Source organism: Gymnodraco acuticeps, unplaced genomic scaffold (assembly GCF_902827175.1).
Source record: "Gymnodraco acuticeps unplaced genomic scaffold, fGymAcu1.1, whole genome shotgun sequence".
Lineage (NCBI taxonomy): Eukaryota > Metazoa > Chordata > Actinopteri > Perciformes > Bathydraconidae > Gymnodraco > Gymnodraco acuticeps.
Genome location: NW_022990441.1, coordinates 726507 through 845916, shown reverse-complemented (window position 1 = coordinate 845916; position 119410 = coordinate 726507). Strand labels below are relative to the sequence as shown.

General features: G+C 41.3%; 4 protein-coding genes across 4 annotated transcripts in view; 3 read left to right on the top strand and 1 right to left on the bottom strand.

The window, feature by feature from the left end:
• Nucleotides 1–3209: 3209 nt before the first annotated feature.
• Nucleotides 3210–19606, top strand: alkbh8 (alkB homolog 8, tRNA methyltransferase). The gene is given in 13 exon segments (XM_034225364.1): nt 3210–3360; nt 3947–4080; nt 4182–4282; nt 4810–4941; nt 5179–5274; nt 5681–5785; nt 12134–12204; nt 15246–15352; nt 15644–15804; nt 15982–16025; nt 16027–16257; nt 18226–18375; nt 18762–19606. Coding segments are annotated over 13 exon segments (2211 nt in total). The 5' UTR covers nt 3210–3222; the 3' UTR covers nt 19503–19606.
• Nucleotides 19607–21241: 1635 nt separating this feature from the next.
• Nucleotides 21242–45089, top strand: cwf19l2 (CWF19 like cell cycle control factor 2). Its single transcript, XM_034225427.1, is given in 20 exon segments — nt 21242–21346; nt 23213–23323; nt 25059–25181; nt 26362–26478; nt 26730–26849; nt 27643–27730; nt 29134–29252; nt 30512–30655; nt 30657–31365; nt 31932–32166; nt 35238–35340; nt 36354–36449; nt 38589–38717; nt 39081–39218; nt 41154–41366; nt 42769–42885; nt 43043–43198; nt 43290–43370; nt 43508–43609; nt 43787–45089. Coding segments are annotated over 20 exon segments (3135 nt in total). The 5' UTR covers nt 21242–21253; the 3' UTR covers nt 43928–45089.
• Nucleotides 45090–49555: 4466 nt separating this feature from the next.
• On the top strand, nt 49556–92278 carry gucy1a2 (guanylate cyclase 1, soluble, alpha 2). The gene is given in 11 exon segments (XM_034225428.1): nt 49556–50810; nt 57740–57775; nt 57777–57802; nt 58708–58832; nt 61062–61528; nt 61531–61989; nt 75504–75716; nt 76631–76903; nt 78516–78659; nt 87623–87777; nt 87877–92278. Coding segments are annotated over 11 exon segments (2439 nt in total). The 5' UTR covers nt 49556–50489; the 3' UTR covers nt 88097–92278.
• Nucleotides 92279–118529: 26251 nt separating this feature from the next.
• The window catches only part of aasdhppt (aminoadipate-semialdehyde dehydrogenase-phosphopantetheinyl transferase), a 9461-nt gene continuing 8580 nt past the window's right edge, over nt 118530–119410 (bottom strand). The window contains exon 7 of the mRNA XM_034225634.1: nt 118530–119410. This exon is cut by the window's right edge and continues 141 nt beyond it. Coding sequence (XP_034081525.1) covers nt 119366–119410 — 45 coding nt within the window. The 3' untranslated portion in view covers nt 118530–119365.

The window sequence follows — 119410 nt, the reverse complement described above, 5'->3', positions numbered from 1 at the left end:
GTTTAATCGTTTTCTCAACTTCTTACAATAAGATTAGGAAGTCAAATTGACTGATTGCAACACACTTGTCCATCAGAATTTTTTTAAAGAATTAAAAATTGATTCCTGCCCTTTGAATCAAACCATCTTTCCCCTCTTTAAAAAACGATTCTGTGCATGGGATAAACAAATAAATTCAAACAAAGAAGTGATGTTATATTATTTCAACAGTTTATTGTTGCAAACATTACATATTTGTAAATGATTTCCAAATCCTCATGTTAGCCCTGATTAACTGCTCTACAAATGTACCTGATGCTCATAAAGAGTAGATTCTTTGTATTTTTAATAATTACACCGTTTTGAAAACAAGATGGAGCAGAGTGTTGTTATGATGTTGGAAAGGGCAGCCTCCTGTCTCCTGTCTGACCAGCTGTTGTTTTGTCGAACCAACTGAACATGCTGTTAAGATGAGGAAGGGTTCCCACTGGCCAGCAGCTCAGCCTGGCACTGTAATTACTGAGATGGCTGAGGACAGGTGAGGGCCTCAATACACAACACACACGTGTATAATCGCACACACAGACGCACAAATGTTTCACTCTCATAAATACATACAAAAACGTCAACGTGCATGCTGGAACATATGCTGTAGAGGAATTCAGGGAGGGAGGGAGGAAGCAGAGAATGCAGCAAACCGGCAGAAAAAAACTATAGAATAGGCACAGGTCATTTAAATTTAGCAACATGCCTGAATTTGAATGATGGCTTGTATTTGAACAGCATCTGCCCTGATGTGTAGGATATTGAGTTTGTATTAATGCATACCTGGCCCAGCCTGTGATAATACTCTTTCAATTGTAGGTAATATTAGAGTATCCTCAGTTGCCAGCATCTGAGTGCAGTCTGATGATGGATGAACGAATTGGATGGAAGTGGAATGGCAAACAGTATCCCAAGGATAGCCATCCTACATACTTACACTTTTATCCCTTAGTATCAAGTTATCAAGGCCTATAGAATTATCCCTGGAGCATATTTGTCTGTCTTTTGTTGGGAGATTAGAAAGGCATGCAGCATGGATTTGCCATCAGGGTTTAGGTGCTAATGAAGCTACAAGGCAAACACTGGATGTCAGTAAGGCTTGAATACCAAGTGACAGATGATTAGCTCAGAAGAGAAAAGAGAAGGACTACTTACATAAAAAGGGCAAGAGTAATACGAGCTTGACAGATATACACCACAATAGAACATTATGTCCCTGCTTGGATAACCACTTGAAAATAAAATTTCAACCATGTACATTTCAAACACCTGTCTATTAGAACTTCACTAGAGACACACATTGTTAGACATTGATTTGTAACCCGTTTACTGTACCTCTACTGTAGTGGGGTTTACAGTACAATATCTGTACATTAGGAGTACCTTAGAGTATAACTGTTTTACTGTATTTTTGGTATAAATAATGATTATGTAACTGTGTTCTATAACACAGTAGGCCTACTGTTTATTCGTTTTGAATTTTTACACTGTAATTTTGTTATTACAAAATATTATTATTAAGGTTTACTGTATTCAATATAAGAATAAGTATATCTTGTTGCCAGCCATTTTAAAGTAGAAGTAAAAGGGAGAAGCATGCAGGACTCTTACTTGTATTTTTACACAATATGGTTGTTGTAACTGAGAAATTCTTCCACCATAGAATTCCTCTTGTGCTTTTTCTGCTCTGACACGTTAAAAATATCTGCTCTGAAAAGGGTGTTAAGCAGGGTCGGCGTCATGGGGGGTCATTCGCGGGCCATGCCCCCCCAAATGAGTCACTGTGCCCCCCCAACGCAGGGTGGGCAAGCCTTATTGCCACTTTGCCGTTTTTTTTATTTTTAATCATATAAGTTAAAACGTTTCCACCAAAAGTTTTTTGTGTGAAATACATCAGAAATAAAGAATACACATTTGTATTCTTTATTTATTCTTTATATGAAACACAGCCTGAGGTGTGCTCACTGCTGCTCTCTGATTGGTGTGTTGCTTGACCAATGACCCCGACTTTTGTTTTGTTATCATTACGTGGCTGTGTGTTTAGATGAAAGCCCAGTGGCGATCTGTCCATCTGTTATACTGATTATACAGTAAAGCCATCGAAAATAATATGATATACAGTACAGTACAAGTACATGGGTCTCTGTGTTTCATTCAAGCTCGGCTCTCTGTGTGTGGCACGAGCGCATTTTGTCAGTGCGCGAGCGGTAACGTGGAATATTGTTGTTAGCATCTGGTTAGCTAGCTATGCTAACGGATATAAAGAGCTGTTTCTACACCAAGGTGGAGGACAGTCCTCTCCTGTCAGACTGAGAGGATCTTATAACGTCAGCTCAGTGAGGTAAGGACTCTCTCAGTGTTTAGATAGTTCACTTTAGTGTAAGTTATCTCAGTGGGTCTCAAACGGTTTGGTGACCATTTATGTAAACAAGTATTTGCGAGGAATAGGCTACCTTTATATGATCATTATAGTCATTAAAGAATAAGAGAATAAATGAAAAACGGGTATGACCTACTATAGGACAATAACACAAGAATACCATTTAAAAGGGGAGTGATTAGTAAAATATCCATAAAGAAAAAGTAAATCTGTACAGTTCTGTTTCATATGGATGTTGAGAGATGTATCCATAGATCTCTTCATTTTGCTCTCAAAGTGCACCAGATTGATGCTTTTAACTTCAATATTTTAAAAATAATCTTCCCGGGGGAGCATGCCCCCGGACCCTCCTAGAGGAGGTTAGGTCCACCCCCCACCTAAAACATGTTCACATGGATAGGATACTAAATACATTTGCACACTTTTCATATGGTGGCCTATGTCCATATGTTTCTGTTTTGGTGGTCGTGCCACAACCGTGCATGTATGCACAAGTCATAGGTGCGCTGTACAATAGCACTACACCCTGCAATGTGTGTGAAAGACAATAAACTTTACAGCATGTTTTTTTTAATTGAAGTTGCGTTGGTGTTTGTGTGTTGGTTGTTGACGGCAGTATGTGCCCCCCCTTGGTAAATGATTGCCCCCCCATTTGATTTGTTCTAGAGCCGACCCTGGTGTTAAGGGAGGCCAGCAATGCTGTGTGTGTGGTGTGTAGTGTGTAGTCAGTAAACGTTTGCAGGTGCTGCTCTCGAGAATCGCCGGGAACGTTCGGTGTTCGGTGCTTGTTGTACCCGGACAATAAAACATGACGCACCATGGATGCTACTGTGGAAAACAACGTGAAGCCCGTCAGGAGGAGTAAAGAGGACAAGAAAGTTATTCGTAAACAGTTAAAAGCGAGTCACACTTTGCTGAAACATGAAGGCATTAGTACAGCACCGCAGCCTACAAAGGTATTTTAAAATTAAAATAAAGAGTAGAGTAGAGTGAGCGAAGAAAGCTAGCTAACATGTAGCTTTTTCCAATCAACGTCTGAGTTACATCTTTTCAGATATTACAGCTACAGCAATAACACATAATTTAAGTCTGACTCAGTTCGGCTAAGTCATGGTGGTTGTCAATGATCTGTTGTATACTAGGACAAGTCTATAATGACAACGGCAAGTGAGTGTCATGACAATGTATCAAATTAAGTAATCTCAACAGAATGAAACATTCATTTACTGTAAAGTTAGAAGTCGTACAAATAATGTATTCTCTATTTTTAATTACCATGGCTCTAACTTATATGGCCTGTGTTTAAAGTTTTTCTTTACAGCAAAGATTATACTTTCTAAGCAGACTTGGGGGTAATTGGGTGTATCAGATGATGTGCTTATTTTTACTAGCCTGTATTACAGGACAAAGTGTGTTCAGGGGTGTATGTATTATAAGACAATCACTCTGTACAATTAAAGTCTTTCTTGCTTTTCTTGTAGTTTTTGTTGTGCATAACTGTTCTGCATAAAATCAACCAGTCTGCCTCTGTCTCCTCTGCAGAGTTTGGTGGTGGCCAATGGGGGTCTGGGGAATGGCGTCAGTCGAGAGGAGTTGTCTGCAGCGCTGAAACAGATGGGAGAGGTGGACAAACTGATCATGCACCCTAACAAGCCCTACGCTTTTGTCACATACAGGTACAGTTGCTGCATTGACAATACCAGGAAGTTATTTTAAACCTTTAAAACATGGTACATTTGAGTTCAAAACTTACACTTGTGTTATTGTCATTTTCCAGATCTGAGGAGAGTGCTCGGAAAGCCCACATAAACCTTAACGGGGAAAAGCTTCAATGTGGCGAGAACAGCGTCACACTCTACCTCAGTTATGTAGACTCAGGTACTTGGCTTTTACATTGGCACCAACAGTTGCAAGCATACACCACTGTAAGATCTGCAATCATTGTTTAAATCATTGTTTGTGTATATATTGAACAGTAAGTTGGATAACTAAAGACAGCCATTAGATGTGTTCATGTGCTCTATCCTCTGAGATGTCAGAAATTAAAAATATTTTGGTAACCAGTAGTAGTGTGCACTTTAATGTAAATTAAATATAAAGAAACTCTTAAATCATGCAGCACCTTGTTTTAACACAGGTTGTGTTGTGCTTTACATCAACTTCAGTACAGATAAAAGGCTAACCCTAAAAGAAAAAAACAAATACAGAGCGAATAAGAGAAATAAATTAAATAATGCATACTTGCCACACAACATATGGCAATCAGTCAGAACCCAGATCAGCACCTTGTCATTATAGAAAAAGTAATCCTAGGAAATGGGTTTTTAGATGTATTTGAAATTGCAGCTTGTGGCAAATCATCTATTTAACAAATCCAACTATGCTTTGTTTATGTGTGTATGCAGTAACCTGTGAAGAGGAGGCGTCTGTTCCTCTGCCAGAGGGATTGGTCTTGGTGGAGGACTTTGTGTGTTCAGAGGAAGAGGCACTGCTGCTCGCTGCCATTGACTGGTCGTCTACTAATACTGATGTCACTGGTGAGGGTCTGCATAATGGGATTTGCCAAATGTTTTTTTAGTTAACTTCTGACTTAAGTTGCTATGTTGAACTTCTCGTTATCTCCCAGGAACTTGATCATAAAGGAGAGACTCTCTTTATGGATCTTTAATAATTAATACTTTTAATGTCTATTATTAAGCTAAAAAATAGAGGAAATAAAGCTTGTTCCTTATTTTGCTAACATGATTTGCTAAATTCATTCTCATGTCTTTCAGCTCAAAAGGCTCTGAAGCATAGGAGAGTCAAACATTATGGATTTGAATTCCGCTACGACAACAACAACGTGGATAAGGACAAGCCATTACCTGCAGGTAAACTTGCTTTTTTTGTCTAAATATTTTTCTTGTTTTTTTGGTTCATACTTGATAGGTTTGGCCAACACTACTTTCATTCATGAACACGTTTTATTCACCGCAAAGCATCGCTGTGTATTTCGAGAAACTATCAGTTAAAGTTGCGAAATATCAGAAAACACAAGTTACCACCTATTAATATATTTTGGAGCTCAGCTTGGGAATTTGAGTATTGTATTTTTGAAAATGTCAAGTACAGTATGATACCTCTTTATTTAAATGTTTAACTCCATGTATTGGACATATGACGTTATATAGTACTGCTTCTAATTGTAATGGTGTCGAAAATTACAATTAGAAAATGATTAAGGACAAAAATGATCTATAGTAGCTCATAAATGTGTTTGTGTCCCTGTATATCCAGGTATTCCTCAGGAGTGTCTCCCTGTTCTGCAGCGGTGTGTAAAGAACCAACACATCGACATCATGCCAGATCAGCTCACTGTCAACCAGTATGAGTCTGGACAGGGTGAGTTACTCCAGTCTCTAATGACTGTATTTGATACCGACTAAGATAAGTTTCACAGGATTTAACAAGGCTATGTCAACATGACTGACCATGTGTATGAGAATGCTGGTCAAAACACAAATGATATGCAATATATAAGATGTATGTCTTTTTACCTTGGAGCAGTACATTAAATCAATATTTAGTGGATTAACTGATTTATAGGGACCCTTGCAGAGTTCTTTGCTAACCATAACTGCAGCTTAAACAATGTGGAGATACTCAATTAAAAGATTGTGAAACTTAAAGACGACTTATTGCATTTTCAGACGCTCTAGTTCAACCCGGAGAGACGTGATGTAAGAATTACATATTTATTGTTTACACGTCATATGAATGAAATGATTGCCATGATAGTACAACAGGAGAATGTAATGGTGTTTGGCGATTAGGCCCCCGGTTTGCAGGATAATCATTCAGGAGGGAAAGCACCGCTCCGATGAAATCCCCGGGGTCTAGACACTGGTGGTGGTGATGAGTAGGTGAGACCAGTCTGAAGGAGGAAGGTTTAGCTTTGTCCTGAAGGAGACGGGAGGCGAGAGGGGTGGAGGCGGGTTGCGTGTGATCATCTGCAATGACAACTGACAGGGAGGAAGAGCAGGTATTTAAGGCATTTAGCATGTGCAGCGATTGGCTGCTGAGGCATGACGCCCTCATATTTAATGAGGGGGGAAGGGAGCCATAGAGTGACGTGTGAGTGACTCGAGTTAGGTCTTCCTTATTGAACTTGCGCTAAAGCTTTCATTTCAACCCGGAGAGACGTGATGTAAGAATTACATATTTATTGTTTACACGTCATATGAATGAAATGATTGCCATGATAGTACAACAGGAGAATGTAATGGTGTTTGGCGATTAGGCCCCCGGTTTGCAGGATAATCATTCAGGAGGGAAAGCACCGCTCCGATGAAATCCCCAAAACCAGTGAAGTATGAATACTGAGATGAACTGAGTTGCTTACCTTGTGGGGTGACTGGTGATCTGGGGAGGAGAGATAATAGATTAACACGTATATGAGCGACACTGTGCCGGAATCACTGCCGGAGCTTACTGGTCATGCTGAGACTCTGACTGCCGAAATCAGTGCCGGTCTTATCTGAAAACGACCTGCGGGTCGCATGCCTGGCCAGCAGGGCTTGACTACGCCGAGGAGCGAGCGGTTTCGTTTTGTAACGGTGGCCCAACGTCCACGACACCGAAGTGTACGGTAGCCTTCCGCTACGACACCGAAGTGTACGGTGGCCTTCCGCCACGCCTGACTTCGCAGGCTATATATATATTTCTCTTTATTCTTTTTCCTTTGTTTTGTAACTGACACCGAAGTGTACGGTGGCCTTCCGCCACGCCTGACTTCGCAGGCTATATATATATATTTCTCTTTATTCTTTTTCCTTTGTTTTGTAACTGACACCGAAGTGTACGGTAGCCTTCCGCTACGACACCGAAGTGTACGGTGGCCTTCCGCCACGCCTGACTTCGCAGGCTATATATATATATTTTTCTTTATTTCTTTTTCCTTTGTTTTGTAACTGACACCGAAGTGTACGGTGGCCTTCCGCCACGCCTGACTTCGCAGGTTATATATATATATATATGTATCTTTTTTTCTTTACTCTTTGTTTTGTAACTGACACCGAAGTGTACGGTAGCCTTCCGCTACGACACCGAAGTGTACGGTGGCCTTCCGCCACGCCTGACTTCGCAGGCTATATATATATTTTTTCTTTACTCTTCATTTCTTTTCCTTTGTTTTGTAACTGGCACCGAAGTGTACGGTGGCCTTCCGCCACGCCTGACTTCGCAGGCTATATATATATATATATATATATATCTTTACTCTTTCTTTATTTCCTTTGTTTTGTAACTGACACCAGAGTGTACGGTGGCCCGAGTCCACGCGGACTGCAGGAAATACATTTTACACTGATGCGTTTGAGCAAGGCCTGGGAATGAAATACCTGTGTGCCGGAGATGAAGCCCATTACCTGTAGTTGCGGCGTGAGACGAGACATTATTCCCTGTGGGCGGGGCCCGCGGAATTAGGACAGGAATGCAGTTTTGAATATCGGGAACCTTAGTGAGACATGTATACTTGTGAATGTGTTTGAGCCACCACCAGTTATATGTATAACTACCATAGTTGTTAGGGTCTGAGAGATCTTTGGGAAGCCCGTACGGCGCTGATGTCCGGACGAATGAAGGTTGTGAAGGCGGAGGAGGACCACCGTCCTAGTTGTTGTAGGGATGAGGTAGAGAGACCTTAATTAGCAGCAGAGGTGGCTACACCTATCCTGAAGGAATGCCCGGGTATGATATGGGTGATAGGCTGGATTTAGTGAGAACTTGCTTGGGTAGAAATTGACGGGGCCATGACCCTGCGAACCACTCTCCCTGGAAGAAACCCCCCAAAACCCATGGATGGGCGGCATCCGTGAAGACCTCATTGAGTCAGAGGAACGCACGAGGCCATCGTAAATAAAGTAATTCCGTTCCAGTGGGCGAGCAGGAGGGACCAGAACCGAAGGTCTGAACGGCAGCCTTCGTCTAAGAAAACGCAGTCATGGAGGTTGTCGACCGCTGATGCTGCGTCCAGGAGGCGGGAGATGAACGAGCGCCCCTGGGGGATGACGTGCATGGCGAAGTTGAGGTGTCCGAGAAGGGAGAGCAACTGTTGTTTTGTGATAACTTGTTGCTCGCAGTATGACTTGGTGATGTCCTGGATGCGCTGCGATTTGTCGGAGGGGAGAGACGCCTTCATGTCTATGGAGTCGAGGATGATGCCTAAGAACTCTAAGCGTGTGACGGGACCTAACGTTTTCTCTTTGGAGAGAGGGACACCTCACTCCTGGAGCAGTGTTTAAGCTTGGCCAGTGAGATCCCTGAGCTGTCCTGTGGCGGGTTTATGGGGAGGAAGTCGTCCGGTAGGTGAAGGACGGAGGGGATTCTGACGATGTTCAGCAGGATCCAATGGAGCGCTTCCGAGAAGGAATTGAAGATGCAGGGGCTGCTTCTGCACCCGAAGGTCGTGCGAACGCGAAGATAGAGTTTGGATTCCCACTTAATACCGAACAAGTTCCACTGAGACGGATGAATGGGGATGATTTGAAGGCATCGGTAATGTCCGCTTTGGAGAGCCGAGCTCCGTGCCCTGTGAACTTGATCATCTTTATTGCATTATCCACTGAGGCATGGTGAAGGGAGAACTGATCTGGAGGGATGATGCTATTGACGCTGCAGAATGGGCCGGAGCAGGGAGCGGACAGATCGAAAATCAGCCTTTTATTTACGTGTGGCTATTCCGATGGGATTTTGAACGGAACACTGAGAAGGGGGAGGAGCTAAAAGGACCGATTATATATCCTTTGAGAAGTTCTTTGTCGATGAGCTGGGAAACTATGTTGGGTTCTTTAGCGGCTGTAAGTTTCTTGCTACGAAAGTCACTGTGGGAGATGGGAGGGCTCCTACCCTGAAGCCTTGGGAGAGCCCTGACGGGAGATAGTCAACGAACACGGAATCTGTAGATAGCGCAGCTGCTAGCTGAGGGATGTTAATGGGAGTGGAGGGGTGATATTCCAGAATGTTTTTTTTTTTTTTTTTTTTTTTTTTTTCCTGGCGCAGAGCCACTGTGACGGCCCGTCCACACGGTGGCGTGCGTTACAGATTCCGACGCTTCTGCCCATTCACTTTGAATGGGGTGACGTCACTTTTAGTAGAACTGTATTTTTGGGAAGCGACGTGGAGCGTTTGCTGGCGTTGCTCGCTTCAAAAAGTTGAGCAATGTTCAACTTTTGGCGCCTCGGCAGAAGCGTCAGCCAATGAAGTCCCGTTTATGCAAATCTGCCGGTACAAGCGCTAGCCAATCAGACCGCGTGTATGTTGGGAGAGACTACGCAGGTAATTCCTCATATTCCAAAAATGTGAGGGAAAATTCATTATAGCGGTAGTGAATCACCCGGTGCTGTATGATCAGTCTCTGTTCATCTACCGGGATACAAACCAGAGGAGCGAGGCATGGAGGGAGGAGGCAGGGACAGTGGGTGAAACTGGTAGGTTTTCGCCTGTTGGGGATTTTTTTTTCCTTTCCAGTTTACTTAGTTTTAACATTGCTATTGCTTTGTGTGTCGGGGGCAAGAGATTCATGTGATTGGTTGTTGCTGCTGTGCGGACCGTAGCGTAGGCAGAAATGTACTTTAGGGTGGGCCTGTAAAAATATAGGGTGGGCCAGATTTTCTTCTGCGCATCGGAAACTAACCACGATCCCGCCGGTACCGGTGGCAGATTACTTTTAGAATACTTCCTGTCCTCTTCTTTTTCTTCTTTCCTCCTCTTCTTTTTATCTTTTCTCCTTTTCTTTCTATCTTTTCCTTTCTTCTTTCTCTTTAGAATACTTTCTTTTCCATAACAGATGGGTATGTTTTGGTGAACGGGAGACAAGTATTTTACTGTTTTAATGGCTTATGAAGAGCACGAACACGACATTTTAGTGTCATTCTTGACAGCTCTCTCATCTGCACCGTACATAAAAAGAAAAACTCACCCAGACTGCATTCTTTGTACTGTCTTAAAACCTTTCCTTGGAAAAGTGTATGCATTGTAAGGTGTCCTTGGGTGCTTTGAAAGGCGCCCCTAAATAGAATACATTATCGTTATTATTTATTATCTGAAACGATGTAATCACTTTTAAAACTTTTCCCAGTTACTTGCCCCATGCATTCGGCAGCAGCAGGCCATTCAGTTAGATTTGATCCCGTTATGAATGTCATAATTTCGACAATACATAAATGCTACATAAACGTTATCTTCCACGTTTTATCTAAACATCTCCGTTTCTACCTTCCAATATGTTTTGAAAGATAACTCTCTCTCTCTCTCTCATCTGCGTGCGGGGCGGGGCCTCACGGACACGCTACATCTCTCGCTCGCAGATACGCTGCATCGCTGTGCACACGGTTCTGCCGGAAATGAATATTACATTGTGAGGAAACTTTCCACCAATAATTCCAATAAGTATTCACTTCAGGTTTACGAAAGTAACTGCACTCAGTTTACTCGTTTTTTCAAATGTAACGCCAGCTGAATGTACTGATTTTTTTTTTTTTTTTTTCTTTCTTTTTCTTCCGATTACGTAACACCGTTACATGTATTCCGTTACGACCCAACCCTGTGTAAGGGTCGAGTGCAAACGTTTTCGTTAAAAACTAGTACCTGAGTGCAACGGAAGTTGAAGCTCCTGTGGCGGAGTCTTCCAGAGCCTGGAGGCGAGCATCGATAGCTATCATGGAGCTAGCCAGGGATTGCAGGGAGCCGGCCGCGCTACTCTCCATAGGGGTGTGTGACGCTCCCGGACTGGCGAGCCTGAGAAGGGGTGGATTTTTTTGGAGGGGGACGGGATCCTGGAGGGCTCGACTTCCTGCCCTTTTTTTTACCTCCGCGGCTGCGGCCTCGTCCTGCTCTCTGGGAAGCTGGCTGGAGCTGCTGCCCCGGACTGGGGAGCTACGCTGGAGACCTGGTCCGAGAGCTATCGCCGCTGAGAGAGAGTGAGGCCTGAGGCTGTGGGAAAGCCCTGCTGCAGGAGCCGGGCGATGAGGAAGTCTTCCTCTGTTGATAAGCCGCTGTGGGGAGCCGAACCGGGATCGGAGACTTCCAGAGAAGGTTCGTGTTCCGAATTGTCCGAGTTGGACATCTTGAGCTAGTTGTTTCTTACGGTTTTTCTCACGAGAAGCAGTATTGTATTGCAACTACCATTGCGTGTGATCATCTGCAATGACAACTGACAGGGAGGAAGAGCAGGTATTTAAGGCATTTAGCATGTGCAGCGATTGGCTGCTGAGGCATGACGCCCTCATATTTAATGAGGGGGGAAGGGAGCCATAGAGTGACGTGTGAGTGACTCGAGTTAGGTCTTCCTTATTGAACTTGCGCTAAAGCTTTCATTTAAAAACACTCTTTGTATGTTCTCACAAAATACAGACACACATTTAGATTTGAATTACTCATACCAACAGGTGGCAGCAAAACCTTTCCAACATTATATTGGGATAATAAAAGTCATTGGTCCCTTTTAGTTGCTTGTCAACAGATTTGCAGTGCTGGCAAAACTTTGAGGGCTGAAATAAGGATTTTATTTAAAGATTTGTTTCAAGCACATCAATTCAAATGTATTGTTACATTCCAGTATGATTTGAGTGTCCCACATCACCAAAGGTTCAATGGTGTCCATCAGACATCCAACAAAACAAGTTGGATCTAAACACTTATTTGAAAGAACCTTGATGCATCTCCTACATGTATATTTTATAATATTTTCAGGCATTCCCCCTCATGTGGACACTCACTCCGCCTTTGAGGACACCATTATGTCACTGAGCCTGGGGGCAAAGGTAAGAAAGTCAGTCCGTCATTTTGTAATATTAAACATTCAAACAAAAATATAATTGACATGCTGTTCAGGGAACAACTCCCAACAGCCCTGTGTGTTGGTAATTGACCCAACCATACAATTCATCAATCAGTGTGTGTAGCCAATATCGACCGACGCTGCTCAAAGTGCAATCCTCCATCATTTAAAAGAAAGTTACCCATTCAAAGATCAGGGATGCAGAGCTAAAAGGCAGGTGTAACTGGAAATATACTAAGTGCCATCAGACGTATGTTTTTATGATTGTATGCCTTTCTTGTTTCCTTCACTTCACTTGACTGATTAATCCGTCTCAGGTTAGTGTGATTTTGTCTGTTTGCGATTTTACTGACATGTAGTCCCCTGCTTTGCACCATCTTTGACACACTTCTATTTGATCACATTCTCATGCTCACAGTGGCCTTCAGTGGATTCAGTACGCAGTAAAGGACTCTTTTAGAGGCGTCCCCTTGGTTGTGGACAGAACAGATTAACCTTTCTAAACCGTGGGATTTGCTTTGTCCTTGACTACTCACCTGGTGCTGGGATGTTGATTTAGTCTCTGCAGGGAGGCTGCTGCAGACGAACACCCATCTGTCCCTGCTTGTCTGAAAGAGCAGGGGCTCTATTAGCAATCAGCAGTCATCTGTCACAGCATCTGTCACACACAGACTGACAGACAGCATGTGTGTGTAGTGCAGTGCGTTCTGTGTCCCAGATCTTCAGTAGAGATTAAGGGCTTCAAAACGTGGAAACAATATCAAAAAAAGAAAGGCTTTTGCAAACAAAACAACAAATTATTTATTAAGCACTAGTAGGACATTTGACAAATACCTATGTAGAGTTCACCTGATTAATTTCCAAGGCTGAGCTCTTCCATCAATACTTCAACATTTACAGATTCACAACACAACACTCAAAGATGTCAATTACATAGGGTTTAATGATTGCATGACATTAACTATTTCAAACCCTAAAAGCAAGGTTTTATAAATATGTTGACATGATTATAAAGAATAGCATTTATTTAGACTATTTGGAAAAAACGATACAAGGGATGAACGTTTTCAACACAAAGGGAGGACTCACATAATATAATAATACATTATTCAACAAAAAGAAAAGCATGCAGAAAAATCAAAACAACTGCTGGTACCCATGACTAACCCGATGTACTGGAGATTCCTATTCCCTGGGGTTTTATTAGTATTGTATGTGTAACTGTTGTTGTAGAAAGTTGATCCTATTGCGATCCAATTCTTCAAATAAAGTAAAGCTCACTTTCAGTCTATCACCTGAGGAAGTAATTGCTTCTAAAATATATCAAGTTAATAAACTGAATTAAAAACGTATAGACTTGTCTGCAGTTAAATGAATTAGTCTTTTATTTAATAGCTTTACAGGTTTAATAACCCTGTTTGTGTTTGCAGGAGGAGTGTGCGTGCCAGGGTTTCCGCTAGGATTTTTTCTCGCCGGTTAAATGTCCGGGCAGAATTTATTTTACCGGACACATTTGAAAATTACCGGTCATATTTCAATAATAATAATAAGAATGGTGTAGCAGAGTTTCCGTTAGCAGGTAATTACCGGACTATGAGCAGATATGCTTCAGTTTAAAACTCAGTTCACGGGGCTCATTTTTATATTGCTTCAGTTTATAATCGTAACAGATCGAAAAATTCAGATCCATTTTTCAATAAATGATTCCACAAACAACAAACAACATAATTATTACATTCAAACAAACTACTTGTAGTAGATAACGTACATTATTCAAAAGTTTACATTAACTTTGAATAATAACACGGGAGAAACGGATCATCTCTTTTCCTCTCTCCCTCTCTCTCTCTCCTGACAGCCCGTCAGTTTCTCATGCAGCTAAACAGTGGGCGGGGCTTCAGGTGATTATGCAGAGCTGCTTGTCTCGGTCTGACTCAGCAGCTGATCTGATCTATCTCGCGTGTCCGGTTATACTTCACTCGCGTGTATGTCCATATCGATCAGATCCAGCTCTGATCGGCCTTTATAGAGAGCACCGATCAAAACTATTAAGAGTGAATATCGGCCGATAATGACCGGCGGCCGATCTATCGGAGCCTCCCTAATTATTACCAGACATTTTGACCGGCAGGTTTTGAATTTACCGGTTTTTAATAAATTTTACCAGCTAAAAACCGGTAATTACCGGCTAACGGAAACCCTGGTGCGTGCCTGCACGTGTGTCTGAATGATGAATGGTCTTGTGGTGAAGCGTAGCTCCAGCATCACCATTGATTTAGTCACATTCCACTGGTTTCATTGATTGGCCAATACTCCTCTGATGGGAACAGCACTGTGTGTGTCTGTGTGAGTGTTGTGGTTTTAGGCAAAAATCTGATCATTTGCTGGTGATGCATGTATATTGCTCTCTCACAATCATACACAAACACTTATCAGTCCTTTACTTACTCACAAACACACACTTCTGCTTCACAAAATCCAATTTTCCTGCTGTCAGAAGTTGGAGGGATGCAGTTTGAAATTGTGTAGATGTAATTTCCCAGCAGGGCTCATGCTGTTATGCGCTGTAAGAAAACATCAGGATCAAACACCGGTGCTGGGGTGGAGATGGCTAGTTGTTAGTGAGAGAGATAGCAGGGTGTGTGTGTTTGTTTGTGTCCTCTCTGTGACATCATGCATTATTTTCATAATTGAATATTTATTGATTCTGCAGTTTTGTGGTTTTGAAATAATAATGATGTTTTAGGAAAAAACATGTACTGACTCACTCAGCACATTAATATTGCATGAACAATTTTTATAAATACATAAATTAGACACATAACTACTGATTATTCAAAGGTCTAGTACAAATGTCCATACATCAAACAGCCACACTACTATGACCTTATTAAAATACACAATGATAAAAACTAAGCTAATTGCAATTTTGCAAAGAAACATTTATAGTTGTATCCTCCTTTTGCTGTGTGTGAGTGACTTCCTCAGTATTCCTTCATAAGCATGTTTGTATTTTAAATGCAGACAGTGATGGAGTTCCGTCACCCCGATGGTCGCCTCGTTGCCGTGGTTTTACCAGAACGGAGCCTCCTGGTGATGAAGGGAGAGAGCAGATTCCTCTGGACCCATGGGTGAGCCGGCTTGGGTCAGATGGATCCGTCAGTCAGTTTATCCTAACATGAGCCTTAGGTTGATTCACACATTAGTGACAGGTCTTTTCTACCTCTTTTCCATTAAAGGGGAAAAGTAATTTCTTGATGTAAATCTGGGCTTTATTGCAGTATTTGTCACATTTAATCCCTTCCAACATGAAGATAAACCAATGACAGGCTCAGGATTTGGTCACATGTTCTGGTATTCACAATAAAGTGCAGATTTAAGCCTGTCGAACACGACACTAACTGTCTGTTATCTTCTCTCAGGATAACTCCTCGTAAGTTTGACATGGTGCCAGCGTGCGACCCACAATCCTTTGGTGATACTACCCCTGACCTCCGGACTAGCAGCAATCTCACTTTGAGCAAGAGGGGCACCCGCACTTCTCTTACTTTCCGCAAGATCAGAAATGAACCCTGCCGCTGTGGTGAGAATCTTGAATGTGAACAATAAAACACATCATTTACTACCGGCATTTGACAACCAAAGGCACATTTTGTAAATAAAAAAAAAACGTACCATCTGTAAAGTACATATGATACATGCTGATGATACACACCTTTATCTCCCCATTTAACCCCTTTCCTCCCCCCCCTCTCTCCAGCCTTCCCCTCTGCCTGTGACAGTCAGGGAGCCCCCCCAGCACCCTCTCCGCCGCCCCCCTCCCTCACTACCCTGTTGCCATGCCGACGCGGCCCTTCTGGAGGAGCAGTATGTGCACCGGGTGTACGACGCCATCGCCTCACACTTCAGCAGCACCCGCCACTCCCCCTGGCCTCGTGTCTGCCACTTCCTGTGCTCGCTCCCACCTGGCAGCGTGCTGGCTGACGTGGGCTGTGGGAACGGGAAATACCTGGGAGTCAACCCCGAGCTGAGTGCAGTGAGTGTCCTCATGTATTACAGTGATGTCTGTGATTATGTGATTCTTCAGTGATCCCCGTGGGGAAATGTCCTTCTCTATTCAGCTTCTTTTGCTACTTCTTCCTCGATTATCCCCACTGTAGAATGCCTCACGACTTCATAAGTCATGAACAGATCATGCCATAACGTCAGGCTCTGTTTCACAAACAGTCCGCAAATAATTTGCAGCGGAAATAGCAAAATAATGAGTTTTTTAATGTTATTTTCAGAATTGAATTTCAGTGTTGGCTTTGTAGCATTGATTCCAACTTGTGTGTTCCAAACTTTTACAATATATCCAGATTATTAGGTTCCAATATCAAAAGTTCTTATAAAAAGGTTGTTGTAAACATTTAAAAAATTCACATTATGTTTTTTTTTTTTTCATATATCCTTCTTCAATCAATATTTGTTGCCCTTCTCCCTAACCCTAACGCTTTCACTGAGGTCAATCAATCTCCTGTGTTACAGTTCAACAGCACATTGGATTAGCCTCCTGCCGACATGTATTCATGAGTAACATTCATTAAAGAGATATAACTAAATGAATCAGATGAATCACTTTATTCAAATTGAGGATTTAGTTTGAGGACTATTTATAGGGTTGTGGCATCATAAAATATGACGACTGACACTCAAAGCGTCATTTGAACATCTCAATACAAGCTTTAAATACAAAATAAAAGCAGACATATGGTACAGGCCTACTAACCAAGTGTTTTCCTGTAACTCATATTAAATGTGATCCTCCCACTCTCAGAAAGGAGGCATATACTGTAAACTTAGCTCCAAAAATAATTAACTGTTATGATAAGCCTCTATTCCAAGAGAAAATGATTTCAAAATATATTTGTTCAAAGGTGTGTATCTTTGTACTTTCCGTTGGTAAGTAGCTGCTGTTTTTATTTATTTACCTCCTGCTTAATGATTTTGTTCTGAATCTAAAACATGTCAAAAATATTAACATACAAGTAAAAAGCTTTATTAATTGGCAGTGATCAGAAAGTAGCTTGGTTGTTAAGTGTAAACATTAGGTCTTGTGTTAAATGAGCTAAAACAAAAACAAATACTGATATGCTCTGTGCTGATGCCTGTGTGGCTCTCACTGGGATTTGTGCTGGTTGTCATTGTTTTAAGCTCAGTTTCCATGGCAATATCCTACATTTACTGTTTACGTATGCACACTGGGATATTCATATTTGTGATTTGGAGGTGCGTGTAAGCAGCTTATCCTGACTCAGACCGTGATGAATCATTACTGAGAACACTCTAATCATGCAGGTCACACACCAGCTTTCTGAGTTTCTGTTTTTCTCTCCTACATTTATTTCATTCCCTCTGCGCCTTCTTTTTGTTTCATCTCTATATTCCCCCCTCTCCCTCTTCCCTTCTCACAACCTCTCCCATTGCAGAATAACACTGTTAACCTTCCCATTTTCACTTTGAATGAAGAGGCTAGACCTTTGTGTGTGTGTGCATGTCAGTAACAGATTGAGAGTCGAGTGGTATTTCTCACCATCTCTTATCACCTCTGTCTCTTTGGGGAGGAAGCAATAAGATGCGTGATTGAATTGCTCCCTGGGACCAAATGTGTTACTGAATTGTTTATTTTCTTTCACTTATCTAATGTCTTCTTCTATGTTTTAAATTGACGTCTATGTCTTTTGCTCAAACTCCTTGTTTAATATTTTCCCATTCTGTCTCTGGACTTTCTCGTGTCTCATTGGCTAAAGGAAGAATAAGAGCTTGTTTGACTCTGCGCTGTTTGATTTTATATTATATAAATTGGGTAAAATTCTAAATAAAGAATGCCCTTACATTAACATGAAAAAAATACTGATTCTCGTCTTGTTTTGACCTTTTACATGTTTAGACCTCTCTGTTCCACTGTTCCTGGTTTTCTGTTTGTGAATGATTTCTTGTTTGCCCATTTTTGTTGTCTTTCCAGGTTGGTTGTGACCGCAGCAGTGCTCTGGTACAGATCTGTGCAGAGAGAGGTTTCCAGGCGTTTGTATCCGATGCGCTCAGTGTCCCTCTGCGAGCAGCCTCCTGTGATGCCTGCATCTCTATAGCTGTCATACACCATTTCTCCACACAGGTACACACACTGAGATTAACCCTCACAAAAAACAACAATGTTCTTCGGTCACTTAACTACAACTATATTTTGGGCCCTATGAAACCTTAGGAACTTTTCTACAGTTTCAACCACAGGCTACAAGCTTGAAACTTTGGGTAAACAGTATATCCAAATTTGGGACAATTCCCTCTCAAATGTGTATCCTCAAAGGGATCAGGAACTGTTGGGTTTGGCAATACTGAAATTGACAATGTTGTATTATTCTTAAAATAAGAAGTTATACATGTGAATAAACTGTTTCATACATACATTGATCATTTATAATATTGTTTTTAATGATTGGCATATCCATTAAATGCTTTGGCTTCTGCTTCCTGACTAAGTTGTTTGTGTGTGTGTTGTAGGAGCGTCGACTGGCAGCAGTGCAGGAGCTGGTGAGACTTTTGAAGCCTGGAGGTCGAGCGCTAATCTACGTTTGGGCTTTTGAACAAGAGTACAACAAGCAGAGGTCCAAGTACCTCAAAGACCAGAACAAAGAGCTTCCTGAGAACCACAACCCAGCTGAAAACTCACCAGAAGAGAGCCAGGAACCTCAAGGGAAATCGGGTGTCCATAGCAGCAGTCATTCAGAAGACAACTACAGGACAGTAGACAACAATCAACATGTGACTGATGGCAAACTCAGTGTGCACACCAACCGCACAGCCTTCGAAACCAAGGACCTTTTGGTTCCCTGGCATCTGAAAGACGGGAAAAAACGAGTGGAGGGAGATTCAGGAGAGGGTGGGAAGACGGATCAACAGAAAGAGAAATCTAAAAAGACCTCAAGGTCTAAAGCCACATTGGACTGTAACCCTGCCACCAGTCCGGGCTTTGACTACAACATGTTTTCTGATTCAAGTCTTGACACTATTGCTGCCACTCACAGCTCTAAACCCATTCCAGGTTGCGACACATCACAGACCTGCAGTTCTGCTCTAAAGTCGGAGATCATCCCAGCTCCAGTTTTTCATCGCTATTACCATGTGTTCCAGCAGGGGGAGCTGGAGCAGCTGTGTGCTCAGCAGGCAGGAGTCACAGTGCAGATCAGCTACCACGACCAGGGAAACTGGTGTGTTATACTAGAGAAGGCCTTAAACAGATGAAGTGACACACTTAAAATTGAGCTACACATATATGTTGAAGCAAAAGAGTTAATGCAATGTAAACAAAGACTAACTTAAATAAATCAATGTAATGACTTTACAAATGCCTGCCTTTGTTGTGCTTTTACTTCTAGCATTATTCCTACTAAGGTTGGAAAGTAACATGGTCTCAGGTTTATTTCCGAGTAGGTATACGCATACAACGAATTGGCATTGCTGTAAAATGGTATAAAACACAGTTATAGAAAGTTAGGAGATATGAAAACTACTGTGAAACCATTATTAAAAAATGTTTAGAAGAAATATACAATTACAAAAAAAGGAACTAGAAAAAGAACACTACACATATTACTATGAAAAGAAATATCTGCAGTATATCAGAATTTAGAAAGTCTTGCACTGCACTTTTGCTTTAAATAAATGCAGCTTGCTGAAACATGTGAAGGTTGTAAGATGTTAAAAAGCAAGGTTGTAAACATACTCTAGGTGATGTGTAAACTTTGACATTCTCCAGAGTGCTTACACTGTAGTGAAATGTCAACAATATTAGTTACCTCACTACTTTGCTTCCTCAGTCTTTGACCTCGGTGTATAATATGAACTCACTAAGCTGTAAATGGCGTGTGCCCGACCTTTTCAAGTTAGGAGTACATGTGTAACATGGCATTTCAGGCTGTTAAGCTATTTATTCATTCAAGAAGCAGGACTTTTTCTCTCTTTTAAAAAAAATGTGTCTGCAAGAGGAAGCGCCTGATCGTAGTAGATCATTCTCCAAACCATGCATTTGTGCATTTAGTAAGAGTAAAGTTAATGTGCAGTACTTCATCATAGGTTGTGTGAGTTAAAGATTTAAAAATGAAAAACCTTCTTGATGACTTTTTTTTATTTGCCAGCCTTGAACCTATAGTCTTAAATACAACATATTTCGTTATTTGTTGTGGCCCTTCTGTGGCAGGTGGGTAATTGGTCAGCAGCTCTGACTAAACTACCCCTGTGGCTCCTAAATCCTCTGGGACCCAAACAAACACTGGTGCTGAGCAGGAGATGGTTTGGTGGCATTTATTGACGGTGGTTTATTGATTAAGGTGTAGCAAGCAGCCTACTCTGTAAATGTATGTGTCTGTGTGTCCGTATCATGGGCGTTACTTTGTTAAAAAAGTGGTGGGGACAATTTCTCCAGATTTAACATCAGCATAGCAGAAGACAAAAGATGTCCCTCCCCTGGGTGTTGAACCTTGTGCTCCATCATGAAAAGCCAATGCATGGACCACCAATACGTTTTAAAGCCATGAACGCCCAATACATGTGACTTGCTGTGATGTGATTTGGAGTGAATTTGTACCTTTACCATGAGTCAATGAACATTTATACTGACATTGAATGAAATATCTCCTTCCCTGCATGGTGTCTTAGGGATATGATCGTTCAGTGCTGAAAAAGGAATAATTCAATGTTCTGTTTCACCATGACGATATCGATGTGCACAAAACAATTATGGATATCCTACCAAAAGAAGAAGTCCCCTATTTGTATTAATTTTTTAGATTGACACATCCATTTTTATTAATGGGAGGGAAGGTACAGTCAAATATATTACATATGTTTTTTTAAAGGACTTAGTAAAGGCTTGAGAACAGCTTTAAAATCAATGTCTAAAACACGGTGCAGTATTGTACTACAAGTACCACAATTCAACTGTTGACGTAAACGGCAGCGCTTTACGACACTCGTGAAAACATTCGGAGAGTGTCATGGCGGCGCATGTAGTCAGTTTTGAGAGTAAGGGCAACATAGAGGAAAGGAAGCATAGTAAACGAGAGGCACGGCAAGAAGTGATAGACAAGGTAACAACTGTTTAATTTGTAGTAAGCAACCATATAAGTAATGTGTGGTTAGCTTTGCTTGTTAACCGTTAAGTCCTTTTTGAAAGCTAACAAGCTAAGTTGGCTAACAGCTAGTTAACGTTAGGTATGAATGAGCTCCACGGCTAAAAAGTGACATAGATTGCTATCGTTGCGTTTCTCTCCATCTCTCATTATGTGTTCCTTCACATTAACCTTATGATTACCTGTGTCTGGACAGCCCAATACTGTCAAACGGCATCAAATTACAGGACTAACACTGCTGTTGAAGATAGGAGAGCAGCGGCTTTGTTTTGTGCAGGTTTTTATGTCATGGTCACAGATATACACTCCCCACTTTAACGTACAAATCAGTTGTAAACACGTATGTACACAGGAATCTAATTTCGTGTTATCTGGATTGTGTGCAGCTGTGTTTACATGGTACACAAAGCAGATGATGCAGACACATGACATGATGCTTCCTGTGGATGTGCACTGAAGGGAATCTGTTTGTAGAGCATGTCATATATTTAGAATTGTGGATTTAATGGTTCACATAAGAGACTAGAACTTTGCATGTCTTGAAACTGTTTACATTTTGCTTCTTTATTGTATATATAATCATGTAATTAAAATATGTCAGTCATGGTCAGGCAGTATGTATCAACACCTCAAGTTAGCAATAATAAGGCACTAATGTGTGACTTTTACTAGAATCTCTAAATAAATAACTATACATTCTTGATTCTGTGTTGTGATAGATTTCTTGAACTCAAACATATCAGTCATTGTCAGGAAATATTCCCCCCCCCCCAACAAACCCAAATCAAAGAATAAAGACATCACACATACAGAATGGGGGCAAGACATGGCCGTCAAATGGTCCACTCAAATGGAGGAATTGGACAAAGTGTAGAAATTCAGGGAAAGTGACTTGCTCCTTAATAAAGAATGTTCTATTAACTCTCTGATATTCTTATTTATCCACTTGGGGTCTTGGTTTCTTAAAAAGAGTAGCATGGAATATGCTGGATTTGCTATCTTTGATCCTGCTTCCTTACAAACAATAATTAAATATATTTGTCTAAAAGGAGAAAAGTGGACATACAGGCCGTTTCTCAATCGCAAGTAAAACTGCTGCAGAGCAACTATTTCAAGTATACTACGTCATCGAGTGTCGCCGAAGGACTGTTTAAATGCAAGTTAAATGCCCAGCATTCTGCGCCACTCTATGACGTAGTATACTTGAAATAGTTGCTCTGCAGCATGTGTACTCGCGATTGAGAAACGGCCACAGTTTCCGGTTGATGCATAAATCATAGATGTCAGATTGTAGTGTTTGCTAATTTGAGCGCAGAGATACGAGTGCTTATCCACAGCCTGTGTTTGTATGATACACAGAGCAGAGGATGCTGACAAATGATGCTTCCCGTAGATGAACACTAAATGTTGTAAATCACATTATCTGCCTCGCTCACCTGTGTTTGCACTGGCCAAAGCAAAGAGTGGAGCCGGGTCTGGTTTGTTGTTCACTGTATTTGAAGAGGAATAGGCTCATTATGACTTCAAACTCATCAGTGGCAGTGCCAAGATATATTTGTGCTGCTTGAAAGTTGTTAGAGGTTCCAATATTTGCAAATCATAACTCTTGTCAGCCCTACCATGTTGTGAGTATAATGTGAAGACTGTGTCATTCCTTAAGTAATGCCAAACATGTATTCCTCTACTGACTTTATTCATCATTAACCTTGATATTTCCTTCACAAAAAAGGAGACTAAATATGAAAAAAGTAATTTGGGTGTGCACTAACTTTGAAATAGTTTTTCTTTTGAATAATCCCTCTTATTTACAATTGTTGTATTCAGGCCAAGGAGCAGTATGACAAGGCAGAAAGAAGGAAGGAGCTCAAACGGCAGAGAGGGGAGGACACCTGGATGCTTCCTGAGATCAACCAGAGGCTGCAGGAGATGGAGGAAGTAAGATACAAAGAGATTGTTAGATTGTTAACTCTTTGTAAAGTCACAAGTGTACTGTTCCTCAAACATTCATCACTATGTTGCCGTTATGTCATTGAATCCAACATTTATGAACCCTCTTACGCAGCGTCCACACGGCGGCGTGCGTTGAAGCGTGCAGGTGGGCGTGTCTGAAACTCGACCAACAACCAATCACATGAATATCCCGCCCCGGACACACAAGCACGCGGTTTGATTGGCTGGAGCTTGTACTGGCATATGATTTGGCATACTTTTGAAGCGAGCAACGCGTGGCGACACTCCCACAATGCAGTTCGGCGATACAAAATCAGTCAAGTGCCGGGAAAACTCAAATTAAATTAAAGAGACAAACAAGAGACAAACAACAAAATGAGTGCGGGACCGAACAAGAAGCTAAAGACAAACCACTTCCACCCAGAATGGGAGGAAGAATATTTTTTTGTGATGTCACATTCAAAGGTTATTTGCCTTATTTGTAAAGCAAGCGTCGCTCTGCCAAAGAAAGGTAACGTGGAGAGGCATTATCGGAGTGTTCACAAGGCATATGACAGCGACTTCCCTCCGAGTAGCGAGTGTGAGAAAGGTCATGTTTTATTGCTACACAAACATTATCTCGCAGTCTTAGTGTCGCCAACTCGTTTCTAACATGCAAAAAGACAAACAAATGCGTCTATGGTCGGTGTATTTTTGATCTTTCCAATCGAGACGAGATCTCTCTTCCCCGTCTGTGTGCGAGGGGGCGGGGCAGTTTACACACACGCAGCTGCTACATGCAGCAACACACGGCGGGGATGGCGGAGAGAAGCGCTCCAAGGTGTGGCTAAATGTTACCCGTCTTGAGGTGGACAATGCTCGTTACCAAAAGTGCAATAAGTGTTTAGCATGTGAGGGTGGTAACACGAGCAATGTGTCTAAACATTTATCAAAAGTGCTCCACATTCAGACGGAGGAATGCACCGGGTTCGACTGTCTTTCTAGCAGCTCTGTAGCCCCATCCACGAGTAACGTTTCCACGTCAGGTGTTATGTATGCTAGCAGCAGCACACGGAGTTAACTCAATTATACAAACATGGGTTAATGATTAGAGGAAACTGAGTTATTTATTTTGTTAAAGTTTCAGCTATTCTGTTTACAGTTCTGTCATCACATTATTTAATACGATTTGTTAAAACACTGTTGTTTCTTTTGATGTGAAATATTATTTATTTAATTTAAATAAAAAGCAATGTCAATTTTGTAAACAATTTGTTTAGTTAATTTAATAATATATGTATTTTTGAATCAAGTATTCATCTTTATTGTCTTCATTGTTAGTTTCCACATGCCTAAAACAACCTCAAGCTAAATCTAAAAGTTGATGGCTAAACAAGAGGGTTTGAGAAATTGTGCAAGGCATACAGTAATAGTCCGAATAGTTGATTAATCGTTTAATTAATCGATAGATTAATCGATTATCAAATTAGTCGTTTGTTGCAGCCCTATTGTAGTTATCCCATGAATAAATAAAATGTGTTATTCAGCAACCCTTGCAATTTGGGATTTTATTTTTGGTTGGTAGACCTCGGTGAGCTGGTCATTTCAAAAGTAGCTCACCAGCCAAAAAAGTGTGGGCACCCCTGCCTTACGTGATTGAGAGCTGGCTCTAGGAATAGATTGCATCTTGATAATAAAGAAAAACAAGGACAAATAACGACATCATGTATTGATATTACAGGAGGGATCTGTAAAAAGCAAAAAGAAGAAAGAGAAGAAATCTAAAAAGAAAAAGGAGAAAAAGAAGGACAAGAAGGAGAAGAAGACAGCAGGAGCAGACGATGGCTCTAAAGACAGCTCAGATGTAAGTTATTCATTTATTTTCAAATGTTGGATTAATTTTAAATTGTTTTATGCTGTATTTATTTATTAATTTCAGAGTGAAAAGTACATTTGCAGTATTTTAAAGTAGGAACATCATTTTAAGTACAGGTTTAAAGAAAAAAACATTAAAGGGGACCTATCATGCAAAACTTTTGTACGTCTTTTATACATGAATATGTGTCCCCGGTGTGTCAGAAAACCCAACCCTCTCTCTTTTCCTCCGTACCCAAATCTCTAAAAACGGGGCTGCAACGGAGCTGATACAGATTTGAATTTCTCTGACATCAGAAAGAAGGAGCTCCGGCAACTCTCCACCTATCAGGGGGATGAGAGACCGCTCGAAAGCGCTGGAGACGCTGTAGTACATATGCCAGGCCTGTAAGTGGCGCTGTAGTCTGCCACAAAAGCAGCAAAGAAGACTTCTCACAGAATCAGCCCTTGCAAAAACAGGGCTGGAAAAGAGCAAATAGAGCGAAATGAGGCATGGCTAAAATGCATGATCTGTTTGGTATTTTGAAAAAAAAACTTCACAGACATGTTTTATATAGGTATGGCCCTACAATATATGTTTCAAATATAGCATGATAGGTCCACTTTAAAAAAAGAAATCTAGGTTTTACAGGTGAAATTATTATGTTCCCATGAGCAAAGATCAGTGTCATACCGTGATTCATTGCAAGTTAGTTGGAATATAACACAGGGGAAATGTTTTTATAACAAGATTAATTAGTAATTGATTTATAACCTCTTTTTTTTATCTGCAATTGAAACAGTTACAATCCCTGACCTTGACCATGACCTCATCAGAAAAAAAACTAGTTGACTGAAAAAGCAATTTGTGTTTGCATTTCCATTAGTTTTTATAATGAAAGATCAATACTAGGCGTCCATGTATCGATCATATATTGCCATGCATGATATTACGCCCCATTCTATATCCATTTTCCTCCAGTGTGCAATTCATTACATGTAAACACCTTACAAAGCTGTGATAAAGCAAAGTCTTTCTTATACAGACATGGCGGTTTAAAACAATTGAGCTTTGGGACTTGTACTTCATTTATTAATATTCCACGCTTTTGTTTTGATAGGATAATCCCTGGTGTTGTTTTCCTTCTTCATCATCACTTTCCCCTCTCTGTTTCTCTCTCATGTCTCAGGACTCAGAGGGGGAGTGGGTGGAGGCTCCGGCGCAGACACGAGCTACTAAAGCCTGGAAACTTCCTGATGAGTCCAAACCCTCAGAGAGCAGCGTCAGCACAGCACAGAGCGTCGAGGTAACATTTCATTGAAGAGGTTTTGTCTCTTAATACAACACATGGTGAAATCAACACTATAATAAAGTCCCTTTCCACACAGATGTGTGTATAATTGTCTGAAGGGAAAACCGTATCTAGAGGTTTTTACATCTATACAGTACATGCCTTGTTCCCTTCTTCTGCTTTATTACAAAACATATGTATTGTATGTTGGTATCATCCACTCATGTTATATAAATATTTTTTTTATCGGACTGTCTGTGTTGTAGAGAGACGAATGGATGACGTTTGACTTCCTGGCAATGAAAACCACGTCCACAACAGAGAAGAGGGCTGAGAAAGATCGACTGAAAGAAGAGGAGAAGGCGAAGGCTCAGGCCATCGAACAGGTGTGTTTTATTTCTGAATGTTTCTCGTCCGTTTAGAGTAGACAACCATATGGTTCCTCTGACTCATACGGTGTCCTCTGTCAAATGATTCACATGTATCCGTGCTCAACTTGACCTGAATGTCTCTGTGAGAGCGAGATAAAGGGCGATGTTCGTGTATGCATGACATGAAAACACAGTGGCAGTCACTTTCCTCCTTTTACCAACTGTGCAGTTACCAAGGTAACAACGGGTGTCCCCTCATGGGCAGAAAGTGTGTGTGTGTGTTTGTCAGAGGTTGCGCGAGACTTTTTCGCTGCCCGTCATTTTGACGGACAGGATCGTAAAACTTCCGTCAAAATCCAGAATTACCCGTCGGCCTTTACACAACTCTGGGGGGGGGGGGGAAGCATGCTCGTGAACTGTCAACGGGGGAGGGCAGTTCACATGCGCCGTGTTATGCATGGCTGCTGCACCTCGCGTGCACAGCGTAAAGCCAAAACTCACAGACATTTCAATGATTTGTGCGGCACAGTTAGGTTTGGAAACGGTATGATTTCCTTTTGGAGGGCATGCATAACACGGCATAACACCGGAGCCTCGCTGCGCGGAAACTTTGGCGCTGTTCCGAGTTTGTTCTAATCTTTCAAAATGACGGACTGCTTTCAGATTTGTCCGTCATTGTTAAAAAAAATCCGTCATAGATGGAAAATATTCGGTTAACGCGACCTCTGGTGTGTGTGTTTAATTGTTGTCTGAATTTTTTTTTGAAAGTCTGTGAAATTATTCAGGTGTTTTTGTGTTTCCCCTTTAGGCTGGTTTGCACAAATTGGAGCTAAACCCGTTCTGGAAAGATGGAGGAACTGGTCTGCCCCCCGCGGAGAAGGCTGCAACAAAGAAAGGTAAAACTACTACACTAAAATATAGTATTGTTGTGCTTGCCTCATTGAGTTATAAGGGTCTCAGACCAGAGTTACTTCACTTATCCGTTATAGTGAAAAACAGTCGATTCTGAAGTCCTCCTCCCAGGGTTAGCTGAGGAGATGAGGCATTGGCCGTAACACTTTCATACACTATTCTCCTTACCTGATTTTTTCCTCATCCCTAATTTTCTCCCGTTGACTGTCCTTTCCCCTGCTACCGATACACCAGCTTAAACAACGCTGCTTAAATAACTGAGCCACTTGACAAGTGCATAGATAGAAGCTGGAGAGTGCAGGAGAAAGGAACATTCGTTTTTTTTTATTCAGAGATAACTTGAATACAATTATACAAGAACAAAACATTTGCTTTTCAGAGATGAGTGAGACAACAGATATGGCAAGTAGTCTGAGTCAAGAATTTGGGGGCAAAGTGAGGCAGACACACACACACACACACACACACACACACACACACACACACACACACACACACACACACACACACACACACACACACACACAGGTATGTTGTAGGAGCTACAGACATGTGTTTGTTTATGTTTGTAGGTATTTGTGTGTTTTTAACATTGGTTACACTTTGTTTTGCTTTTAACAAACATTTGCTAGTTAATGATCAGGTGACATGTGGTTGGATTAGTTTTAAAAAAGGGACAATGTGCAGCTTGAAGTTGTGAAACAAGAGCCAAACTATTCAAAAGCCACGTTTCTGTTTAATGACAGAGAGGCAGAAGCCCATTTATCACAAGTTGTTACTGCTATCCTGTCCTCCTGGCAGATGGAAAAGGTTTTATTTGCGTATAGTATCTTGACTATCTCGATTATAAAGCTTGATTGGTTGTTTGTTGATTTCTTTAACAGTTTATCGTAGGAAGTGCAGATGATTAAGCTTTGGTAACTCTCTAAAGCCAATACTCAGCTCTGACCTTGAGCTGAGGCTATGGGCAAAACATTTGTCACGTTTTATCTCTGGGAAGGTATACAGAGTGTTGTAGGACATTTCTTTCCATGGATTCAAATAATCCATTTTTCTTTTCTTTTCTTTTTTAAACCCTCCTTTCTCCTGACCTTCCTTTTTCCTCACTTACTCATTTCTGGTTCTTATTCATCAGCACACAATGACATTCTTTAGGGATTCTTCTTCTCTATATTATTTTCCAGCTTCTCACAACAAGCAACACTAACATATGTTATTCTAACTTTTGAATTAAAAGGTTTAAACATACCACTTTGTTCATTTGATTTCAATGTTTCTATTGTTTGAAACTATAACTGACTTGTTGGAGGCTCAGAATAAGTTAATTGCCTCAAGTTGTGTATTTAGTTTGTTCATGTTTGTGACAGTTCTCTCGTCTCGTTCCCAGGAAACACAGTGGTGAATGATGCCGGTCTGGGCTGGCTGAGGAAGAGCTTCCAAAGGATGAAGGAGCAGGCAGAGAGGCAGCAGCGCAGCCTCAATGAAATTGTGGCCGAGAGATACGGAGTAAGAGCTGATCAATATTCACTTTGCAATCAGAAACTATGAGTAAATATGCTTGTCAGTGACCTTTGTTTCCATGACTAAGATGAGGTGCCAGTAACGTCATTAAACACTTACTGTGATGATCTCAACATGCAATATCAATGACAAAAAAGACGTGACTAAATGTTCTTAAAAAATTAGAAACATGGAACGTGTTTGTAGATGCCTTGTTTCATTATTAATCTCTTTGCTGTCTGACTTAATGGGGCACACACTGTCCTTTGTTAAATTACATTTAGCTGTGTCAGCATTTTTTCTCCATTTGACAGCATAGAAACTGTCACAGTCAGAACACTGCATGCGCGTGTTCGTGTGTGTGTGTGTACAATTTATTTTTCTTTTGTCAGAGCTAAGCCAGCCACAGCAGTGCACCTCATTGAGTTTTTCCCAGCAAGGCAGAGACATCTTATAGTCTGTCATAAAATGGTTCTTTAAACTTTTATAATTAACATTACATTGCATGTCATTTGTTAGACGCTTTTATCCAAAGCGACTTACACACATTCAGTACTGTGGACAATCCCCACAGGAGCAATTTGAGGTGAAGTGTCTTGCCCAGGGACACAACAACATACTGAATGCAGTGGGACTCGAACTTGCTATCCCCTGATTCGAAGTCCAGCACACTACTCACTGAGCCACAGCCTCCCTCATCAAGATGTTTCTACCCATGCAGATGCTTTATTGGTATTTGTGAAGCACTTGGTTGTCTTGAAGGTGCTGTTTTGAATCGACATAATGTTAATTCTGGCAGTTCTTGTGGAAATAACAAATGAAAAACTGAGTAGATTTGAGTAGAATACCTGACACTAATCCCCTTTTTTGTTTGATTTATGTGTATCAGATGTAAATATTAACAACTTACCAATAGTATAGTATGTGAATTTAAACGTGTGGTTTTTGTTTGCGTGTAAGGAAGCCAGCATACCCATAAAGCAGCTGTTTGTTTGGCTTACAGTAACTTAGTAGACTCCTCACTACATTGCATTACGTTGACCTGAGGGAAGAAAATAAATGTGTTATTATATGTCATGGTAACCTACTGAGAATGATTAAACAAGTCTATTTTAAGTCCACGGTCTGCTGCTGTCAGTTAGATATATTATTAGCTTTGTAATATTCTCTACTTGGCATTGAACAACGTGGCTCGGATGGGCATTTGTTAAGCTCTGAACTGCAACACCTAGTATTTTAATATGTCTTTTATCTGTCCTTTACAGTCAATGGAAGAGTTTCAGCAAAAGCTTGCCGATGCTGAGATAGCTGTGTACGGACACTGCAGTGGAGGAGATGGAAACAGAGGAGCGAGAGGCGGGTGGAGGAGAGGAGGAAACGAGTCCAGAGAGAGATGGAGAAGAAAAGATGGAGAGGGGGAAAGAGAGAGAACGCTGGAGAAGTAACGAAAGGGAAAGAGATTCATCACCAACCGATGGAGAGAGAAACAATGCTGGGAGACGAGAGGAAAGGGAGAGGGGGGGATATCGCGGCAGAGAGGAAGACCGAAGTCGAGACGGAGACAGGTCCAGAGACAGAGAGAGGGATACAGAGAGGGATAGAGACAGCGAGAGAGATAGAGGAAGAGAAAGGGAAAAGGGTAGGGATGGAAGAAGAGAAAGAGATAATGAAAGAGACGGAGACAGAAATCAGGATAGAGATTGGGATAGGGATGGAGGAAGAGAAAGAGATACTGACGGAGACAGAGACAGACATCAGGATAGAGATAGGGATAGGGATGGAGGAAGAGAAAGAGATACTGACGGAGACAGAGACAGACATCAGGATAGAGATAGGGATAGGGATGGAGGAAGAGAAAGAGATACTGACGGAGACAGAGACAGACATCAGGATAGAGATAGGGATAGGGATGGAGGAAGAGAAAGAGATACTGACGGAGACAGAGACAGACATCAGGATAGAGATAGGGACAGTGAAAGAAATAGAGAAAGAGACAGTAGCAGTGTTTCTTCATCATCATCATCATCATCTGGCCAAAACCTGAGTCAACCTTCTTCCTCTCTCGGGTCACTCAAAGGTCGCTTCCTCAAACCCTCAGAAGATGATGACAGTGCTGACGGTGGGTTGATATCAAGGCCTTTTCTAAACAATGTCTGAGTCACATTTAGCTGAAATGAGCACAGGTGTTATTGGGGTGGCTACACTGTACAGTCACAGGTTCAAATCATGCTAACCCTAACCCATTTTTGAAAAAAGAGCAACAACATAAGTCACATAATAAATCAAGTTCTATCACGAATGAAATGGTAACTTGGGTATCTTTTAACCTGGACCCTGTTTTCCCATGTTCTTGTGTTTAAGTGACTCTTCTCTCCAACTCTCACTCACGTTACCACCATTTACTTACTGCAGTCACATGACACATAAACAGATGCAACGGGTAGTAAATGTTTTATTTCTCTGTAGGCTTTCTTTTCATAATGTAAGACATCGGCAAAGAAAGCTATTTTAGTGGCATGTATTGACCGTGAGGAATGCCTATGCGATCATATTGGAACCCATTTAGCCATTCTTGCCCAATATTTGACAATTTAAAAAAAAGTCTTGTCCCCGTCACAAAGAAATGGAAAAATGAGCCCAGGTTTAAAATAAGTTTTAAACTAACATGCCAAGTTTCCTGTGCAGTTCCAGATCGTCGCCGTGCTCCAGCGCGGCCGTCCTCAGGATTCCTGAAGCCCAGCTCTGATGATGAAGACTCTGGTCCCCGTAATGCCAGCATGCAGACCTCAAAGAAGAGCAGCCATCCTGCCAGGGAATCTGCCAGCTTTGAGAAACCACAGCAGGAGAGAGAGAGGGATCCTGGGAAAACTGTGACAGCTCCTCAAGACGGTCCCACTGGCAACAAAGCTTCTGCGTCAAGGTTTGAAGCTTTTATTGTATTACTCTGTAGACATGCTTAATGATGAACAACCTTACCGTATTACAGACAAGCAGCTCTTATTACATGTAAAAGGGTTAATTTCAACATCTATGTCTTAAATCATCTATGTCAGTCACTTTGTGAATATTGATGTCTTGGGATGAAAAACGAAATGTTTAGTTATCCGAGACCATATAGTGCCTCCAGGGGCGTCAGAGCTTCAAGAGAATAGAATCTGCCAGGACACTGATCTCTCTCTTCATTGAGTAAAATGAATAACGTTGCATCCAGGGCTTTTAGGGTATGCCAAATAATTTGCTTGCCATTAACACAATCCTAGAAAATTTATTCTTGGACCTACGGATCAGGTAAAGGAAGGCAGGAAGGTGCAACAACTATAGTTTAATACACTTGTTCTTAAGACTGCTGATCAACACAGAAGTCACTTCAAACTAAAATAAATCGTCTGTGAGCAGTTCCTGAAAATATACTCTAGGAGTCCAACACTGTCCCAAGATATTTATAGTTTTCTAAAACCATAAATACATTTCACCAAGTGTTTTCAGATCTTGTTTTGCCAGCAAAGCCATGTCATCAGCATATTTAAGCAAGCTAAAATGTTGATCATACATTTGCTGTTGAAGATTGAATAGCAGTGGGAGGTGAACACAGCCCTGTGGGCCGCCTCTGCTCACAGCGTCTGACATGCTCCCCCCCGACACAGACCGCCTGTGGGCGGAAGAGAAGAAACTCTCTGATCCAGAGAACCAACCCTGTTGATGTTGAGATCAATGAGACGTTTCAGGAGAATCTGTTTCTCCATTGAGATAAAACTAAGCTGAAATCCACAAATAAAGATCTCCCATATCCTTTTGGATGCTAAAGCAGTCAGAAACTGTTTTAAGGAGAGTCGGCTATCTCTACTTCTATAGCTTTTTATATGTGAATTACAGTGGACCTATCGTAGCTCCACAGTGATGGGCAAGTGTTTGGCCAGAACTCCTTCCATGGTTTTACACTGACAGTATGGAGGTCGTTGTAATCCAATCATTGTCCTATTTTCGCCTGACTGAACATGTCCATGATTTTGGCACTCTGCATGTTTCTTAGAAGGACTGAAACAACCTTGCAAAATCCTCTTTTCGTTGAGCAGCACAGTCTTTAAAAGATTGGACTTGCAACAACTTCGTCTTCATTCCCTTTTGACTGAATCTGCCGATTAATGTTGTTTCATCGCTCCAAAGCCGGTCGTAGGTTACCAGTTATGAATTTTCACTTTCTCTTTTTTTTATAATTTTGCCTTAAAGATCCCTGTTTTATTTTCTTACAGTAATTACATTGTGCCTGTACAAAACGTTTCTTATTTATTAAATCTGTAAATGTTTGGGTTTACATTTGAAATGAATCAGTCACTGTAATAGAAGTTTTCCATTCCCCTCTCACATGAAACAGGATGACACCATTATGAAAGTAGTAGCATTGATATTACATACACATAGAACACTTGGCAATGGACTTTTAAGCATTGAAACCAATATATATGTTTATGTTAACCAAAAAAAATGAATTGGTACTACTACATAATAATCAAATAATGGGAGTATCTTTATATCTCAAAAAACGCTTGGTTTACTCTCAGGCTTTAGCACATATGTTGCAATAGGAGCTTTATTTTATACACTCCTCATTCCTTGTGTAGGGAAAAGGATGCATATTTAATCACTGTGTCCTTTCAGCAGCTTGTGTAGATGTTCAGTGGCGGGTTTAATTCGTAATGTGGTCAAGCTCCCCAGATACGTTCTCACTGTAATCCCTACCATAAAGCATGTGTGTGTCTTCACATATGTTCTTAATTATTCCCTGCCTTAGCTGATGAAGTTCTTATCTACTTTTGAACATTAGTCTTGTTAGAAATTCCCCAGGCCTCTGAAGTCATATATTATCCACACGTTTTCTCCACTAACAGTTATCTTTGTATAAAGCACTTTAGTAACATACAGTTGGACACACATACAGTCTTCACATAGTTCTCAGTCTGTAGTCTACAATGTGTCTATTGCTTTAACCTAGAGTTACACCTGCAGGATAATTGTCTCATTAATGTATCTGTCTTTATTTACTTATTGACATCAACCATCAGTTAATTGATGAACGTTTTTCAGGCATTATAAAGCGTCAGTTATCTCCTTTCTCACACATTATTCACTGCTAAATAATCAAAGAACTGTAAAATAGTTCATTAAACCATTGAGTTATTTCCTGCTTTGAAAATTGCATATCTCTCTCTTGAGTTCTTCTGAATTTCATGTTAATATTATCCATGTTTTTATGCTTTATCCGCATCGTACATGGATATTTATAAGAAAACTGAACTTTGACATCGACAAGTGGCACAGGAACTCCTTTAATGAAATGATTGCATCATACATGTTTTACCACACTGTTGTGGCAGTCAGCCCCATTGGAGGTAAAGAGTGGGAGCATCACTGCTTTTGAAATCTTTAGTTGTTCTGTGTTTTGCCTCATTAGGTTAAGTTGTTTGGGTAAACCAGCAGCCAGAACCCCTGCAGCATGAAATGAGTCTGCAGTGTGGCAGCAGAATGAAATGAGGCTGTGAGGAGTGTAATAGCCTAGAACGATGCTTCCCAGGATGCAGTTCACATCCTGCCAGGCAGGGAGGTAATGGTCTCTGCTGGGGGTGCACACAGACTCAAAGGAATCATTACAGATAAACAGTCTAAGAGCTCTCCAGAAAACAACTGAATGGTTAAATTAAAAACCTCACAAATACGTTTCCCATTAGAGTGTTAAGGACTATTACGAGGGTGGAGTAATGAAGTGATTAAATACTCAAATAAATGAAGAAGTGTTACAATGCGGTTGTGAATCTTAGCCTAACTTGACAGATGTGATTATTTATTTAGTTGACTTTCAAAGGTTTTCTTGTTGAAGTTGTATGTTTATGTCGTGTTTTCGGAATGATAAAATCTTTTGTAGTCTTCACTTTTTAAAGTGCCATATCTCTTGGTTTTAGTCTCGCCTTTGAACTCTCCTCCTCATGTTTTACCTAGGAGTGACAGTGAGGAAGAGGAAGAGGAGCTTCCACTGATGTCAGAGGAGGAGATGAACAAACTGGGAGCCAAACTGGTGAAGGCTGAGATTATGGGCAACACGGTGAGTATTTAATTGTTATTGTTACTGTTTGTCACTGTATTGGGTTTAATATGAGTATAAGAACAATCAATCTAACTGGATTCTAACCAGTTTTTGAAAAATATATTTTAGAATAAGCTAAGATTGATGTCCTCCTGTTGGGAAAGTGTCCCTGAGATACAATAACTCCATAGATAAGAGAGTCCTTATCCTTAATGCCCTTTTCTCCTGTTCAATGGAAACATAAATTACTTCCGTTAAATCAGAACATAAATTCCACATTTTAGTATATTTGTGTTCATTGAGCTTTTATTTATCGTGATGTAAGTATGATTTATCTTTTCTCTGCCCATTTACTTTGAGTCTTTTATTAGCGTAACCTCAACAGCTCATCAGGGACCTATAGCCTGCATTGATCTGAGCACTTAACCTTCACGTGTCAATCCTAACTGTGCTATAGGGAGCTCTTATAGAGTGTTACAGTGCTGTCTGTTACCACACACACACACACACACACACACACACACACACACACACACACACACACACACACACACACACACACACATACAAATACACATACACACAAAACTAAGTGTTATCAACGTAACATCCAGTATCTCCCTACACGACAAAGCAATATTCGATATTCCCAAACCACTGTGTATGTGTGTGTGTGTGTGTATTAAGTGCTTTAACAGTCGTGCACTTCCCTTTTATGTCTTGTACATAAATGTGTCGATATCTATCTATCACGGTATGGCTTAAGAGGTTCTGGATGCTTTAACCAAATGTTTTTCTCCTCTCAGTCTCATGTCGTTTTACAGCCTCAAATTGATGTATCTCACCATTGGAAAAACTGCATTAAAAAAACATTTAAAACTACAATTCCTAAAAGCAGCCTTGCTGATATACAATTTTCCATATCTTCCAGCATATACATCCATTATATGTATCTGTATAGGCCTTACTTTTTAAGTAACCATTTGTAATTACTGAGGGACTTTGTGTAAATGTATATTTGTTTGTTTCAGGCCATGGTTGAGAAGCTGAAGTCCCAGCTGGACGCAGCACATAAAGCTAAAGAAAGCCACGAAGCTCGAAGACAAGAAATGGCGACTTCAAAACAGGTGTGTAAATGCAACGCGTGAAGTAATCTCCCCCAGATTAAATAAACATTTAACTTGCACTGCAGATTTTATATTCCCAGATGCAGAAACTTTCTAATGTAACTATATATTTACACTTACTCTGAAATCATGCACAGACGTTAACACATGCACACACAGGAATATATAGATAGAGAGTCACATGCACAACTGTTGACCTGGCATGCACACACACACAAACATTCTGAATCTTTCCCTTTCAGATTTGTCTTTTTCTTTTCCCATAGTCTAAATGCTAATCCAAACACTCAGGGCTATGTGTTCTCTAAACTTCACAGATGCACACACTCTCAGCATGTTGCAGGGGCATCCATCTCCCTCACTGTGCACGGAGGAAAAGTGCTTCACACACACACTTGACTCCAGATGAAAGTGAACCCTTCTGCTTTAACGTCTGACCGCTTTTCAAAGGAATTTGTTTGTTTGAAGTCTCTTCGGCTCTTGCGTCTTGCTGCCTGTATAGTCGCTTCTCCTGTTTGGCCTTTGAGCGGACCCTAATGGGAAACAAATGTCTTACAGCGTGATGACGACACTCTCTTACCAGGGGTCATTCAGAGTGTGGCCCCAAGTGTTTATGTGTGTGAGAGTAAAAAGAGAGAGAGACAGATTGAGTAGCAGAGATTACATGTGCCATCCTGTCTGTGTTAGAGGCAATTACCAGATAGCGATGGCAGTGCCCTGACACCTCAGCACTGCTTTATCTCCGCTATTCGGCGTTGCTAATGCTCTCTCTGAAACAAATGGCGGTCTATTTCCAACATGAACAGACTCCAGACAACTTTATAAACACATGGGAAGCAGGCTGTAATTATTGATATAACTTGTATATTATCATCTGCAAGTTCGGCCAGATTCATCCCTACTAAGGCTGTCCTGTTCAAATCAAAAGACCAAGGGTGCATTTATCATTAAGATTCCAAATAAGATGTCATCATTTTTAGGTTTTGGTACACCCATCAGCAGAGAGGCACACAAATAAGGCGGAGAATGGTTGATTTGAAATCTTTAGAGATCCTTTCAACCTGAAGAAGAAGAAGAAGAATGTTGGCTTGTCTTCAGTGTTTAGAGTCATTTTTAAACATTGCGTCGAGCCTTGAAAGACCGAACTGTGTCGACCCGTAGAGAAATATGTTCTTCTATCATTTTGTTTCTGACAGTCCACTTTCAATTTCTTGTGACTGCCTCCCATCCTCTCTGCTACTCCGCCTTCTTTGTGTTTCTCGGCTGTCCGCCTCTACCTGTCGGGTCCAACTTTGGTCTTCATGCACTTCAGACTGCAGTTCCTCATAACAAGCAAACTTTTGGATCTTTGCTAAAGTGCTAAACTGGCTCTGAAGCAGCGGTTGTATGACATCATACCACTGACCTTTTTTAAACAGAAGGAACATTTTTGTTTTCACAACTTTAATCCAGTTCAACATAAAAAGTATGACTATATTAAGAAAATGGATAAAGATAAAGACAGATTCATTTAGCCCTTTTAAAATTAAAGACATTATTTTGACATGAGCGAGGTTAATTGATGTGTAAGGCATTTCTATTCTTATGTAGCACTTGTTATTATAACTGCAGCTACTTTTTCTGTCCTAAAAGCCCATCTTTTCTCCTCTTGCCAAATTAGTATTGATGAATGTTCCCTGCTTCCCTTCATCAGCTATGCTTATGCTTCCAGCATGACACTGATGATTTGGGTTCTCTAAAATACAAAGGGAGACTGACAAGTTAGTCATTTTTAAATGTCACAAGACATATTGAAACACACTTCTTCAGGTGTTTTAGATATTGCATGTCAATTGGAGTCAGCCACATTTCATTTGTATTAAACATTAGCCCAAAGCAAGATGAGATTAAACCCGGTGCTTATTAATACAGTCATCCATGCTCAAATCTGATCAGCAAGTGCAGCGTTTCTGACCTTGAATAGGTTGCAGACATCGTTGCATTATTACATCATTAAACATTAGTTCTGAAGAATTATCCTTATCTTGACTCGACCATCTGTTCAAATGTCAAAAGGTGCATACATAAAAACATTTCAACCTTTTAGTTTAAAAACAAACAAAAGTAAAAAATGACCTGGTTGTGTGTTTTTCTTTTCAGGTCACCGGTCGCTCCAGTGAAGCCCAGGAACTCCTGCTGTTCAGAACTGACCAATCAGGGCGCGCCTGGCCCGTCAACGCCCCCTCTGGACCCCAGGAGCCCCACGGAGGACGACGGAAGAAGAAAGCGGTAAAGACAGAGGGATGATGGGTGGAAAGAAAGTAGAAAAACAGATGATAGGAGAGCAAGATTTATCTACAAAGGAATTCATCATGGACATTTGCTGCCCGGTCTCCTTCACTGTCTCTTTCCATTTCTTTAAAATGTCCAACACACATTATGAGGTTTTCCTCTTCTTATACCTCTCTCTTCTCCACCAACTGTCTCTAACTGACGTACCCTTTATTTAATGGATTGTTTCTGAATTTGATTTACAAAGATTTTAGGATTGTGTCTTTTTTTACATGCAGCAGCCATTTTCCGTGGTTCGCCACCTCACCTGTACTCACCTCAGTTTTCACATTCCTCTCTTTTTCCCCCTTCTCTCTTCAGATTGAGACCCATGTTGACGGAGAGCGTGTGCGCTACTTCCAGGACGATGACAATACGGGTCTGAAGGAGATGGTGAGGAGGGAGAAGATGAGCTCTGCGCAGGACCAGAACGCACTCTACTCTCGAATGGCTTCCAAGGTAGGAAACAATACTAATCAACTCGTGAAAAAAATATATGTATAAAATGCCCCTGACTTTGAGTTGTTCACCTATAGAAATAACAACCTGGCATCCATGTGCTCACTTAATTCCCAGCCTTGCAACCATACAGTCTATACTTGCAACACTCATTTTTTATTTTAAATCTGGAAACCTAAGAGCTGGTGTTATCACATCATTGCAACTTTAAGCTTCAATCATGGATTCAAACACTGTGTGCACATGATGAATAACTTTTATTCAGCTAAATGAACTAAGCCAGATTGCAATATTTTTTTAAACGTATATCTTACTTATAAAGTTTCACTTATAGAAAGTGGGAGATGCAACAAAGAATGGAAAGAGGAAGTCGATTTTTGACTTTAAATATAGAATTAATCAGAAATAATTAATGACTTTTCCCCAGCAAGATTGGTCATCATGTATTTAAGGAAATGTCTGTTGGATAAATGTGAGAAGAAGTGTGATTCCTGCATGTCCTCCCTTGCTCTTCAAAACACGAGTGAAAAGAGATTGCATGTGTACAGTACATGCATGTGCAAATTAAGTATAAAGAAAGGGGTTTGAAGGTGTTGCTATGGCAATGAAAAAAAAAGACAAAGGCTGTGTCGGCCTTTCTCCGACTTCTGCCCTCATTCAAGTGCACACACACTGCTCAATCACTTGCCCTCGCTCATATATTCATTACACATGCGTATACAAATACTCACACACACGTTCTGCTCCTACAAAGAGTGACACTAAAAATACATCTACAGTTACCATGGCAGGGCTTCTATAAATACCAGTTAAATCCATTGGTCAGAAACAACGTCTGTTAGGAGACTAGCATTGTCTGGAGATTTAATGAAGTTTATCTCTTAATAAAACATGAGTAGTGAGCCAGACATATGTCAATGTCTTCCAATCTGCTGCTGCATGCTGAATTCACCATTTATAATTGAAATTGCATCAAGAATGTGTCAATCTATTAATAGTTTTGTAAAGAAAAAAATATCAGTGTGGAACCTAAAGGTAGATAAAACATTTTTTTTGAATTAATCTACAGGTAAGTGTGTGAGAGGATGTGTGAATGTGGGTGTAAGAAAATATAACTGTCCTCTCGGAGAGATCCGGCACACTTAGGTGGAGTCCTTTGCGCACACACACACACACACACACACACACACACACACACACACACACACACACACACACACACACACACACACACACACACACACACACACACACACACACACACACACACACACACACACACATATACCCTCCCACACACATTCCTTCCCACATTGTCACTAAACTAATCACATTTTCACTCTCAATCGCACACTCCTACACAGCGAGTCATGCACACACACACACTTGCCATGCTTGCCTCTCGCTCTCTCACATGCACACAGATTCAAACCTGTTGCCCGGTCGCCATGGTGACAAGACTCAGACGTAGAAACACCAGAGTCGATGCTTGGCATCCTGCCTCACACTGTCAACACACACCAGGCACCAACTTACACACAGGGCAGCTCAGGCTCTCTCACATACACAGACACACATGTACAGACACACAAATGATAGCAGGCAGACGGCACTATTACGTCAGCACATACATACGATTGGTAAAGAAACCAGCCCGTTTCTGAGGACAGTCCTTACCTCTCCGGGTTTGCTTTTTATGACTTTTCTTTCTGAAAAATATCCATTATTTACTTTAATAAAGCACATACTTAAGTGTGCTCCTTCTACAATTTAGTTTATTTAGAAAATACGCCATATTTGTTCAAGAATGGACACCCTCCTGTTAAACTCTTCTCACCATTACGTCTCTTCTTCTCTCTTCTTCCCTGCATCTTCCTCTCTGCTCCCCTTCTCCTCTCCGTCCCCTCCGTCGTCTCGGTCCACTCCCCTCTCCAGATGATGGGGAAGACAGACGGTGACAACTACACTCTGGATGACATGTTTGTGTCGAGTGCAGCGCAGCGGGAAGGCGAGGGAAGGGAGGAGGAGAGGATGAGGAGCAAAGCCATCGGGGAGAGTCGGAGGCTGAATGCCTCCATGGAGAAATGCCGGCACTGCTTCAGCAGCCGAGAGCTGCAGAAGCACCTGGTCGTGGCGATAGGGAGCAAGGTGAGGGATGCTGCAGGATGTTTGTGGACTGAAGTCATTAGGCTCTTAACTGATTAGTCAGTCAACAGTTTTGGTAAAGAAAATCATTAATCAAGTCACTAGTTAACGCTGTTTTATCCTGGAAAAATGGCGGCAACAGCAATATATTCAATTTCCACATAATCATCTAATTATTTGATCAATTAACCATTTGGCTATTTGCTCATAAATGACGATTTTGACAAATGTTATCATTTCCGTAAAGTGTCATCTTTACCCAAAACCCTATATATGCATATATATATTAGGGATGTAACGATACTAAAAACTCACGTTACGATAATATCGCGATAAAAAGTCCACGGTACGATATTTATCGCGATATTGAAAAATAAATATTACTTGATTTTTTTTTTCTTTATTAAATAATACATCTCATTTGTACAGCATTTTAGTAGGATAGTAGTATTTTAAAGTGTCAACAATATAATAATCAGACCCTGCAATAGAATAAATGAAGTTTCACTTTAGTTTTTCAAGTAACTCAACTCTAACTCACTCACTCAGCATCATCAAGGTTACCTTTTAGGAATATGAGCATGTCCACATTTAGGTAGAAGCTGGGATGTTTGGGCGTTTACAAAATCCCCTGCTGTGGAAACAACTCTCTTGCTTGGTACTGATGTTGCTGGGACAGAGAGATATGCTTTGGGCATGGGTGACAGCAGTGGGTAAAACTGTGCATTGTCTCTCCACCACTTCAAAAACAATACAGTTGTTGCCAAGAAGGTGAGGCTTATTGACAGGGCGAGATATAAATATACTGTTGGTACTTGTCAATGTCTCTAGGTGTGTACATGTAGCCCTGTAAATACGATGTCCTTTTGTGTTATCTGTTGTTTTATGTTCATGTTGTAACCTACTTGCTGCCATGTTGGACAGGTCTCCCTTGAAAAATAGATCGATGATCTCAATGGGACCATCTGGTTAAATAAAGGTTTAAACAAAAAAAATTATTAAAAAAAAAAAATCGCTATTGAGATCAAATCAAATGAAGTTTTATTTATATAGCACATTTCTAAACGATTTTTGGTCGAGCCAAAGTGCTGTACATATAATAAAAATAGCCTACAGTAGAGACACTTTACAGCAAATACAACAGCACAGAGACATTCATTTACCGCGATATTCGATATATCGTTACATCCCTAATATATATATATATATAAAGTTTAAAATCGTAAAATAATAAGAAAAACAGACAGGTTGCCAATACATATTCTGTCATTCATCAAACATATTAATGGACCTATCATAGCACCTCCACATTGACTGTTAAGTAAGTTAAGACAATGACAAATACAAAATGTACACATGAAATATATATTTTTTATTTTGTGTGTGTTTTCCGTCTTGTGTCCAGGTCTACCTGAGCGTGCCTGCAGGAGTGTCTATGACTGAGGGCCACTGTCACATCTGTCCCCTCCAGCATCACTGCTCTGCCACCGGATTGGACGAAGACGTCTGGTCAGAAATGCAGGTCAGCCATCACTGCTTTACGTCAAAGGGCTAAAGTTTCAATGTCCAACTTCTTTTATATAATCACAATCAAATACTTCGTTTTCAAATGTTCTTATTTTAAACAAGAATGATTACAATTCACTGAGTTCACTTCCCTGCTGCTTTGCTCTCCTCAGCTGTTCCGGCGTACTTTGGTGCGAATGTTTGAGTCCCAGGAGCTCGACTGTGTGTTCATGGAAACACACATGGACCCACGCAAAAGACAACACATGGTCTTAGAGTGTCTCCCACTTCCCCGAGAACTGGGCGATATGGCACCCATATACTTCAAGGTGTGTAGTTTCTCTCATCAATCTGAATACGGAGAAGAGTAGGGGTGGATCTGAGTTGTTTGGTAACCCAAAAATGTCTGTGTGCCTTCAGAAAGCCATCATGGAGTGCGATGAGGAATGGGCCATGAACAAGAAGGTCGTCGACCTCTCATCGAAAGACATCCGCCACGCTGTAAGACCACTTCCTGTTTGCCTGTCTTTCTTTCTCTTTTTTTCATCCTGTGTGTCCAAATGTATTTTTTTCCCCTGGTTGATTTACCCTCTTTGTTAATTGTTGTTAATTGTTGTTAATTGTGTAATTCCTCTTAGGTTCCTCGAGGTCTGCCCTACTTTGCTGTGGACTTTGGACTCCAGGGAGGATTTGCTCATGTCATTGAAAATGAACATAAGTTCCCCCATTACTTTGGCAAGGTCAGTGTGTGCATTAAATATAATATATCTAACGTTATCCATAATGTGTTTTTTTTTTTAGATCTTGTTAGTTTTTACCTGTATATTCTCTCAGAGAAACAAGCTGAGCAAATGTCCTGAACTAAGGGTTCTGCATTATTATTGTCAATATGACCAAATCCCTATATCCCCTCACAGGAAGTGGTAGGAGGAATGATGGACTTGGAGCCGCGACGCTGGAGAAAAATGATAAGAGAGAACTTTGATGACCAGAGGAAAAAAGTCCTGGAGTTTGCAGGGTGGTGGAAACCGTACGACTGCACCAAGACTGCAGAGTAGTAAACACTACACTTCCATTTAAACACACACACACTAACACACACACACACACACACACACACACACACACACACACTTTGGTGCAGTAACTGTTACCTACCAATTTAGAATTTGATGTAAAATTATTTTTAGGAGATATTATCTGATAACATTTTTACTTCAATAAAAAAGAAAATACAACCTCCATCAGGTTATTTGTGGTTATTTTAATGTTAAATAAACATGCCAGAAGTGGTTTAATGTCCTCATTTATCCAAGACCTTTGTGTGATACGTGTGTAGCTTGGGGGATTTATGTATTATTGAGTTTCGAACAAATATTGTGACTTTATGGTATATTCTTTCCCTTTAAGCCGCACATACAGCTAGGCTGGTGGACTGTGAAATATCTATGAAGCAAGACCTGATTTGGAACCTTGTCTGTTCACCATTTTATTTGTACACTTCTCTTGCCAGTACTGCTCTTTCCTGCTCTCGAGCCTCTGCATTTCATGTCTTACTCTATGGCCTCCTGCACCTTGCCACTGTCGCTTCTAAGAGGTTTCAGTGTCAGCACAACCACATGTTCAAGTGTATACACGAGCAATCAGCATCCACGCCCCGGCATGCAACCTCATCTTTATTACCTCATCACTTCAGAGACCTGACTCATTTTACGGTGCCACCTAAGACGCCATGGGGCGCATTGGGTCAACTTGTAAGGGCATCATTTGTTTGAATCACAAAAGATGGAGTTACTCTTAGTGTATGTGGTCACAGGGAATCAAGATTTAGAACCAGTGTTTTTGTCAGTCTTGCATGCTCTCCAGTGTGACACTTAAAGGAGAGAGTGTATTCCTGTTTATTAATCACTCTTATCAAAAACTGAATGACTAAGTTACGACCCCCTCCACTCCACTAGGGGTCTATGCCTTTGTGTTCTGCTTGCGGGCTCTTGTTTGTGTTTCAGGTGATTAACCTGATGAGCCACACCTGGGCCGTCGACATAAAAGGCCAACACCAACCCATACTGCCCTCTCACTCTTCTGTTCTTTGTTTCTGCACGTTTTCACACACCCATACACGCAATCAATACTGATAACTGACTTCCACATTTATTAGGTTTCTTTGAAGACCTTTGGTTTTTGTGGTATTGTAAATAAATATGCTTTTGTTACACTTAACTTGTCTGGTCTCCCATCTTTGTTGCAGCCTATGAGCCAGGCCGTAACAGACTATCTCTGAGAGTTAAAATAGGACCAATTATGCAAATGTACAGGTTCATGTTTGTATTTTGTGCTTCTACGATAGTGTCTCTGCTGGGCAGTCAATGGACTGTGTACTAATGTTGTTTATATGAACATCAGAGGGCATCTTCCATCTTAAGTCAGCGTTCACTGCTTGAATATGAACAGAAAAATCCACCAACAAAAGGTGTTTGCAGAAGTCATATCATATTGTCATTTTTAAATTAAGCTTTATCTGTAATGCAGTCTTTACTGTAACACTAAAACATAAATGTTATGCTTATGCTATTTTTTTTTAAACTGATTTGTACATGTTGAATCCCTTGGGATGGTAAAGCAGGTTATTTATATTGCACAAGAGACAGAGAGGCCCAGGTTCATGGGTAATAGCAACAGAGTGGCGTGGAGTGATTTATGGTTATGGCCAATTACACTGGCTGGGGGCAGATTTATGACGAAGACAGACATTTTTCTCTCGCTGTGTCTCACACACACACACACACACATATCTTCTGTAGCTTTTATTTATTCCCTCATTTGCTTGCTTCTTATCAGGTTTTCTATTTTATTTCCTTTTATGATTCTTTCCCGTTCGCTTTTTTCATTTAGATCTGCTTAACATATTTGAAAGACATTTCTAACACAAACACACACATAAAAGCTACATATCTAAAAGCCATAGAGAGTGCTATGTATCATTTAAATTCTAAAGGTGTGGGTGCCTCTGATTTTACAATTTAGTTTTATGCTCGAGTGTGTCTGGATGAGTGTCTGCGTATCTCTGGGGAAAACCTGTTTCCCCAGAGATACGTATGTGTGTGTGTGTGTGTGTGCACGTGCGTGTGTACGTGCGTGTGTGTCAGCGGGATGAACCTCTTATCTTTCTGCATTCCACAACTTCACGTCTTCTCAGAATCTTTTCTCGGAAAATGTGTTTCGGCTCCTGGAATGTTTTGCTTAAATGTTATTTCTTCCACTTTTTTCAAGGATTTATTTGAAACATCTTTGCCCTATGTGCATGTTAATGTATACATGTGTGTCTCTTCTCATGGGTATAGATTGTATTTTGTACTGCAATATTGTCAAATGTATTTCTTTTTATTTTAAACGTAGTTTCTACTCATAAAACTGCTTGATTATTGGTACTTTGACAGTCTGCACAAAATGCTACGTTACTGCATTAAAGATAAATTCATGATTAAATGACTGACTATCATCATTAGGAAATATTACTCATGGTATTTATTATACCATAAACATAAGCATAAATGAACAATATGAACGTTTTTTGGTAAGCAGATTGCAAAAAGACTGTTAGATGCTTGACAGATCAAGATACATTTGAACATGAACAAAACAGGGTAATAAGACAGGTATAAGAAAAAAGAGGAATACAAATCTAGACATTTTACTGACTAGCCTTTTAAAGTGAGTTTTGAGGGTTGATTTAAAAAGTGTGTGTTTCTTCAATCCAGTTGGACTGCTCCATACCTCATTTCCATGATAATGTTATTAAAATGTGGTGTCATCCATGTTAAATGTACCTATTTAATGAGATTACCATGATACCCCCTGTGGTGCCCTTTCTATTGGTTCTAATTTCATGTCTGCACAGAGACTGAGCGGATGCCCTGTCTGCACCCAGCTGCTAGCGGCCTTATCTTCTCTGGAACAGTATTTTATTCCATTGCGGTGTTCGCTTTATTAAATGCCCACAATATTACTGATGGATGACAGACTGATTGCGAAGAGCAAAAGACCAGATAAGGAAAGAAAAGGAGAGACGGAGACTGTGTGTTGGTGTGTGTGTGTGGTGTGTTAGTGCTGGCTATGTGTGATAGAAAGGGAATGTGTGGGTGTGTGTTAGAGAGACAGCAGGAGCTACATTCTATCCAATGTATTGGGGTCATGCTGCTCCAGAAAGTCAAATGAATTAGGAGGCACCTCCAGGAAATTACACTGCGGTGTGTATGTGGTGCACTTGCATGACGCATCTCTCTCTCTCTCTCTCTCTCTCTCTCTCTCTCTCTCTCTCTCTCTCTCTCTATCGCTCTCTCTCTCGCTCTCTCTCTCTCTCTCTCTCTCTCTCTCTCTCTCTCTCTCTCTCTCTCTCTCTCTCTGCGTGTCCCTTTGGGGCCCTCAATGAACAGACATGCTCTGCCAATCAAGGTCAAGGTCATGGCTATGATTACTTCCAGACATGAGCATAATTCTGTCCTCTGACAGCAGACAACAGGCGTGTGCCACTGCTGCCATCTCCATTATCTGCATGGTGAGCCATATTTGTCCTTTAATATGTTGAACACATTTGGCAGATTGCCATTAATCTGTCTCATTGGCCATGCCTGTTGTTTGATTCAAATAAGGTGTTGCTTGATTTCCATTTCCAGTTTCCACCGGCCATGTCAACATGATAGGAACATGTCAATAATAATATGAAATCTTTTTCAGACTTTATATTATATGTTTTATTTTCACCTTTTTAAACAAACCAGATGTATCCCCTCGGTTAGCCCCAGGGCAAACATTTGCTGTTGGGCCCATATTGATCCTGTGTTACCTTCACCTGATACCTTTCTGCATTATAAATACCCATTAGGTAAAGTGCACACAGCAGACTACACGTGGCAGTTGCATTAAACTCAGAGACCTACCCTTCTATGCTGGAATAAGAATTTTAAACGAAAAGATCCATCAAAAAGGTTAACTTGACTTGTATCCTTATCATTTGACCTATGATACTGTGTTGACAGCTGATGGTGTTAACTCTAAAGTGAATTCTAGACCATGAAAACTAGGGGTGCACCGAATGGGAAATTCTTGGCCGAAACCGATACCGAAAATAGGAAACAGTTGGCCGAAAACCGAATGCCGAAAGGCCGAAAATTATTAATAGAAATATATATATATATAATGTATACATTTTTTACCAATGTTGTTCAGCTACCTGATTATGGAAATAGACATGATTATGGCAAAACTTAACTTAAATAATAATCACTATTATGGGTCCATAAAACATTTATTCAGCACTTTTGAATGCATACAGTACATTTATATATGTCATGTATTATTGCTAAAAAACATTATATCGCAGTCTTAGTGTCGCCAACTCGTTTCTAATATGCAAAGACAACAAATGCGTCTATGATGTATTTTCGATCAGACGAGATCTCTCCCCCGTCTGTGTGCGAGGGGGCGGGGCAGTTTACACACGCAGCTGCTACATGCAGCGGAGCACACTGCGGAGATGGCGGAGAGAACGCGCTCCGAGGTGTGGTTAAACTTTACCCGTCTCGATGTGGAGAATACTTGTTACCATAAGTGCAATAAGAGTTTAGCATGTAAGCACGAGCAATTTGTCTAAACATTTAGCAAAAGTGCACCGCATGCAGACGGAGGAATGTACCGGGTTCGACCGTCTTTCTAGCAGCTCTGTAGCCCCATCCACGAGTAACGTTTCCACGTCAGGTGTTATGTATGCTAGCAGCAACACACGGAGTTAACTACATTATACAAACATGGGTTAATGATTAGAGGAAACTGAGTTATTTAGTTTGTTAAAATTTCAGCTATTCTGTTTACAGTCTGTCATCAGATTATTTAATACGATTTGTTAAAGGCTCAGGGCAATCTCGATGACAAAGGTCAATGTCCCCCCCCCCTGTGAGCCAGCCGCGAGCATGGTCGCCGCGTCTTTATTACGTCATCACAACAACACGTTAGGTTACCAACGTAAGTCTGTTCTGACATTCGGTGATATTTTTTCGGTGCTAAAACCCTTTCGGTCGAAAGGGCCTTTTTAACCATTTTCGGCCGATAATTTTCGGTGGCCGAATATTCGGTGCATCCCTAATGAAAACAGTCTTAATATGACGGAGTATAATTGCCTGCCTCCAGGTTTTCTGTGAGTGACTTTGTTTGTGGTAACCTGTCTTTTTTATGTTTTTTTTTTATATTTGGGAATTTGGAACATGTGTGCACAATATAACTTGAAATATAATACGGTAAGATCTTGACACTGTCATGCAGTGAATGTGGGACATTTACCTGTTTTTTTCAGCTTGGTATACCCTTTTTACTCTAAAAAGCGTTTAAACTGAAAGCATTCGGTGCATTAGAAGAAGACATTTTAATCAGACAAAAACATTAACGAGAAATTAGTGAATAGCAAGATACAATAGTAAGAGTTGCAAAATGTTACAGACACTGAGGTTGTGTTCCTTGTGTTGACTTGTGGATAATTCCCCCAATTTAAGAAACGAATGCTTAACTTTAGATGTGATCTGCTCACCCATCTTTATGTCTATCTGTCGTCTGTCTCTGCATATCTCCTCTGATTGGTTGCGGTTTGTTGAACTAAAACTCTCTGATTTGTACTTCACATCTCTGATGTCCTCACAGCATCACCGGTGCGTGCTGCTGCTGGCTGTCCGCGCGCGCTCTCTCGCTCTCACCGGTGTTGCTCACCGTGTCCCTCGCGCACCTCCACTCCAGCCGACGACAGAAAGAGACAAGACGAAGCAAATACCAAGAGCAGCAGGAAAGGAATATTATTAGTGAAAGATGGAGGAATGATGAGAGGACGGTTAGCAGACGGACAGGAGAACCGCTGTCGCAGAGGACAAGAAGAAGAGGGTGGATGAGAGAGGGAAACAGTCACATCGGCTGTGATTTTGGAGATATCTCTCAGGCAAAGTGAGGGAGAAAAAGGCAACACTCTGAGGATGCCAACAATTCACCGTGTGTGAGAGGAATAATTATCATGTGTCGGAATTATTGTGGTGGACTAACATGTCGATTTTGGCAACCTTTTGTCGCGCAGCAGCGTTTCACTGTGCGTAAGACGGCTAAACACGCATTTTAGAAATACAAAATTGCTGCTAGGGGTATATTTTTTTGCAGCATCATTTGTGCTTGGCTTTCCTAAGGAGATTTGTTTTGGGGGTAAAGGAGGACGTTTTTTTATAAAGAGGCGACCCCCCACCTCCTCCTCCCCCTTACATAAATGTTTGCGTGCCGTTAGTGCTCTCTTTCTCTGTCGACCCCCCTCTCCCTCTCCCTCTCCTCTGAATAGATTTGCGTCCCACACGCAGACAGTCGCATCTCATATCCACACAGACCTGGACATTATCTCACACGCACGCAAACACACATATGCATACATAATGATACAGACAGACCTCACCCCCCTCACCCACCCGACCCTCTCACTCACCACTATCTGATGACTCCCCGGCGTAGAGGTGGACGTGGTACGGAACCGACTGTAGCATCATCATCATCCTTAACACTACCACTGTCATCCTCACCATCCTCCTCTTCCTCACTACCACCATGTCTTCGTCGTCGCGCAAGATCTCCTCGGAGTCGTTCAGCAGCTCGGTGGGCTCAGACTGCGGGTTGGAAAGCCCCGGGGGAGACGCGGGGGATGGAGGTTTGGAGCCGGTGGAGGAGATCCGAGGTTGCCCCTTCTCCTCTCTACACTCTTCCCACAGAGCGGTGCTCTGGAACGGCCGCAGCCCCGCAGAGAGACCAGCGTGTCCGGTGGTAGAGGAGCAGCCTGGACCCGGGGCCCCCCACAAGAGGGTGACCAGGAGGAGACGGGTGAACCTGGACTCGCTAGGGGAGATCCTGAGGAGACTGACCTCACCCACGGTAGGCCTCCTGCTCAGTCTAAACACTGTACCTCCATAACTATATCATTACATATTCCAAACGTGAAGTGCCATACTCATAAAGGCATCCTGCATAACCACTGGGATCCTTTGACGAAATCTCTAGTTTTACCATACAATTTGTAGAGCACTCTTCATTAATCTTTTAAAAAGGTATTGCACAATAAGATGTTATGAAGCAAATCAATGACCTGGTCTTCAGAGGACACAATTTTGATAGTGTAGTTTTTGTATGACATCAATCTGCTCATGTTGTCAGTGTTTAAATCCGAACTTTAATCAATTTTGTAGACTAATTTGTTATGAGAAAGTCAATGATGAACAAACAGAGATATGTTATCCTGCACAGCTGTCTCCAAAGTTGAGTAGGTACACAGCCTTTATTACCAGGAAAAGACATCATTCAAGCTTTTCCACCCTGTGATTATCCACAATCCCAGACAATGTCTTTTTTCAATCAAATCTGACGTGTGCTATGCTGTCTATGAACAAAAAAAATCATCTTTTCATCCATCCTTCTGAAAGCCTGAATCATCTGGCAGATTATATAATACATGTGTTGTTGTGAGGGAGAGAGAGAGAGAGAGATGCCCATGCTCTGTCTGTATATGGAGGAGTGTGACAAGTGAGCCAGTTTGTGTCTCTGTTGTATTACAGGCTGTAATGTAATAAAGAAGCTACTAGAATTAAGCACGATTGAGATGGATGACGTGTGATTGGGGCATTTGCTATACAGTAGCTTAGTCAGTCATTTTGGGATTTAATTGCATGTCTGTTAATGTGGACCCTGTCATAGTTGGTCAAATTCAAGTATTAACAAACAAATGTTAATCTGCATCAGGAAATGCTTCGGTGGTTTCAACTACAACAATCTAATTTATAGGTGATGTAATGTACATTGATTGACAAAGCAAACTTATTATTTCCAACCCTGGAATTATCTGAGTCCTTTATAGTACGAACTATACTCAGGATGTGACAGGACATGATAATATGACCCAGTTTAGATTGAACGGTGACATGAGACTTGCAGGAGGTTTAGATGAGTTTTGGATCTTATTCTCAGGGATTTAGCAAACAGTAAATTGATAAAGATAGAAAGCATTTCTCATTTTTTTCTAATCTGGCAGTTTTTAGCTAACATGGTCTCAAGGTTTATTTATGTTGGTTCCCCGCATAATGAGGAGACTGCTGTGTTTTGCTCAAAACTATGAGGCTTTGGGAACATGTTTCTCCAAATGCGTTTGCTCAGACTCTGTGGTCCCATCCCTGGGAGAAATACTGTAAATGTGGGAACAAAGTCTTTAAAGTAGAGCAGTGATTGTCAGCTTATTTTTGCCGCCAAGGCACAAGTTCACAAACATATTGACATTCAATAGCACAGCTACAAATCTGAAGTTGGTGTATATTGGAGAGGACCACTAAGGGCCAACTTCAGCTCTCGGTTGTGCTTTTGTCACAGGGAAAGTGTAAATGACCAGGGTCTTTTTTCAGTGTTTAAAGGGTATGTGTGTGTGTGTGTGTGTGTGTGTGTGTGTGTGTGTGTGTGTGTGTGTGTGTGTGTGTGTGTGTTAGGCTGGACTGTAAGAGCAGCTTACAACTCCCTACACCAGTTTTCTCCTGAAGCATCTTAATGTTTATCCACTTTGCATTGTATTATGGCACCATAAAAGAAAATACTGCTAATAGGAACATTAACCATGCAGCAAATAGACTAAAAGAAACACACATATATATCCGCTCTCTCACAACACACTGTTTATTAGCTGTTGTGTTCTCTCTCCCACACACATACACAAACACAGCCCTCTCACACACACAGTGGCTGCTTGCAGTGGCAGTGTCTGTTGTTGACGGCAATGGACCGTGACAGAGAGAACAGAGCAAGCTCTCTGTGGTTGTCTTCACCCTGACCACACTGACCCAGAAGCAAGAACACAAACACTAACACACACAAACAAATTTACATTTACATTGGGGCAAACATTCATTTTCTGTCTCTCTCCCACTCCCTCTCTCAGTTGCGTGTATACTAGGGGTGTAACGGTTCACAGAAGTCACGGTTCGGTTCGTACCTCGGTTTGTGGGTCACGGTTCGGTACGGGTTCGGTACAACAAGAAAAAGCAAAAAAAAAGTCCCAAATGCATAATTCCAGGTTTGTTGTTATTTATGTTTGAACAGTAGTGCAAGTTTCATTTTAAAAATAAGGAATAATTAAAACAGTTAAAAACAAACCACAAACAGTACCACACACACTCAGATGGCCATATTATCTATAATGGCTGATGTCAAACAAAAAGGTTTCATCAAGCTGTAAAACTAAAAAGAATGTCTTGAAAATATTACATCATGAATAATAAGAAAGTGTTTCAAGAGCGCAAAGTCGTTGAAAAACATATGCCAAAAGCTTCCATTATTTATTTTGATCTCACCGCTTTCATGTCTATTGGTTTAAACAGCGGGGATAAGCTGTTGAACTGCTGTTGTCTTTTGCCGGGCTCCAGTGATTGGCAAATCTGGGTGATGCCTTCTGATATGATTTAGCATGTTTGGCTTGTGTTACCATTAGCATACCGCACCACTGTCTATCAACGCCGACACACCGTCCGATCCACCACTCGCACTTCATCGTTATTGTAGTCCACAGGGAACCCGAAATGTTCCCACACAGCTGATTTAAAAGAAGCAGGTGGGTTCTAGCTCCTGTGTGTTATCTGAAATCGCCACACTAACTTGTCTTCTTCTTGTATTTTGTTCATTTTGTTGTTGTGTTTCTTCTTGTTCTTCATTTGTTGTTTAAGGGCGGCTGGCAAACAACTTTTAGGCGCAATACCGCCCCCTGGATTATATATAATGTAGTGGATACTGCCCTGAATGACAGACTTTTTTCCCACTCGTAAAAAAAAGGTGTATTCGTCGTGTGACTGCGCGTGCCGAACCGTGACGTCCGAACCGTGACGGTACGGGACGAATACGGATACCGTTACACCCCTAGTGTATACACATGGAAGGTGGCCATTAGCTTAGTGACCCATGATGCCGATCAAAGGCCATGAGTGTTGGCCACAAATATCAAGTGTGTGAGTGTGCATATGTGTGTCTTCTGGCAGGTCCACATCCCGATTATGTGGTCACATACTCACTATCAGAGACACGTATTTATTTTTGCGCTTTCTATGATTTCACCTGTTGAATAATATTTAAAAATCCACAAAACACAGGTTTATCTCTGTTATATATTCAGTGGAATTATAGGGTTGGGGGAAAAATGTACTCATGTAAGAATCAAGATTTTTATCTCACGTAAAAATCAATTGACAGACATCGCTCAATAGTCTTTTGTTTAAAGGAAGCATTTTTCTATTTTACAAGTTTCTGAGAAACAAAAAGGCAGCTGGCCTTACTTACAAAATTAAGAAAAAAATGTTTTTCACAAGTACTTCAAATGAATTTGTTATTAAACTGTTTCGATCTTTTCGTATTTCCTCCTATATTGGACAATTTCAATTCATGTTCCAAAAAGCATACAAATATAAAGGAAAAAGCCACAAAAATGTGTCCTAGCAGCAACCAATTTCTAAAACACGATTCCACCTTTATAATAACATAGCACACACAAATGTTTAGATCATGCATCTGTTTCAGCAGACACTTTTGTCAAGTGATTTAAAGTAAATGGATTCAACCTTTTCTCAGGCAAAGTGAGGGAGAAAACTGAACTAAGCATTTGGTCCAATCCTTAACATTAAGGTATTGAATATTTTGCATATTCAGACCCAAATATTCACCCCTGCCATGCCCATGCCCTGGCTGTGTTACTGCTAACACTGCATTGCTTCACTGTTACATTATAGCTGAACTATTCTTAGGGACAGCCTGAAGAATCCTAATAGAAAGCAGATTGCTACAGAATTGTTTTCTTTGTACCTGCTTTATTACTTTCCACAGAGAGGCCTGATGCGTCTCATGCTGGGATTTATCTTGCGGGACTCATCTGGTTTATGAGTTTCTATTTTCTTTAGTAGTGGTGGCAGCTCTCCAACTGTGCTGAAGCACCAGTACCCACTGTGCTGTGACTGTAGATCACACCAGTTCATGTAAATGGAAATTTGGAGGAGGAAGATGCAATAAAGGAGGGAAAGGATGAATCACGTGGACAGAGAGGAAGGGCAGGTTCACAGACAGTAGAGAAGAGCATGATAGCTGGGAAAGAAAGTAATGCAGAGCAACAGAGCAAGAGGAATGGAGTGGGTATTGGTGAGATTCTGCTTCCCTCCCTAGGTAAAGAAACTGAGCAAACAAAAGAGACAGAGTGGCTTGGATAAAGACCACAGGGAAAGAGAGAAAGAGAGGGGAGTGTCTTAAGAGAGACATAAAGTTTGAGGTCAAACCCTAAACCTGTAATTTGGTTGGACGTTATGTCATCTTCATGGAGCATTTCGATTTCCCTTTCTTCCTTTTGCATGCCTCTTCTCTTGGTTGCACACGGTCAACATATATACGGCGTATTTGTTTCCAATGCAAATGTCAGTCTTCAGGATCTTCCAACAGTGCAGCATACAACATACTTAGAACAGAGTAAGCAAACCATCAAATATGATAAAACAGAATGTTAATGATATACTGTACAGAGGGACACCACCATAATTACATAATTATATTTAATATATATATTTATTCAGTGACATCAATACGTTTAATTTAAAGGGGCCCTATTATGCTTTTGGGGATTACCCTTTCTCTTGTGTGTGTTACAAAGGTGTTTTTGCTTGTAAATGGTCTACAAATGCTAAAATCCCAAAGTTCGCTCTCCCACACACTCCCCCTCTTCCTGAATCGCCTTAATTGGACCCCTTTTTTTCCGGTACATAGTGATATCTCTTTATAACACTTGCATTTCTATTGGCTAGCACTCCAACACATTGTTTGTGATAGGCTAAGGGGTGGGACATGCAGTTGACCAATCACCAGAGACCACAGAGCAGACTGGGCTCTGGCTTCAGACAGAGGGTGAAAAGAGGGGCTGCAGCAAAGGCAGTATAAGGACAAATAAAGCCCTTTTTGAACATCAGAGCGTGTAATCTTGTCACAGTAGAAGAACAAAATACAATTGTGAAACCTGAAAATGAGCACAATAGGGCCCCTTTAATACCATGTTTCTGTTGTACCATTTTATGTTTATATTGTCCTTTTCAAATCCTCCCAGTGTAGTGTGTGTTTTTAACAATCCATCCTAAGAACAAGGCAATCTGCTAGGTGTTAGCTGTCAAAGCAGTTGTGTGTGTGGCTGAGTGAGATCAATGTGTGATGGGGTATCGAGTTGTGTGTACAGTAAACATGCCAGCGATTGCAACAATGCCGACTAATGATGATGTATGTGTACGGTATGTTTGCACATGCGTGGCTGATAACAGGTAGTGCCTGTGTGTTTGGTCATATTGGAATATTGTGTGCGCACCCTGTAATGTGCATGTTCTGTGGTAAATGAGTAGCTGAATCAAGGACGCAATAGGAGATTATCATGAGAAACACTGTTTCTGGTTTGCACGTGCACACAGCGTGGGGGATGGGGTGATGTGGGGTTTTCCCTCATAAATACAAAGACTGTGAAAATAGCTCATCTTTCTCCTGCTGTTGCTGGGTTTACGACGACTAGCTAAAAGTGAACATATTTTTGTATCATAAGGCGTGGCTCTGACTGCAACATGATTCTCCGTTAGTGTTGTTGAGGATATGGATATAAATACAGTGTAAAGAAAAATGAGTCAGCACTGAGAGAAGAGAAGCTCCAAACATTTGCAATACCATTGGTTAGCTACAATATGACGTCTATTTGTTATGTAACCTACTTCATATTCACCTTTTGAAACATCTGCTGACTGACGCACATATTGCACACACACTCCTCTTTCTCCTTCATTTTTCACATGCCTAATGTTTTTGCATATGTGTGTATGTGTGCGTATCTCTCTGTCTCCCTCTCCCTGTCTGTCCTCCTCTCCCTGTCTGTCCTCTACACACACATACTCACACAAACTCTGTATCAGTCCGTAGTGGGCGGAGGCCTCAGAATGACCTCTCCAGCTGGCACACTGTGTTCCAGTATTGTCACTATAGCCTTGCATTTAAAGCCGTATCACAGATTATCACATTTGACCCGCCTCTCAGAATTTAGGCTGTCAGTACCGCAAACTGCGCCATCTACACACACACCACACACACACCACACACACACACACACACACACACACACACACACACACACACACACACACACACACACACACACACACACACACACACCACACCACACACACACACACACACACACACCACACACACACACACCACACACACACACAACCAAATTAGGATCTGTTTTTTGATGGGAGAAATTGATATTGTTCACTCGATGATTAGCAGAACTCAACAGTTTTATGTTAACAATGTAAAATGTCTTATATGACACAAACAATATCAAATGAAATTGATGAAAGTAATCATTAGATCGATAAATGGTTCATTTGTTGGTTTTTCTAAACTTTTAGTTTCCACAAGACATATAGTCTTACAGAAATACCTTTTTCAGAGCAGATATCTTGTCTCATAAAGCCAAGGATTTACGAATAAAATGAACACAATGAGCCTTTTCTCTATTCAGGTGTCCTAGTAAACCATGAGAGTCGAACAGCATGCCACATTATTAGAATCCTGAAACTGTAGCAGCTACATATTATCATTAACTTGATTATTTACACCTGTGTTCTTTCTGCTATGACATAAAAAAAAAATGTCTCTCAAGATGGTGTGGAGTCAGGAATCAATAATAATTGCAAGTACAATATTGTTGCCTAAATGCACTCACAAATACACATATTCTCGTCTCATATCCTCACTTCTTCTTGCAGACACAGACTGTTCAGGAGGCTCTCCAGCGAACTCTACCATTTCTACAGACAACAAGAAATCCGGTAAGGCTCTCCTCGCTTGCTGTCAGTCTCTCTTCCTGGTTTTCTTTCTAACTAACTCCCCCTCCTCAACCCATCAATCTTCAGTAGACACTCTCTGTCTACCTGCTGCCTGTTCTTGTGTCCTGAGAATACATTTTTACTCCTCCTTTGCCCTTACTTTTCTGCTTCTGCCTGTCTTTCTGTCACACACCTGTTCAGTTACTGTGAACAAAATCAACCATAAGCAAATCATATCTCTTCTGTTGGAAGAACATATAGTAACGGCGCAAAGGTTAGAAATGAAGTGTGTGACTAGAGGGTCTCTGGTCTAATTCCAGACTGCGACAAATCTGTGTGGGAAGTACAGAGCATCACTTCCTCTCTTATTACTTCTGTGGGGGGTGACCTGAGCTAATTTCCCTGTCCAGCTTTTTCTATGGATCTGCTCAACGACAAACACATTTTAAACCTACACAGGCTAATTCAAGTGTCAGATTACCCAAATCATAATCATTTATATTTCACATAACCATAACGGTATCTATCCATGAGTTTTCCCACCACCCTCACCAAATGGATTTTATTTCAAATGTGTATTTTGTTTGAAAATCTCCCTGTACAGGTACATAGCTTTAGAAATGTTCAGCTGCAATTACAGAAAAAAGCTCAAGTCATGTTAACCTTTCAGAATAACCCAGACATGTCAAGAGTTGTTTTTACTGAACAAATAAACCTAAATAACTGGTGACAGCACAGTTTGTGGTAAATTAAATTAAAGTGGTAAACAATCCAATGTCTTCTGGCACAAAAACACGCAAAAGAGCGCCCCTGATGGATGTTTATTAGCTTCTCATTACTTTATTAAACCTTATATTTGGTGATCTCATGGCTAATACCCTCAGGGTGTTTGTGTTGGTCTTTGACAGGTGTCAGGAAGTTGGCAGTGAGGAGAGACGGAAAGAGAGGAGAGATGAGAAGTGCCCATTCTTAGAAAATTCAGGTTCGGAAGAAGATGTCCTACAAATCCTGCAGTACATGGCCACCATACTGGGTAAGTAGTGCAATAGAGGAACATGTGCATGTCTTATTGTGAGCTTGACATTGAGACTTAATGCATGTGTGTGTGTTTGGCATCCTCTGCAAATAAGTAGATTTGGTAATGAGTGTGTGTACATATTTTGTATATCGTTTTCATCCCTTTGTAACTGTGTTCTTTTTAGTTGTGTTGCTTTGGATGGATTTTACTGTGTTGTATTTATCACATGCCAAGACACATAGACAATGCTTCCTTTCTTTCCCCCCCATGCACATCCTTCAGTATTAGTATGGTGTTTGTGATTGGGGGGGGGGGGGGGGTGTGCACACCTACACACCTACACAATTAAACAGAGCCATCCCCAAAAGGCACAACCTCTAAAACACACAGTAGACCTTTTATATTAAATAGGGAAATACAGAAAAAAATGTCCACAGTATCCTGGCCAAGGCAGTGCACATGCAGACACAAATACACAGCTATTTACATATGCAAAAACACACACACTGTGACTCACTGTAAAGGCTTACACAGTCTCTAAGGCCTCCCATGAAAAAAAACGAAAAACACACACACACACACACACACACACACACACACACACACACACACACACACACACACACACACACACACACACACACACTGTCCTGCTGAGTCACTTAGTACATTTCTGTCCTCCCTCTCTATTCTCCCTGGCTCTTGTCTACAGTATTTACCTCCTTCTAGTCCTCCAAACTCCATCTCTGTCCCCATATTGCAGAGTTGCCACCACTGTGTGCATTAACTATACACTACTGTTTGTTAATACCTCTGTCCTTGAGTCATCTTCTTATCTGTCTTTATCTGTCTCTTTTGTCAGCTCTCCGCCATGCTTGCAGTCTATGTGTAGTTATAGCACCTGTTTGGCTGCAACTTGGTACACAATGTTTATCTGATACAGCCCTCCATGTGCGTTAGATCAGTCCTCACTATTTGCAGTTTATCTATTTATCAATCATGTGAGTCATGGGGGCAGAAGGCTAAGCAAGAAATACAGAAATCCAGTATTTCTCTCCGGTCTTCCGTCTCTTCCCCTGGGATTCTGAGGTGTTCCCTGGCTAGATGCGATATCTAATCCCTGCAGAATCTTATCGATCTGCCGGGGCTTGCCCTCCCACTTTGATGTGCCTGAAATACATCCACATGGAGGCGTGAAAGGAGGCCTCGCTGCCAATAATGCCGTCTGTGCCCAAACCACCTCATCTGACTCTGAGAATTAGCTTTTTCTCCTAAAGGTTGAGTCATAGCAGGCACAGACACATTCTTAAATTCCCGTTTGACCTCTCTCTACACACTGTGTCATGATAAACTGATCTGATTTCATGAGTTCAGTTTTTAAAATGTACTCTACACATAATGTGTCTTTTAGCTGGTGAAGTGACATTTTAGAGGAGCAGTGAGCTTTTTACAGGGTTTGGCCCTTTGGTCACTGCGACACAAACTAATCACATTAACACACATGCAGATTTGTGTATGTCAAAGTCATTTTTGATGTGTCTAAGTTGAAAATGTTACCATAAATGATCTGATAACGTTTAACAAATGTTGTCTTCAGTATCATTGTCACTCCTTTGCAGTTATTTTTTTATAAGCCTATATGGTTGTTCCCTTTTATGTCCTTATTCATTATTTCTTTGAATGAAGTAAACAATTTTTGGCACATTTTGGGATTTTTATATTTGTGATATCAGGTTTTGTTTATTCCAAATGTCAATTTTAATTTAGCTTTAATCCTTTAATCCTATTTCTTTCTCATTATTCAGTTAGTAGGCATGTGACATGATTATTTTATCTTATCAATATTCATTATTTTAGCAACGCTTTGATGTTTGTTTACTCTTAACACTGTTCTGTGTTTGATAAGCTCACAATTAATATGCTGAATTTAAATTGTTGTCAAAACATATAATTGAGCACAGGCAGCTCTTACTCAAAACTATTATACACACTCAGTGGAGATTTCTGCATCTTACAATGATACTGAAACACAGTGACCCAAGATGCAATTCTGCCTGCTGCTTAATGACATGTCAAGCACATTTCTCATGTCCATTTGCAGGTATTTGAGTGTAGTTATCTGGATGTGTGTATGGAGGCATGTTAGGTGTATTGTTGATAGTTTGTGTGTGTATTCTGTATTATTTGTGGATAGTTTGTCTGTGTATTCTGTAATGCTGACATTGTGTTTTCCTTCTGTCGCAGGCATACCATTCTGTGAGCTGCGAGAGCATTTCGGAGAGGAGTTCTTTGGCCTCTGCTTTGAAGAAAATGAACGAGTGCTTCGGGCTGTAGGCGGCAACCTCCAGGACTTCTTCAACGGCTTTGATGCCATCTTGGAACACATCCGCACCTCCACGGGTCGCCGGGCCTCATCTGAGAGCCCTTCTTTCCAGTGCAAGGACCCCTATGAGGAGGAGACAGGGAGAAGACAATTGGACAAAGTTGGAGAGCGAGGAGAAACGGATGGAAGAGGGAAGGAGTTGCTTCTTCACTGTTTCAACCCGGGCCCTGTGGTTGGATTGGTCATGCCAGGGTTCATCAGAGCTGTTGCCAGGCGGATCTTTTATTCAGAAGTTGAGGTGGAAGAGGTGCCTCCTCTAACTCCCTTATTGCCCAATGAAGATACAGAACACACAGACGGTGACTCCACAACCCCAACCCCAACCCCAACCCGACTGTGTCCCCCACCGCCTCACCCTCGTCGTCCCCGTCCCCGTCCCCTCCCTCTCCTTTCCAAACCTCTGTTCCCACAGTTTGCTTGTCCTTCCAAATCCAGGAGACAAGCCCTCCTTCCCTCCCCTCCCTCCCAAATTCTGTGCCGGTGTGCACTAAACGCCCCCTAGTCCCACTCTCCACCAACCCCAGCGATCTGCGCATCGGCCTGGCCACGTTTTGCCGTGCCTTTCCGTTTCACCTCGTCCTGGGGCCTCGCATGGAGCTACTGCAGCTCGGAGAAGGATTGAGGAAACAGGCTCGCATTGAGCCGCACCGGTGCCACGCGTTCAGGGACTGTTTTGAGATTGTCTCACCCAAGATGGAGCCTTCGTTCAAGGGCATCCTGCTGAGGCTTGCATCCCCGTTTACCATCCGCACCAGGCCTGATATCACACAGTCTGGCACCAAGGAGAAGGTAATAATATCATAACAGATGACACTTTTACTCAAATCCTACTTTCTAACAACATATTATAGAGGATTATTGCAGTTTTAGTTAGTTGGTGACTGAATTTTTGTTTCCCAATGTAAATGTTAAGGCTGTTGGTATGTTGTTTTATATTTATCCAACAAAACTAACTCTATCACAGTCAAGTGCAGAACTTTTTGTACTGTGAAATATGTACAATAATCAACATCTCTCTTTAATTAAGACTTTAAATTGTTTGTTTTTGAAACAGGTGGAGCACAAGAAGGCCACACTTTCCTTTCATTTCCAGTTTGTTATATAATGTTTCTATCAGATTCAAGACAGAGTGTCTGGGTAATATAATTGATTTGCTCTAGTTCTTGGTCTTGTAGGCAGGGAAGCGTTGTTGTTGCATACTATTTGTTTGGGTTTACCTTCTTAAAAACAAAAAAAAGCAAAAAAGATAATTAGATTGTTGATGAAATTGTGTCCACACTGACTGTCTTTACTTGTCATTCCAACACATGCAGCACACCACACCACACCACACCACACCACACCACGGCCTTGGATGTTTTTGCATTGCAGGAATGAGTTTTAATGAGTTTTAATTTGCCAGACACAATCAATCAGTGTTGAATGCTATATCTAGTTCTTTATTAGTTGGATGGTCCCCGCAGGCTGCCAGTGTCAGTCCCAAACACCCCGATGCTAAATAGAATTGACAAGGCGAAGAAGGGTTCAGCCACAATGCGGTGATGTGTGTTTGTTTGCTTGTTTATAAATGGGTGAGGCTTAGGTAGCGCACATATGCGTATTATTGTATTGGAAAGTAAGTATGAAAGTGAGTATCCAACTCTAAGATACAAGCTAGTTTCTAATAGTTTTGGTTACAAATTGAAGCAAAAGGTACATGTACTGACACACTGATAGGGACATCGCACGGATGGTTCTGGTGAAATGGTGTTTGTATATTGCAGAACCACCTTCATACTCAAATGGAAATGCTAGTGGGTGTTGAGCTGTTGAGTGTTCATGTCCAGTATAAGCTGCTACACACTCTCCCCAGGACAAACAAACGAACAAAGCAAACAATCAATATATTAAAAGTCAGTTTATCGATATTTTTGAAGGGCATGTTTTGTTCCAATTGGATACATTCATGGAAATGTAGGAGTCCAAATGACACGGGCATATCAAATTGATTTGTATCAAAGAGTACTCCAATGCTTGCTAGCATTTTTGGATGCTAGTGCCAATGACAGCTTTCAGCCTTAAGTTAAAAACGGTTCCTCTCAGTTGTACTTTGTGGTTGTTGAGGCTTTTGAAGATTTGTTTAAATATCGCTGTTTTTCTACTTCTTGTGATCTTATGCCCCGGCCACATGAGGACGAAAACGGCCGTTTGCGTTACTGTTTAGTGTCATATAGACCATTCGGCCATACGAGGACGACCGAATACGGCACTAAACGACTGAGGAAACGATAACGGGTCCCAAGGTGGATAGAACGGCATACGCAACGCTCTGGGGGGTCCAACGGCTCCGTGTGTACGCCCTATACATGGCCGTATCTACCATTGAGGTCACCGAGGTCCGGACCTCGGTAATATTTTCCCAAGCTGTGTATAACAAAACTTGTGAAATAAAATTGCACTAACCGGCATTCTTTGTAGTACTTCCATTTACTGACCATGGGGGCGCTGCATAACTACGTAGCCTCTGTTAAAGCAAACAGAAGAAGACGATATGTATCAACCGTATCAACAAACCTCCGTAGCCCTGTACCGGAGCAGCGGAGGAGTGATGAGGTATCTTAAGATCTGAGTCCAGCGGGCTGCTTGTGTTTCTGCTCATCAGGACATCTTATGACCAGCAGATCCTGTGTGAACGCTCTACGTTAGTCAGTGGACGTCCGACAACATGCACACTAATTTATATTGCAGCTATAGGCTATACTTTGGTTTAAATTGCGTGAATAAACTAGCTAGAGAGCTAAAGTTAATTACGTTCATCCAATGTCAGAAGGATGACCTTTTAACAAACGTTGTAATGCTTTTCTTTCATTTCAATTTGAGTAAAACATTGAAGATATAACATTGTATTGTTTTCTTTTTACACTGACTCAGATATAATGAAAAGACTGTCAGTCGAAGCTCAGCTTTGGTGAGGAAGAGACAGGACAGGCAGAGAGAAAGAGAGAGAGAAAGTGATGGAAGTCAGGGAGGAACTGGAATCACACAAAAATAATGTGGCTTAATAAGCCCATCTATTTATCTATCTATGTATCTATAACAATAGTCTTCATTTACAATAGGCATAATTTTAAAACATACATAACTGTCATAATAACATACAATTGTATAAAACACAATTTCCTTACATCTTTGTTCTCTTTTGAGAATCAAACAAAACAGATTTAAATAAAAAAAAGAATGCAAACAAACGAGTGAAATTAACTAAATAGCTGAATTGCTTTTAATTCACTGGCAGGAGCGACAAGTGAGGAGGAACAAAAAGTGAACAACGAGGGAGAGATTGAACAAAGAGAAAGAGTAGAGGACAGAGAGAGTAATGAACAGGAAGAAGACAGAGAGAATAAAGAAGATGGAAGAGAGGCTGCAGGTTATGGAAAGGAGAGAGACATGGAAAATGAATGTTGACAATGTGTTGTGATCATTTTAGCCTCTTCTGCATGTCCAGATCATTAATAGTAACAATCAACTGATTCTTATGTATTACACTTTAAAAATAATTTATGCTGACATTGTCAGCCCACTGACATGGGTTGAAATCAATATATTATCCAATTTGTGACCCCACACAGGACTTAAAAAGCACCTAACTAGATCATAAAAATCTCGGGGGGTAACCCGCGAACCCCCCTAGCATGTTTGGACCTCGGTATTTAGGAAATCCTGGATACAGCCCTGGCCCTATACGATCATTTTATGTTAATGATGAGGCAATAGCCCCACCTCTCCCCACCTCTGCTGCTCACCCCAGCGTCAAAGTAAACTGCACACTGAATTCAGATTATTTATCTTTCTCTCAATATGGACATAAACGCGAGTGAAGTCTAATCTGACAGGACGGAGACACGCAGCTCTGCTCACCTGCAGCTCCTCCCGCTGTGATGCGGCAGTGAACGGAGTAAAACACACACTTCAAGTCAGATCATCACCCTTAGCTATTTTATTTATTACCTCTCAAACTACCTAAACTAGTTATAAATATGTTTATTTTTTACTGTCGGCCGAGTCACTCATTACTGGATCAGCTGCTGCATGAAACAGACACTGGCGCGCTGTCCGAAGAGAGGGAGGAAAAAGAGAGGCTCCGTGTATTTTATTATTATAATATATAGATTCGTTATTCATTTGTTTTAAAGCTCAATAAATAACAAAGAAGACCTTTGACCGGCACTTTTATAATTTTGTCGGAAGATTTAAACTTTAATACACGTTGACTGGCGAAAAACTCTGCCCGGATCCCTCGGCCCCCACCGCGGAGAATAAACAGAAGGGCAACCATGACAACCATGCTTCTTCGCTGCTTTTGTGGAGGAAGTTACAGCGCCACGTACAGGCTCCTGCATATGTACTGCAGCTTCTCCAGCGGTTGGAGCTAAACGGAGCGGTCTCGTGTGGGCAGACACTATCCGGATAACTATTGCGTGTGGACGGAAGCTTGTTTGCGATTGCGTTTGCGTTAATCCTATGCGTTTAGCCGTTTTCGTCCTCGTGTGGCCGGGGTCTTAGTGGTGTCTTGTCTAGCTGGAGGCTGATTGTGTGAGATGAGATAAGGATTTAACCCTGTTTTGTCTGCTCTGGTAGGCAAAGCATCAATATGAGGCACAAGGCGGGTGACTATAAGTGAAATATGAATTGGAGGGTATGAAGGTAAATCATTATTCTTTACTCGTCTCATATTTTTTTAACATCTGTGCCATTTCACATTGGTGTGAAACTGGCCCAACGAATGGAGAGAATATTTCTGAACGTCATGTAGTTTTATACAGAGTGATACAATGGGAATAAACTGCACCACAGATCTGCAGCCAAAGGCAGATGGTGCAGTTAAAAGTCTTGTCCTGTGTCAAGTTTTCCTCTCATAGCCATGTTTGCACTAGTGTCTTCATTGGCACATACATATATCCCACTTACAAATTCACATGGCACACAAACAAGGTAGAACACATTTCTAAACAACCCTCATACAAGTATTATTTTCACATCTTGTAAAGTATTTTTTTAGTTTGTTGCCAGATGCAGGATGATAGGAGGGTTTAATTTCAATTCATATCATTTCAATGCCTTAGAGAGTTGTCTATGTCCAGGATTATAGAGGGCAAAACATCTTTGAGAATTATTCACAGTTGTTAATATAGTAAAAGTGGTAGTAGGCAAGGCAAGGCAAGGCAAGGCAAGGCAAGTTTATTTATATAGCACTTTTCAACACAAGGCAATTCAAAGTGCTTTACAAAAAATGAAAGAGATTAAGAAAATGGCATTTAAAATCAGTCATTAAAAAGAAAAGCTAATAAAATAAACATTAAAAGAAAAAATACATGGATAAAAGTTACAGTGCAGTCAATTAAACATTAAAAGAAAAAAGTACATGGATAAAAGTTACAGTGCAGTCTAAGATATGAATAGTTCAATTAAAAGCAGCGACAAAAAGAAAAGTCTTCAGCCTGGATTTAAAAGTAGTCAGAGTTGCAGCGGACCTGCAGGTTTCTGGGAGTTTGTTCCAGATATTTGGAGCATAATAACTGAACGCTGCTTTACCATGTTTAGTTCTGACTCTGGGGACAGAAAGCTGACCAGTCCCTGAAGACCTGAGAGACCTGGATGGTTCATAATTTAGCAGGAGGTCAGAAATGTATTTTGGGCCTAAACCATTCAGTGCTTTATAAACCAGCAGCAGTATTTTGAAATCTATTCTTTGACACACAGGAAGCCAGTGTAAAGACTTCAGAACTGGAGTGATGTGATCCACTTTCTTAGTGTTAGTGAGGACTCGAGCAGCAGCGTTCTGAATCAGCTGCAGCTTTCTAATAGATTTTTTAGTGAGACCTGTGAAGACACCATTGCAGTAGTCGAGTCTACTGAAAATAAAAGCATGGACAAGTTTTTCCAAATCCTGCTGTGACATTAGTCTTTTAATCCTAGATATATTCTTTAGGTGATAGTAGGCTGATTTAGTAATTGTTTTAATGTGACTGTTGAAACTCAAATCAGAGTCCATGACTACACCTAGATTTCTGGCTTTATCTGTTGTTTTGAACATTGCAGACTGAAGCTCAGCGCTAACTTTTATACGTTCTGACTTGGCTCCAAAAACCATCACCTCAGTTTTATCTTTGTTTAATTGGAGAAAGTTCTGACACATCCAGTCATTGATTTGTTCAATGCACTTACTGTTTGAATTGGAGCATAGTTTCCTGGTGAAATTGTTACGTAAATTTGTGTGTCATCTGCATAGCTATGGTAACTTATTTTGTTGTTCTTCATTATCTGAGCCAGTGGTAGCATGTAGATGTTAAAGAGAAGAGGCCCCAAGATGGAGCCTTGAGGAACCCCACATGTCATATTTGTCAATTCTATTTACCTATAGAAACAAAGTTGTTTCTGTCCTTTAAGTAGGATTCAAACCAATTCAGAACTGTTTCCGAAAGTCCCACCCAGTTTTCCAGTCGGTCTAGTAATATGCTGTGGTCAACAGTGTCAAACGCAGCACTGAGATCTAATAATACTAACACTGAAGTTCTGCCACTGTCTGTGTTTAAGTGGATGTCATTAAAGACCTTTACAAGAGCAGTCTCAGTGCTGTGGTTTGGACGAAAGCCTGATTGGAACACATCGAAACAGTTATTTAAATGCAAGAAATTACTCAACTGTTGAAAAACAACTTTTTCAATGATTTTACCTAGAAATGGCAGGTTTGATATGGGCCTGTAATTGTTCATTACTGAAGCATCTAGATTATTCTTTTTTAAGAGCGGTTTAATGACTGCAGTTTTCAGGGCCTGTGGAAAAATACCTGAGTGAAGAGATTTGTTTACTATATGAAGTAGATCTGAGGCCATGCAAGGCAAAACATCTTTGAAAAATCCTGTTTGAATAATAGTAGGTGTGTAAAAGCTGAACATGTCTGTGCCACAAAAGTGAATCCCTTATTGTGGCTCTTCTCATAAAAGTAGTTTGTACTGCAGTATGAAGGCTATAGTGTTTTAACTTTATGTACACAGAGATCTAATTGGATAATTTCGGTTTTGCATTGGGCAAATGAACCAATCCCGGGATTTAGTGCATTTTATCCGAACATATTACTAATCAAACCGAAATGTGTGCGTATACCAGGGGTGTCAAACTCAATTTCATTCATTCATTAGCATTATGGTTGCACTCAAAGGGCCGGTTGTAACTATATAAATATACATATATAAATACATAATATATATGAAATAATGTATTATATTATATTATTGCCTCTGCATTGGATTTTTATTGGATAGGATAATAACTTGTAGCATGTAACCGTATAATAACTGTATTATATTCTTTGCAAGCTCTTGCGGGCCACATAAAATGAAGTTGCGGGCCGGATTTGGCCCCTGGCCCTTGAGTTTGACACCCCTGGCGTATACGATGCCCACAGTCATCAAGCCCTCGAAAGTATCTGCAGGATTCCACTTTTCAGAGTCGAGCCTCGAGGATCATTAAAATACACTTTTTTTCTTCTCTCCCTCTTGTAAATTCAGACATTAATTATTTTAAACAGCGGTTTACATTTGTCAAAAATAGAATTCTTAAAACAGTGATTTATTCTTTCCTCGATTATAGCTGCTTTGTTCAGCACTGTTAGCAATACACTTGAATAAAGTCACAGGGATATGATCACTCACAAATCCCAATGTCAGTAAATACAGGTTATGATGAAAAACTATCATGAAATTATAAATAAAATATATTAAAAATCACAAATTAATAACATCAACACAGAACATATATGGTCACAACTTTTATTTTGTATTTGCGTTTGGATTCATCAATAATATCAACTGCATCACTGTTGTCTCAATAATCAGAATATAATGTGTTTGTGGCTATTAACACTTTAGAATCATAAAAAAAGATAATGTATTTACCTTTGACTATTGATTTAAAGTTTTGGACATGCAAATACATTACTGACAGGAAGTTTAATCAGCCGATTGTACTTGAGCTCAAGCTGAAGTATCCCTGTTCTGGTTCTGTGTGGTGGACTTATAATCTTTCTCATCTCTCCATCCACAGTTGTTGAACCGAGCTACTTTATCCTATTCTTGCTGTTTTCAGTTATTTGCGGCAACTGCCCTTTCTTTTCTCTCTCAGACCTGGCATTGTTGAAGTTTAAGTCCGCCTCCAAGCTCCAAAACGTTCAACGTGGCAGATTTGTGTTGCATTTATGGAGCAGCAGGGCTTTTTTTTTTACGTATGCCATATGAGTCTTTTGTCACCTGGTCAGCAAAGTAGAACAAAGGGAGAGAAAAAGAGAAGGATGCGCTGACCTTTTCACGACAAAGGGCAGCAAGAGAAGGCGACAGGCCAAGGTAAAGGGGCCACAAAAGAGCACTCCACTTCACTGCACCGTGTGTGTGTTTGAATGGCCTCTAGTGGGTTTTCAGTTTGACTTCTCTCCTGTCTTTGCCCAGGGACATGGGTTGTACAAAAGACATCCAGAGAAAGACCTACTGAAAAGGTCAAGTCGCAACTCTCTCTGTCTCTCCATTTAATGTGAGCACTGTGGTCAGCATACAGGAGTGAACACAGGTTGCAGTGTCAAACAAAGGTTAGACTTGCCTATAGTTGGATTGGCTAGACTATGTTGTTGCAATTTTTAGCATAATGCCTCGGAGTTTTAAAATGCATTTCTTAAAGTAAATGCATGCAAAAAGAACAGGATGAATAAGACAGATAATTCATGCATCACAACACCTGCCCCCACTGTAGTGGTGCTGTTGCTGTGAACATCCAAACGTTCCCAGACTCTCTGGGTCAAAGAGTCAACAGCGAAGTTAGGAGGAGTCATTTTCTTGTTATGTCCTGAATGTCTAAGTCTAAGATAACAGTATTTGTGCTGCAACCTAACCCAGCAGCTGTCTTAGCCTTAGCCAATACTTAGCAGTAGCTCAACAAAATGACATTTCCTGCTCTTTTCTCTGACATTTGTACCTGATGTAGTGTAGTTAAAGGGGGAGGTTGAGGACAATTGGTCAAGGCTAAGGAGTACCAGCTCAAGAAACCATCAGGATGTTCAAATGTGCAATGTCATACTTGTTATTCTACAAATGCTTCTGTATTTGTAGGGGCTGGTGAATGAGGTTTGTTTGATTGTGCATGTGTGCACCTGCGTGTCGGAGTACAAAGATAATCTTGACATTTAGCACCACCTTTGATCTGTTTCTAGATAAATCACTGCTGTGGTTTGTTTGTTCACTCGAAATGGCTTTGAAAATCACTGCCCTCTTTGTCTTCTCTTGATACATTTAAATAAAAAAAGGGTAAATGAAAATACAAAGGTATCAGAAGATTGCTTTTTACTATGAAACAAAAAACATATTGTCTTCATTTTGTTGCATTTCAATCTATCATCTCCAGTAATATTATTTTTGCATTAAAGGGAAAAGGAATCTATTTCTACTTCACGTAAAGCAGACTTTTTCTCAATTAACTGCATTTTAAAAAATACCTGTTTTAATTGTGGGCCGCCTTATTGTGTGTGACTTAATGGTTTCAGCGTAACGTGACTCAACCAGTCATATAAACAGATTAACTGTACCCAGTTGCGTTTAAACATTTGGCAGTCTTCACTTTTTTCCATTGCTTGCACAGATACTGCAATATGACAATTGCTGAGACTCAAAACTCCCTTTTAATATGAGTACAAAATCCATATTCTTCACAGGTTTCATCAAAAAAATGAAATAAGCGTATACAATGTTTACATTCTCTGTGTGTGTTTGTTTTACTGAGAAAACAGGGGATGGCACACGTAGCCAGGGTCTGACAAGATAAGAGCAGTGTGTGTGGGTGTGTGTGTGGGTGTGTTGGTGTGCGGGTGTGCGTGTGGGTGGGTTGTGTGTGGGTGTGTGTGTGTGGTGTGTGTGTGTGTGTGTGTGGTGTGTGTGTGTGCGTGCGTGTGTCTGTGTGTGTGTGTGTGTGTGTGTGGTGTGTGTGTGTGTGTGTGTGTGTGTGAGAGAGAGAGAGAGGCTAACTCATTGACTCTTATGGCGCTTTTCCATTAAGATGCTCGATGCTTGTTCATGCAAATGAGAGTGTGTTGACCTGCCACAGTCTGCTCACAAAAGTCAATCCATTAGCTGTCCGTTTTCCCCTTTCTCTTTCCTTCTCTCCATCTCTCTCTCGCTTACCTCAAGTCTAGTGCGTTTCGTTTTTCTCTCCTGTCTCCCTCTCTCCTTAGTCTCCCTTTCTTTCTGCCTCTTTTTCCACCTGTGGCCCTTTCAGCTGTTTTTGATCCTTTCCCCTTCGTTCTCTCATTTTCATCGAACTACAATGGCGATAGCAACCTGTACATTTGGATAGATATTGTGTAGAATTAAAAAAACACAATCTGCGCCTTGCTATCATTGGACATAACAATATTTAAATACAATTGTCCTGTATAATACATAACTAAATCACGCATTAAGACAAAAAGCAAAAATATGCACACAGGGTAAATATGAGTCAGGTGGCAGAAAAATGCAAGTGACACAGCTTTTGATCAATGAATATTATATTGGTTCGTAATTGGGAGGCGAGGAAACACTTGCTATAATAGCAAACATACACTCCAAGAACAATTTATTATTTACAAAACAATGTGAAAGTAAAATAAAAGATAGCTGTTATACAGTTGGAAATAACCTAATTTGCCAAATAAATATTTGTTGCCATTTGATTACCTTCAAACCAAATAACAATTGGCTTAGATAGGAAACCGGGGGTGCCTGCTTTTGGTAAACAGTCTAAGATGTTGTCAATTATTGAAGCAGCTATGCACTGATAGCTGTGGAGATTTTTAATACGATTCAGAAGATTAGTCTTGTACAATTGAACGTTTATGTTTTGATCTTAAATGTGCATTTGATTATTGGTTTTGTGCAGAAAAATATAGTCTTACAAGTTACAAGTGTAATAGGGAAGGAATAATTCTGCTCACTGGGTATCTTCCAAGGCAGCTAATACAAGAGTAAATTAAAAGATTATTCACATTTTGATGTTGATTTTTCTGATGTAACCAATCTGTAAAAAACACAATGTTTTTTAACAGATTTCAGCTCCTTAAAATCTGTTTCCATGCCCTGATATATCGGATTATAAACATCTTGGCAACCATAGCTTATCTGAATTCTCAGAATGAACTAAATGTCCCTGTAATGACAATGCAGTGACCTTCAACAAGGGCTCAGAGCAAATGTGCAACACGCCACAAAGAACAATCATTACTACAAACGGTGTCGGACAAAACATACCGGCCTTTTCTTACAATTTGCTGAGTTTTTATCAGCTAGAATTGAAATAAATGATATACCTTCTTTCTGCATCCCTAAAGGGATATAAGCATGCCTTTTTGCTTCTCCTTTCCGACTAATTTCATTGTGATTCTACTGTCTTCACCATTACTGTTCCCTTTTCCAGTGTTAGTCTTTGATCTATCAGTCCAGCTATTTCTCCAATGCTATTAATTATCATTATCATGTTTTTATTTAGCCTTCCCCCCTCACTTTCTATATCCATCCATCTCCCTCCCCCGTCTTTCTGTGTTGCTTTCTTTCCTAACCACCATGTTCATTTTGCCCTTCCTTCCTCCTTCGTTCCCCTCACCTCCTCTTCTTCTGTGCTGTGATAACAGAGATGCAGGCAGAAGGAGAGGAGAGTGCTGAGTTAAACACAGACGCACAACTAGGCCAACACAACTGCCTCCAGGGATGTGTGTGTATATGTATGTGTGTGTGTGTGTGTGTGTGTGTGTGTGTGTGTGTGTGTGTGTGTCCATGTTTATTCGTATCTGTGCATCAGTTTGTTTGAGAGATTGTGACTGAGTAAGACAGAAAATGAGAGTGACAGAACAACATGGACAGACAGAGAGAGACATCTGATAAGACCCTCCTATAAGTATATCTATTGTCCATGATTAAAAAAAACAAACAGTTGTTTTTAACCTTCATTATGTAACCAGAAAAACTCAATGAAACAGTTCCAGAACAAGTAAAAAGTTACTGGTCGTGATGCTGCAATGCAGGGCTACCCACATTCAGGCATTCAGGGTGCATGTGTGTCAGGACACGGACTGAGTCTAGATTTCAAAGTGACCTTTTTTTAAGGTTAATTTAATCAAGAATTGTCCCAGCTGGTGCTTGTAAGGCTGTCTGAATTGCAGATGCCGTTGCTTGAAGTAATCTGAATTGTAAAAAATCAATTCAATACGTTTAACTGTTTCAGTGTCATTTCAAAAAATGTCACGTGTATTTTGCCATCAGGTAAACACACTGAATATACATCTCTCAGATACATCCTTCCTGTAAATTAGTTGCAATCTATTTTCAACAATCTACATTGCCATCATCTTAAAGCATAACAAACTCTTTCAACGCAACACTAAATTGTTTTTTATAATAGCTGAAATTATTATTTAATGGTGGAGGGATGTTGGGGGGATTGCATAAGTGTACATATGTATTAAAATGTATGGAATGGACGATGTTCATCAGCCCAACCCCAAATCACATGACTGTTTCTTAAACTCACATTGGACAATATGGCTACTGCTGTATTTGTGTGGCAGCATGTGCAGATGTTTGGCCTACAGTAGGCAAAGCTGCTACAGTAAGAACAGTGAAAGCTACACTACTAAATGTGTGTGTGTGTTTGTTTTGAGTATGTCAATCATAGTAACTGGATCACATTGTGTTGTGTTGCAGAGGATGGTGTGTCTTGATCTTGGACCCTGTGGATTGTAGGCTGCATATGTGCATGTATGTTTGGATGTGTGTTGTTTATATGTATGAATGGCAGTGTTTCTGAAAAACAGACAGGGCAGATGCAGTACGTGTGTGTCCCTTTTGGATGTATTCTGGTTGTGTGTGTATGTGTGTGTGTAGATGTAGACTGTATGTATTATGCAGACCTAAGAGAGCCTGGTGCTATAAATAAAACAGGGCTGCAGTGTGCTCACTGGCGGAATAATCTATCTGACACTATGGAGAAAGAGAGAGAGAGGTAGAAGTTATTGTAGAGACCAAGAGAAGAGCAGAGAGGGAGGGAGGGACGAGCAGAAATAGAAGACAGGTGAAGATGCAGAGAAATACAGAATGGGAAGAAACAGGGCCAATGTTTAAGCAGGTAAACAGGGAAGTAGTGCCAAGGGAGAAATCAAAATGTGGCTTATCTACAGGGTTTCTTGTTTTTATACTCCTCACCTGTGTTAAGGACATTCTGCAGGACCTGCACATATTTGTCATAATGTTCAAGTGCTCGTGAGCAAAATGTCAAGAAGCTAGTAAAACCAATTGTTCAGGCCTTTTCACAGAAATATCTGTAATTACATGACATGTTTGCTCATTGATTTGTGTTGTAAGTGCTCAAATACTTAAACACATAACATTTGATAATAGAGCAGCATTTGTTGTTCAAGGATATATAGACAAGCTGTTGAGGATTTAGTTATGACACAGGCTGGATAGACTATGTGGGTCAAACCAGTGACATTATGATGATGACGGGATTGTCCGCTTAGTAACTAGGTCACCAGTTTACGCAGTTTCTTTCCATAAAGTTCAATATACTACATGTATATTTTGCCTTGCCAAATGAAATTGACTGGCAACTAACTGTTATCTGCTATTGCTTTAGTTATAATCTATGGTATGTACGAGCAAAACATGGTATGCGTGTATAAATGTACATGTATGTGTGCAGGCATGTATGCATAGAAAGCCATTCATTGATTGATGGATTATCTTCAGTATTCTTGTTAATGCATTTCTAAATGTAAAGTCGCTGCCACAATGTGACATTGAGATGTTTCCATGGACTTGCAAAGGTGCAGGAAGGTGGGAAATTATGACATAATAACTTAGATAATTATTCAAGAGGTAAAGTCTCTGTCAGGCAGCATTAATGAACAAAGCCATCCTGCTTGATTACCCCTTTTATGTCGACCTTCATGTAAAGGGCAGTTACTGGACTAGTGCCAATTCAGGAAATCATATTTTGTCAATTAGTGTCCTGGGTTGGAGCACATTGGTTCGAGGAAAAACAGTATCAGCTGGATTTGACGTCCATTGTAACGGGAGGACATCATTTCCTAATCTCACAATATGTCCTCTCCTGTGGCTCTGTACATATCATCAGGATTTTTTTAGTTTTCACCTTCTCTAACTGAATACCTATAAAAAAGCTTTAAAAAAACACTTGTCAAACGTCCTAACTTTCTTAAAACACCTTTTCTTACCCATTGCTTTGCCCTCCAGGTCATGGAGTTGAAGGGTCAAATGATCCATTTGCCCGAGTCCAGCTCCATGATGTTTCTGGGCTCGCCACGTGTCGACAAGTTGGAGGAGCTGATGGGCAGGGGTCTCCACTTGTCAGATATCCCCATCCATGATGCCACACGAGACGTTATCCTGGTGGGGGAGCAGGCCAAGGCCCAGGATGGCCTAAAGAAGAGGATGGACAAACTGAAGGTAAAGTGGTTGTTACTAGTAAACACTGGGTCCATTCTTATTCACAGTGCCACTGAGAAAACGTTGACTTTATTAAAAAATAGGCTTTTATTTGTGGCTTCTTGTTGTAAAACAATGACCTAAACAGGACCCACCTGCTTAAATTCGTTTAAAATGTTCTAATCTTCTAATTTACAAAAAGCAGGTGTTAGCTTTACAGCACAGATAGTAGTAGGGGCTTTGATTCCCACTAATCCTTACTAGCTTCTAATAGGCAACAACATACACTATTTATAATATTGTTTGCTATTAAGAAGATTTCTTGACTTGACTATTTGGCAACCAATCAACATGAGTAATGACAACCATTGATCTTGATCCTTGAGATAGTGAAAATACATAAAATATTCAGTATGTTGTTTGAGTCTGTGTTTCTGTTTCCCATCATGATGGCTGCGAGACAACTCACTGAAACATGTTAAATCCAGTGTCTCTGCTGACTGACTCATTCATATTGGTTCGGAGAGAGCTGCTCCTGGGACTTGCTCTTATAATTTGCTTTCAAAGTACCCTTGAGAAAGTCTCGAGTCTTGACCCAATCTTTGAATCTGCTCGCTGCAATACTCTCTCTGCATCTACTCCCCTAGGCCACTGTTATAAATAGCTAAATCTTGGTTGACTTGCCTGCTTGAACAATGGTTCAGCAATGCATCAGACAGATTTAGCATTCACAAGATCGCCCACGGACACAATTACACATATGCAGATTCACACAATCAAAAATAAATCAAATCAATACACAAATAAATGTACATGCACCAGCAGTTTTAATTTGGTGCAGTACTCCCACATCCCCTTCCTTATCCTTAGAGCCTTTATCAAAGCAAAGCACACAGAACAAAACCTTATCTCCTTATCTGCTTCTCTCCTCACAGGCCACGTTAGAGAAGACTCACCAGGCACTGGAGGAGGAAAAGAGGAGAACCGTGGATCTCCTTTATTCCATATTTCCGGGTGATGTGGCACAGAAACTGTGGCAGGGTCAGCCGGTGCCAGCACGCAAATTTGATGATGTGACCATGCTGTTCTCAGACATCGTGGGATTTACTGCCGTGTGTGCCCAGTGTACACCTATGCAGGTCATCTCAATGCTGAATGAGCTTTACACACGCTTCGACTACCAGTGTGGCATTCTGGATGTTTATAAGGTCAGTAGACAGAAATATCCATAATATCTTCTTTATATGATATAGGAATACCTAAGGGATAGGATGCTGGGACATTTGTTGAAACTGTAAAAGTGGGATAACAGAAAAATAATGTTATTGTGCAGAATCAGGTCATAATAAAACAATTAAAACTTCTTGAATGTCTCTCAGGAAATAGAGGCCACATTTACAGGCTCTTTAAAGGTTTACCAGTTGTATCTAAGGCTAACCCTTTAGCATGTGTCATTACCTGTGTGAACATGATATATTTGTGTGTCGACAAGTGTATACTCTACATGTTGGGTGGTGGTGGTCTAATGGATAGTGAGGTGGGCTGAAGATCGGAAGGTTGTGAGTTCAAATCCCGCCAGGAACACCAGTGAGTAAGGCACTTAGCCCTTAGTTACTCCAGGGAGAATGTCCTTGTAATCGGTAATTGTAAGTCGCTTTGGATAAAAGCGTCAGCTAAATGAAATGTAATGTATGCAGTATTGATAGTGGTTATGCTTGTGTTATGGAAATGTAACCAATTAATGGCCAGTATGTTGGAGCCTAACACTCAGGCCCAGTTACAGCCTTCACTCTCGTCAGCCATATTTCCTTCTTTTCATCCTCTCGTTCTATTTTCTGATCAGTATTTTTTCTTTTTTACTTGCCATCAACTTTACTCTATATCTCTTTATCCTCAGTCACTGTGATAACAACAAAAACATGCTTTTCCTCTTTGTTATTTCTCTTGTATCAGATGCCTAAAGGAGAAAGGAGAGGAGGGCAGATACAGAGAGGAAGGCAGACAGATAGGGTGTATGTAACAGGGTTTATGGTATAGCAACTGAGGAGTGAGTGTGTATTTGTAAAAGAGACGCAGGAACAGGAGGATATGCTGAGAAGATTGAGGCACACATATGTTGCCATTGTCATGGTTACTGTCGAAATGATTTAGCCCGTGGCCGTCCTAAATGAGAGCTGTTTGTCTCATCGTTTTTTTTCTTTCTCTCCTGCCTTTTCTCTTAAAGGATTTTGTAAACTGTCATGACTCATGACACCAAGCTCACTCTGCTCTGGAAATATGGCAACACATCTGTGAAAGAGACACTATTTGCTTGCTTTATCAACAAATGTCCTGTGACAAAAATGTCTTTATTTGTTAGCATTTAAAAATTGCTATGTATTGCATCATTCAAGATGTCAAGCATGTCCTTCATGGTGTCCTACAAGTACACTAAACCTCATTGTAGAGCATTTAATAAAATACTGGTTAACTTGTAACTCTTAAAAGATTGTTAAATATGTAAGCGTTTATGACATGATGGCTGCAATGGTTTCAAGAAAGAATGGAAATGATTGATTTGATATACTTGTGTTTTTAGGCCTCTCAGACTGGGTCAGAAGCAATGCAAGTTGCTGTAAGTGCTTTGCAGAGATCCACTCGAAACGCTCACCAAATCCTCTTGTGAATAATGTGGCCCAAGAGAGAGAAACTAACAGCAATACTGTAGGGCTTTTAATTTCTAATGTGGAGATGGCATAAGTGGTTGAATAACTTCTTGGTTTCACACATTAGCATATACTCACAGTTCCTGCCCTTCTTCCTCCTGCATTTCTCTTACAGATCGAGACAATAGGCGATGCCTACTGTGTGGCGGGAGGACTTCACAAGAAGGTGGACAGTCACGCCAAGCCGATTGCACACATGGCCCTGAAGATGATGGAGCTTTCTGAAGAAGTGCTAACTCCTGATGGGAGACCTATCAAGGTGGGTTTTTATTATTATTTTAACAACACTGTGCTACTTGCAAACAGAAACTAGCCTGATATGCTTACATTTTTTCCTAATTATTCATATTTTCCTTCATTTTATTGCTTTGTTTTTTTATGCATTTCTTATTTGCTATAGGTATTTGACTTTCTCCCTCTGTGCCATTTTATAATCAATTTTTATTTTTATCTTGCATGTTTTAATGTACTCCTTATTTGTAGGCCTTTTCTGGGCAATTCACTGTTTCCTACTTGCTTACATTTTCATTATAGTATGTTCTAGGACATTTTGCAAATATGAGTGTTTGCTTAATGGTGTCTGTACATTTCAAATGTAGATATAATTCAGGATTTATCCTTAATAAAAGGTAAATGTGTGTCCGACTGCTGTTGATCAACCAACTTAAGGCGGTGCGTAAAAGGCACGTTTGCTGTGTTATTTTTGTCACAAATCAGCACCTGATTGTGATTGATGTTTTTTTTTAATTGAATAAAAACATTATTTTTAGCTTGTTTTTTTGTTGTGGCATTCCTAATCACCATGAAATGAACGCACAATCAATCTCTTGCTGAGATGAAACACATGTTGTCTTGTCAGCAGTAGTTACTATATGACCGTTTTAAACAATCGCCTAAGACATTCAACAGGGTATTTGTTGTCTTGCTGTTGTTATGTTGTGTCACTGCTCATTTTTGCTGAAGCGTTATACTGTAAGCCTAGTATTATATTTATTTTGGTTTCATTTTATTCTGATACTTTCACTATAAGAACACAAGCAATTAATGCATATGATTTTGCAACATGTTGTGAAACTGATGGAGACCAATTAAAAACATGTGATTGGGATCCACTGTGCATTGCTAGAAGAGTTAATTGGCATTCACCACATTTAAGCCAACCACAAAGGACTTTTTACCTAAAAGCAAGTGGAATTATCAGTATTGTCGCTTGGTGCTGAGCAGTTGCCTTCAATATTGTTCTTTAGGGTTAGGGCTATAGTCTAATATAGTGAAAAAGGTCGTTCCAGTCTGTTCCTGCTTTTTTGACATGTCTATAATTATGTTTCTGTTTATTTCCTTTGGTATATATTTGCACATTATTGACAATTTCAGACTGCACACTGAAATTGAAGGTTGCAGCACTGACTTTATGTGCAGTTGTCATGGTGATAATGGGACAATGAATAATGTATAGGTACGAGATTTAATTTGAGTGCTATCGAGATTATATATTGTTGTAGGCCAACCTGAAAGTAAACATTGTATCTGTTCCCTCGACACAAACACTTTCATATTTGAAAAGTGTATGTAGTTAGCAAAAGTAAAGATAACTTTATTCTGCAAAAAAACTACCCCAAGGTCGCATGACGTCACCAGCAGCTGATAAAGTGAAATGTCTTGTGAAAGTGAAATGTCTTTTTTGAAACTTGTTAGCAAATGCCTTTTTGAAAGACCTGTAAAGAATGAAAATGTCTTTAGTGGAGTATTTTATGCTAGCTAAAGCTGAGAAGCGGCTTTCTGAATGTTTTGTACACAGATCTTTGACAATTAACGGACTTGTTCCATCAGAGCAGAGCAAATTAATCCAATCAAGCAATTTTTCACATCCACACAATTTTCACTCTTATTTGCAGTGAATCGCTGCATTGCAGAGCCTCTCTCGTGTCAGTGGATGTCTCTTAATGTAGATACACTTGTGTTTACACTGAGACTTAATTAGTGCCTATGTGGGCCGTGTAGGTGTATGCATGTGATGTTTTGTTCTATTTATATACCATATGCTTCTGAAGGGTGTATGTGGGTGTGTGTACAGTATGTGTGTGTGGGTTTCTCTATTACTCTTCTGTTTCTTTTTTTCCCTCTTTCTCCGCTTCACGTTGATGCACCGATTAAGCTGTGCTTACTGCATATTCACCTCACACAACCTCCTTAAGTCTGGTCGACAAATTGATTTATGTTATCCTCCCATTGAACAGTACGTAGGATAAAGAGTTATTTTGGTTTGTCTATCCCTCCTCACTTCATTTTGTTATGAACAAGAGTTATAGAGATATTCAGCACTTATGCATGATAAACACTGTTCAGTGAGTGCACTCAACTTCAGCCAATATTGCACTGCTATGCAAACTAGCATGAGAGCTATGAGAGATAACTGAGAGACTATGCTTAGTGAGAGAACTGGAGAGATTGATCCGGGGACACAGAGATAAATGTACAGCAGGAGTGAGATGTCAAGAGAGAAACACATGTAGAAACCCAGCAAACAGAGCTGTTTTTAACCGAATGTGTGCGTCCATTTCAGGCCAGTGGTATGATCTTCTTGCATATGTGTGCTTGTCAGTATGAGTGGATGTATGAGTAGGTGAGTGGGTGTGGGTATTGGGGATGTAGTGCTTATATTGTCACTGCTAATAATAATGTGGGCACATTCAAATTAAATTCCAATCTGATTTATTTGTATGGCACCATGTCATACAAAAGCAGGGTATTTTACATACAAAACAAGTGAACAGGCATCTTATACACCATATATCAAGCATACTGTACACATCTTTGAAGTACATCTTAGTGTACAAAGTAAGGTATTTTGTTTGGGTTTTAAAAGTCTAATATGAGCAGACAAATGGTTCTATATCGTTTAGTTGAATCATACTAAATGCCATCACACTTGATTTAGAAAGAGCTTTCTAGGCACATGGGGGAGATTTTCATCTTGTACCCGGAGAGATCTGCCAGGGAATAACTGACAGCCTGTCGGAGATGTACTGTGCAGCTAGACCAGCTAGAGCATTCTAAACCAAAAGGAGTTTTTTTATATTGTATAGAGAAAGCAAGTTAACCAATTAAGGCTTCGGAGGACGAGGGGTTGTTCTGATGTTTTTGTCCTGGTTGGAAGATAATTTGTAATCTACAGGTTGTTTTATTTGAAAGACCCAAAAACAGAATTACAATATTCCAGCCTGCTCATAACAAACACATACTCTCCGAGTAAGTTTGGGATGAAAGTCTTGATTCTTTAAAATGTTTCTGGAAAAAAGGCTACCTTGGTGATTCTGTTGATATGATACAAACATTACACGAGCAATATCTGAGCACACTGTTTTTAGAAATGGTCAGGGGCTCGTCATTCTAACTAACAGTGGCTGTCTTTTCCTGACCACATTTTCTACACAAAGGTAATTGGTTTATCGGCAGATTCTTCTTTGCACTAAAAACAAACAAAAACACTTTTCTCTTGATTTGTTTACAGAATCCCCCCACCCATAATGAAGATACAAATGTTTTCGTACACCTAATTTGTACCAATGAGAGATGGCTGGATACCACCTCTCTGTAATGCAACATATTTGAACAGCACAACGAAATTAATCCTCAAAAAATATAATTAAAGTTGGATCATCCATCCATCCATCCATCTTCTCCCGCTTATCCGTGGTCGGGTCGCGGGGGGGGGTAGCAGTTCCAGCAGAGAGCCCCAAACTTTCTTTTCCCTGGCCACATCAACCAGCTCTGACTGGGGGATCCCAAGGCGCTCCCAGGCCAGCGAAGAGATATAATCCCTCCACCTGGTCCTAGGTCTACCCCTTGGTCTCTTCCCAGCTGGACGTGCCTGGAACACCTCCCTAGGGAGGCGCCCAGGTGGCATCCTAACTAGGTGCCCGAACCACCTCAACTGGCTCCTTTCGACGCGAAGGAGGAGCGGTTCAACTCCGACTCCCTCCCGGATGACTGAACTTCTCATATCCCTAACGGCCCGTCCACAGCTTCAAAAAAAGCTTGGAGCTGGGCGTGTCTGAAGCTTGGGGATTTTATTCGAGCAACGTGACCAACAACCAATCACATGAATCTCCTGCCCCCGACATACAAAGCAAAAAAAACCCGGGGATTTTATGCGAGCAATATATATATATATATATAAACTCCCCAAACAGGTGAAAACCTACCAGTTTCACCCACTGTCTCTGCCACCTCCCTCCATGACTGGTTCTTCCGGTTTGTATCCCGGTAGGTGAAGAGGGTCTGGTCATACAAAACCGGGTGATTTGCTACGGCGATAATTAGTTTCTCCTCCATCTTTTTTTGAAATATAGAAATGAACGGCGGGATATCTCTCCCAGCTTAGACGCGGTTTGATTGGCTAGGGCTTGAGCTGTCAGATTTTCCTAAACGGGATTTGATTGGCTGGCGCTGGCTAATCCGGCGTCTCAGGCGTCAGAAGTTGAACATTGTTCAACTTCTGACGCCGGAGACGGACCGCTATGCTACCCACAATTCAGTTCGGCGAAAAGCGAGGCAACGTGACGTCACCCCATTCAAAGTGAATGGGCAGACGCGTTGGAAACCGTTTTTGAAGCTGTCGAAGCTGTAGTGTGGATGGGCCGTAAGGGAGACACCAGCCACCCTGCGGAGAAAACCAATCTCGGCTGCTTGTATCCGCAATCTCGTTCTTTCGGTCATGACCCATCCTTCATGACCATAGGTGAGGGTAGGAACGAAAATGGCCCGGTAGACAGAGAGCTTTGCCTTCTGGCTCAGCTCCCTTTTCGTCACAACGGTGCGGTAAAGCGACTGCAGTACCGCTCCCGCTGCTCCGATTCTCCGGCCCATCTCACGCTCCATTGTTCCCTCACTCGAGAACAAGACCCCGAGATACTTGAACTCCTTCACTTGGGGTAAGGACTCATTCCCTACTTGGAGTGGACAGTCCATCGGTTTCCTGCTGAGAACCATGGCCTCAGATTTTGAGGTGCTGATCCTCATCCCAGCCGCTTCACACTCGGTTGCGAACCGATCCAGTGAGTGCTGAAGGTCGCAGACCGATGAAGCCATTAGAACCACATCATCTGCAAAAAGCAGTGGTGCAATCCTCCACCAGATGGTGATCAGTTGACAACTCCGCCCCTCTCTTTACCCGAGTGTCCAAAACATACGGCCTCAGGTCCGATGATACGATAACGAAATCGATCATGGACCTTCTGCCTAGGGTGCTCTGGTACCACGTACACTTATGAGCATCCTTATGTTCGAACATGGTGTTTGTTATGGCCAATCCATGACTAGCACAGAAGTCCAGTAACAAACCACCACTCCGGTTCAGATCAGGGGGGCCGTTCCTCCCAATCACGCCCCTCCAAGTGTTTCCATCCTTGCCCACATGTGCGTTGAAGTCTCCCAGCAAGATGAAAGAGTCCCCTTCAGGAGCCCCATACAGGACTCTTTCCAGGGTCTCCAAGAAGGCCGTATATTCCGAACTGCTTTTTGGTGCATAAGCACACACAACAGTCAGAGTTTTCCCCCCCATAACCCGCAGGCGTAGGGAGGCGACCCTCTCGTCCACTGGGGTAAACTCCAACAACGAAGCACCCAACCGGGGACTTGTGAGTATCCCCACACCCGCCCGGCGCCTCACACCTTGAGCAACTCCGGAGAAGAATAGAGTCCAACCCCTATCCAGAAGTAAGGTTCCAGAGGTGACGCTGTGCGTAGAGGTGAGCCCAACCAGATCCAACTGGTAACGCTCCACCTCCCGCACAAGCTCCGGCTCCTTCCCCCCCAGAGAGGTGACGTTCCACGTCCCCAAAGCCAGCTTCTGTCGCCCGGGTCTGGTCCGTCGAGACCCTCTGCTTTCACTGCCACCCTTCTGGCAGCGCACCCGACCCCATCACTGTTTCCCGTAGGTGGTGGGCCCGCGGGACGGAGAAGCGGAGGTGTTGCCCACGTTGCCTTTTCGGGCTGTGCCCGGTCGGGCTCCGTGGCAAGCCCGGCCACCAGACGCTCGCCGATGAGTCCTCCTTCTGGGCCTGGCTCCAGAAGGGGACCGGGCCGGGTATCCTCACTTCTTGTTTTTTCTTTCATGGGGTCTTTTGAACCAATCTTAGTCTGGCCCCTTGCCTGAGACCAATTTGCCATGGGAGACCCTACCAGGAACACAAGGTTCCAGACAACACAGCCCCCAGGTTCATCAGGGCACACAAACCTCTCTACCACAGTAAGGTGCTGGTTCTTCAGAGAGGCAAAAGTTGGATCAGCTTCTCTATATATATTAAAACTTTCATGAATGTACAATTGATTGCACAGCGATTGTATGATTGTGCCCGATGTTACCAATAAACTGAGTGAATGTGAAGCAAATGTGTCCCTATAACAACTCCCTCATCTCTATTATCGTCTTTCTCTATCTTTGTATCCTTCTGTCAACTTGGCTGGAGGCTACAATCTGGTCGGTTGTCTATGCTGCTGCGCCATTTACTCATTGGCGCACTGAGGGCCCTGTGCTGTCAGTGCTGACTCACAGCGAAAAGGAGAGGAAGAGTTTATGAGTGTTAGTGTGTCTGAGTTTTCAGACTAAGAAATAAAGAGAAGAGTGGGCGCTGGATGCAGGTTTATTTGTTTATGTCTGAGTGGTTGCCTTTTGTGGAGAAAGACAGTAGAGTGCACGGCCATCTGTGAGCAGTTTAGCTGAAAAATATGTCACAGTCGTGCACCTGCCAGCCCTTTTCCCGCCTTCTGTCCTGTTTTCTTTATGGCATCTCTCCTGTTGTGCTGTCAAGGTTTTGACAGCTAATTATAAGTGTATTTGTGCCTCCTCTCCGTCTCTTTCTTTCTCTAGTGTTTCTGTCGTTCTGTCTTTCTCTCTGTCTGTGCTCTTTCTACCTCACTAACCCCATAGCCCGTTGTTGCCATGACTACCTCGCAGAGTGCTGGAATGCACACATTGGCGTTGGATACCTAGGTGATGAGATGCTCAAGTAGATCGTTGGAAATCCACTGGGTTCCACTGGCTGTGTGTGTGTTAACTTGTTGTTTCCACAAAATCAATAGTTAGTCAGGTGGCCATGAATTGGTGCAGTCAAATTGGAAAGATGGCTAGCTTTCAGTGTCCCTCTGGCCATTTATAGATTCATACTTGAGCCAGATTATAAGATGAGTACCATGTTGCTGCCCTATATCTACAGTATTACCAAGAGGAGATGAAGGCAATTATGTACTTGATTAGTTTTCCTCTCTCTTGCTATTTTAAGATTTTCATCAAATCTGCTGCCACAGGATATGAAATTAGATAATAAAATCTACGCTAATATGGAAGTAATATTGCTGCAGTACAATTTCCATTCAGTGGATCAATGCACACACAGCAACTCTGGTTCAGAAGAACATGGCCTCAGCTGCAGGATAGGCGGCACATGAACTAATGGGATCTGTTCTGCAGGGAAATCTAAAATATGAACATTCACAGCAGAGCCAGGTCTGTTACAGCTCCGATCCTTTAGATTTGATCACATTGCTAACAGATCTTAAGAGCAATTTAGTTATAATAATGCTTAATCTCCCATTTACATTTTCTTTTAGTGAGTTTTAATATAAATAGTCCGAAAATAGTGATGCCCTTTATACAAATATCTTATCAAAACACCAATATATAGTTTATAATAAAGGCAGATAAACAGAAATAATCAAATCCTCACATTTGACAAGTTTTGTAATTCAATGAAATAGTATTTCATTTGCATCTCTGACTGACTTAAGAATGAAATTCGTGCCAATTACTTTTTTTTGTTGTTCATCATTTTATCGACTAATCATTTAATCTGTACATCAGACTTTGTTGATGAGCAATTAAGATTTAAGGGAAAAGTAATGTTCATAAACAGATTTAAGTGTAAATATCAACAACAGAAGCAACATGAGTGGTGAAGTGGGACCTTATTTCGAAAAAATTATGTTTTGAAGTCAATGGAGAGAGAAAAATTATCTTTCGATCCCGTTTGAATTGTGCCACAAATTACACATATCATGCTTGTCAATTTAAAATATAATTTTGCAAGTCAAAAAAATAATAATGTGTCGTAAAACGGTGAAGTAACACATTTGTTTGTGTTAAACGCTCAATGAACTACATCTCTGGTCTCGCAGAACAAGACACGTCACCAAGATGGCCGTCACTACTGTCTTGTCAACAAAACGATTGACTACCCAAACTATCACCACAATGAAACACGTCCAGAAGAATGTCATGCAAAGCTGCCTGCCTTCCTTTGATTCTCTCTGAACTGCCTGGTCTTTTTAATGTTTAATGTCAACCATTTGTGCAGATAGCATGAAGTAGAAAATATCGGCGATCGCCGATGCTAGCGTTAGCATTTCTCCCCCGGGCTTAAATTGTGTATTATAGAATGATCACACCGGTGACAGTACTCTGCAAAGGGTTCACGAAATATGACTACTACTCTTACTGTTTAACATTTTGGGTTACTTAATGTTACTTCATATTAAGGCTAATAAAATGACAAGGCTGTAATGCTAACTAACGTGCTAACTACTAGCTAGGTAGCTAACTTGATCCAGCCACTCCTGGTCCTTTCATCAGACGGGAAGCGAAAGAACGAGCAAGACCCATTGCTGGTATGATAACAACCTGGTACTAAGCACACAGGCATCTTGTTAAAGTTATCTTATCTTAGCCAGCGCCATATCGATAGATTATATCTATATGGCGCTGATTTTAGCTATCTCTTATCTCATATAAACAATTGTGACATCACTTACGCGACTCTGGGATTTGTAGTCTTTCTAGTTGCGTATTTTTCAGTCTTATATTTCAACAGTTTTACGACAAACTGACTTTTTTGACATGGACATTATTTTTTACGATTGACAAACATCATAGGCCTATGTGTAATTCATGGCACAATTCAAACGGGATCGAAAGATACGTTTTCTCTCTCCATTGACTTCAATACATTATTTTTCCGAAATGAGGTCCCATGGACCGGAAGTAGATGGGCGTGACTTCGCCACTATTCAATGTTAGGCTAGGTCAAGGATCATACATGAAACACATGCTTTGAACTTTTTTAATACTGCTGGTTTTGTCATTGCTCTAATCTTTAATCCATCCCCTTCTACCTCTTTTTTTCTACACTCTTCTCCCACCACCTTCTTCTTCCCCCTCTCTCTCAGCTAAGGATCGGGATCCACACAGGTTCGGTTCTGGCAGGCGTGGTCGGGGTTAAAATGCCACGTTACTGCCTGTTTGGGAACAACGTGACACTGGCCAGCAAGTTTGAATCGGGGAGCCATCCGAGATGTATCAATGTCAGTCCCACAACTTATCAGTAAGTAACGGCGTGACAACTCTTATTTAAACCATGTGTCTATCATGACACTCACACTTTTGAATGTTATTTTAAAAAAGGCTTATTTTCTCTTAACAGGTTCCTGAAAGATGACCGCTCCTTTTCATTTGTCCCTCGCTCAAGGCTGGAGCTCCCAGATAATTTCCCCAAAGAAATCCCGGGGACATGTTACTTCCTGGAGGCGGGAACATCTCACAGCCACGCCTCATTGACCAGCTCTCGCTCTGCCCCCCCGACCTCTATGAGGAAAGTCTCCTACAGCATTGGGACCATGTTTCTAAGGGAAACAAGTCTGTAGGTCCCGTACACTGACTAGGATACGCAGATATTCATAATGAGAGAGGCTGGATTTGAACCTATGGAACATGCAGGGAACAGATCACAGAGAAAAAATGTGGATATGCAACGGAGTTCTCTGAAAACTTGCATTCAGACCTGTGGGCTGGCCAATATGAATGAACTTGTTGCATCATTGTAGGTGAAAAAACCACAATATGTCCTCATCTCACCTGAGCAGAGAGATATGGTTCATAAAACTTGAGGAACAGCAGTTGAGTTGGTCTCACACAGACCCGTCCCTAAGGAAGTGTAGTGATGGGGGCGATGAGCAGAGAAACCTTAAAGGTGGGGTATGGGTAAGTTTGAGAAACCGGCTAGAGTGCGCTAGAATTCGAAAATACACAACCGGAAAAAATCTGCCACTTCCTTACAGAGCCCCTCCTCCAACACACACGAACGCGCACATGACCAATGAGGGCACGAGATAAGTTTGTGCACAGATGGAAGGCTGACAGGCAGGTAGGCCATCCAGTTATTTTAGCTGGGCCGGCTCAGATGATTGGTCGTGCTTTTTACAGTACTACGGCTTCCACAGATGACGTTTTTTTATGGATTTTTTGTCAAAGCATTTAATATATTCATTGCTATCGGGATGTTGAGAGCATTCCATGGAATATAACAAAAAGTGTATCTCGAGCCGGTTTCTCAAACTTACCTACCCCACCTTTAATATAAAACACAGTGATCTAACCAAGTTCCTAGTTCTCTCCCTAACAGCACCTTGACGTGGGTCAAGAGGCAACAATTCTTGGATGAAAATCATTACCACTGTTGCACACATAAGCAATGGAATTGGGCAACCAGAACATATCCCATTCCCATTAACAAGGATGAGGCAGAAGAATGAAGTTGTATGAACTTTAGAGGATGGCAACATTGTGCTTCATGGCCACTTGTACAAGTTAAACCCCTGCTGAAGAACAATACAACTCCCCTTTCAACTGTCCCTAAATCATGTCATGCTTTACCAAACATACTTCTAACATCTGCTGCTCGTTACATCCATCTTCAAAAGACATTTGGTGGGTGTGTGGAAGGGGACGGATGAGAGGCACAAACAAGGAGATAGGTTTGAAGAGGGGTCATCAAAGGACAAATGCTAAATAATGCTACTGCTAAGCTGATCTTAGAGCCTTTTATGCTTCTAATTCACAGGAAACTATAACCAACAATAATACAGCCATTTCATTGCAGGTAATATGTTTAGGACTGAAAATGATTCCCAACTCAGTGCCTTTTTACTGCTCAAATCAGAACAAACACAAGATGGGTTAGGTTTAAATATTTGAAAATAAAATAAAACACAAGAGCGCTTCACTTATCGAATGTTTCTATTTTTTTCCCATGTCTTTTTCTTCGCTCTAGGCCACCAAAAGTTACAACTAGTACGTTCTTTCATTTGAGAGGGTAATAAGTGACAAGATAAATCAAGCGCTTCTGAAATATTAAAAATATTTAAAATTCTATCCATCTTTGTTTCGGATCAACCAATAATACACACAATATAGTACTAATAATATAGTACTATACTAACTTGTACACATAGTCGAAGTATGCATGCTTGACACGGTTCACATTGACATACGTAATATTTTTTAATTGCATTGTTTTTTTCACCACATTTATATAAAAGTATACACTAACCCAATGCAAATGTAACCAACAGGATTCAAATTTAAGTCTACTAGTTTGCTGGTAGACTGAGTATAATTGACTCAGTGGAAATCTCAGGCCTTCCAAATACTTCTGCGTAGCTTAGTAACCCAGACATGGGAAAATAAGTTTTGAGCAAGAGAAGCTTCATTATCTGTCGTAAAGTGAGAAGACAAGGGTCGAAGTTGGATAGTCTTTGAATATTTGACAGGCTTGTCACATTTGAAAACCTACTTCATGTAATTAACATTACATTCCTGCCACCGTTCTGGTTGTTGACATCACATACATGTGACATCAGTGGAGTACAAAACATACATTTTATATCAATTAAAGGTGTTGCAGAGTTGGCCCTCAGAGAAGATAATTGTATTTAGTCTCATGAAATATTATGTTTTTATGTTGATAGAAATGTTTTCTATAACTAAACAAAGTACTTAGATATGTGTTAACGTCACATCCCACTTTTAGGCTATTAGAAATGAAAAAGAAAGATTTGAAATCTAGATTGTTTAAACTTAAAGTACTAATACCTGTGTGTGCTTACCCTACTTGGTGTAAAATAAAAATGTTTTCTTAATTGTACAACAGCATCACAATAAGGCTTACTTTACTGATAAAACAACTTACATGTAATAACTCAACTGTTAATAGCTGCTCTTCTAAAGACATCGTTTGACAATGGAAAACTCCAGCACTGGGTTTATTTATCTTTTCAATCACAAACCTCCACCAGGAATGGAAAGAGACTAGCAAGTTTTAATTTCATTGCATCTGATAAAGGACACAGTTGATGTATCTCTAAAACTTTAAATGAAATGTGCCAATTTAATTCTGAGAAAACACCAGCACAGGCTTATCAAAGTAAAGGATTTGGTTCCTGCTGTCAGTTCAATCAGGAGAGATGGTTTTGATGTAAGAATACATATTTATTGCCAGGAATACACAAATTAATGTAATGGAGTTTTGGCGATTAGGCCCCGTTGTCCAGGAGTATCATTCGGGAGGGGAGAACCGATCCAATGAAACCCCCGGGGTCTAGACACTGGTGGTGGTGAATGGATAGTTTGGTTCGATCTGAAGGGGAGTGGCTTAGCTTGACCCTGGATTCGAGAGACAGGAGTGGCTGAGATGGACACCAGCATAACAAAGCAATGTGCCATATATGAATAAATGATGGGAGGGGAAGCTAAAAAAGAAAAAGAAAAGCACACATTTTCACCTGCCAGTGTTTGAATCAGATCGTTTTTGAAATGTTGGTAATTATTGTCATAAATATTTCCAACATCATTCCTCTGACAGCCGTAGCATTAGTTAGCTTGGAACGCTTGCACATTTACAAAATGTATGACCTATTTTTTCAATTGTTTCCTATTCCTTTAAGTTTACTATGCAGTATATAATTAATAGTGGATTAGCCAACACTGTCAACTAAGCATACATTCACTCAGTCGAAGACTTGGGGGTATAGTTGTATCTTAAAGAATCTGTAACACAATCAAATGATGTGTATTAACTCAGAAATAATGCCAAGTGGCAACTAAACTAAGTTAGCATATCATTTTTTTGCTACACTTTGAAAGCGGCATATATGTTGTTCAATTTATATTGCTTTGTGGCAACAGAGCCAATACAGTTCCTTAGACTATTGATGAACATTAATATCTGTTTGGGTGATATCATAGAAAACCATTATCTGCAACACATACATCAGGGAAACACACTTCATGTAGGCCCAATCTGTAGGGATACTTCAGTGGCTAAGACACAACATGTATCCTCATGGTAATGTTTACTTTCCTGCCTATGAAAAGTTAAATAGGTATATTATTATTGCCAAATACACCAGAGAATAGTCCATGTGGGAAGTTCCCCATGTCTTTAAGTCCTGGGGAAATGAATACTGCTAAGCCTTACTTGAACTGATGGTATAAGCATAAGATAATAATTTAGGAGGTTAAATGGACCATTTTATGGAAGTCTTCTTAGCTCTATTTTAGTTACCGATGTTCCATATGGAAACATGAACAAATAAGCGCTCCCTTGTGTATGCACTTATTAGGGACATATTGGGAACACAGGAAAAGCAACAATTTGATGTTACACTTGGAGGAAGACGTATATAAATACAGCCTCACAATTATGTGTTAGTTCACAATATATACTGTAGAGCTCCAGGAATGAGTAAAACAACATGGAAATTATTTAGCATTTTTTTGCTTACGGTCCCCTTGCCTAAAATTCCACGGGTGTTTAGGTAAGATGCCTTATATAAGGCCTTTGCTTTGTTCTACAACATGGAATTAGTCAGGCAATACCCCACACATGCATTTTCTATCTTTTTACGTTTCTTAAAAAGGCAGTTTCTAACAAATGGCCAAATAGGACAATTTGAAGTCATTGCGCTGAACAGTTGTCTGCCCAGAGCTAAATAAAGTAATGCAGCCGTGGTGTAGTTCCTTTATAGTAGGTTTTAACCTCGGGTAAAGATTCAAAAATATGGAACACCTGCAGCATTGGATATATTAAAGAAATTCATATTAATGCTACATACAAAATTCAGTGCATAGGCATTCATAAAGCAATGAATAAAGCAACATAAAACAGAATGTCCTTAGGGTCCCCATAAGGTAGCTGAACCACTCTTAAGTGTATTTGACCGTTGTGTTAATGAGCCTGGGGTGAAGTTTTTCTAGGCGTTCACATTAAAGAGATGCTCTCTGACTGCCATCCTAGCGATATTCTACAGTGCATACATGCATAAATGTATACTTAATAAATCTATTGTAGCATAAATGTGGTGTTATTTACACTCAACTTCATCAGTGCTTAAATTCTTCATGGAGGCTATTTAAAGGACATTAGAACAGCGTTACACCCACGCAACTTGTGTCCAACGCTCATGTGTCCAAGTCTGTAAATTCTCAGCATAATAGTCAATGTTTGGTCACATCTTACAATACTTGCTGTTATAATGGGGATGGTTTGCAGGTACTGGTTCTCTATATTGTTATTGTCACTAATAGTCCATTACACTGCATTGCATACTGTAGGTCACTTACTCATACACAGGGGAACGTTACAGTTACAGTGGCAATACAACTGAGCTATGCTGGAATATTTGTGTCAAACAATGAACATGAACAAATGTTGTCATGAGCCTGAGGTAAGTGCGGGGTGGTCCAGTGTCCAGTGAGACAAAGCCAAATACATCCGTAACTGTTGTGTGTGTGCTTTGCTGTGTGAGTCTGTGCGTGTGTGTGTCAAATCATATAAGAATATAATGAGTGTGCAGATAATCACTTGTTAATAAAGGCCTATTGTACCTGTAACAAATCTGTACAATTAAGATCTATTTAATATATAAAATTGAGAAATGGAATTTGTAATACAATTATATTGCAGATTTCTTTTGTATAATTCACAACATGATTTTCACATTTTCCACTGCTTTGTTGTGTGTTTTCTATATCAGATGCTTTATGTCATTATATGTGCTATCGAAAGCCAGGCTGGTTTTCCCAACATGCAACATAACCTTTCCATCCTTAAGTAACATTAATGTTCTCAAGAATCGTGAACAAAATTGTTTATTTTTCCATTTACAATATTGTAATTTTTTCTCCCACATATTTTGATTGGTTTTCTTAATGATGGACACTTTTCCTTCAACTGAATGAGAATGTCTTTATTGAAAGATAAAGTTGCTTAACATAGGATTTTTGTCAGGACAATGTCATAAACCCTCAAGTTTGTTGCCAAGATCATCTTTCCCCCGACTGACTTGCAGGACAAATGGTCTAAGCTGATGGGGAACTGGTTCATATATTAGTTTAACTATATTAAACCTTGGATTAACAGCATAAACAAACATGGTGGATGCTTATCATCCATGTCCAGGGTCCAAAAAAAGAATCCAGCCATTGTAAAGGATGCGTACTCCACTCATCAATCTCACATGAGAATAGTAGCTTCCATAACATTTGTACGCCAGCTCACTTTTAAACTAAATAGATATTTGTGACATTTAACAATTTAACAGAGTGTAACTTAGGGAACCACTGGGTAATGTCACGTGTCCGAAATCTGGTCAGTGTTTTGTACTTTGTCATGTTGTAAACATACAGAGCTGACCCTGGACATGAACCCTGTTTGTTTGTTATTGGAATCAGGTGTGTGTGTGTGTGTGTGTGTGTGTGTGTGTGTGTGTGTGTGTGTGTGTGTGTGTGTGTGTGTGTGTGTGTGTGTGTGTGTGTGTGTGTGTGTGTGTGTGTGTGTGTGTGTGTGTGTGTGTGGAAGAGGCTTGATGACATTAAAGGCACATCTTCTGTCTAATATGATGTAAATAAAAAACACCAAGTATCTTTAATAAGGAAGAAAGACCGTGGCTTTTACTGTCTTTACACACTTTACACTTTTGACTGATTAATGTTTGAGTCTGTGGATGCATTTTATTATGTGATAAATTAGCATTAACATCTCCTTTTCTTTTGCCTTTTCTCATTAAACTGTTTTGTTTTGTATATATTTGTCAAGTGTAGTTGGGTCACACTGATACTGAAACACTAGGGCTAGTTTTCAAGAAGACAGATTGAAACTATAGTCCTTCAGCAGTCAACATCATACAGTAGTTGTCTGGACGAGGCAATGTTTTCTATTGTATGTGGTCCGGGATAGTCTCACTCGCTTCAAACTCTTGCGTCTGGTTTTCAGGAGCTCTTGTTCCTCAACTTCAACTAGTTGCATTTATCAGGTAGGAAACTAGAAAAAGCACAACTATAGGCCAACTGTAAATCAGTTTGAGATTGTGTTAAAACTTCACAAGTGTGCTTTTTTACTTTCTGGGAGTTCATGCACAGACTAAACCTGAAAACCCTGGCCATTTGGTTTGATACAATTGTAAATACAACATTTATGAATCGTTATCTTTGAATTTGTTTTAAGCAAACTTGTTGGCAAAGAGTTGCTCATTAATCCATTAAGTTAGTATCATCAGTTATTAGGAACAATTCTTCTCGCTAAAGTCAAAATAATTCCAAAAGTAATTCTCCATTCATCTCCACACTTATTCTCCACTAACTCCGGAGAGAAACCTCTAGCTTCACAGCTGCTAATTGCTCTTTGTTCATCTCTATAGACAGAGACTTTGTCTGTCTGTAGAGGTGAACAAAGTGCATTTTGGTGTTGAGCAGTGTGGTGTTGTAAAGGGACTTTCACCGTAACAACAGCTCTCTGCTGGTGGAAAACAACGCTATAAGAGCAGTGAGAGTGAAACCAGAACAGTGCAATTGTGAGCTAAAGCTCGGACCACCTGAATAATTGCTTTTTTGTTATTTTTCCCAGCTTTCGATAAACTTCACCACTGTCTGTGCTCGTTCTCATTACTGACAACTAATACAGGTGGTAAGTCATTAGGGTTATTAACTTTTCTAAACTGTAAAACACTGATGTACATACAGTACATCAATGTGTTACAGTTTAAACAAGGAGATGTTGATGTTAGCCAACCAGTCTGACTGTTTTCTTTTCTTTTCTTCCTTTTCAAATTGTGTGGATAATTCTCAGCCTGTATGCAATATGCAATGGAAAATTGGTTGCCATGTAAACTAGGGTGACCCGCAGACTTTACTTTGCTGCCTCCTGTTATTTTTGTTATTCTTGTGCAACTTCTTTTTACAAATCCTCTCAGAAGGTGCACATTATTGGTAAATTAGTTTGTCAGTCAGGAACCACTTAGATAAAAAGCCTGCAAAGTTTTTCAATGGAGTTGTTCCTTTCCGTCCCCTGTATTCTCGCACTACGTCGACTTCTCTGTTCAGTTCAATGTTCTCCTCTAACCCTCCAGCCCTCAACCGGTCCCTTCCTCCCTTTATCTTTTATCCCCTCTGTATATGCAAATACGTCTCCATTACTCTAATTGGCTCTGGGAGGTTTGAATATTTCACGTGGACCATCTTCACTGCACAGACGAGAGACTATGGACTATGTGGCATAACATTGCACAAGCTAACGTGCTAATGGAAGTCACACACACACTGAGGTATGGTCGAATGAACAAAGGTCATGTAATTTACACACTTTGCTTGTCATATTAGCCAAATGAAGCAGGGCAGAGTTCTGGGGTGCTGACAGTTTTACAGCTTGACAGGGAGTTATGAGGTTAGTGAGGGGCTAAGGTGTGTGTATGTACCACTCTGCATCATAATGAATAATGCACCCAATATTCATGGTTGCATATGTAGAGGAGAATCACTGTTATACGCTGAACAAAAATATAAATGCAACACTTTTGTTTTTGCTCCCATTTTTCATGAGATGAACTCAAAGATCTAAAACATTTTCTATATACACAAAATAACCATTTCTCTTAAATATTGTTCACAAATCTGAAAATATCTGTGATAGTGAGCACTCCTTTGCCGAGCTAATCCATCCCACCTCACAGGTGTGGCATATCAAGATGCTGATTAGACAGCATGATTATTGCACAGGTGTGCCTTAGGCTGGCCACAATAAAAGGCCACTCTGAAACGTGCAGTTTTGCTTTATTGGGGGGGTCTGGGGGGGTCCGAAAACCAGTCAGTATCTGGTGTGACCACCATTTGCCTCACGCAGTGCAACACATCTCCTTCGCATAGAGTTGATCAGGTTGTTGATTGTGGCCTGTGGAATGTTGGTCCACTCCTCTTCAATGGCTGTGCCAAGTTGCTGGATATTGGCAGGAACTGGAACACGCTGTTGTATACGCCGATCCAGAGCATCCCAAACATGCTCAATGGGTGACATGTCCGGTGAGTATGCTGGCCATGCAAGAACTGGGATGTTTTCAGCCTCCAGGAATTGTGTACAGATCCTTGCAACATGGGGCCGTGCATTATCATGCTGCAACATGAGGTGATGGTCGTGGATGAATGGCACAGCAATGGGCCTCAGGATCTCGTCACGGTATCTCTGTGCATTCACAATGCCATCAATAAAATGCAACTGTGTTCGTCGTCCATAACATACGCCTGCCCATACCATAACCCCACCACCACCATGGGCCACTCGATTCACAACATTGACATCAGAAAACCGCTCACCCACACGACGCCACACACGCTGTCTGCCATCTGCCCTGAACAGTGAAAACCGGGATTCATCCGTGAAGAGAACACCTCTCCAACGTGCCAGACGCCATCGAATGTGAGCATTTGCCAACTCAAGTCGGTTACGACGACGAACCGGAGTCAGGTCGAGACCCCGATGAGGACGACGAGCATGCAGATGAGCTTCCCTGAGACGGTTTCTGACAGTTTGTGCAGAAATTCTTTGGTTATGCAAACCGATTGTTGCAGCAGCTGTCCGAGTGGCTGGTCTCAGACGATCTTGGAGGTGAACATGCTGGATGTGGAGGTCCTGGGCTGGTGTGGTTACACGTGGTCTGCGGTTGTGAGGCCGGTTGGATGTACTGCCAAATTCTCTGAAACGCCTTTGGATACGGCTTATGGTAGAGAAATGAACATTCAATTCACGGGCAACAGCTCTGGTGGACATTCCTGCTGTCAGCATGCCAATTGCACGCTCCCTCAAAACTTGCAAAACTGAACATTTTAGAGTGGCCTTTTATTGTGGCCAGGCTAAGGCACACCTGTGCAATAATCATGCTGTCTAATCAGCATCTTGATATGCCACACCTGTGAGGTGAGATGGATTATCTCGGCAAAGGTGAAGTGCTCACTATCACAGATTTTTTCAGATTTGTGAACAATATTTGAGAGAAATGGTTATTTTGTGTATATAGAAAATGTTTTAGATCTTTGAGTTCACCTCATGAAAAATGGGAGCAAAAACAAAAGTGTTGCATTTATATTTTTGTTCAGTGTATATGAGTGTATGAAGGCTTTGTTGAAGAACATCGAGTTAGTTTCCTTTGCTACTTGACCTCTTCAAACAATGCTACTGTGAATTTATTCTGTGTCGTCCGAGTTGAACAACATTACGTTTTTAACAAAAGAAACAAACCCAATGTGGATGGCATTTGAACAGCTGTTGTAGGAGCTAAACTAAGGCTTTAAGCCAATGAGGTACTGCTTTGTTGACCTAACTGATGCACGCTTTAGCTTGTCAGGTGAATACATCTCTGAATTGTTTCCAATGGAACACTTATTTAACATTTATTTTCCATTACTGTTGTCCATTAAATGTGCATCAGACTCAACCACCGTACAAATGACACTTCCCAAACTTAGCCAAACTTGACCTCAGCCTATGCTTGTGTATGCCTGGGTATGTGTGTGGTCAATAACAGTTTAGCCTTCCAGCGAAACCCTAGTGAGCGAACATTGGTTCCTACTTTTATATTCGGAGAGCTTATTGACTACAATTGTTATGGAATATTTGATGATGTGATTATGATTTAATCTATAGCACTTTTAGGACTTCTCGTTCAGCTTGGTTAAAAGCTCCAGAAAAGGATTACGTTGCATTTTCTGCACTAGAGGGGCACTGTAGAGTAGAATTATTCACAAGTCCCAAACTTCCTTGTCAAACCCAAAAGAAGCCCAGACCCCAGACCCATGCAGAACTGAAGAACTCATAAATGAAAACATTCAAAGGTTTCGAATATCTGTGACGTCTCGGGCTTCAGCGACCTTCATCAGTTTAATATGGATCTGTTGGCTGTAAACATGTAGATGAAGATTTATGAATGAAGGATTCCTTTCTTCCTCATGGTTCTTGTTAGATGATTAACTGTCAGACACTCTGTACAGGGCGTGTCTGCTCACGCCCTTTAGACCACCTTGCCAGCCTTGCCATGTGTTTGTCCATGTGTTTAGTTTAGTAGGGGGGTGTGTTCCTCCATAATGAATCTTAGACTGCCTTCTCACTTGTTTTCCTTTTCGATCTGTCCTCTCCCTCCACCTTCTTCTCATCCATCACTTTTTACATGTATCTCTCTGGTTCCCTCAACTCTTTCACATCACTCTCTCTTTCTTTTTTTTTCCAAGGCAGCTAAGTTCCTTTCTAATCAGCTCACTCGTAAATTTCTCTGTTGTTTCACTGTCTTTATTACACGCCTTCTTCTGAATGCCAGTAACATTTTAATAATCTGAAGTCAGACCATGGCTTATTTACTGAAATAGTATCTCTTTATTTACCCAAAATTCACATTCAAGAACTGCTGCTCTTCAACAGATTTACGACACTGTATTGAGTTTAAAGTATGACATTATTCAAAGCTAAAAATATATTTTTTTAATTCATGTGGAGATCCTAAGGTTTCCAAACATGCCAAATATGCCTAAAAAGATGCAGAAATCTAGAAGATTATTATTCGAAGGAATGATGCAGCTATAAATCATTGAGTATTGGGTTTGAATATTTTAGCAGTGTAAACATCACAAAGCTTCAATGACTATTTGGAACAACCTGAATTACAGAATAGAAATAACACCACAGTGTGGAATAAGATTTTAACAACGTTAAATCCTCAATTGTAAACAGCATGTTCAAGTTGCAGAATCAGAAACATTAAAAGAGACAGACGGAAACCTCACACAGCTTTATCCCAAACTGTGGTGTCTAGACATTTGTGTTAAGTTAATTTATTTAGTTCAGTCCTTTTGTCATTTGCCTTGTCTTGTGATTTCCTGTTTTATTTTGTAGTAACCTTTCCCTCTCGTTTCAGAGCATTCCTGCCCTTGTGTGTTTTTCCCTCCAGTGTGATTGTCAGCCCCTCCCTTAATTGTTGCCACCTGTGTCCCCTTACCTAGTGTGTATATATAGTCTGCGTCTCCCTTTGTCCTGTGCCAGTTCCTCTTGTCTCGACAAGCCTGCCAGTCATTCCTTGATCGTGCTAAGTATATTTTTGATAGTCCATGTAGATGTTTTTGTTTAGAGTTTTGATCCTCCAAGTGAGCGTTTTGTGTTTTGACCTTAATTAAAATACCTTGTTAATCCTGATCTGTTTCTGGTGTTGTGCGTTTGGGTCATGAGCCTTGTGACATTCTTAACACAAACCAGCAGTAATCCGCGTGTCCTGCATCGCTCTGATATTTTCCACCAGGGTCACCAGAGTGGAAAAGCGATGAGCGAGATTGGGGATTAGTGTTGATCCATGCAAATTAAAAGATCATAGAGGCAACCTCACAAGGCCGTGTGCGTTGGAAGCCCTTTGCTTGAATCTGCATGTGTTTGTGTATTCACAGTGTGTGTGTGTGTGTGTGTGACAGCTTGTGACCACCCATAATACTTCCATATCCCTTCAACATGTGCATTTTCACTCTTCTGCATGCATTTATGTGGATATTTGATTTGCACTAATCCTTGTAGGATGGTGGAAGTGATGAGGGTGGTCACAAAGCGTTTTTTGTGACCTGGATCATAAATGTATGTTCTCATTCATAACACTCCGTTCGATGTCTCACTATGGGATGCGCCTCATCGCGGAGCAAACAGAAGCATCAATCTCATTACGCCAATCCTGATTGGCTGGTGATCTTGACGTCAGCGTCAGGGAATTCACCCCCTATAACAGTGGTTCTCAAACTTTTTCTGTCAGGCCCCCCCTTTGGAGAAAAAAAAAAAAAAGTCGGCCCCCCCCAACACAAATAGTCAGGCTCAGTGGCGGCGCCAGAGATTTATTTTGGGGGTGCTGTGGGGTAGCTTGACGTTTCATAGAGGGTGCTCAAACATTTAGGGTTTCCCATTAATGTATCGGGCGCTACAGAGGAATGTTCTACTGCAACACTCCCCACACATATACACAATGTACCTGCGACTGTTACAATGAAGGCTCGATAATCAGCCCACGGCATATAGGTGTAAGCAGGGGTCAAGTGCTATTTTTACAGGTGGTGTGTGGACCTCACATAGGGGGTTCGGGGGCAAGCCCCCCCCGGGAAGATTTTTAAATATTGAAGTTAAAGCATCAATCTGGTGCACTTTGAGAGCTAAATGAAGAGATCTATGGATACATCTCTCAACACAGAACTGTAAACAGATTTACTATTTCTTTATGGCTATTTTACAAATCACTCTCCTTTTAAACTTTATTCATGTTTTACTGTCATCTAGTATTTCATACCTGTTTTTAATTTATTCTCTTTTTTTATAATGATCATATAAACGTGTGCCTCAAAAATAATTGTTTACATTAATGGTGACCAAAATGTTTGAGACCCACTGAGATAACACTGATAACACTCTCCTCCACTTTGTTGTTGAAAAAACTCCTTATATCCGTTAGCGTAGCTCGTTAGCACCAGAAGCTAACAACAACGATCTCCAGTACCGGTGCGCTCTCTCTCGCTCGCGCACGCACACAAAATGGCTCGTTACACACACACACACACACACACACACACACACACACACACACACACACACACACACACACACACACACACACACACACACACACACACACACACACACACACACACACACACACACACACAGAGCCGAGCTTTAATGAAACACAGAGACCCAGACGTAATAGTACTGCATCATATTATTTTCGAATCAATAATTTTTTTTAATTTAATAACCATTTTTCCTCCTGGTCTCTCGCGCCCCCCCTGTCATGCCTCTGCGCCCCCCTGGGGGGGCGCGCCCCCCACTTTGAGAACCACTGCCCAATAAGTAGCTTGCGCCACGACGCATGCGTCATTCAAACACCTCTTCTCGCTTCAGAGCACATCTCTATAGTAGCCGGACAAGCTTAACGGTCCACAGACTGAACCCAAATATAACCATTTCGGTCGACGGGCGCTCGCCGGCTACTCCTTCTGCTTCGCAAGAAGACGGTAATACTAACGCCAGTTAGTATTAAAATCGACCTCGCCGTTTATTTCCCCGGAAAGTAAGGTAAGGTTTTGATTTTTCTCAAGCTAGCTACGCACCTGTTGCTAGCTAGCTTCCCCTTACTACCGACACCACGGTAGTGAGGACGCTTTTCTTTTTCTCTCTCACGGAGGAGAAAAGGATTAGAAGTATATTGACACACCAGTCAATATTCTTTGAGAACAAAGGACCCACACCGTCCCTTTTTCTCCGGATTAAGGACGGGTTGGTAACACTTTTTCTCTCAACGACGTACCTGTTACGAGCGGGTCCTCTCCACGCCACGAGGCGAACAAGATGGATGCATGCGGCTGCGGGTTGAAGATAGCAGGCACAGACTCACACCAGGTCTGCTCGTCCTGCCTCGGGCTGGAACACGCCCAGGAGGCTATCAACAACCCCAGCTCGTGCGGGCATTGTGCCCGTTTTACCCGAAAGAGCCTCCACCGACGGCTAGCACACCAAGCTAGCTTGTTGGAACAGGACTCCCTCATATCCATTGATTCGCCGTTTGGCAATCAAGACACGGGGGCGTCCACCGCAGAGACTGAGCCCCTCACTGTGTCGGTCTGGGACTCACTAACAGCGGCAGCTGCGGAACCGGGATCCCACGGCGTGTCAGGCCGGGACCCGGTGGCGGCAAGAGACGCGGGAACGGAGCCCCACGCCTCACCAGGAGGGAGCTCCCGGCGAGACCTCACCATGGTCTCGCCCGCGGAGGATGTCCTGGAATTAGACTACATGGAGGACGAAGAGGACACCTCTGAGTTCCTCCTGTCTGATTCGGATGAGCAAGAAGAAGATATCTTCATGTCATCGGCTCAAACGGCAAAGCCGGGAGCGATGGCTGCTCTCCCGGGCGATAGCACACCAGCTTCGCCCTGTCTGAGCATGAACCTGCAGGCCGCGTGTCAGCGCACTGAGTCCAGGCTAGACATCCCGTGGCCCGAAATGGCCAAGGAGACCGCCAGGTCCCGTTACGAGGGGAAACATTCTCCCCAAGCAACGAGGACAAGGAGGCAACTCCTCCCGGTCTTCCCGGAGATGTTGGATGAGGTGTCGGTCTCGTTGAGGGACCGACCCTTTAGCAACAAGGCCCCAATCCAGGGTGCCTCCTCCCTAGACTGCGACGGTATGGAGAGGCTCGGCCTGCTCCGCATACCGCCGATGGAACTGCTGGTGGCAGCCCACCTCCTACCGAGGATGGGCCCGTCACCAAGCAGGAACCCCACGCTGCCAGCGAAGGTGGACCGTTTCCAGTCGACCATGACTGAACGGTCCTACAGAGCCGCAGCGTTGTCCGCCAGGGCTCTGAACGTTTCCTCACTGCTAACCGCATACCAAGCGGAGCTCTGTGAGGATATGTCGAGTAATCCTGGACCGGCCGTTCTGGACGAGTTGGCCGCGGTCACAGACATTTGTCTCCGTGTCCAACGCTGCGCCGTCCAGGCCACGGGCAAAACAATGGGGATCATGGTGGTGCAGGAAAGAGCTAGATGGCTCAACCTCACCAACCTCCCAGACCGGGAAAAGGAGGATGTGCTTGACATGCCCATCGTTCCCGAGGGGATTTTCGGCTCCGCTCTTGCCTCCATGCAGAGGAGATGCGAGTCGAAAAAGAAGGAGGACGAGGCCCTCCACCTCTGCCTCCCTCGAAGGGCCCAGCCGCTGCCTTCGCAGCGGCAGCCCTTCGTCCAAGCTGCCCTGAACCCTGCTCGGTTCAAAATACCGAAAACGCAGAGGTCGCAGTCCGCCCCGAGTCCCCAGCCCAGGCAGGGAACGAGGGCGAGCTGGCCTAGAAAATCTCCGGTTCCGGCTGCAGCCCAGGCGCAGCCAACCCAGAATTTCGGCCAGCAGTCGAGGAAGAAGAAGCGAGCGGCGTGACAGCCCCTCCTTCTCCCCTCTGTGACAGAGCTGGAAGTCTACGGTTCCCCAGCTCTAAATGTGTTCCCGCCGCCTCGAGAGATGCCTCAACACCATCCTCAAGTCCGCATAAACACATGTCACACACTTATTGGATTTTCTGTCAGAAACATTGACATGCTGACGCATCCAGGCTTCGAGCCAAGGGTGCAGCTCGAAAAAATAAAAATAAAAACAATAAAAACAATAAACAGTCCGTCAACTGTTCCCCTTCTGAGAGCAGCTACGGCCTCTCTCAAAGGGCGGACAATTGACGGGTCTGTGAAGGCACCACCGTCACGCGAATGCGCAGTGCCGGCTGGGGCTGTAAAGGCACCACCGTCACGCGCATGCGCAGTGCCGGCTGAGGCTGTAAAGGCACCACCGTCACGCGCATGCGCAGTGCCGGCTGGGGTCGTGAAGGCACTGTCACTACCCGATCCGTCCCCCTGCCCGATCGGTACTGCGCATGTGCGAGATGGTCCGCCATTTTGGACAACTCCGGACGGCAACCCAAGATGGACACTTGACACAGTGGCTTTTAGCAAAGCTCAAAAAGAAAACTCCAGCGAGATGAGTTACTGTTATTACAACGTGACTTCACTATAATTTAACAACTCTTTTTATTGGGTTCTTTTATTTGGGGTTAAGTACATTGTCAGAATAAGTGAGAAATGGATTTAACTTCTGTTAGACAGCTATCATACTGAATAAATATTTACTGTGAATGTATGCAAAAATGTATGGCATATGGCTGTCTAACAGAAGTTAAACTTAGTTAACTCATCTCTCTCGGTTTTTCTTTTTGAGCTTTGCTAAAAGCCACTGAGTCAACTGTCCATCTTGGGTTGCCGTCCGGACTTGTCCAATATGGCGGACAATCACGCACATGCGCAGTGCCGGCTGGGGTCGTGAAGGCACCACCGTCACGCGCAGTGCCGGCTGGGGTCGTGAAGGCACCACCGTCACGCGCATGCGCAGTGCCGGCTGGAGCTGTAAAGGCACCACCGTCACGCGCATGCGCAGTGCCGGCTGGGGTTGTGAAGGCACCACCGTCACGCGCATGCGCTGTGTCGGCTGGAGCCGTAAGGGCACCACCGCCACACACATGCGCTGTGTCGGTGGGGATTGTCGAAATGGGGCACCACAGTGCTCAGACACTGGAGGGCCCCATAACACAACAAATAGAGACTCAGAGGGGAAGAGACGTGACATCTCAGCTGGCTCTAAGGAGCATACAGCGGGAGATGCTCACGACATCTGCTTGGGTTTCTCAAGACAGTTACACAGAGCTACAGACTCCAAGTCACCGTCACCCCCCCTCGCTTCTCGGGCATTCTGCATTCGCAGGCCCGAGGAGAGTCAGCCCATATTCTGGAGAGAGAGATTCTCTCACTCCTAGAAAAGAGGGCTATATCTATTGTACCCGCCGAGCAGAGTCAGGGCGGCTTCTATTCCAAGTACTTCCTCGTTCCCAAACGGGGAGGAAACGGAATTCGGCCAATACTTGATTTGAGGGCTCTGAACAAATATCTAAAAATATATAAGTTCAGAATGCTCACTCACACATCTCTGCTGCGGCTCGTGCGACAAGACGACTGGTTTACATCAGTCGACCTGAAAGATGCGTATTTTCACATCCCAGTATATTACCCACACAGGAAATATCTGAGATTCGCATTTCAGGGGATCTGTTATGAATACAGAGTACTCCCCTTCGGTCTGTCTCTCAGTCCAAGGGTGTTTGTACGATGTACGGAAGCCGCGATAGCCCCGTTAAGACAACAGGGTATTCGCCTGGCGACCTATCTGGACGACTGGCTGCTTCTCGCACAGTCGGAGCAGGAGGCTGTTACGCAGACAAATGTCCTCGTAAAGCACCTGCTCAACCTGGGTTTCATAATAAACACAGAGAAGAGCATGTTGTGCCCCGCGCAGACTATACTCTTCCTGGGTTTACGCCTCAACTCGGTGCCCTTTTCAGCTCGCTTGTCAGCGGAAAGAGTGAAAGCTTTCAGAGCTGGTCTCGCTCTTTTCCAGCTGCGCAAACATGTTCTCTTCAGATCATGCCTGCGATTGCTGGGGCTCATGGCGTCAGCCATCCTGGTCGTACGACTGGGACGCTTACACATGAGGGAGTTTCAGCGCTGGGTGGCCGCCCTAAAACTAAACCGAGTGATGGTTACTGTGAAATGCGTAATGGCACTGCGCCACTGGCTGCACCCGACTTTTCTAGTACGAGGTGTGCCTATGGGTGCTGTCCTTTCACGGAAAGTGGTCACCACGGACGCATGTCTGACAGGTTGGGGAGGTATTTATGAAGGTCGCCCGGTGAGGGGTCTCTGGAGCAGAGACCTCCAGCGGGCGCACATAAATTACCTGGAGCTTTTAGCGGTGTTTCTCACCCTAAAACGCTTTCTGCCTTTCCTCAGGGGACATCACGTCCTCGTGAGGACAGACAATACGACCACAATATCGTATATTAACCGCCAAGGGGGTTTGCGTTCTCTCCAGTTACACACACTGGCACGCAAACTGATCCTATGGAGCGGTAGACGTCTCCTCTCTCTGAGAGCGACGCACGTACCGGGAGTGATGAACCTCGGGGCAGATCTACTGTCCAGACTCCAGAGGTATACCACTTTATGCAGACTGGACTCTCACACACACAGTCTGTGTGTGTGTGTGTGTGTGTGTGTGTGTGTGTGTGTGTGTGTGTGTGTGTGTGTGTGTGTGTGTGTGTGTGTGTGTGTGTGTGTGTGTGTGTGTGTGTGTGTGTGTGTGTGTGTGTGTGTGTGTGTGTGTGTGTGTGTGTGTGTGTGTGTGTGTGTGTGTGTGTGTGTGTGTGTGTGTGTTGTGTGTGTGTGTGTGTGTGTGTGTGATGTGTGTGTGTGTGTGTGTGTGTGTGTGTGTGTGTGTGTGTGTGTGTGTGTGTGTGTGTGTGTGTGTGTGTGTGTGTGTGTGTGTGTGTGTGTGTGTGTGTGTGTGTGTGTGTGTGTGTGTGTGTGTGTGTGTGTGTGTGTGTGTGTGTGTGTGTGTGTGTGTGATGGATCGTTGGAGCTATGTGCAACTCAGGGCATATGCTCGAACGGGAGCTGCCTGGACGCAAGTGCTCGGCGCAGTTGTGGCGAAATGTCGCTCCTCTGTTTTCATTTAAACAGCTCCTTATATCCGTTAGCGCAGCTAGCTAGCACCAGATGCTAACAACAACAATGCACGTAAGGTCTCTCTCTCGCTCGCTCGGGCCACACATACACACACCCTCCCGGTCCTCCCAATAGCCAGTCGGTGCCTGCCGGTGAGCGTGGAAGTGTGGTCTGCCACAAGCGGGCGGCAGGAGCGGGGCTGTCAGCATCAGCTTGTATATGGTATTTTAAACTCGATGCGCTCTGAAACTACTGGGCGGCCGAGGAAAAAAAATACACATGCGTTAATCGCGTTCAAATAATTAGTGGTGTTAATTTTTGTTTGCGTTAACGCGTTATTAACGCGTTAACTTGACAGCCCTAATATATATATATATATATATATATATATACGAAAACTAGATATAGGGTCATTTTCTGCACATGTCAATAACAGTTTCAACTATCTTTTTTTGGAAATTAAAATACTATATATAAATATATACATAGGTACACATGCACTTGGCAAATGAATAATAATAATAATAATAATAATAATAATAATAATAATAATATATGCGTAATTGCATATAAACATTGTGAACACTTATTTTCAAGTGACTTTTTTTACATTCATATGTTCACGCTGTGGTTTGGAACTGCTTTTGAATGTTATTAGGCATTTTGTTATGGAAAATGTTGTGCATAATCAGTACTGTTTTAAGCTGTACTATCTCAACACATTTTAATAGATTGAGTTTTTTTAAATATGGGAGTTGTGTGTTCATATTTACCAACACCACAGACTATTCGTAATTTTTTTGGGATGTTATTATTTTTTGTAGATTTGTTGAGTACGTGTTTCCCCATATTTCGGAGCAGTATTAAGGGAGAAATAGACTGTTATAAAGAGTATATTTTCTTCAAGAATGTTCTTAGTATGATACCAAATACTTATTGTTTTTGACAGTTTAGTCTGTATATAATTTATATAGTGCTTCCAATTGAGTTTTTCATCAACAAGCAGTCCTAAAAATGTACATGCACCAACTTTTTCTATCTCTGTATTGCAAATCCGTATAATGCAGTCATTTCTACTCTCAGACTTTGTATTGAATAACATGTAATTTGTTTTGGCCACATTAAGAGATAATTTATTAACTGCAAACCAGTTACATAGTATTTTTAATTCTGCATTCACAATTTGAACAAGATCGCCAAGATTATGATGGGAGCAGATAATTCAAAGTTCAGGTTCAGCCTCAATATATTTGGGGAGAATTAAAATGAGCCGTCTTTATTTGTAGACAGCCAAGCCCCCTCCTGTGAGTGTTCGGTGAAGCATTATATGCTTACAAATCCAATGTAGGATATAAACACGACTAAACTGCAATGATAGCAAAGCTGTGGCTTGGCTTATTGGGGTAATAAAGTCCAAATCATCGTTGGGCTGACAGCTGAGAAAATGCTGCATCTCTTGCATTTATTGACATAGAGGAGCCTTATTGTTTACCTTTTTAATATCATTTTTTGTAATTTTCAATTGCTTGGTTTTCGTGAAATTTGCGTGTTTTCCTATTAAAGTGTAACAGATTGATGCATCTCCACAGATCATCTTAAAGGCTTCGGAATCCCCCCCATTGTAGTTAAAAAAAACTGTCAAAACTAGGGCCCCCAAACAGCATCTTGCATAGGGCCCCCAAAAAGCTAAAAACGGCCCTGACATACTGTCCCAAGCGGGGGGGGGGGGGGGGGGGGGGGGGGGGGGGCTTGGCTCTATGGGCCTGGCCCGTGAGTGGTACAATCTGAATACAGTGTGACATGAAGCTGACCCTGGCAGCTGCCAAGCGAGCCAGTGACACTCATGCGCTATCTGTACAGTCTTCATGCACTCAGTTCGCCCCAGGGCAAACAGAGTGTGGTTGAAGCCCAACGCTGCCTTTATGTTAAGGCGGTTGGTTCAGGTACCACATTTGACATTGAGGCATCCTCCCCGCCACTGTATTCCTCCGGGGAACAGCGGCCGGATTTGCCGTGTCCAGCCCGTGCTTTACGCACGTACAGGGACAGATCAAGGGTGCTTCGTCATAATGACCAACCCCTTGTGTCCTGGGCTAACCCTTATAAGGGCAAGCCTGTTACTAAGCAACGGCTCTCCCACTGGTTTGTGGAAGCAATTGCTTTGGGGCTCATACGAGTCAGAGTTCGCAGGCACCCTCGGGTCCGCGAGCTCTTTCGACTCAGGGTCTGGCTGCATCCTGGGCTCTGTCCACTAGCTCTACCTGTTAAGTTCTGGTTGGTTTGGTGATTTTCGAGATAAGCTCGTCTGACAATACGGGAGCTACAATTTCCCATAGTGAGACATCGAACGGAGTGTTATGAATGAGAACTATAGGTTACTTACGTAACCCCAGTTCTCAGAGTAACATGAAGTGAGATGTCTCACCAGACGGCCCTCCTTGCTATGGAGAAGCGAGAAGAGGTGCTTATTTTTGAATGACGCATGCGTCGTGGCGCAAGCTACTTATAGGGGGTGAATTCCCTGACGCTGACGTCAAGATCACCAGCCAATCAGGATTGGCGTAATGAGATTGATGCTTCTGTTTGCTCCGCGATGAGGCGCATCCCATAGTGAGACATCTCACTTCATGTTACTCTGAGAACTGGGGTTATGTAAGTAACCTATAGTTTCATAGAAATCTCTGCTGTCAACCATATGTAAAATCCTAGTTCATCTTTGAGATCTGCGTATACAGCCTGTGTTTTAGCAGCGTTTTTACAGGACACAGGATTATTACTGTGGAAAACCATCAGCATGAATTTTGCAGCCCATCTTATCTCAGCTCCACGAAGCATTTCAGCATCTTTCACCACCCAATGCTAGGTTCTGGTATCAGACTGTCACATTTAGACAAAGCAAGACTACAGTAACCCTAAAAAATAATCATTATACATTTTATATAATAAGGTTTTCAGAATATCACATTTTATTTTACAAATTAATGTAAAAGGAATCATATACAGTAGTTTTTCTCCCTGTCTATTTTTTAAACTAAGCTAAGCTAACTGGCTGCTGGCTGTAGCGACATATTTACTGTACAGATATGATAGTGGTATCAGTCTGTTCATCTATCTCTGCCAGCAAGCGAATAAGCATTTTTCCAAAAAGGTCACGCTTAAAGTGTATATTTTAGACGGTTTGGATGCCTGATGTTTCAAAAATAAGTGAATACAGCTGAAACAGAAGATAATGAGGTAAAACACAATGTCCTCTTTTAACACTATGGAGAATAATCGTGTGTGTGTGTGTGTGTATGTGTGTGTGTGTGTGTGTGTGTGTGTGTGTGTGTGTGTGTGTTTGTGTTTGTGTCAGGCTTTGAAGTCAGTCCATCTCTGTTCAAAGGAACTATCAGGTCACAGACACAGCTGATGAAACAAACAACATAACTGTGTGTGTGTGTGTGTGTGTTTGTGTGTGAGGATATGTGTGTGTGTGTGTGTGTGTGTGTGTGTGTGTGTGTGTGTGTGTGTGTGTGTGTGTGTGTGTGTGTGTGTGTGTGTGTGTGTGTGTGTGTGTGTGTGTGTGTGTGTGTGTGTGTGTGTGTGTGTGTGTGTGTGTGTGTGTGTGTCACGAGTGTGATCTAAGGATACAGTCGGTCTCAGTACCATCCTTCTTCCTGGAACATCCTGTAACTTCATTACTGTGCTCTCATTAGATACTAATTTAGACCAATCAGATTGCTCTCTAATCTAATCATTCCGCATATATTATGAGAGACATCCATTATCACTAAACATCCAGATAATTAAAACCGGGACACATCACCTGCTGTTTCTTTGTTTGCTTGTACAGTTCATTGTCTGGGACTTACACTGTTCAAGTGAAGACATTATAGGCTGTCTTGATATATTACAGTATATATCATTGTTGTCTTGCTGTGTGTTTTAGTCAGAGTAGGCCTGTTTTTTACCATGTGGATGTGTGTAACCTCCTGATGAGCTCTTGTAAAATCAGAGCTATGAACAGAGACAACCCGGTCACCTGGACCTGATAGTGCTAACTCAGGTTGTGTGGTGTGTTACTTTAACTTGGCTTTGATCATGATGACGGTAGGAAAGCCTGTTGAGAAGAACCAAAAAGTAGGTTGCAGGTCTAAAACATGCAAATCTGCCATTTTGAATTAGAGGGTACAACAGGGATCTAAAACCAAGGTTATCTTAGTACATAAACACATCCCAAAGCCTCATTACTGCTGCCCGTCTGAATAAACATGAACATACAGCTGCATTTGTAACATTGCTGAAATACTTTCTTTTTTTTTTTTATAAATCTAGATTGGAAAAGAATCATGTCCCCAGTTTTTGGAGGAAAAGTATTCACATGTGGGCAATATGGCGGAGGTGAGGTGAAGCTAACAATCTTTATGAGACACATGTCAATCGAAAAACATGCGGCCAGACAGTTTTGTCTTTAAAATCCGCCATACAAAAATAATTTAATATTTCAGAAATTGCCACCAAGTGACTTTGATTGACAGCTCATAGCTTAATGGAAAAAGTATGTAAGGGGCCATTGAACATTTGTATTGAGTACAATTGTTTTGAGTTATGGATGCTATGAATTTCGAATTGTGAAGAATACAGCCGAATACGAGATAAGTTGCATGCATCTTTTCCTTTACGTTGCACTGTACATACTGTGTACATGGATGAAATTATAAATAAGATAACATGCTTAAGCAACCACAGTACAGATCATATATTTTGTGCCAAAAAGACACATATTTTCCGAATTAAAATCCTCTTCCAACAAGCCTAATCTATTTATCACTGAGACAACAGAGTAATGTGATAGTCCTGGGTAATCTCTTTCAGGGATAGATTGCTGTCTACATTTACCAAATAAGAAGAACAACACAAGATTCGTAAATCATAATAAGATAAAACTGAAAACAGATTGCAATGTTCTCTCTATATTTCTCCTAAATTGCCGTTTTCTTCCACTCTGCTTCATTTAAATGAAAAGGAACCATCTTAAACACTCTCCATTAACATACAATACTTTTTAATAAATTGATGCTTGTGCGGCCACAAGCATGCACCGAGTTGAAATACAGTTTAATAGTAAACATTCCCCCGGCCTGTTTGACTTTTGACCGTTGTGAACTTGCTCCATTTGCTTCAGCTGCAATAACAATCCTCACTGTGTTGTGTGAGAATGAGTTTTGTACAACGTGCGGGTGCGTGCATGTATCCACATAAAGAAGCAGCTGAGAATGTATTGATGTTTTGATAATGTTACAATCTTTAACCTTTAGTGGTCAGGAAAAGGGAGAGGAAGGTGTGTGTTTGTGTTGGCTAAATATACTTTTAACTTCATAAAGACTCCATCTAATGTTGTTAATGCCTTGTTAAATTGAGGTTAAGCAGCAGTTGAATTATGTTGTTTTTCTAATGGTGGAGCACTGATGTCAGCTGAAATCACTTTATATGGGTTGATGTATAAAACTTTTAACCAATTGTACACCAAAAGCAGCAAGTTGTAAGAGATGAAGCACAAATAATGGTTTAATAAAGTGATTAAGTCTTTAAATAGCATGTTATCTCTAGTGAGAGTGCATATGTACGTGTACCGTGTACACACACTATCACCCATACATACTTACTGTATGGTGAGGTATTTCTTAAAAAACACACACTTTCTCTCTCCTCTTGAGTGAGTTGGATGTGCATCTGTATGTACTGTATAGGTGTGTGTGTGTGTGTGTGTGTGTGTGTGGTGTGTGTGTGTGTGTGTGTGTGTGTGTGTGTGTGTGTGTGTGTGTGTGTGTGTGTGTGTGTGTGTGTGTGTGTGTGTGTGTGTGTGTGTGTGTGTGTGTGTGTGTGTGACGTCAATGCGTCTTGTCTTCTACCCTCTAGGTATTGGGGCAAAGCATGATGGTTGGCGGCCATAGGACACTGTCAAAGCAAATCATTGCATGTGTGTGTGTGTGTGTGTGTGTGTGTGTGTGTGTGTGTGTGTGTGTGTGTGTGTGTGCGTGTGTGTGTGTGTGTGTGTGTGTTTATAATCATGATAGGTGTAGCTATGTTATTTGCATTTTTATGCATCAGTACATATTATTGCTAACAGTTTATGGATGTGGCTCGGCATGTTTCAAACACTCATGCTTCAGCTATGGGTGAAGCAAGTACAAGTACAAATGTAACACCTTACGTGAGGTTTCAAGGCAAGAAAAGACAAATTACAGACAAAAGACCTATATAAGTCGAGGAGGCATAATCATATTGGCTAAATCCAGACTCAAACAACAAATGAAACAATCTCTACAGTATATGCAATATTTTTGCCATTAAATGTGAATCAAGTCAAACTCCCTGTGAGCGAGAGAGGCAAGTAGTGCTGAGGGCACGGAGAAACGCCGCCTGACTCTGCAGCAGTGTCAGCTTTCAGAGGCTTTTTTCATGTAGTTCCATATGGTCAGATCCCAACAGATTTCACTGACCCCTCTGAAAGCCTACTGTATGCTACACGCACAGTGTTGAATGGCAGACAGAACAGCAGAGTAAACAAGATTTGAACATATGGCAAGCCAAGGAAAAATTACTATCTATATATATATACATTTTATTTAAACTAAACAAGATACAAATGGAAATGAACTTACACATGATGGTTGGTGATAGAAAGACCTATGGGGGCCCGCCCAAGTTGCTTTGCATTTTGGTGAAACTGTACACTGTATGCATCATACAAAGGCTCTTTTGCTTTGATTTTGATTTGGGGTCTTGTGATGAAAGTGATAATGATTAATGAAATGTTAAAATTGACCCTATCAGTGAATAATCTCCTCCACCTGTCTTCATCACACTAGTTTCTAACTTTTTAGCTTTAATGTGTTTCTGTGAGACACAGTACAGTTATAGTAGCTGTTTAGAAACTCCCCTCTCTGGCAGACAGGTGCAGGGCATCGGACCAAGATTGAGGTCTGATCCTCTGTGGCAGTTCTGTTGTTGCTCTGACGTTAGCACTGTGTGTGTATGTGTGTCACTGCCTAAAGGTGAATTGATATTGTGCACCCATGACCATTCCCCGAGTGCACACAATCACTGATCAGTTCCACTGGCTTCTGTCCGTGTCCATGCGTTAATTAATCATTTGGAAAGTCCAGCAATCGATCGTTTTGATTAACTCAACCAAGGTTTGTTACTGTTATTGGCAACAGGTTGATATGACCTCTGTCTTTCAGTCCTTTTCCTTTCAAGTAGCCTTTGACTTTATTTTGACATTTTCTTACTTACATAAGAAAATGTAATTGCTCTTTTTTTCAACCAATTGCCTCAACATGAGTTTCCCTCTTCCTCTCCCCTCAAAGCCAGCTATTCCTGTATGACCAGAAGCTCCACATCACCATCTCCATATAAAAACTGAAAATGTATTTAAAATAATATGTATACTTCTGGACAACAAAGTGAGTTAGGCTTCCTGAATGTCCAAGTTGCTATCAATATGTGGTGACAGGAGCTTAGTTTGCGAATATGACTGCCTCTCGTCCAATTCTGAAGGAACAAACAATTAAACCAAGTCTCCAGGTTGACTTTAATCACTTATTTTCACTGTTATCTGGATTTAGCGTGTAGTTATTTCCCCCTCAAACTTCCTCCCCTCATATTTTCTGTATTTTGTTCTCTTGATCTTATGTTGTGTTTCCTTTTGTCTCTAAGCCTCGGTTTACCCTCCTGCTGCTTTCATCTTTTTCTCATTCCCTTCAGAAGTGGAGTTACTCTCTTGTTGCCCTCTCCAATCCCCTCCTCTCCATCGTGCTACTGTTCTGCCTCCAGCGGTAGATTGCATTTGTGCAGATGGATGGAAATACTAACACACACACACACACACACACACACACACACACACACACACACACACACACACACACACACACACACACACACACACACACACACACACACACACACACACACACACACACACACACACACACACACACACACACACACACACACACACACAGGTTTGCATTACTACAGCTGGCTGGATTTAGGTGTCCCAGTTACATATTGAAAATAGGGCAGTGACAGTGGTTGTAATTAACTTGTGTGAATGTGTGTATTTGTGTCTTAAAGCCGCTATTTCTGCTCATGTAAGTCATGGCTGAGCACATGTCATATTATAGAAACTGGTGTGTGTGTGTGTGTGTGTGTGTGTGTGTGTGTGTGTGTGTGTGTGTGTGTGTGTGTGTGTGTGTGTGTGTGTGTGTGTGTGTGTGTGTGTCCACTGATACAAAGATAATCACAGCAAAATCCTCCACATTGACAATTGTGTATGTTCTCACTGTTTACAGATTCTGATTCAGGATTTGGTTTATGATTGAGGTAAGCATTATGATTGTTATGTTTAGTTTGGCATAATGTTACGGTGGCCCTGAAGTGCAAGTCAAAACAACATTTCACAAAACACCACAGCATTTTACAAAACGCCACAGCATTTCACTAAACGCCACAGCATTTTACAAAACGCCACAGCATTTCACTAAACACCACAGCATTTCACTAAACACCACAGCATTTCACTAAACACCACAGCATTTAAAACTAGAGAATGCAATTCCTGAAGAAATTGCTAGTGGGAATGCTTTATGCTGAAAAGCTGACGCTAAACTGATATGCCGAAATGTAATGTGTAAGAAGAAAGTGAATAATTTAGATTGAAATTATACATGAACACTGGGGGCTTGAATGTGTGATGAGAGAAGAAAAGAAAGTAAAAAGGCTTGGAAAAGCAGCAGAATATTTGAACTGCAAACTTCTGAACTAACTTGATGGTGAATTATCTGTCGCCATGCCAACGGCATTTGATGACATCCCATAATACGCTTAGATGCGTTGATGGCTGCATCGTTACCAAACCTGTGAAGTTTTGGGCCGTTTGGAGTATTTTCACTGAAGTTATGAGAAAACTGTCCTCCACTCTAGCTGTGACATCACACACTCTAAAATCTGAAGAAGGCCTCTTTACCAAGGTCTAATATCTCTAAAAGTACGAATCAGATTTAAAAGTTGTTTAACATGAATAATGTCAGAAAGATGTGGAACATTTTAAAGTTGCAATGAGGTTTCTGAGTGAAAGTATAAAGGAGCAGTTAGCAGTTGAAGTTGCATAAAGATTGTTCAAGTCTGAAGAGTTTCTCCATTGACTTCCATGTTAAAAATGTGATGAATTATGGGATGTACCTCTGCAATTATGAAAGTAATGAATAAGAAAAATAATAGCTATCGATTCCCGACCGAGCTGAACGTTTTGACGTTTCTGCGATGTTCAATGTGGGAGAAGAAGAGGTGCAAAATAACCCTTTCATTATATTATTAAAGTTTCCACATACTACACTATGGCTTTTTCTCCCCGACTTTTCTGCGTACTATACAATAACTTTTTGCACAACATTTAAAAAATACTGTGCTGTGTGATTATTGCTCAACATACATCAATTGTACGTCTTCTTGATGGATGCTACTTATTATCACTGTGCTCTTTTTGTGGCTCAAACACTCATTGAACTTGGGTTCATGACGACAAAAGTAAAACAAAGAATAAAGACTAAAACAAATTGAGAATTTTACTAATTCTAGTCGCAAGAGAATTAGAATGTTTCATTTTTGAGGAAACAGGAACCTCAACGCTGGGATTGAGAAAGGAATCGTTCACTCAGGGTAATGTCTATCTCTATGCTCACTCTGAGCTGCAGCTATCAAAGTTTTTCATCAAAGCACCCCATGTCCAAAGTATAAAGTATCCAACAGGAAAAATGTAACCGCTTTGACTATGTTTTCCAGACAAACACCAAACCAAGTCTGGTCCTTGATCCTAGTTGTAAAACAGGGACTTTTAAACATTGAATCACATTTTTTTAAAACATTAATTGTCCAAATGCAGCACAAGATATCCTCCACTTCTAGATGACAAATGTTGCTCTTATCCTTAACAGTAGGCTGAGCCGGGTCTCAACTCTTTTAGAAGAGTAAATTATATTCCTAATGCCAAAAGCACTCTTGCCTCCCTCCTGCTAAAAAAAGGTCTCCATTCTTCTGACACGGCAGTAAACATGGTGCAACTAAAAATGGCTTCTCTGTGTGTGACTCCAGTCTGACCCCGCCACCTCCTCTCTCCTCCTTCACTTCTGCAGAGGGCACAAGATTTAAGATGGTGAGGAGACAAACTAATTCACTCCAGCTGGAGGCAATGACTGCATCTATGTGTGTGTGTGTTTTCAAGCTCTTTCAACAGCATACACACATGCATACATGTGTTTTACTCTACATACAACTGAATGATGTATACAACCACACCTATATTAGTGATAACATGATGCAACATACCTCTTATATATGGGTGACATTAAGATGAATATAATCTTCAATTCTCCACAATGACTGCCCTTTTCCTTCAACATAAAGTATGTACTTGTGTGTGGGTGTGTGTCCATACAAACAAAAACAAAGGACCTCCATGAAACCATCTGCAGCAGGCTCATCTATATCATCACCTCCCTTAATTGAAAAAAGCAAAATCAATGGTGAGATAAATCAGAGAATATATCTGATAGAAATAAATGAACAAGAGTGATACCTGACACGAGCAGAAGGTGTACAGGTCGTGGTGTCAGATAGCAGGTCGGTAACACCAGGTCTGTGAGGTTGTGACAGCCCAGACTTGTCAGAAAAAGAAAAAAAGTCAATAATGACCTTTCCTGCACACCCGTCTCTGTATTTCAGTGGTTCTCAAAGTATGGTCCGTGGACCACTGGTGGTCCGTGAGCGCCCCCTAGTGGTCCGTGAGTATATTGGTAACATTTCACATTTGAAATTAATTAATTAATTAAAGTTTTTCGCACACTCGCGGGAATATCTCCGCAATGGAGCGAGCTTAAGTTTCACTTTCGATTGCATAATATAGCCCAGATAAACACCTTCAACACACATGTTTCCACTTGTTTGTACCATTTTCAGGCAATTTGTAAAAAATGATGTGTTTTTGGACATTTGTGGAGTTAGGTGGTCCGCGAGTGTTTTTTTATTGGTTAAGTGCTACTTGGTATGAAAAAGTTTGAGAAACACTGCTGTATTTGTATTAAAAAGTTGAATTTTAACTCAAATTTGTATTGAGATAACTCATTGCCATTCTTCTCACATTATTACGGTAAAAAGATTATTGCTCTGCAGCAGCCTCATTGTTTGTTTTCTATCTGTTTACCTGTTGGGAAAATACTGAATGTACTCTTCTAATATCAGAGTAGCACATGATAACAAAGGCACGTAGCTGTATGATTACCTATGGAGTGTCAGGACACACTGTTTTAGGCATATGTACCTCAGGGATGAAAAAGGGGTATTAATGTCACAAACATGGCGCATACACAACTGCACACACATATCTCTTGACCTCTAGCTCGCCATTTCCTTCTCTGTGTGCAGGGGAGGAGGCTTATGATTATATGTTGTGATTAATGTAATGCGATGCAGAAAGAAGGGTTACACCTGAAGACTGACTGCATCTACTAAGAGAGAGGGAGGATGGAGCAGGAAATCAACTGCAAAGAAAAGAGAGAGAGATGCTACTAAATGTCCTTGATTCAAATAGATGCACTACAAGATGGAGGGACAAGATAGACAGAGAAAAGGAAAGAAAGAGACTGAATGGAAGAGACAAAGAGGAAGACAGGATGGAGAGAAATAAAGCATGAAAAAAAAAGTCTGATATATTTAGCTATACAGAGGAAGAGTAGAAAGACACACAGCTCACAAGAAACACACACACCAAATAAAGTATTTCCAATATCGTCACAATTTGGCAAAATAAAGCACAATCACATGTAAAGTAATATGATTTATTTTGCATTCATTTGCAAACTGCGCTGCCACTGCAATGCTTCAGACTATAACTAAAATAATAACTTTAAAGGATAAAACAAATGCTCAATAACCAATGTATTTTAATAAAAATTGTTAACTGGTATGGTAGCATATGAAAACAGGAAGACATAATATGATCATGAGCTAAAATACCACAGAATATTGATCTGTAACCATATTGAATGATTACCCAGCTCTGTGCACATGTACTTCCATGTGAGACAAGAAGAGGACACACACAGATGTGAGCAGGACTGAAAATATAACAAAAATGTACAACACAATGCAAAGTAGTACTTGGATACTTTACATGTTGCTCTGCATGGAACTTTTAATAACTGCAGGATAAAAAAATAAATAAATGGCTGATGCCTTGAGAGGAAACATTTGATTACATATTGTACATCACACACACAATGAATTGGTGAGGCCGATAAGGATCAATAATGAGAAGCTCGTTGGACAATCTTAAATTATACAGGAAGTTAATATAATGTACACGCTATCAATGTATTGATCAATATTTAATGTTCGGATGTACCACACAGTATTTCTCATGTGTGAATCAGATTTCTTTTGAGACTTCTTCTCCACCTGAACCGAGGATTTAAAGATAGAAGGTGTCAGATTCTGTGAGGATTCTGAAGTCCTGTGAGACAGACCTGTGATCCTTGGTTTTATAACTAAACTTGACTGGACTTGTGTTGAATGAAAAAGCAGCTTCACTGTCAGTGAGAGTGCGTTTCCTTTTGGCACATATGAAAGGTGTGTATGTGTGTGTGCATATCAGGTGAGCGTCAGCGTGAGACAGGTGGTTGTTCGGATGTGTGTGTGTCTCTTTG